The 144,179-nt window shown below is 42.2% G+C and overlaps 2 protein-coding genes across 2 annotated transcripts; one reads left to right on the plus strand and one right to left on the minus strand.

Annotated features, from left to right (window-relative positions):
* Positions 1 to 3,812: 3,812 nt before the first annotated feature.
* Positions 3,813 to 93,683, minus strand: LOC121879295 (acidic mammalian chitinase-like). The gene is given in 10 exon segments (XM_042385891.1): positions 3,813 to 4,246; positions 8,629 to 8,757; positions 11,881 to 12,066; positions 14,236 to 14,487; positions 57,442 to 57,573; positions 57,675 to 57,818; positions 61,486 to 61,544; positions 61,547 to 61,624; positions 85,468 to 85,470; positions 93,598 to 93,683. Coding segments are annotated over 10 exon segments (1,185 nt in total). The 5' UTR covers positions 93,650 to 93,683; the 3' UTR covers positions 3,813 to 4,096.
* A 77-nt stretch (positions 93,684 to 93,760) lies between these two features.
* LOC121879327 (uncharacterized protein PB18E9.04c-like) lies at positions 93,761 to 99,561 on the plus strand. Its single transcript, XM_042385932.1, has 3 exons — positions 93,761 to 94,004; positions 94,104 to 95,765; positions 99,530 to 99,561. Exons 1-3 carry the CDS (start codon positions 93,761 to 93,763, stop codon positions 99,559 to 99,561), a joined length of 1,938 nt encoding a protein of 645 aa, XP_042241866.1.
* Positions 99,562 to 144,179: the final 44,618 nt, after the last annotated feature.

Consider the following 144,179-nt stretch of genomic DNA (forward strand, 5'->3'; position numbering starts at 1 on the left):
AATTTCTAGAATACAAGATACCTCTTTAATGATAATTTCAATCATATTGTAACAATAAGAGACTTGTTTAAGTCGGATTTAAGTTGGATAAGTTTAGGTTTAGGAGGGAGATAGGAAGGAACTGGTTCACAAATAGGGTGGTGAACGAGTGGAACAAGCTTAGTAACTTTGTAGTAAGTGCTAGAACGCTGGAAAGTTTTAAAAGGAGGCTAGATAGATTATGGATGATAGAGAGTGGTAGTAACTCTCGACAGGAGCTGCCATGCACAGGCCAACCGGCCTATTGCAGACTCCTTATTTTCTTATGTTCTTATGTGTATTCCATGGCGGCACATAAGAGGAAGGAGTCAGGGAGCACAGCAGCACGCTCGGTTCGCGACCAGTTACTGTTACAGCTCACTGACCCCCAGAAATACGTTCACTTCACACACAAATACACTCTCATGCTCTTCATTTTTCTCATTTTATTAATTTATATTATATTTTCTTTATTTAAAAGCCACATTAGAGTACTAGAGTATTTTAATGATTTTCCACAACTTTTATACAGCAGTTTAATTACATGTAACAATGGGAACATGCCCATCTTACAGGCCCCCTCATCCTCATTGTTTCTCTTTTCCAGTGAGTCAAGCTGTGGTAAACTGAATTTTGACCTAATGTTAAGTGAGAAAAGGTGTAAAAAAATTTTTAATTAGACCGAATTAAGTTATGTGAATTAATGCTAAACGATGGATGCTTGTATAAGGAAAGAGTGTTTGGTGCTGTTGTAATGATTGTTTATCAGACCATAGCTTACAGCCCAGACAAAACTGCATATATAACAATAAGTAGATGAGCAGGTGTACACCCTAGAGCAGTGTTTTTCAAACTTTTTTACTGCGACCCACAGCCAGAACAACAATTTCTATTGCGACCCATTAAACCTAAGTGTAATGATATGAAATGAGTAAATCAAAGACAAACACTGTTCACAATTTTCCTTTATTTAGCATCGACAAAATTCATGTAAATTTCTCATGATCCATTTATATTTGAATTATATGTATCCAATTGTTTATTTTGTGACCCAATTTATTTATTTCGCGACCCACTGAAGGGTCGGGACCCCCTAGTTTGAAAACCCCTGCCCTACAGTGAGATTAAGATCTGACTCAGGAGAACTGACGGCCACAAGGTACCTGAGGTAACCCGGCGTTATGACCGCGTTAAAGAAACTCACCTGACCAAGAAATAACCGGGTGGTAATAGTTAGGAAGCATTACCGACCGGCGACATGACCACGCACCTGGGCAAACACGGCTGTCCAAACCTGACCCAGGAGAGGTCATGGTCACATTGACCCAGAGTTCTCACCGCCACGTCATTAGCTAACCCGGCGACATGACCGTGTTACTCAAGAAGCTACCCTCCAGCCAGTACACCTGTCACCTGGCCAGACACACCCAGATTAGTGACGACATCTTCTGGCTCGTAACGGCCAATATAAGATCCTGCAGCTACTTCCACGGGGCTATTAGCATTCGGATTATTATTAGAACAGGGAAGGGGTCGACAGCGCCTTCCCAGAGAGAGGACTCAGTCACTAGTCGAACATAAGAACATAAGAATTTAAGGAGTCTGCAATAGGCCGGGTGGCCTGTGCATGGCAGCTCCTGTCGAAAGTTACTACCACTCTCTATCATCCATGAATCTATCTAGCCTACTTTTGAAACTTTCCAGCGTTCCAGCACTTACTACATAGTTGGTAAGCTTGTTCCACTCGTCCACCACCCTATTTGTAAACCAGTTCCTTCATATCTCCCTCCTAAACCTAAACTTATCCAACTTAAATCCGATGTTCCGAGTCCTATCCTGCTCGGATATTATAAGAACTTTATCTATATCACCTTTATTGATTCCTTTCACCCACTTGAATACTTCTATCATATCTCCCAGCACTCTTCGTCTTTCTAGGGAATGCAAGTTTAGTTTCTTTAACCTATCCTGATATGGAAGGTTTCTAAGTCCCGGAATTATTTTCGTCATTCTTTGCTGCACCGACTCTAGTGAATTGATATCCATTCTATAATAAGGGCACGAGAACTGAACCGCATAATCGAGGTGCGGCCTGACTAGCGCAAAATATATAGTTGCAATAAGACCTCTGCACTCTTATTACTTACACTTCGAGATATTAAACCCAATACTCTGTTTGCCTTATTTCGAACATTAACGCACTGTTTTCTAGTCCGTAGGTCCGGGCTTACAAGTACACCTAGGTCTGTTTCACAAGTCGACATCTCTAGGTTGATGTTGTTAAGGCTGAGGTCGGAAGCGAAACCTTCCTCCTCAGCACCGAGTCCTAGCTAGCAGAGTCTCCCACAGGAGACATAGTCCAGCACTCTCTTCAGCAGCACCTGCTGGGCCTCCTTCAGGTCACACGTGAGTCATTGTCAGAGCGATCCATAGGGTGAGTTACTTACAGTGGGAAGTGTATCCATTTCATGTTTGTGTCCGAGAGTCATTGTCTTATAACGTAAATATAATGTTCTATTAATGTGTCTGTGTCATTGAGTTGACTAATAAATAGCTGTACTTAGAGTTGGTGTTTAGAAGTTGTCCCCTAAAAAACATAGTAACAGTTAAATAACTAATCGGCCACGCTACCAAACTTTCCTCACTTTACAATCCTACAACTAAATATTAACTCTACCTATACTTTCTACACTTAATTTTCCTCATTATACTGTATTTTCATGATGTAATTCTTTCTTAAATCCACAAATTGTATATCAGTTTTCAATTAGCCAACACTCAAGGTAGATGCTTTTGTTGTGGTCAGGACGTTTTTATCAGTTTTAAGCCCTCCCAAGGAGCTGGGTTCTCATTGCTTTATTGTCTGGTTGTGTCCTAAATATAACAATGAATTCCATGTATTTTAATAATTAAAACATTATTTGGGAAATTTTTCCCAGGGCTTGCAGGTGGAGTCACCTGTTATATCAAACTTATTGTGCGGCTGTCACTTTGTGTGTGATGCCGGGAAAGGACTTTCACCTCAGCCTAGTTCCACCACAGCCTTCCCTAACCCAAATTCAAACTAGCCAATGCACAGACAGGAATGAGTTTGTGCATGTTTATGCACAGCCTCATTCCTGTCTCTATTCATCTCAACCCAGCACCTTCATATTAAGCCTTAACGGCCTTAGTTCCATCTCAGGCTCAGTAATCCCCTCCACCTTTTATTCAGCACAGCTCTTTTCTAGCTGCCCAGCCCCAGCCACACCTTAATCACGTTCCAGTTAACTGTATCCCTGAAGCATCTCATAACTATTTTGTCTCCTGTTGTGCCTCTGACTAATGCACCCCTTACCATCTTTTAACCCAGCCCTAAACCCCCTGACTTAGCCTAGCGCTACCCGAGCCTTTATGCAGTACAGTACAGTCCTGCATCATGCCAGCCTAGCTGTACCCCCAACATCATAATACCCCAACCTGTCCAGTCCTAACATAACTTCGTCCAGTTTCAACCTTATTTCGGGCTAGCGTCACTCCACTCTGATCTCATCCCAACTTAACTGTGACCCACTCCATTTCATTCTCAATGCTTAGTCCCATCAAGCCCGTCATGATTGTGCTTATGTTTCCTGTTAACATTTACCGTATTAAACAATATATCTTCGTCAGCCTGTGTGTGTTTAGGTGTGTTGCTAGTCTTGTATAACAAAAAGCAGCAAAACAACCAACACAACAATATTGTTATACATGATAATTAAGTTGAAGTCATTGATACAAAAAGGATTTAAGAAAGGATATGAAATAAAATTGTGTTGCAGTGCGGACATTTATCATTTAACATAAGGATTACGTTGTATGTCACATTACAATTATTCACTGTATATTCTCTGACAATTCATTAGTAATACATATCGCTTCAGATAATTATTTATTTGTGTGTCAATTTCCAAGGTGAGAGGGAGCGGGGACCGAGCGGTTAAATTGATGGTCCATAATAAAAAGTGTTTTTTTCTTTACTAGAGGCAAATATGACCCTTTCATTACACTAATCATTCTTCTGTTGTATATTTATTAAATAAAAAATCACCTGAGAAGGTTACAAGTTACAAGTAGTAGAAGCTCCAAAGGTCTCTGCCATAGTCTTGATAAGGTCAAAGGAACGGTCGTGACAGTAGCCATGGAAGTCGTCGTAATCCACCGTCCACACCATCATGCCGGCCAACTTGTGTTCCTTGGCGTAGTTAGCCTGTCACATACACATGAATAGTATTAGTAGTTGTTATTATTGACAAAGTAATGTTCACAATTGCAGGTAATATTGCTTAGAAAGGGGAATCTCTCATCTTCACAAACTGTGCACTCAAACTCACTTCTTTGTAAACTAAGAGCATTTATCCCTCTTTACTCGTCGTACACTGTTCCATCCTCTTTAATATCCATCTTCACTCTTCAAATATCAAACCAAGAAAGTTTTCATAAAGAAAATACTATTATGGCAGGTTATGGAAGTAATATTGCATCATGTTATTGGCATTGGCCTAACTCCTTCCAATCGCTTTGGAGTGACCTCTGGCATGGTTTAGTCTTGGTGTCTTGGGTTTTGGAAAAAAATATTTATCAGCTGATAAATATTTTTTCCAAGACGTATACGAGAATATTTGTGTAATTCATGATTAATATACACCAAGCAGCTTCTTTATTCAGAGACACTGGCGCCTTGGCAAATCACACAAAGTATGTGCAGATTGATTCATGCATGATACTTATGATAATAGTACAAAGCAATGTAACAGTAAAAGAAATAATATATTATTGGAATATGAATAGAAAAATATGCAGGTCAGAGGACGCTTACCATAGCTACTAGTTCAGTTGGGTCAGTCACCCCACACCGGTACACCCCCTCCCACCTCCCTCACTCCAACCTCATTAAATAACTTACCTGTTGGGTATGTCATAGACAATAGGTTTTGTGGGAATTAAAACACCTGCTCCTAACGATCTGAAGCGTTTTATAATTATTATTATGAACATTTATGTTTCTACTACCCGTGTAAATCTGGCAATTGGTTTAAATAATTGACAAAAGTCTACATAAATCGTTTCCTAATATTTGTAGCCCACGTTTTTAAATTAGTACGCAGATATTCTCCTACTACCGTTGATATCTAATAATCCCATATAAGCATATTATGTGCCCATATTTTATATTATACAAATGAAATATAGATAAACCATAACAAAGAAGTGAACCTTCCAGGGGGCAAAGGCTCTTCCTAGGCTGAATAAAACCATCTGCGATTTAACCAATATAAATCATCCGGTATTAGCCAGTATAAATCGTCTAGCATTAGGCAGTATAAAATTAATCGTCTGACGTTTGCCAGTATAAATCGTCTGGCTTTAATCGTCTAGCGCAGGGGTGTCAAGCATACCGCCCGTGGGCCGCATGCAGCCCGCAGCCCACTGGCTGCTCCAGCTGCACCTTGAGCAGCTAAGAGACTTAGAAGTGAAAAGTTAAGATTATTTGTATCGGATAATACACGTTTAGTCTATTGACTCCATCTATTCTATTGAGTCTGTTCATAGGCAAGTGCCTGTAGGATGTTTTGTGAATCTCAGTCCAGTATGTATAGTCACAATCCAAAGTTTCGACACCTCCCCCCCCCCTCAACCTGGCTGGGCGTTTGCCGAGGCCAGGGTTGAGGTAAGGCTGGGTGATCGGACGCAGACTTTCCGCCACCACAACACTCCGAGACTCACAGCATACGAGCATGGAAGGAAATCTTTACGAATTTTGACATGACATGCACCTGCATAACAAAATTTAATTCATAACAATGTTGGCACACATAACAATAGCAAGTTAAGAGTGAGGCATGAGAAACTTGGGCTGTTCTCGACCCAGTTATGAAATATGAATATTGATAACCATCACGTGTTGATGGACTAAAAGTATCTTGTTGGAAATTAGCTCCAAGTTACCAAACACCATGATTAGGACATCATAGATATTTATCATTCAGGTGAAAAAAAATAATCATGTGCTTAACTAGTTGTAATATTGGTGACGTCTGTGCCATGAATCTCATATTCCGAGACTTTATGAAGTGAAATTTAAAAACTAAAAGCAGCAGTAGACAGGAAACAAGGCAAGTGACCAAGAAGTAGTCACTCATGATGACACACGGCCAGGCATCTACGCTCAGGGTCGAGGTCTTCCACAAAGTCGCTGCTCCGGACCAGACAAATTTTTTTGGGGTGATTCCATGATTATTGTGAATTGCAACATTCCAAGCCAAAATACTTCAATGTAGTTACTGATACACCATTAAATATTGTAAACATGACGATATGAATTGCTAGTAAGTGTGAAACCATAATATTCCCAGGGTTGTGGTAATATCTATACATGAATAGGCCTTACCTTGTCGGCTGACCGCTCACTCCCTCTTGACGAAATTTGGTTCAAGTTTAGAAGCTCCAAAAGTTGTTGGTAGCGAAAGTCAGAGCGGGGAAGATGACAGAGGAAGCAGCAGGGGGTTGGGAAGGGAATTGTAGTGGGAGAGATAGTGCCGTGGCTTTACACGACTGCGTTTATTTGGTTAGCGCATAGCGCACGTATTTGTTTTTTTTGTCTGTGTTGGGTGTGTGATCCTCGGGTCACCACTCCTCCGGATTGTGTCAGTTCAAGCTTAGAAGCTCCAACAACTTTCCCTGAATACGAATTCGCAACCTTTCGATTTACAACAGATACCTACTTTACTGCTAGGTGAACAGGGACCAAGGGGGCTAGGAAGAGTGTCCAAACAACTTCCGCTTGCCCGGGAATCGAAGCCGTGACATCTTGCTTGCGAGGCAAGAGCGGTACCGCTTCTACCACAAGCGCCCCTAAACGAAATTCGGCCCCCGGCCACCCTTTATATATGCTGCCCTGATGTTTCATGTGTAATACGAGGATTCGCATCTAGTGGTTCCAAGCCAGTGTTTTGGGACAAGGCAAAGTTTTTCATTCTCCAATCTTAACATGTTATGTTATGTGTGGCAACAATGTTATGAATGCACTTGTTATGCAAGTTCATGTTATGTCAAAATTCGTAATAAGTTTCTTCCTGTGCTCGTGTGCTATGAGTCTCGGAGTGTTGTGGTGGTGGAATGTGAACCTCACCATCGCAGTGCTTCGTTACCACATTGCTGAGCTAGTCTGGGTCCGATCACCCAGCCTTACCTCAACCCTGGCCTCGGCGATCACCCAGGGGGGTGTCGAAACTTTGGATTGTGACTGTACCTGGTGCTAGAGCGATGACCTGCTAAACGCGTTTGTAGCCCTTTGACAAGTGGGGGCTTCCCCCGGCTGAATAAAATCGTCTGGTGTTTGCTAGAATAAAATACTCAATGTAACAGCACTAATGAATGAGCAATTAGAGATAGTCTTGATGGTTAATTTTGGTTCTATGCATTCCACTCCACGAGTTTTAAGACGGGCCGACCACTGGCCGCGTACCGGTATTAGATGTGATAGCTCTGATACTCGTCCTGGGTAGTCGCTCAAGGCAGTTGGAGCGTTACAAATATCGGAAACAGTATCCATTGTTTTTTTACTATTGATCCCATAATCATATTATCAAAGAAAGAACAGATAATGACAAGCGTCGGATGGTACAGGAAAAGTGGAAAATCTTGAATCTTTATGCTGAAATGAATGGAAAACCGACATGTTTCATTTGTAAGCAACAGGTAGCTGTTGCCAAAGATTACAACGTTCAAAGGCATTTTGACACTAAACCTGCTCAGAGGTATAATAAATATAGTGGCAAGTTACGGGAAGACAAAGTTAAAGAGCTTTAGCAGTCGTTGAAAAAGAAGCAGTCAGTATTTAAGAGTGTTCATCAAGTCAGTGATGCTGCAGCTACGGCAAGTTACAGGATTGCCCATGAAATAGCAGTGTCATCGAAACCTTTTTCTTAAGGGAACTTTATAAAGAAATGTATGTTGATGGCTTCAGAAGATATTTGTCCGGAAAAACGTCAAGCCTTTGCAAACATTAGCCTCTCAAGAAACACAGTTGCAGAAATAATTAATGAATTATCAAAGAATATCAACAGTCAACTCAAAGACAAAGTTAAGTTCTTTACTGCATTTTCTGTTGCAATTGATGAAAGTACCGATATAACTGATGTAGCACAACTTGCAATTTTTATACGCGGTGTGGATGAAAATATGCAGTTAACAGAAGATTTTGTGGAACTGGTACCAATGAAAGGAACAGCAACAGGTGATGATATCTTAGCGAGATTGGCAGGGGCACTAGATAAATTACGTGTTGACTGGGTATAAACTGTGAGTCTGGACACAGATGGAGCACCGCAAATGGTGAGCAGAAAAGCTGACGTGGCAACAAAATTAAAGTAAAAATTATGTAATCAAAATTATGAATGAATATAAAAGTGATCGGTGATTGCTTACTTAGTTCCCTGTTGCTTAATTAAGGGTTGGGCTTTGTTGTTTCGTATTATATTATACTATGTATTACAGTAAACAAACGGCCTTGAGTTGGCAGCTGTCTCCAGCAGTGTTCGAAGAATCTTGAACGAGACTGTACCTCGACAGTTAGATGGTCGACCTTACCTTGATAGCGACCGAGGTATGGTTCTCAAAGCAGCACCAGAGAGCGTCTCGATAGGTGTAAGGTTCCTTCATCTCTTGAGCTGTCTTGATCACCCACTTGTCTGGCTCTTCCTGTTGCGCATAGCAGATCTGGAGGCAAGTGGAGGGCAGATGCTTTTTACCAAAAACTGTATTGAAGGCTCATTAAGTGTATCTGATCTCTTAATGATACATTTTCTATATGCTAAAATCATCGACCTACAACGGGGCCTGGGGGGAGGGGGGGGATGCAATAAGAGTAAATATAAATTAAAGACACAGAAGAAAAAACTATACTAATCTACACCACGAAGATGCCGGAAAACCAGCTTTTTGAAGTTAAACAGATTGTAAGAGTATGGAAACACAAAAGAACGCAGACCATTTCACAGTTTGGCTGTGTGAGGAAAGAAGGATGCACTATAACGGGTTATTCTAGTGTGACCGACATTCACATAAAAACGGTGGGCTTTGGATTCCACCCTATCTAACAGTTGGACAAAAGAAGAGCCACCCCAGATATGAGAGCAGTACTCCAAGTTAGGACGAATGAATCCCAAATAAACTTGAAGCAACTGCTCAGGAGTGAAGTAGCTACGGCATCTGTACAGCATTCCCAGCTTTCGGGAGGCAGCTTTAGCAATGTTGTGGATGTGTTGCTTCCATGATATATTAAAGGAAAAGGTGAGGCCTAGCATAACCCTTTCAGAAATTGATAGAATAATTGCGTCCTGAAATATGATTGGTGGGAGATGTTCTATTTCGGAATATGTAATTGGTAAATACTGTGTTTTATTACTATTGAATATAACCAAGTTTCTACCTCCCCATTTGGAGATGCTGCTCAGATCCGCATTGATAGATGAAATTAAATCTGTAGGTTAAGTATCTATGCTACTGTGCCAAGTAGCAACCTTGTAAATAAGCTACTGTGCTGAGTAGCATCTATGTATATAATTACGTGGCAACACTGCACGTGTTATGTGGCAACATTGCCCCGAGGCTGCCATATGGCAAGGCAGTCTCAGTCTGACTGTGTGGGCCGTGCATGGCACAAGCTAGTCACCACCTGTATTTCTCCTATCCCAATAAACGGACTTCAGTGTTACCCGGTGTTTCCCTACCCATCACTGCATTCCTCAGGGAACACTTGGAACCTTCAAAATCAGCCCTAGAAACAGATCTAATTTGAGAATTAGGAGGAAGGGAAAATGTGAAGACCAGTGAAGAGTAGAATCGTCAGCGTAAGAATGGATAGAATTAGTCATAATGTGAAGTAAATCGTTGATTAAAAGGATGAAAAGAGAAGGTGAAAGAACAAAACCCTGTGGGACACCACTATTGGTATAGAAAGAGCGAGAGGTCAATCTTTCGACAACAACTGCCATGGATCGGTTCTCAAGGAAGCTAGAAATTAGAAAACAAAGTGGGAAAGAGAAACAATAAGAGGGAAGTTTAGATAGCAAAGACTTACGCCATACCCTGTCAAATGCTTTGGAGCTGTCGAGAGCCTCGACGAAAGCTTCCCCATAATCCATAAGGAGGGATGACCAAAGATGGGTGCAGTAGGAGAGCAGATCACCAGTAGATCTCGCCTGGCGAAAGTCATACTGGTGATCCGACAAAAGAGAAAGGCGTTCAAGGTAACGGAGAAAATGAGAGTTTAAGATAGTTTCGAAAATCTTAGAGAGGGATGAAGTTAGGGCAATGGGGCGATAGTTAGAGGGATTAGAATGGCCACCCTTTTTCGTGATGGGATGAACCGAGGCATCCTTCCAAGAAGAAGGAAAAGTTTCGGTTTTGAGGCAGAAACAAAAGAAGCAAGCAAGCACAGGGGCCAGAATTTTAGCACACTCCCTTAGAACACGAGGGGGTATTCCGTCATGTTCATGCACCGAACTCGCATCCAAACTGGATAATACACCAGCAACTCTACTCGCGGAGATTATAGGAAAGTTCATAGGGTCTGTAGGAAGAGCAGGAGTAGGAGGGGTAGAGTTGGAATCGTCTAAGGTGGAGTTAGAGGAGAATAAGATGCCAAAGAGATTGGCTTTATCAGGGGGAGAGTTGGCTATAGAGTTATCAGGTCGGCGGAGAGGAGGAAAAGAGGGAATGCATAAGTTATTACAGAAAAATTAGTTAAGGACCAGAATGATTTACTAAAAGAAGAGTTAGTCAGGTCAGAGGTCTTTCTTTTTATAAAAGTCCGCTTGGCCCTACGAAGAATAACCTTACAACGATTTCTAGAAGTAATGAAAGAGGAGTGGTGTAAGAGGAGGAGATAGTTTCATAACTTGATACGCCCTATCTCTCTCTCCCTACATGCAAGAGAACAGGAGCGATCAAACCATGATTATACTGTGATGTGAAAGTTTTAGTAGAAGATGGGATAAATGCACTCGTACCACCCTGTATAACCCTAGCAATGCTGTCAGCACATACCGAGGCGTCCCGAGTGGAAAAGCAACATTCATCCCAGGAAAAGTTGGAGAAGAAATATCGCAAGGATTGCTAGTTTGCCCTACGATAGTGCCATAGTTAGCGTTTAGAAGGGGGAAGGGGAAGAGTTCGTGCCCAGTTTGATTTAGTAGAAATAAGATTGCGATCAGAACACCATAGGGGGCAGAAATTGAGTATGAATACTGTGAGGGGTTAGAGGTAAAACAAAGATCAAGAATGTTATTAAGTTGATCGTGTCGATCAGGAACGCGTGTAGGGTGTTTAATTATTTGTTCCAGATCATTAAGTAAGGAAAAAGAGAATGCCTCAGTTCCACCTGGGTCATCCCTTGCAGAGCCAAGCCACTCTCTGTGATGTACATTGAAATCCCCTAGGTAGAGGATCTCGGTGTTGGGGTGTGAGGATAGCAACGACTCATGCAAGAAGTGATAGAGTTGAGTGAACAGTATAAGAAACAAAGAAAAATAGTCATAGTTGGTGAGATGTTTTGAGACAGATGACATCGTAAAGAGAAGATTCATGATCCGTGAGTTGAGCTGTAGTACCGTAAGTGTGTTTCAGTAGGTGCATACTCCTCCCTTAGAACGGAATGAGACTTGAAAAGGTTGGGTGAAGCTGCTTTGGTCAGTTGAAGTTCAGATAGTAGTAAGAAATCGGGGGAAGAGGTTAATAGATGGTGTTACACAGAAGACAAAATGGATCTCACACCGCGAATGTTGGAAAAATGAAGTGTGAAAAAAATCGATCCTCCAGCAACCGCGGTTAGTTATGTACCTCACTGTACGCCCATATGCCTGCAGAGTTGGTCCAGGGCCCAGGTTCTCCTGGCTCGCTCGCTGGGGAGTAATAGTCGGTCTGACTAAGGTCGTCAAGTGTCCAACAGTGGCCGTACGTAGGCACACCCATCGCTATCTTGGTGCTTGGCATTCCTTGCTGTATCCAGTAGTTGACGACGAATTCCTGTACCCAATGAAAATATGTTTTCACTAGGCGACCTCTGTGTAATACTTTATTATGATGAACACAGAATTTGCCATTAGCTGGCAACTATGCTCCAGAAAGACAACATAGTACAAACAAACTTCCAAATTGTATCCTTATTAAAGAAGAGTTAATTTACATTTCCCAATTATACATCGACCCGAGAAGACAGGATGTAAGGCGATGGATTTATTTTTAGCCTTCTCTGTGCTCTTTTTATCCACTACAATGATATTCATGTACTACATAGAATAGACCTTCCCCCAAATCACTGCCTTTCTAATGCAGCCCAGTTACTCACACTATTCACCCAACATCTGACAAACTATCCTACTGTAGTTGAATTTTGAAAATAATTGCTCCAACCATATTCTACTAAGCGTAAGCCAAAAACGTTAGGATATCTTCTGATATTTTGGATTTTTCTAATAGTCACAGACTTCAGTCAATAAACCTTGATTATACGTCTTCCAAGATGATTTTAGTACATTAACTCATAGATACATATACCTAGAAAAAGACAGACCGTTGGTATGGAACTCGATAGGTTCTTCAACCTTGATCGATACTTTTCAGTTAAGCAAGTCATAGTGCTGGAACTATACTGCCAAGTATTGATAAACTGAACGAGTGTGACAACTCTTTCTCAAGAGAATCAGAAACGAAAGATTCACTGAGCAAAGCATTGTAAAAAATTGGACGAGTCGGGGACGAGGCTCATTGAGACAATAAGAGAACAAGTGATAACTTGCTGCTCCAGTGTTTTAACTTTGTGATCCAGCCAGAGAATCTTCCTACAATGTCATTACTCGCTTTACCCCGCGTAGCTGTAGGAGATCCACGTTGATTAGGTCGTGCATATATTCTCTAACTTTTGAATCTCAAAGTTGATAAATATATTATTAAGTGAAGATTAAATAACAGGTTATGGGAAAATATATTTATATGTACACTAGTCATGGAGGAACATCCCTTTACTCTTATTGTAAAAGTAAAGCTGAGCCAAGTGTGATATATTTATTGATTGTAAAACTAAAATTGAGCAGCCATGAATTTGTGACGCCTTCTGGAGGTTAGATAGACGTTAGATTATGTGAATGAACCGATTAAAAATATTTCTCAAATATATATTGAGATTATTTTCTGTGTTTTTGTGGATGGATTTAGTTCGTAGCAAAATCAATAATAATAATAAGGAAGAATTTTTAAACTTGCATCATAATCCTTACATCATATATCATAAAGGTGAAAACATCTTACAACCAATTGCCTAAGAGTGAACTGTAGGAAACTTACAGTACATGAGTGCAAAAACTAGATATAGCATAACAACTTCATGTTTGTTTCTAAATCGGTTGTGCTCCGAGATTTTAAAGGTCAATTGTTTGTCCAGTGTTTGGTGAATTTCAAGAAGAATTGTATATTAAAGTGCATATAACATCCATGTGTACTACCGTCCAAGTGGAATTGTTTTCACCACATTTGTCATGTTGTCTATGTAGTATTAACAAGTAAATAAATTATCATGTCCTGAAATAATACTCAATGTGGTCAGGATGTGCTTTAATGTTCCGTATGATATTAAACGGTTTGGAACAAAATTGCATATATATATATACTTATATAAAAACGAACAACTACGTCTGCTCTTTTATATCATAACCCCATCAGAACAAAAAGTATTTATGAAGGGAAGCAAATAATTATCATAAAGCAAAGAATTCAAATAATCAAACCGTGCGAGATGTTAACACTAACTGAACTTACTTTTAATCTTAACACCCTGATCTAAAGATATGGAATATAATTCATTATGTCTCCCTGGCAACAAAACTCTTAGAAATCTTCAGCTAATAACCCGATAATTACACCACACATCCTGCACATTATACTCACCACTCTAAAGATTATAATCTTGATTAAATTTTTTATTTGTGGTTTTTACTATCATTATCATAATAAGATCTAGTAGCACCATATTCACAAAAATATCTACCATATTATTTGCTATGGAATCATCTGTGATCTAGTAAACAGTACATCTATCGGATGTGTGACACTATAGTAAATTATTGGTACTTCATCATGATAATTGTCTGTCCTTCCATAACCAGTATCCATTGATAATTTTAATTCAAGTGAACTTACAATGTTGAGCTCCCTGTTACGACCGGTGTCCTTATAGTAAGGGTAGAGTCCTGACTGATGATGGACGTAGTCATTCCAAGAACCGTGTAGGGAATAAGTCATGAGGTTCACCAGATCCACGGACTGGGCTATCCCGGGCACGTCGTAGCCTGCATCGATTTTTTGACTGGAAGAGGGTACGGCAGCCGTCAGCATCATCCCCACGGCATGTAACGCGTCGTGTAGTTCGCCCAATAAGATGACGTAGTTATCCTTAAAGTAAACCAAAGGTTAACTATTTATACTTGTAATCTAGACCATCAACGGCCTCATAGTAAACAACGTTACAGCCTCACAGTATACACCAAAACAACCTCACAGAAAACACTGTCACAGACTCACTTTAAAAAGTTGAAACTCATTGTGGCCAGACATGGAAGACGATTAGGGCTACACATTTAACACTATCAAAGCTACACCTTAAACACTTCAAATTCAAAAAAAATATACTATATACATCATGATCACGCAGGGAACACTATCAGTCCATCCTTTAAGTACTATCAGGGCCCAAAATAAAAACTATCAAGTCCACACAACAAAAGCTATCTATTCCACACAGTAAAAGCTATCAAGTCCACACAATAAAAGCTATCTATCCCACACAGTAAAAGCTATCAAGTCCACACAATAAAAGCTATCAGGCACATATACCACGGTCGCACAGTTCACACATACACATGACACACTTGGATCATATAATTATTTTTTTCATGACAGTAAAGTACCGTATACTAGAACCAACAAATGATATATCACTTTTATTACACAGCATATTCTTCTCCTATATGTGGATTGATAAAATTTCAAGGTACTACGTTTACTGAATGGACGAGTTGTGGGTCGGAAATTTTTCGTAAGATGGCAGGTCAATGGGTAAGGAAAACGCTTAAATTCGCTATGGTAATGATATTTTAAAATAAAGTGGGCCAAAAGGGGAAAAAATAAGGGTTGAAGATGCTAAGAAGTCAGGTGACTGCGAAAAGCTCTGTGATTGGTTGTGACGTCACATATTTGCTCGAGCCGCCGAGTGGGAGCCTGAAGGCAGCCAGCTGTGGTGTATGTGTTGTTACCAGTAGAAATACACGACTTGTGGCCATATACAATGTTTATATACACAGGCATACCTTATTTTTAGGTTAAAATAAATAACTGCTCAAGTATCATCGTGTGTATTTACCTGCTGGGTGCCAAAATGATGCAAAAGAACGATAGCTCCAACAGGAAGATTTTCATCACTGTTCTCTATTTCATGTCTGGAAAATATTAGTTTTCGTCACTGAAGTCTATATTTAATGTTGTGGAAAGACTACGGACTACCATGGCCAGGGGATGGGCTTGAGATGATCAGATGACAGATGACAGTTGCTACCTGACCCAGCTTGGAGAAGGTAGTGCCCCCAAGTGCTCCCGTTAGTGACCAAGGAAAATGGTCGCCTTGGATCCTTGTGTCTTGGGGGAAGAGGAGGGGGGTGCGAGGAAAGACGACCTCCTGGCCACTCTGTTAAGGCAGCTGGGTCAGTTGAGGAGTGAGCTTGACACTCTAAAGGAGGAAAATGAAGCACTCAGGACTGAACTCCTTCAGGTAGGTGTCCTGCCTAGCAGGACACCTGCAAAGGAGGAGCAGGAGTGGAGAGTGGTTGTCTCCAAGGGGACTACGGTCAGACTCAGAAAAGCTGACCAGGGTGTGGAGTGTAGTAACCCCTACCAGGTGCTGGAGGAAGCTGGCGAGGAAGAGAAGAGGCAGGACGGTATGGAGCAATTGCTATAAATTGCCGACTGGAAAAACATTGTGCAAACAATGGTTGGGCATTCATTGATAGCTGGCAACGATTCTATGGCAACGACTACCTGTACAGTCGCGACGACGGAGTACACTTGTCTCTTGCGGGGGTAGAGACGTTGTCTGCATCCCTGTAGCATGCAATTGTCACTCCAAAGGGTGGGGGGGGTTCGCCAGTAGAGAGAGGTCGGGGTAAGTGGGAGTAAAAAAAGAAGCTGGTCCTGGGAAGTAAAATTGGTTACTCAGGACAAGGGGTAAAACAGGACCAGGGAAGAGTAGGTTTAAATGTATACTATACAAACAGTAGGAGCGTTTGAAATAAATAGACTTGCTGAGAGCAGTTGTATGTACCGAGAATGTAGACGTCATAGCAATCACCGAAAATTGGATGAATCTGGCGAGCAAAATTTTTTTATCAGAGTACCACATAGAAGGGCAGTTGTACAAACCCTGCCCACAGGGAAGGTCGTGGTAGTTGGGGACAGCCAGGTGAGGTTTTTAGATAGGACTTTTTGTGTAAGAGATAGGAAACGTAGGACTAGGGTGTGTTTCCCTGGGGCTGGGATAGGACATGTAGCTGAGAGGATAGACAGGGTTTTGTCAAGGGAGGGTACCAATCCATTAGTGTATCTTAGTGTGGGAGGAAACGACATAGGAAAGGTTAGGGGTGTGGAACTTTTCAAGAGGTATAGGGAGGCGCTGGGGAAGATTAGAGATAGGGGAGGGATCCCGATAGTATGCCGTGTCTTGCTTAGAAGAGGGGTTGGTCGTGAATGGCTGTCCAGGGCAATTGCTATAAATTGCAGACTGGAAAAAACATTGTGCAAACAATGGTTGGGCATTCATTGATAGCTGGCAACGACTACCTGTACAGTCGCGACGACGGAGTACACTTGTCTCGTGCGGGGGTAAAGACGTTGTCTGCATCCCTGGAGCGTGCAATTGTCACTCCAAAGGGGGGGGGGTTTCGCCAGTAGAGAGAGGTCGGGGTAAGTGGGAGTAAAAAAAGAAACTGGTCCTGGGAAGTAAAATTGGTTACTCAGGACAAGGGGTAAAACAGGACCAGGGAAGGGTAGGTTTAAATGTATACTATACAAACAGTAGGAGCGTTTGAAATAAATAGACTTGCTGAGAGCGGTTGTATGTACCGAGAATGTAGACGTCATAGCAATCACCGAAACTTGGATGACTCTGGCGAGCAAAATTTTTTTATCAGAGTACCACATAGAAGGATATAAAATTTTTCATAAGGACAGGGAAGGTAGGAAGGGGGGAGGGGTCGCACTCTTCATCAAGGATACATTAAAATGTTGTATTAATAATTCAATAACGGGTGAAATAGGAACCGAGTCTGTATGGGTAGAAATCAGGGAAGGAAGAGAAAAACTAATTATGGGAGTGATTTACAGGCCCCCAAGTCTTGGGAAAGAAGCAGCTCAGCCCATATGGCAGGAAATGAGTAGGGCAGCAAAATATAACAACCTGTGCATTATGGGGGATTTCAGCTTCATAAATATTGACTGAGACAACATTGTAGGTGACTATGAATCTGAAGACTTCCTAGACGCAGTACAGGACAATTTTTTAAAACAACTAATTACAGAACCTACTAGAGGTGACAATATATTAGACCTAGTATTAACAAACAAAGAAAATATTATCAGAGATACCACAGTAGGGGAAGAACTAGGTAACAGTGATCACAGAGAAATCAGGTTCACCCTAAATTGGGAAACGAAAAACAATGACAATATGGTCAGAGTCCGAAACTTTCGGTTGGCGGATTATCAGGGGTTAAGAAGGTACCTAGGTGAGGTCACCTGGGAACAGTCATGTCAGTCACCAGTAGGAAGGGGTGAGGTCATAGATGACACAACAATTGATCTTGACTATAATATATTCACTACACTGTTAGAAAATTCAGTATTTTTTACATGTTTCTTCTGTATTTCCGACCAGGAAAACGTAGTAATTTGAATTACTTTTTTTGTTCTGTACAATATTTCAGACACTCTCTTTCTCTGTTTCAACTTGTTTAATTATCAATATAAACTGATATTTTATCAGACTATATACACTTCATGGTGCAAAGAACATTTAAAATTGCATGTTAATGCTGTTATTTCTATATGTAATTACTGAATATGCGATTGGCGGTTGTTTGTGCTTCACGTTCGTCGTATGTCCGTGTTTGCTTACATTATTTCAAAGAGCGCCACATCATCACATGACGGGGGCGCTGGTGCAGTGGTACCGCTCTTGCCTCGCAAGCAAGATGTCACGGGTTCGATTCCCGGGCCGGCGGAAGTTGTTTGGACACTCTTCCTAGTCTCCTTGGTCCCTGTTCACCTAGCAGTAATGTAGTCACCTGCTGTAAATCGAAAGTTGCAAATTCTTATTCAGGGACAAGTTGTTAGAGCTTCCAATAGCATCCAACAATCTGTTAATTCAACAAATATTTTTTGTAAAAATATATACAGAATCTCTGTAGATTATACAGAAAATGTTTGGCAACAATATAACCAGAGAATTTTAGGTAAATTTTACAATATTTATTTAACAGTGTAGTATACTACATAAAGCACAAGAACAAAATATACCATACAGAAAAATTAGGTCAAATAAGAATGAGCCAAGGTGGATGACCAGAAAACTTAAACATGACATAGGAATAAAGAAAGGAGTATATAAGAAATTAAAGGGAGGGGAGGAGCAGCTCAGAAATAGGTATAATGAACTATCTAGGAATGTTAAGAAAAATGTAAGGAAAGCAAAGAGAGACTATGAAAACAAAATAGCAAGAGAATCCAAGGCGAATCCCAAGAAATTTTTCCAGGTATATAGAACAAAAGTCAAGGACAAAGTTGGGCCTTTAAAGTCAGGGAGGGAAGAACTGATAAATGGCAGTGATGTAATAAGCAAAGCATTGAACAGCTACTTCTTATCAGTTTTCACAGAAGAAATTCGAGATGAAATTCCAGAGGTGGAACTGATATTTAAGGGAAAGGAAGAAGAGAAATTAAAGAATATCACTATCAGAAAAGAGGATGTTCTTAAAAGGATAAGTAAACTAAAGAAGACAAAATCCCCAGGGCTGGATGAAATTTTCCCTTGAGTTTTGAAAGAGTGTAGGGAACAGATTAGTGGACCCCTCGTAAACTTACTTACAAAATCATTAGACACCGGAGTTGTGCCAGACTTGTGGAAAGAGGCAACTGTAGTACCCATATTCAAAAAGGGGAGACAGAGCATCAGCGTCATATTACCGGCCGATCAGTTTGACGTCAGTAGTGCGGAAATTTCTTGAATCAATTATAGCAGATAGCATCCGATCGCATTTAGAGAAAAGCAAATTAATGTACAACTCTCAACACGGGTTTACAAAGAGAAAATCTTGTCTAACAAATCTGCTGACTTTTTTAGGGAAGTCTTCGAGGTAGAAGATAATGACGAAAATTACGATGTTATTTACTTGGATTTTAGCAAAGCATTTGACAGAGTACCGCATCAGAGGCTTCCGAGAATAATTAAGGCTCATGGTATCGAGGGGAAAGTTTTAAATTGGATAAAATCATGTCTCACCTATAGAACGCAGAGGGTCAGCGTAGATGGTGTTAAATCTGAGTGGGGTCATGTAACCAGTGGGGTTGCCCAGGGGTCACTACTAGGCCCACTCTTGTTCATAATCTACATAAACGATCTAGATACTGGGATCAGCAGTGACATAAGCAAGTTTGTGGATGACACCAAAATTGGGCGGCAGATTAATCCAGGGCAGGATGCAAATGCATTACAGGATGATCTAAATAAACTGCAGGGGTGGTCTGAAAAATGGCAAATGAAATTCAACACCAGCAAGTGCAGCGTACTTAATATTGGAAGAAAAATACTGTCAATGTATACAGCCTTAACAACATCAACCTAGAGAAGTCGACTTGTGAAAGAGACTTAGGGGTACTTGTAAGCCCGGACCTACGGCCTAGAAAACAGTGCGTTAATGTTCGAAATAAGGCAAACAGAGTATTGGGTTTTATATCTACAAATGTAAGTAATAAGAGTGCAGAGGTCTTATTGCAACTATATATTTTGCGCTAGTCAGGCCGCACCTCGATTATGCGGTTCAGTTCTCGTGCCCTTATTATAGAATGGATATCAATTCACTAGGGTCGGTGCAGCGTAGAATGACGAAAATGATTCCGGGACTTAGAAACCTTCCATATCAGGATAGGTTAAAGAAACTAAACTTGCATACCCTAGAAAGACGAAGAGTGCGAGGAGATATGATAGAAGTATTCAAGTGGGTGAAAGGAATCAATAAAGGTGATACAGATAAAGTTCTTATACTATCCGAGCAGGATAGGACTCGGAACAACGGATTTAAGTTGGATAAGTTTAGGTTTAGGAGGGAGATAGGAAGGAACTGGTTTACAAATAGGGTGGTGGACGAGTGGAACAAGCTTAGCAACTTTGTAGTAAGTGCTGGAACGCTGGAAAGTTTCAAAAGGAGGCTAGATAGATTCATGGATGATAGAGAGTGGTAGTAACTCTCGACAGGAGCTGCCATGCACAGGCCAACCGGCCTGTTGCAGATTCCTTATTTTCTTATGTTCTTATATTCTTATGTAATTTAACGTGCTTCATAGCTGGATGGCGGAGTTCTTGATATTACTCTACAATCATAAAGACATCTACTTTTGGGAAAATTCTTTCATCTGCCTTCATGAACCCTGGATGTAGTTGTCCAACCTTCTCGGCTGATCGGCTCTGTAGATAAATATTGTTAGATAATGAATTGTGCTTTACTATGCAACACAGTGGTAATACCATTTTGAATATATAAATATTACGAAGCACATTAACTAATTCAGTGGATATTAGCTGCCCCTTCTACAAATTTCACAGTATAAACATTTCAAACAATATTGGTATTATTTTGGTTTTGGTCATCTGCGCAAACCATAAGATTCTAACTATGGGATTAAATACTTCAAACAATAAGACACATTATCTCTACGGGATTTCTGTTGCAAAATATTTTTCGATCTCATAAGAAAATACAGATCATAGGTTAAGTTAGGTTAGGTTTGGTTATGATAAGTTATATTATATGTTATACGATTAGTTTAACATACACAGGTAAGGGGAGATTAGTATGTATAATCTAGTGATTTCCGATAGAAATGAACGTCTAAATCGTTCATAACATATCGCAAACCACCAAAAAACATAGTGTGCATTTCTATGTACAGGGATGACCAAAACTTTAAAATTACCCAATATAACCTATCTCGAATCTAAGCATACAAATACTTATGGTAGTCAAAGCAAAATTTTACCCATTAATTAATATAAATGATGATATATCCCAGTGATTAATTAGTGGATCATCAAAACAATAACAGCACCATGTTGTCATGTTTACCTAGCATCGGGCATTCTCAAAACATAGTCCAGACAATGTCATTACTTCTAAATTGACTCGTATCCCCATCCCTGCGTCGTCTGCAGGGAAGGTGGTGACGTTACTGCAAATGGCGGCCCTGTTTCTAGAAATATAAACTTATCTCGACTATTAAAGCGGGACTTTAAACTTTGATAACAAATTATATATATCGCATCACTCTACGAACGTGGCAGAGTGTATTTTTGGTGTTAACCCAGAACCGACAACTCGTCCATTCTAGGAAGATTAGGAATGTCTTTTTTTTTCTTCAACCAGACGCGTCATTGCAATTATATAGTCGTTCGCCCCATGCCCTTACCTCTGATGTTCGGAAATTTCTGATTGTTTCTCATTTGATCTCCAACACATCATTTGCTTTTTCAAATATGTGACTCTGACTTTAGTTCATTCAAACTCAAAAACAAATAAGCTTTGGAAGTTTCCTAAGGTATGTTTATAAGCTGTGGTTGAGTACTGTAGTTCCTTCTGGTCTCAAATTATCTATCTTCATACATGCTGTAGATACAGACACCCCTAACCAAAAAATATTATCTGCACTGTGCATGTATATTCTGTATTATGTATGCTGTATTTATATTATGCTATGTATATTATGTATGTGCTCCATTTATGTATTATTTATTTAGCCTAGCTAGTAGCGTGTGGCAATGTTATTACCATGTCCCACATGCTTAATTAATGTGCCTGGCGACGTATGGAAGCTGCTAATGTATCACTTGCCATACGTCGTCTATAGAGCAGTTGACAAGCAGACAGGTCGGAGGGCACTACTGCCTCTGTGTACATATCTCTTATCCAGTAAATCGAACCTACAAAACTATACAGGTGTTTGTGTTCGCTCCTGTATATTGAACTTATTACCCAGAACATAACATGGCTCAGTGCGTACTTTTACTGGATAATTACGAGTGATAGTGCAAAGTTTGTGGAAAGCCGGCTTATGGACCCCTTGCCCTGTGTCAACCGCCGCCCACCACCTCTCCTCGAAGAATTTAGCAAATTTGAGCAGTGTCAGTGACAGTGATTTTCTGTGAAGTGTTTAGTGCATTGTGTGTTTCGTGCCATTCATGTGTGACCTTGTTCTAAAGGATTCCCAAGGTACACGGCATGTTCTGGGCATTTGTAAGGAGTAGACTTGAGTACACCTCCCCTCGCGAGGCCTGGAGGGTGACTGACGCTCCTCGCCGTCTCCACCCCCCCTCACAGCGTCGTCTCCACACCCCTTCACAGCTCGAGGAGACGGCTCTCACTGCCCGGGACACACATACACGTACACACTCACTGACCGCGGCGGCTCCCTTATATATATTTCATATATATAACCTACTTATCTGTGTATTTAATTAATTTTTTGTCTGAGATCTTGTTGATACGACGGGCTGACCGGTCAACACTGATTTAGACACAGTACACAGATGAAGTAGTTATGTCTCGTGCCTTACGTAGCCGTGGAGTGAGCGTCCGGATGAGTCAGTCGGATGATAGCCCCGCAGAGATGGATGACCAGGCTGACCACGACGCTCCAGCTCCCACAACATCGCGCAGCCCTTCACCTCGATATTCAGCGTTGTCTCCAGAGATAATTGCTTTAATGAAGTTATGAGAGATGAAAGGCGCGAGGATGAAGCTAACAGACGTGTGGCGGATGAACACAGAAGGCAAGCAGAGGCAGAGAGAGACCACCAACGGAGATTGGAAGACAGTGCACGGTTTGAAGCTTTGATATCTCGCCTCACTGTTAACCAAGCCCCTGGCTCTAACACTGCCTCGGTACTGACTGGTTCAGATACCTCATCAATGCTTCCTTCACGCCCCCCAGCCCCACCTAAAGCAGCTGCTCAAACACCGCCCATCTTGAAGCCTGATGTGAATTTCCAGACTTTTCGTGAATGGCGGCGACGGTGGACTGATTATGCTACAATGGTGGATCTCCAGAGTTTGTCACAGCCTAAACAACTCATGCAGCTGCGTATGTGCCTGTCCTTGGAAATTCAGCGTGTCTTAGAACATACGTTGCAGGTACCTCCGACCTCTTCGTTGTCTGTAGAGGAGGTACTGGACATTCTACAACGGCACATCAAAGGACAGCAGAATGAAGCTCTGCGCAGGAGGGAGTTGTTTAGCTGCAGACAGATGGAGGGTGAGACTTTTGACGCCTTTTATGTACGTCTTAAGAGAGCCTCGGAAGAGGTAGATATATGTCTAGGCCACCACCAGCAGTGCGAGGAGACCCAGTTGAAGCAGGTGATCCTGATGGGTGTTAAGGACGAGGAACTTGTCCAAAGCCTCACCTCCCTCGACTCTTCCTCTTCTCTCAAGGATGTGTTGACGATATGTCGCTCCTATGAGGCTGCCAGGTGTGCCACCTCTGCCATCCGAGCTCCCCCTACAGCTGTACGCGCTGTGTCCCGGTACAAGAAGGACAAGAAGTCTGCTCCTACGCCTTCGCCCACCACGTCCACGCCCGGTTCATTTTGTAACAACTGTGGTAAGCAGCACGGAACACAGGTGTGTCCAGCTACTGAGTCTACCTGCAACAGTTGTGACCGTAAGGGCCACTGGTCACTCACAGTACGGTGCCCAGCTAAACGCGTCCAGTGCAAAGTGTGCGGTCGTCTGGGCCACTATGACAAGTGTTGTCCGACCAACAAACCCAAGGGACAGCGTTGGCGGAAGCTTCAGCTCCCTTCCACCAGAGAGGGCCGCCCACAGTCTTCCAATCAGAAGCATGACGACCCTGGACAACGCTCGAGCCATATTAGGAATGTGTGCTCCCCCCCGCGTCCCAGGACCAAAGTCCCCCAGTACATCAGTGTCATTGTGACCTACCGCAGTGTGTCATCTCGTCTTCAGATGTTGCCCGACACCGGCGCTGATGCTACAGTCATCGGTCCCCAGCATTTGCAATGCTTGGGGCTCTCTCCAAGCGATCTAGGACCGCCTCCCAAGGATCTCCGCTTTATGGCAGATGGTTCACAGATGACCCCGGCCCTGGGTTCACTCCAAGCACAAGTCACTTTTGGCAACAGGTCGTGTCAAGCCTGGATTGATGTGCATAACCGTGTCCCGACTCCTTTGCTGTCCTACAGACATTGTCAAGAGTTGGCCATCATCTCCCAGGACTTCCCCAAACCTATTCTTGAGGTAAAACACGCCAACAGGGTGCAAAAAGGGAGCAGCAACGACCCTGCTGCCGCCCTACCCCTGCCTCTTGCCAGTGACACCTCTCCTTCGAATGCTCGGAAGTACTTCCTGAAGGAATTCAGCGACGTTCTGGTGACCAAGTCCGCTCTGGAATCCAAGCCTCTCAAGAAGATGGCAGGTCCCCCCATGAGGATCCACCTGAGGGACGACGCGAAGCCCTTCGCTATTTACACCCCTCGGCTGGTTCCCCTGGCCTTCCGCGAGGCGGTCAAAAACGAGCTGGACTCCATGGTCGCCCAAGAAATTATTGCACCAACCGGCGATGACCCGTCTCCATAGTGTCACCCTATGGTTGTCGTCGCAAAACCTAAAGGTGGTGTTCGGATCACCACTGACCTCTCCAAGCTCAACAGCCAGGTGTCTCGTCCTGAGCACCCTTCTCCCACGCCCTTTGCAGCTATACGCAGTGTGAACCCGAAGGCGCGCTTCTTCACGACGATGGACGCCTTGTGTGGATACTGGCAGATAGAGCTTGCCGAAGAAGACCGACCACTCACAACTTTCATCACCCCGCATGGACGTTACAGTTATTGCCGTGGCCCCATGGGATTCGCCGCTACAGGAGACGCTTTCTGTCTTCGAGGTGATATGGCTCTACAAGGTCTGGCAAACTGCGTGAAAGTGGTCGACGACATACTCGTGTACGACGAGGATTATATGGATCACCTCTGCCGTATCTACGAGGTACTCAACAGGTGCCGGAAGCACGGCATTACCCTAAATGCCGACAAGTTTGTTCTGGCCAGCTCTTCAGTTGACTTTTGTGGGTACACCCTTTCAGGGAATGGTATCGCAGCTGACCCGGAAAAGGTCCGGGCCATCACGGATTTTCCCACCCCTGCTAACCTCACCGACTTGAGGTCCTTCATCGGTCTCGTCAACCAGTTAGCAGAGTTTTCGTCGGACATCTCCGCAGCTGCCCAACCACTTCGCCCCCTGATGAGCCCCAAGAGGACATTCCTGTGGACCCCCGACCACGACAAGGCCTTCCAGCAAGTGAAACAGGCCCTGTCTAGTCCACCTGTCCTCGCCACGTTTGACCCAGCCTTGCCGACGGTTCTGCAGACAGATGCCTCACGCTTGTACGGTGTGGGATACGCCCTACTGCAGGATCACGGTGGAGGGCAGTTCCGGCTTGTCCAGTGTGGCTCGCGTTTCCTCTCTGACACCGAGACGCGCTACGCCACTATTGAGTTGGAGCTGTTGGCTGTGGTTTGGGCGATGTCCAAGTGCAGGTTTTACCTCATAGGCCTGCAACACTTTCACCTAGTGACCGACCATCGCCCGCTCGTCCCGATCCTCAACCACTACACGCTGGACGCCGTTGAGAACCCTCGCCTCCAGCGTCTGAAAGAGAAGCTCTCGGCGTACATCTTTACAGGAGTGTGGCGTGCTGGTAAGGAGCTCTGCATCCCTGATGCCTTATCCCGCTCTCCTGTCAGCCGCCCTACTCCAGAAGACCATGTGCTCGGCGCCGACCTCGCTCTTTCCGTCAGGACTGTGGTCACTCTCCATGCCGTCCAATCCCTTCATTCGGACCTGTCACCAGATGACGACAAGGCAATGGAGGACCTTCGAACAGCGGCCCGAGATGACCCTCCCTACGTCCGACTCGTTGAGTGTGTGAGGAATGGATTTCCTAGCAACCGCTACGATCTTCACAACACCCTGCTCCCGTATTGGAAACTCCGCGATGAACTCTACTGCGACGGAGACCTTGTTCTGTACGGAGCACGTGTAGTTGTCCCTGCTGCATCACGTCCCCACGTCTTGGCTCGCCTTCACGACAGTCACCGTGGAGCTGAGGCCACCAAACGACGTGCACGACAGACTGTGTTCTGGCCCGGCATCAACTCCGACATCTCCAATGTTGTCCGTGCGTGTGAGCCCTGCCAAGTATTACAACCCAGCCAGCAGCAGGAACCCTTCATGAGTGACGACAACCCCACCCGCCCCTTTGAGTCTGTGTCGGCCGACTTTTTCTCTGTGTCAGGAAAGTCCTTCCTTGTTATCGTCGACCGTCTCTCTGGTTGGCCGGTTGTCATCAAGTGCGGTAATGACACGACGTCTGCCGCCACCATCAGCAAGTTCCGCCACTACTTCCGTGACGTCGGCGTTCCTGTACGCCTGCGAACCGACGGAGGGCCTCAGATCACAAGCCGGGACTTTGCTGTGTTCCTTGACCGATGGGGAGTCCGGCATGTGTTGTCATTGCCCCATTACCCGCAGTCCAACGGTCACGCTGAGGCTGCTGTCAAATCCCTGAAGCACCTCATCCTTAAGGTGGCCCCTTCTGGGAACATTGACTGCGAGGCCTTTGACCCGGGTCTTCTTGAACTCCGCAACACACCTAACTACACCGGACGCTCCCCTGCCCAGTCTTTGTATGGACGCCCCCTTCGTTCTTGTGTCCCTGCTCACCCTCAATCCTTCTCCAAGGAGTGTCACGACAAGACAGAGGATTGTGATCGCCGAACGTGTTCAGGACGTCGTCGCCCGCTACAACGACCACGCCCGTTCTCTCCCCAGGTTGAGTGTCGGCACCCAAGTCCGTGTTCAGGACCCGACCTCCCTACGTTGGGACAAAGTAGGCGTAGTCATGGGTCTCGGTAGGTCACGGGACTACCAGGTGCGGTTACCCAGTGGTCGTGTGTGGTGGAGGAACCGCCGTTTTCTCCGCCCCGTAACAATGCCTTCTGCTGACCCCGCCACCAGTGTTGAGTCCCATACCCTTCCCTCAGTTGCCTCTGAAGATGTCTTGAATAAAGACGAAAGCTAAGGTACTCCGTTGTTTCCATTTTCCCGTGTGATTTTATCAAGACCTGTGTTCCTCTCAGTGTTAGTGACATAGTGACATGGCAGCTGCTGACGAGTACTCGACCACCTCTCACGTTCTCCAGCTTTGTCTTGCCTTGCAAGACCGACTGGAGAAGGTTGAGAAGGAGGTCCAGAGTCTCAAGGGCGAAAACTTAGCCTTGAAGCTAGTTTTAGAGGAGAAGAAAACCTTTGCCAGTGTCGTGAAGGACGGTGAAGTTGAAGTGGATTCATGGAAGGTAGTTGCTGCTAGTACTACAAAATGCACTCTAAAAAGGCACTCAGCTGTAGACCTAAACAACAGGTTCAGCACCTTAAGTGACGAGTGTGAGGAAGGTGCTAGTAACACCACGAGTGCTACTCCCTCTGTTAGTGTGGAGAGAGGGAGTAGCGCAGGTAAGAAATCACCACACTCAGGTAAGGTCAAATGTGTTTCTGTCATGGGAGACTCGATGGTGAAGTATTTAGGTAACAATCTCTGCACTAAAGTTAGGAAGCTCGAGTGTCTCCCCGGGGCAGGGATAGGTAGAGTACTGGAGAGAGTGGAGAACGTCATTGATGACTGTGGTGACAACCCCATAGTCTTACTCAGTGCAGGAGGCAATGACGTAGGTAAGCTTACCAGTGTCGAACTGCGTAAACTGTATAGGGAAGCTCTAGATAAGATTAGGGTGAAGGGTGGAACTCCTATTGCTTGCTCTATCCTACCTAGACGTGGTGCCAGTCGTGAATGGATGTCCCGTGCAATTGGTTTCAATTGCTGGTTGGAAGAACAGTGTAAAGAGCTGTCGACGCCATTCATTGATAGTTGGAGCCTGTACTATGGTGATGATAGTATGTATGCAAGGGATGGGGTGCATTTAAGTAGGAAGGGGGTGGCGGTGCTAGCGAAGATAGTTGACAGGGTAAAGAGAGGAAAATACCATGTGAAAATAACAGCAGTGAAACAGAAGTAGATAATGCTGAAAATATAGTTAGTCATGATAACAAACATCAAAGTAATAAATGTAAAACAGATAGAAACGGAAGAAATATATTGAGTGTTTATTATACTAATAGTAGAAGCCTGTGTAACAAAATGGACCAGCTCAGGGCCATTGTTAGTAAAGAGAACATAGATATAATTGCAATAACGGAAACATGGATAAATTCAAACAGCAAACATTTTTTAGCAGAATTTCATATTCCAGGATATAACCTATTTAAATTTGACAGAGTAGGAAGGAGAGGGGGCGGTGTAGCAGTGTATATCAGGGTGTCATTAAAAAGCTGCAATAAATCAAACATTAAAACAAATAGCGACAATGAAAGTATTTGGGTAGAGATTGGTGAGGGCAATGAGTCCGTAGTCATTGGTATTATATATAGACCACCTAATTTGAGTAGGAACGATGGTAAATTGCTATGGGAGGAAATAAAGAAGGCATCTGATAGAAACAATGTATGTATTCTAGGCGATTTCAACTTTTCAGACATAGATTGGAAAAATCAACTTAGCGATAATGAATCTGAAGATTTTCTAGAAGTAGTACAAGATAGTTTTTTATATCAATTCATAAACTCGCCCACTAGAGGAAATAATATCCTCGATTTAGTTCTCAGTAATAATGAAAATCTAGTAAAAGATGTTGGGATTGGAGACGAACTAGGAAACAGTGATCATAAAGCCATATATTTTAACTTAATATGGAATGGCAGGAAGAAGGAAAATTCGGCCTTGATCCCGGATTTTAGGAAGGCTAATTACGGTAGCTTAAGGAGAGACCTAAGGGATGACCCTATGGTCAAAAGATTAACCCCCCCCCCCACACCTCCGGAAACTGTCAACTTAGGACGGGAGAACCCCGAATTAAATTTAGCAGCTACTTATGAACAATTTATTGCGACAATCCATAATGCTCAAAATAAACACATCCCTAAAAGAAAATTCAGATCGATACGGAACCAACCAAAATGGATGAATAATAGACTCTTAGATCTTCTAGGGAAAAAGAAAGGAGTATATAGAAAAGTTAAGAAAGGCGAAAATCACTTACTTGGTTACTATCAGAACCTAACAAGACAGGTAAAAACAGAAATTAGGAAAGCAAAGAGAAATTATGAAATCAAGGTAGCAAACGAATCGAAAAATAACCCCAAAGCTTTTTATCAACTGTATAAATCAAAGGTTAGAGATACAATAGGTCCCCTTAAAACTACGACAGGAGAAATGACTGATGATGAGTTAGAAATGTGTAGTACGTTAAATAGTCATTTTCGCTCCGTATTCACAAATGAAAGCCTAGCACAGTTTCCAGAAGTTCATAAGGTATATAACGACAGTACAGAAAATATGTTGATGAATATCAATATTACTAGTAACGATGTGCTTAAAGTAATTAACAAACTGAAGCCTCATAAATCGCCTGGTCCAGACGAGGTATATGCTAGAATATTAAAAGAATGTAGAGATGAGTTGAGTAATCCATTAGCAGTTTTATTTAATAAGTCATTAGAATCGGGCCTAGTGCCAGAAGCTTGGAAACTTGCAAATGTAGTTCCGATTTTCAAAAAAGGTGATAAATCAATTGCCTCAAATTACCGTCCCATTAGTCTCACGTCACTCATAGGCAAGTTGCTAGAGTCAATTATTGCTACAAAAATCAGAAGCCACCTTGAAACATTCAACTTAATTCATTCTTCTCAGCACGGGTTCACCCAGGGACGTTCTTGTCTCACAAATTTGCTTAGCTTTTTCTCAAAAGTATATGAAGCGGTAGATAATGATAAGTCATATGATATAATTTATTTAGATTTCAGTAAAGCATTCGATAGAGTCCCTCATGAGAGATTGATAAGGAAGGTAGAAGCACATGGAATAGGTGGATCATTATTAAAATGGATTAGGTCATGGTTAACTGGTAGGAAACAAAGAGTCAGCATAAATGGATTAAAGTCAGACTGGGGTGCGGTCAAAAGCGGAGTTCCCCAGGGATCTGTATTAGGCCCTCTGCTGTTTGTTATATTCATTAATGATCTTGATTTAGGTATAACTAGTAGGATTAGTAAATTTGCAGATGATACCAAAATGGGGAGAGTGATAAATTCAGACAGTGACTTTGAACACCTTCAAAGAGATCTAGATACCTTACATGAGTGGTCAGTAGACTGGCAAATGAATTTTAATACTGATAAATGCAAGGTACTACAGATAGGGAAGACGAATACAAACGTTAAGTATAAACTAGGTAACACGGAAATAGAAAACTCAGATTGTGAAAAAGATCTAGGTGTATTTGTTAGCAACGACTTGAAACCTAGAAAACAATGTATTAGCGTTTGCAACAAGGCAAACAGGATTCTTGGGTTCATATCTAGGTCTGTGAGTAACGGAACTGCTGACGTTATCTTGATACTTTACCTGGCATTAGTGAGGCCACACATGGATTATGCGGTTCAATTCTGGTGTCCTTATTATAGAATGGACATAGATTCTTTGGAGAGAGTACAAAGAAGAATGACAAAAATGATCCATATTATTAGAAACCTTCCATATGAAGAAAGACTGAAAAGCTTAGGCTTGCATTCATTAGAGAGGCGTAGAGTTAGGGGAGATATGATAGAGGTGTTCAAGTGGGTAAGTGGGATTAACAAGGGTAAAATGGAAGATGTTCTAAAGCTCAGTAATAACGAAATAACTAGAACAAATGGCTTTTAATTAGATAAATTCCGATTCAGAAAGGATATAGGCAAGCACTGGTTTAGTAATAGAGTTGTGGATATGTGGAATAGGCTACCGAGTGCTATAGTAGGATCGGGGACGCTAGGGAGCTTCAAGACGAAGTTGGATAGGCACATGGAAGTGCTGGGATGGGTGTGAAAGGGATCTGCCCTGTATGGGCCAGTCGGCCTCCTGCAGTATCCCACTTTCTTATGTTCTTATGTTCTTATGTTCAAGACTTTGCTATGAGCGTATAGGGGGGAGGGAGGTGTATGTATATTCTGTATTATGTATGCTGTATTTATATTATGCTATGTATATTATGTATGTGCTCCATTTATGTATTATTTATTTAGCCTAGCTAGTAGCGTGTGGCAATGTTATTACCATGTCCCACATGCTTAATTAATGTGCCTGGCGACGTATGGAAGCTGCTAATGTATCACTTGCCATACGTCGTCTATAGAGCAGTTGACAAGCAGACAGGTCGGAGGGCACTACTGCCTCTGTGTACATATCTCTTATCCAGTAAATCGAACCTACAAAACTATACAGGTGTTTGTGTTCGCTCCTGTATATTGAACTTATTACCCAGAACATAACACACTGTATATTTTGCTTGCTGTAAAAAGTAGAATGAAAATGCAGAAGAGATCTAGATTAATATATCCTGTTCTAGATAATCAAATCTTTCGTAAACATGCAATCAGTAAATTGAATGGGATCTTATACTGCAGGAGTGAGTGCTCAGACTTTCGTGTGATTGGATCTACTTTTTCCATGATTATCCAAACGTGATCTACTTGCACAATTTTTCCGAATCACCAAAAGATAATGGATAGATTTTGAGTTTTAATGGGGAGAGAACGAGAGGGAGGAGGAAGAGGGAGTAACCAATAATAAAATGAATTGAATACATACAGAACTATAGGTGGCGGACCGGGTTAGGGTAGGAAAGCGCGACTCAAGGGTCACATACATACTGTATGTGTTCTTAAAATTATCCTTTACACATGAACATGTTAAGTATGGTGGATGTAGCTTGAAGTTGACGGGTGGGTTGGTGTCCGGATAGGTGATGGGGAAGATGGAAATTTATAGTTTTCGAGTTAATTTAACTTTTATTTTATAATATTTGGCCATTCAGCGTGTGTTGATGTGACGTCATAGTTGTGCGTGCGTATATATATATATATATATATATATATTAACTTCATTTTTAGTCCATATAACACGCGGACTTTGAACATATAATCAACGACCTCACCAGCAAGGAATCGAACCCTCGACCGACTGGGTGTGACTAGGGAACACTTACCGGCTAGGCCACAAGGACACTAAAAGCAGTTCTAGACTCTGTTATATTTCACACAAAGCCTGTTCATCGAGCTGATGGCGCCGTGAACCTCATTGGGAAACTGCCCGTGCCTCTTATGGGGTGTCAGTAGCATTTTACCGAATCCAGCTGGTATGAAACGCGAGGTACATATATATACTTCATTTTTAGTCCATATAACACGCGGACTTTGAACATATAATCAACGACCTCACCAGCAAGGAATCGAACCCTCGACCTACTGGGTGTGACTAGGGAACGCTTACCGGCTAGGCCACAAGGACACTAAAAGCAGTTCTAGACTCTGTTATATTTCACACAAAGCCTGTTCATCGAGCTGATGGCGCCGTGAACCTCATTGGGAAACTGCCCGTGCCTCTTATGTGGTGTCAGTAGCATTTTACCGAATCCAGCTGGTATGAAACGCGAGGTACATATATATACTTCAGAGCCACAGACCACGTTTTTGACGCCGCTGAGAATGTAAATTTTTCTCGATGTCCTCAGGAGATACAGGGAGCTTTCCCTAGAAATACCTTACTCGTTTGAATACACTATTCATAAGGTCGTGTTAAAGGGAGATGGTTTAACGCAGTGTTTTTCAAACTTTTATTACTGCGACCTACAGCCAGAACAACAATTTGAATTGCGACCCATTAAACCTAAGTGTAATGATATGAAATGAGTAAATCAAAGACAAACACTGACATGAGAGGTAAAGAAAGAATCAGGAAATGCTCTCCTTGCAGTCGCTTCCTAGACTGTGGAGTGTACATTACAATAACCAAGCCTAAATTATGGTGCATTTATTTTTATTTTCTTATTTATTTTCGCGACCCATTTTATTTTTTTTTCTTATTTATTTTCGCGACCCATTTTATTTTTTTTTCTTATTTATTTTCGCGACCCATTTTTATTTTGCGACCCAATTTATTTATTTCGCGACCCACTGAAGGGTCGGGACCCATAGTTTGAAAACCCCTGGTTTAACGGATTGTTGTAGAGAATGTAGATTGTTGTTCGAGATCTTGCAAGATTTGCATAGCGCATGCGCATTAAGTCATGGAGCTCTTATTTGATAGTTTCAACGTCTTGTACTACTAATACTTTGCCTAGTAGGGCAACTAAGGCTACGGGTTTGACGACGTCTACTGGGGAGACGGCTGTTGTCACCACACTCCGGAGCAACAGTAGTAGTGATTAACGATTTTTGTTTGCTGATCGTAGTTTTTGACGATATTTATTGTATATCATTATATTTTGTTGAGCAACTGTTGTAGTTGAAGTAGGATGTACTTGACTGACATTAGGAATCCCTACTAAGTCTCTGCTGACTTTTTCATTCTATCAACATGTACTATATTTGTAACATTTGACGTTGGCTCAACTACTTGGAATTTGTTTCCATGTTCTTTTGCTCTAATCACGTACGGACCTGTGAATTTAGGCGAGAGTTTTGATGTGCGTTCCGGTGCCTTTATTATTACTTTGTCTCCTATTTCTAATTTTATCGGCTTATCTTTTTTATGTTGCTTGCAGATCATTTCAGCTCGTGAGGCTGCTAAGTGTTTTCGTACTTTTCCATGGATGCTCGTGAAAACATTGATTTGTTTCTTGGCATAGTCATCCATGTTGTACAAAGGTTTTGGAATTCCTGTTAGTAAATCATATGGTAAGTATTTATCGGTACCGTAAATTATGTAGTATGGCGATTTGCCTGTAAAGCTATTTATAGATCCATTGAAGGATGCTGCAACCTGTGGAAGCCAGTCCTCCGACGAACAATGCATTGGATTCACCACTGCCCTGACTAATTCTTCGTATAGAAAATCCTTCTGGTCCTTAACTAAAAACATCTGTAACAACTTCTGCACGCCTTCTTTTCCTCCCCTCTTCCGTCCCAATAACTCTATAACCAACTCTCCCCCTGACAAAGCCAACCTCTTTGGCACCATATTCTCCCCTAATTCCACCTTAGACGATTCCCACTCTATCCCTCCTACCCCTGCACCTCCTACTGAACCTATGCACTTTCCTATAATCTCCACTCGCAGGGTTGCCGGTGTGTTATCCAGGTTGGATGTGAGTAAGGCGCATGGACCGGACGGAATACCCCCTCATGTTCTGAGTGAGTGTGCTGAAGCCCAGGCCCCTGTGCTTGCTCGCCTCTTTCGTCTTTGCCTCAAAACCAAAACTTTTCCTTCTTCTTGGAAGCATGCCTTGGTTCAGCCCATCCCGAAGAAGGGTGATCATTCTAATCCCTCTAACTATCGCCCCATTGCCCTAACTTCATCCCTCTCTAAGATTTTCGAAACTATCTTGAACTCCCATTTTCTCCGTTACCTTGAACGCCTTTCTCTTTTGTCGGATCACCAGTATGACTTTCGCAAGGCGAGATCTACTGGTGATCTGCTCTCCTATTGCACCCATCTTTGGTCATCCTCTCTTAGGGATTATGGGGAAACTTTCGTCGTGGCCCTTGACAACTCCAAAGCATTTGACAGGGTATGGCACAAGTCTTTGCTATCTAAACTTCCCTCTTTTGGTTTCTCTCTCCCACTTTGTTCTCTCATCTCTAGCTTCCTTGAGAATCGATCCATGGCAGTTGTTGTCGAGGGATCGATTTCTCGCTCTTTCTCTACCAATAGTGGTGTCCCACAGGGTTCTGTTCTTTCACCAACTCTCTTTCTTCTTTTTATCAATGATTTACTTCACACTACAACTAATTCTATCCTTTCTTACGCGGATGATTCTACTCTACACTCTTCCTCACATTTTCCCCTTCCTCCAAACTCTCAAACTAGATCTGTTTCTAGAACTGATATCATTACTTCTATCAACGCGGATCTGTGCAGCATCTCTGAATGGGGAGATACAAACTTGGTTAAGTTCAATAGTAACAAAACTCAATATTTACCAATTATACTTTGTAAATTAGACGATCTCCCACCAATTACATTTCAGGACGCTGTCATCCTCCCAAATTCTGAAATAAATATGTTAGGCCTCACCATTTCCTCCAATATGTCCTGGAAATCACACATCCTTAGTATAACTAAAGCTGCCTCCCGAAAGTTGGGAATGCTGTACAGATGCCGCAGCTACTTCACTCTTGAGCAGTTGCTCCAAGTATATAAGGGATTCATTCGTCCTAACTTGGAGTACTGCTCTTATATCTGGGGTGGCTCTTCTTCTGTCCAACTATTAGATAAGGTGGAATCAAAGGCATTTCGTCTTAATAACTCTCCTCCTTTAGTCGACAATCTCTCTCCCCTTTCTCTTCGCCGCAATGTTGCTTCACTCTCTCTTTTTTACAGGTACTTTAACGGGCAATGTTCGGTGGATTTGGCATCCTGTGTACCGCCGGCAAGGCCGTGGGTTCGTAACACACGTCTTGCCCGCGGTGCCCACTAATTTCTCTGTGGAGGTCGGTCACACGAGAATAACCCGTTATAGTACTTCCTTCTTTCCTCACACAGTCAAACTGTGGAATGCTCTGCCTTCTTCTGTGTTTCCTTGCTCTTACAATCTGTCTCACTTTAAAAAGCTGGTTTTCCGGCATCTTCGTGGTGTAGATTAATACAGTATATCCTTTTTTTCTATATTTTCAATTTCTTTCCATTATTTTTTTTCCCCCCAGGCTCCGTTGTGGGTCGTTTGACCTGTGCCCGGGTGGGCTAATTCCCGTATGAAAAAAAAAAAAACATCTCGTAGAATCTCAAGAACTTTTTTATTCGCACGCTCGACCAACCCATTTGAAGATGGATGGTAGGCGGTTGTGAAAGTTTGTGTAATGTCATATCATTGACATATAGCAGCTAAGAGTTGATTCTTAAATTCTGCCCCGTTATCCGAGAGTATCACCTAGGTGTAGAGAAAGGACAGATTAGATGAGTGACTAGTGCATGAGCCACTGATTCGGCGGACTTGTTCGGCAATGATGCGAGTACCACAAATCTGGAAAAATGGTCAACGCAGACAAGTACGTAACTAGACCCTTGATTGCGTCTTGGTAGTTGCAAAAATCGATTGCAGCTGTATCCAATGGACGTTCCGGCGTCGGGTATTCTAAGATTGGAGTGGGATCCATCGTTGTTCCCTTGTGTTTTGCATAAGATAAACATTTAGCAATGTGATGCTCGATGTCGATCTTCATAGATTTCCAATACTATTTGTGTCTAATTTTTGTTAGACATCTATCTCGCCCTGGATGCCCAGCTTGGGGTGCATCATGGAAGAGGGTGAGAATGTTTTCCTTTAATGATGTAGGAATAACAGTTTGAGGGATTGTCTCTTGTTGTGTTTTCACTGAGTGATATAGTTTGTCATGCCGCAACTCAAACTGTGAGAGTGGTAGAGGTAATTTGGGCAAATTTTCCTCATCTCGCGATTCTAAGGCATGTACTGTATAACCTTGGACCATAATGGATCCTGTAACTGTTCCGTCCTTAATTGTGACAGGGTTAACGTAGGTAGTAGCATGACAGGAGCTATGTATCTAGATAGCGAATCAGCTGACATGTTCGCACGGCCCGGCAAATTCTTGAAGTCGGGTGAGAACTCCTGTATGGTTAGATACCAGCGCGCTAAACGCCCTGATAAATTCTTCCCATTAAATAGTTCTGTCACGGCAACTTGATCTGTGTGGACTGTGATCGGATATCCCAAAATGAGATCCCGAAAATGCTTGAGAGCCCACACTACAGCTAATGCTTCTAAGTGAGTTACTGAATAACGTGTTTTTGCATCGTTGAGGGTGCGACTGGCGTATGCTACTACCCGCCATTTTCCTCGATAATCAGTTTGCATGAGAACCGCCCCTAAGCCTGGGCCCGAGGCATCGGTACACATGGTAAATGGTTTTGTGTAGTCCGGAAAAGCTAACACTGGAGTTTTCGTTAAGGCGCTCCTTAGGGCATTAAAACTGTCCTCTTGTTCCTTATTCAATGTAAACTTCACATCCTTTTTGAGGAGTTTAGTGAGTGGTGATGCTAACTTGGCATAACCTTCAATGAAAGAACGGTAGTATCCTGATAATCCTTGGAAACTACGAAGTTGATCTACGTTCTTCGGACAAGGGAATTATTTCACCGCCTTTACCTTGCAATCTATTGTGTGTATACCATTGACATCCACTACGTGACCAAGAAATTGGATTCTGGATTTGAGAAATTCACATTTGGAAAGTTTCACTTTCAATCCAGCTAGATGTAGTTTTGTGAAAACTTCTCGTAACTTCTTTGGATGACTTTGTAAATCTTTGCTTACTATGATAAGATCATCTAGATCGGCATAGACTGTGTTAGCTATCATTCCAGCAAAAAAGGTGTTTATCATTCTTTGGAATGTTAGCGGCGCATTTCTTAGACCAAATGGCATTCTTAAGAATTTGAAATGTCCCATTGGTGTGCTGAACGCAGTTATTTCGCGGGAATCCTCATGTAAGGGAAATTGCCAGTACCCGCTAAGTAAATCTAAGCTGCTGAAGACTGCGTTGTCTTTTCCTAGAAACTGTAGTAAGTCAGTTAGGACAGACATTGGGAACCTGTCTGGTACAGTTACTTGGTTGACTCGTCGAGAATCTATGACTGGTCTCCATCCTCCATCTTTCTTGGGAACTAAAAATAAAGGTGAGTTCCATGGTGATGAGGAAGGTCGGATCACATTTTGGTCCACCATGTCTTGTACTATTTGCTGGACTACCGCTCTTCTGCTGTGGGGTAGCCTATATGCTGGGATATAGATTGGGTTAGTTTCCGGTTTGAGTGGAATATGATGATTTGTCAACGTTGTTTACCTAGGGGTTCTCCAGGTAACGCTATGATTTCCTTGAATTCGGCGAGTAATTCTAAAAGATCACCGTTGCCTCGAGGATGATCGGCTACTTTCACGCGTGGCGCTATTAAACTACATTATTTACAATATGTGATTTTTCCTCCGATTTACCCTGTGTTGCACTACCTATTGGTAATTCTAATGTCTCTTCGACAACCGCCTTGTCATAAACAAGGAAATTACCTAAACATAATCTCTTTCTTAAGGTTATGGGTCCCCCAGTTTCATTGAGAATGAGGACATCTGTGAGACTACCTATTCCACTGGTCAACATAAAAAAAAAATTCTCATGGTTCTGGATCAAAACAGTCTGATTTTAGTGTAATTGTATGTGCTGAACTCAATTATGACATTCGTATAGCTGTATCAGGCTCAGTTTTTCAGAACCAGCATATCTATATATTTAGTGTACCATGCTATTCATACAGTAATTTATATGCTCATTGGCTCCACTTATGCAATTATTTTGTCCTGATTTGTGCTTTTTTGTTTGTTTCAGTTTGCTGATTCATGATATTGCATATCTACACCTGCATGATTTGTAATTACTCTGAAATTAACAAAACATGGAACGTCGCAAGTGTGTGAACGGTGCTGACAGTTTTTGCTACATATGTGGTGCCTTCACTCCTGGTAGCCTCAAGAAACCAATCACAAAAGCTGTTCGACTGAACTACAAAAGTTACTTCAAATGTCATTTGGGTGACCAAGACAAGAAATGGGCACCTCATGTAGCCTGTAAGTCTTGTGTTAACCACCCGAGCGAGTGGATGTGTGGTAAACGAAGTTCAGGAATGCCGTTTGCTGTACCAATGATATGGCGTGAACCTAAAGACCACAGTAGTGACTGCTACTTCTGTCTCACAAATATTAAGGGAATAAAAATCAAGACACGAGGCAAGGTACAGTACCCCAATATTGCTTCTGCAATCCGACCAGTACTGCACAGTGCTGAACTTCCAGTCCCAAATCCACCGACTGAACAAGAATTGAGTGATTCCGATTCTACCTCTACCTCAATGGAAAACGACTACCAGGATGACTCTGAAAATACCAGGCCTAAACTATTTACTCAAGAAGCGCTTCATGATCTCATCAGGGACCTAAACTTATCAAAAGAAAAGGCTGAAGTTTTGGGATCCAGACTAAAGCAGCGTAACCTGCTAGAAGATGGAGTGCATATCACTACAGCGCGTTACCGACATAGACAGCTGTCTGCATTTTTCAAGATGGCAAACAACCTTTGTTATTGCTAGGACGCAGTATCTCTCATGCAACAACTCTGCAAGTCTGAAACATACAAGACAGAGGATTGGAGGCTGTTTATAGACTCAGGAAAAGACTCTCTGAAAGCTGTTCTTTTACACAATGGCAATCGGCTTCCATCTGTCCCAATAGCACACGCAACAAAAATGACTGAGAGCTATGAAACAATGAAAATTCTGTTGGCCGCTATAGAGTATGAGAAACACCAGTGGAAGATATGTGGCGATCTCAAAGTCATCAGTTTACTACTGGGCCTTCAGAGTGGCTACACAAAGCGCATGTGCTTTTTGTGCTTGTGGAACAGCAGAGCTGATGCAGAGCACTATGTGAGAAAGGATTGGCCGACAAGAACAAGAGATGCGCCTGGAAGGTTTAACTGTGCTCACAATCCGCTTGTAGATCCAGAAAAGATACTTTTGCCTCCACTGCATCTAAAGCTCGGTTTGGCTAAAAATTTCATCAAAGCTATGGATCAATTCGGTGCTGGGACTCTATACTTATCTCAGAAACTAGGTGGTTTGGTTTCCGAAGCCAAGTTGAAAGCAGGTGTCTTGAATGGGCCACAAATTCGTATACTAGTTAATGATAGCGAATTCACCAAAACATTGAACCCACTGGAGAAAAAAGCATGGGAATCATTTGTCAATGTGTCAAAGAATTTTCTTGGAAACTATCGTGCTGACAACTACAAAGAAATCGTAACAACCATGCTTCAGAATTATCATGCATTGGGAGCAAGGATGTCCTTGAAATTGCATTTTTTCCACTCTCATATTGAATTTTTCCCAGGTAACCTTGGAGACGTTAGTGATGAACACAGCGAAAGATTTCATCAAGATATCGCCATAATGGAGAGCAGATATCAGGGACAATTCAGTCCTAACATGATGGGCGACTATTGCTGGACACTGCAACGAGAAGAGAGCAAGCTGTACAAGAGAAAGAGTAAAGTTCAGAAGCACTTTTAGAACTTCATATTTTGTCATTATAAAGGATTTGAACTTATGTTTTTTGGTACAATTTTTTATGAGCTTATCTGTGATAGGTTTAAAATTGTATCTTGCATGACGCGATAATGTTACTATATTTACTTTTTTTTTTTCTTTAAGAAACTAGGTCTGATGGTAGAATGAAACATCCAATTAATATTCATTAATATGAAATTAGTCATGAAAGCACAGTCACATGAGATAATCTCATCTTTTGCACGACACGTGATGGAATATTAAATATTTGTACCTATTGATTTTTTTATGAAACCTTGTCTGATAGAACAAAACAAATATCAGATTCGAATTCAGCAATATGAAATTAGTTGTGTGAGCATGATCTCATATGTGAACCATTTTGGCTGTTGACCAGTGTTCTAACAGTGCTTAAGGTAGACTCAAGTGACAAACCTTTCACTCGTGAGCTTTCACTCAGACACACAACATCTGTTCCTTCACTCACAATTGGCAAACGTATTGTGACTCTAGTTAGTTCCTGGCTATGTAACCGCTGTACGCCAGTTAACACAGCAGGCGTTAGAGTCCAGTTCTGGCCGCTTTCATCCGAAATGTCCTTCGAGCCACTAGGTGGAGTTTCAGAGAGTGACTCCGTAACTAATTGCTGCTATGTCAGTGACTCCCCCGCGCCTGTCGAGACAGTTATTACACGAACACCCGAAGTATGCAATCGATGTGAAGTTTGCATTGCGTGATGTATTTTATAATTATGCGTGATTGTTTGATCTCGTGGTTGAACGTTAATGTTGTTCTGCCTTAAAGTGGTCAGACCAAGTAACCCGTCCGCTGACAAAGAAAATGCCTTAACTATGTAGAAATCTGCCAAAAACGCTTTACTGGACCTAGAAAAACGGATTGGTGGTGTTATCACCCCCGCTATGTCTAATTGGATTCCCGACACACCGGACAGAGGAATGTCTGTAGTTCTTAATGGCCACTTATTTGGAGGATATCGCCGCTGGAGTTCATTGAACGACTTTAATGAGATAACATTGGCACAGGCCCCCGTATCTATATCTAGGGATAACTGATTGTTACCTATCCTCGCTGGTATGGTCAACACTTCCACTTTGTTTAACGCGGCGATTAATGAGCCGGTGATGGAAGCGTTGTTTTCCTGAACCGTTGAATCATACATATGAAATGGAGAAGTGATGAAGGAACTGCCTCTTTACTACTTCTATATCAATTATGGTCAAGAATTTTGACTTGTGTTTGAGCATATCATACCGTATCATTGTTGCAGCCTTGGCCAAATGATTAGCTTCACTGTATTTGCCAACCTCAGCCAGGATGGAGCCTACATCCTCTTGGAATGCTAGCAAAACATCTGTTCCTTGATTGTGAGCTTCCAGATGAGGAATATGTGAAACGAATTGGCCCTTAAGTCTAGTTGAATGAACTTCAGGTGATTCGATAACAAGTTTTTCGAGCCATTACATATATAGTAAGACTAAGTCTGATAGTCAAAAAATTGTTCGATTAGAACCTTTACATACAGTTTTTATCTCATTGGTGTATGTCACCAATTCAGAGAAAGCCAGTGAATATGCATCTGTTAGGTCAAGGTTATTTGTGTTTTTCTCCTATTCCTTTTCACTAATATAAGCTCTTTCTCTATTGTAGGGTGCAGCTAAGCCAGCAGGGTGCTATTTCATCTCTTGTGCCACTACATCTCTTGCACTAAGTTCAGCAAGGAGTCTTTTGTCAATGAGTGTCCTTGCATAGCCAATTATTCTGTCACTGAGTTTCATTGTCATTGCTTGTGTGAAAGCACTCTCTCGTGCTAGCTTGTCACACAAAAACCTTTCTGTTGTGGTTTTTGTGTCTCTTGGCTTTCGTGGTACCTTACTTCTGCAACCTTCATCACTGTTAACTACAGAGGTAGTTGCTCTTTTTTGGACTCTGCAACATTGTACTGTTAAACCTAAGTCTACGGCTCTCATGATATTTTTCATAATTTTTCCTCAATGTCTCTGCAATACCATCTCCATCATCTACTCTTTCCATATGAAGTCTTCTTGGATGGACATTCATTGATTTGAAAATAGGTATATTCTTGCCTAATTTGCTACAGCTATTGGCCCAGTTTGTTTTCTTTTCAGGATTTGATTTAGCACCAATATTCATCGACATTGTGGTACAGAGACGAGTGTTTATGCTTTTACCACTGTATCATATGAACAGTCCCTCTCGCTTGTGCGTTTACAGGGGCTCGTCAGGTTTTGTGCTGTGTGACAGCGTTGTATTTGGTTATAGGAAACTCGGAATAGTAAACATACTATGAAATCAAAGTAAAAAAACAATAAAACAAATATATAAATGTAAAGATTTGTAGAATATTTGTATGTTTAATAAGAAATGCAATAAATAGACTGTTATTACATCGAATCTTTTGCATAGTAGGCATAGTAGGCCATTGGGTTCCTTGTTGCCCAGCCAAGGTTGGTCCTTTAGGCAGGCAATGTTTAGGGCACCTTTTCTTGCCCCCTCCCCAATGCATAAACGACTATCTTATCTCTGTCATTCATGTGCAGAGTTTTGACTAATGATTCCCAACAGTCATCTCTGCCTGTCCCCGTCACCATAAAACTTTTGGGGGTATAAGGGTTTGATGATGATGAGAAGTATGATGAGCTGGAAGATGGCTGCGCATGGGTTGATTTGTGGCGAGGAAGGAGCGCAGGCTGCAGCCACACATCTTGGCTCTCCCTTTCCTGATCCAGTGGTGCAAGTGTTGTAACGACTGGGAGAGGGAGAATTGCAATTGAGTGACGATAGCCCAGTTTGTTGGGTTTCACCTTATTAGCCTGTGCATCATGCATTGCCAACATCCGCCGGCGTAGTCGTTGGGTTTCCATGGTGGTCACCTCTTCCGCCTACAACACCGTTGGGGTCTTGTTAGAGCTCTGTAAGCATGTCTGCTTTATGCGGGCCTCCACTGCAGATATTTCAGTTGGGGTTTACTTCCATGGCTTTGTACCTACCAAGGTTAATTCGCAAGACAACGGGGCAGTGGTTAGTAGACGCCAGGACACGTCCACATGCCAGTGGGCCTATGCGCTGTCCCTTTGGGACCCACTTCTGCTCCGAGAGCCCCTGCTGGTCTAGCCTTGGCTAGCACAAAGTTACCTTTTGTTACCACGAGAAGGCACTGCAGCAGTCTTGATGGTAAAGAGGCAAGGGAGGACTTATGAATGCTGCTTCCCTGTTCGCCACAAGGGCTAGCTAGCGGCAGTAGCTAAAAGCGAGAGGAAGCAAGCAGTTATCACACCTTAACGACTAACATAATGCTGCCACACTAGACGCATTACACCACCATGTGTGCACCCCTCCCCCCCCCCACACACACGCACAACCTGACATATATTGAGAGTAAGGCGTATTAAACATGGAGGTAATCTGCAAAAATAATAATAATCATTCCTATTCCAGTATCATTGCAAAGTTATCCAGAAGTAAGATATGGCTTGTTGAAAATATTTTTATTTAGCAACTCTTGAGTTACTCTTCGAGACATGAGATGCACACGGAAGCCTGGAACGAGGAGAACATATTAAACAAATTTATATAATTTTACTCATTACATGGTCTTGCAACGTTGATGATTCGCATGCTTTTTCGCTTACATATACTCTCATAGATTAATTGATGTGGTATGGGTGCTTATCACCTAAGCAGCATGTGGGCCTAATTTTTTCCTGGGTCAATGACAGAGGGTTTGCTTCTGTCATTATTGACAATATGAGTGATTACTGTGATATGATATTTAGGCATACAAAGTATTTTGAGAGAATATTCTAGTCACAACTGATATTAAATTAGTGTAAATTTAGAGGTAACAATAAGTTATAGTGGGTGTCTCGGCAGTCTGTCCTCCCCTTCCCTCCATTTCTCTCCAAGTAAGTAATCAGTAATGGTTGCACCTCGGGTTAGAGTATGGCTGGTCCAAGGGCCACCTAGGCGTGAATTTGTTTAAGGTGTAGAAGCTGTCGCCAAATCGACATCCACACCCTAAGCTAACTAGTTGCATGACTCATTGTCAAGGAATAATCAGAGAAGACCGGACAACTTTTCAAATGTACTTGCTAACCATTACCCCGGAACACAATCAGCAAATCGATTAACATCCAGGTCCCCAATTAGTGCTGGGTAGACAGGGGAAAATGCGGTAAAGATACTTTCCCATAGTTCCATCCTGCCCGGGAATCGAACCCAAGTCCACTATCTTTCAAGGCGGGCATGCTGATCATTACACACACACACACACACACACACACACACACACATACACACACACACACACTACTTACCAATTTGCTGTCACTCGGAATCGAGCAACGATCATCCAGCTGTGATACAATGATATGAGTTATTTGGGATGTCACCAAGGTTGGTGAGTTTTGAGGTGACAAACGACACCGATACGAGACCTGCAGCGTCGTTCACATTCGTTGCACATGTGGAGAACTCCATTTACTGCAGGAGAAGCGGTGGCAGCATCTTTCCGGCGTTGGCGCTTGTCTACCTCGGTTTGCAGTCGGGCTAACTCGAAAGCATTGCCATCTCGTGCGGTGCTCCTCCAAGGGTTACAATATGGAGCAATATACCCCCAGGTGAGGGGGTCGATTTGTCAGTTTTTCAGGTTTGTCTTAAGACTATCCTTATACCTTTTCAATTGACGAAACGCGTTACGTTTACTATTCGTTAGGCGACTCTAAAGTAGCTGCTTTGGCAGTCTACTGTCGTCCATTCGGGTAACAAGGCCAGTCCAACGTAGTTGTTCATGGATAATGGTAGCCTCGATGCTCCTACAGTTGGTGTCAGCAAGAATACTGGCATTTGTTCTCTTGTCTTCCCAGCGAACTTGGATGATGGAACGTAAACTACGTTGGTGAAAGTTTTCATGTGCCTTCAGGTGCCTCCTATATGTGACCCATGTCTCACTGTCATATAACAAGGTAGGGAGGACCACTGCTCGTTATATGTGCCGCTTTGTAGATAATTTCAGCTCAGTACAGCTGAAGACACGATTTCGGAGTCTGCCAAAGGCTTGAAATGCACATCTGATCCGATGCTGAATCTCTTCATCGATGTCTGCGGTGGTGGACAGGTGGGAGCTGAGAAACCGAAAGTGGGCAACATTAGAGAGGGTAGTACCGTTAGGCTGCATGGATGGTGGAAGTGTGTCTGAACCAGGCGCAGGTTGAAAAAGAATCTGAGTCTTACGTACATTCACCTCAAGGCCGAAGTGTGCATACGCGTCTGCGTAGGCGTTCAGGATCTCCTGTAGGTTGTGTTCGGTGTGAGCAACAAGGGTGAGGTCTTCTGCATACTGAAGTTCAGTAATGGAAGCTGCCAAAACATTTTTTCTTGCCAGGAGTCGTCTTATGTTGAAAAGACCCCCTTCACCCGGTACTCGATGTTCACCCCACTGGCTAAATTGGCACTGGCGCGAGTAAGGAAGGCAGCCAAGAAGATGGAAAAGAGAGTTGGTGCTAATACACACCCTTGTTTAATCCCTGTTTGGATGGAGAGGAACTCTGAATGGGTGCCGTTATGCAGGACACTGCCGTTCATGCCATCGTGGAGTTGCCTCACAATAGCGATGAATTTTGGTGGGCAGCCAAAACGGCTGAAGGTCCACCAGAGGGTTTCCCTGTTGACCGAGTCGAAGACCTTGGTTAGGTCGATGAAAGCCATGTACAGGTCACGACGCTGTTCTCTGCACTTTTCCTGTATCTGGCGGGCAGCAAAGATCATGTCAGTGGTGCCACATGATGGTCTAAAACCACATTGAGATTCTGGGAGGAAGATTTCCGCCTCAGGATGAAGTTGGGGGATTTCCTACTTTTCCTATATATTGTCCAGGAGAGAGTGGAGACGGCTGGTAAGCAGAGGTCCTCCTGCTTTATACACCTCGGATGGGATTTCATTACGCCCTGAGGCTTTGTTATTTTTTTATCTGTTTGATGGCAGTAGCTACTTCATCCAGGGATGGAGGATAGCTGAGGTTGGTCATCTCTGGATGCTGAGGGACCTGCTGGGTACTCAGGATACCCATATCGGTGTTTTGGTTGAGCAGTGAATGGTAGTGCTCTTTCCAGCGCTGAAGGAGGCGAGGCCTTCATAATCATTAATTATGAGGTTGGGGTCAGATGAGCGGAGGGGACCTGCGCCACGAGTGATTGGCCCATAAAATGTTTTAATGGAAATGAAAAATTCACACATCTTGTGCTGATCTGCAAGTTTTTGTTCTTCACTTGCTTTATTTTTAAGCCGGTCGGTCTTTAGATTGGGATGTTCCCTCTGGGCTGCTGCTTTCTTCTTGCGGAAGGTATCAGCCTTTGTCTGAGACTGAGGGTTGTTCTGCCAGTCAGTATAAGCAGCACATTTATCATCGATGAGTACTTTGAATGCCGGGTAATTTTCATCAAATCCGTCCTGGTGTATTCTTTTGACCTGGCCGAGGGTCTCTCTGCAGATTTTTGTTATAACAGTATTAAAAGTATCACTTTCGGCACTGGGATTCACATTGTTTGTTGTTGGGTTGTTTATCAGCCCATATTCGAGCTGCTCTCTGAAAGCATGTGCTACCGCTGGAATCTCCAGAGGCTTAGCAATAAAACCTCTTGTGGAGGCTTGCTGCCTTCGCCATTTTGGGGCGACGTGAATTGAGTGCTTAGATCTCACAAGTCGATGATCAGTGTCACAGTGGTCTGAGCTACCCATGGCACGGTTGATGAGGACATCTCCATGATCTCTTTCTCTGACAATGAATATAGTCAATTTGATGCCATTATTTGGATCCTGGGTGCCTAAACAAGGTATTGGTGATAGAGAGAGTGTGTGCAGCACACTTGCTAAGGAGGAATAGGCCGTTGGGATCACACTTGCCTAGTCTATTTCTCCCTATCGTTCCCTGCCAAATGTTAGCATCTCTGCCAACTCTGGCATTGAAGTCGCAGAACCTTGTCTTCTCTGGGGATGGAGGTTAGCACTCTGTCGAGGACGGCATAAAAGGCCTGCTTGATGTCATCCTCTGCATCCAGTGTTGGGGCATATACACTGATGAGGAAGGCATGACGTGAGTGATCCAGTGGGACTTGAAACGTCATGAGACACTCATTGATACCAATAGGCATTTCAGCTAACCTGTGTAGGATGCGGTGGCAGATGGCAAAGCCAACTCCATAAATGCGGCTTCTCTCGGCAGTAGACTTGCCCTTCCAGAAGAAGGTGTAGCCAGACCCTCGTTCTGTGAGTTGGCCCTCATCTGGGAGCCGGGACTCACTGATGGCTGCTCTGTCTATGATTTATACCTAGCCAGCTTTTTTGCCACAATGGCAGTTCTTTTTTCAGGACGCACATTTGTGCTTGTATCCAGCAGGGTCCTGACATTCCAAGCAGCGACCATAAGAGGTTGCATGGTTTGTTTTTGTTTGGATCTGTGATTTTGATTGTGTTTTCGACGCATAAGAATGACCTTACTGGGTGCGGCTGCCCAGTCAGGTTGGGTTTTTAGGTAGGCTATGTTTAGGACACCTTTTCTAGCCCTCTCCCCATACGGCTCTCCGAAAAAGCTGCTCAGTCGCACAGACAGGACCAGATTGCACTATTGCCTAGATCCCAGTGCATAAATGACCATCTTATCTGTGCCGCCCATGTGCAGCGTTGTGACTAGAGACTCCCAGCACTCATCTCTGCCTGTCCCCGTCACCACTCGTTCGTCGTCATAGGACTTTTTGGGGCATAGGGGTTTTGATGATGATGAGAGGTATGATGAACTGGATGATGGCTGCACTTGAGATGATTTATGTGGTGAGGCAGGAGCGCAGGCTACAACCACTTTTTTTGGCTCTCCCTTTTCCTGATCCAGTGGTGCAGGTGTTGCAATGACTGGGGAGAGGGAGAGTTGGAATGGACTGCCGAGAGCCCAGTTTGTTGGGTTTCGCCTTAGTAGCCTGTCCATCAGGCAATGCCTTCGTCCTCCACTGTAGTCGTTGGGTTTCCATGGTGGTCACCTATTCCGCCTACACCGCCGTTAGGGTCTTATTGGAGCTCTGTAAGCATGTCTGCCTGATGCGGGGCTCCACAGCAGATTTTCTATTCTGGGTTTACTCCAGTAACCTACCAAGGTTAATCAGAAAGGCAGCGAGGAGGTAGTTGGGAGCCGCCAGGCCGAGTCCACGTGCCAGTGGGCCTGTGTGCCGTTCGTATGGGGCCCACTGCTATTCCGAGATCCCCTGCTGATCTAGCCTGGGCCCACGAGGCACCCAGTTACCGTGTGTTGCCACGAAGAGGCACAGCAGGAATCTTGATGGTCAGGAGGCTGTGTACTGGCAGGGGAAGACTTATGCAAATTGCTTCCCTGTTCGCCACGAGGGCTAGCCAGCGGCGGCAACTGAAAGCGAGAGGGAGCAAGCAGTGCTTGCACCTTAACACTAACATTATGCTGCCACCCTAGATGCATTTCACCACCCTGTGTGCTTTGCGCGCAAAGACACACACACTCACGTTCGCCTTGACAACACTGACCTGGTATCACCGCCACATGCATCAATGCAGGATGCTAATATTAAAGTGCAAAGGCAAACATTATTGGATGTATAATTTTTCCATTAAATATCGTTAATGATGAATTCAAACTTTATAAGCTCATCAAAAACCTCTAGTAATTAAGCAGAAAAAATATAATATAGACTATTAACCTACAGTGATTACCTAGTTCATAATCTTTCACTTTATAATTATTACGGATTTGTTTAATGGAAAACATTATAACAATAATCAATTCCAATTTTATGTATACTGGCGAACCACAATAACTATCAGATAATTCACCCTTTCTCAAGGCGTCTTAATGATAGACGACAACCCCAGTAACCAACGATTAACTTTGCCTCAACAATCTATGAGTATCTATTCATATTTTCAGAAACAATATAAAGATAGTAAACCTGCCGATTCACTAGGTTTGTGTCCTTAGTGTAATCTATAGTTCTGTGTTTTCTGCAACAATTTGTATTAATTTCCATGAGTAAAGTTGTTATTTTAACTTTATTTACCTTCCATTATGTACCGAGTATATTAATAAGCATCCTTGGTATATTATCACATTAACATTTTTCTAACAATATATAAGTTGCACTGCCTGATATGCATATATTGCTTCACAATAAACAGTTTTTATCGATATTCCTTGTAATCTCTTTTGGCAATAAATATTTCCATCGTTTCACTGCATACAGTATAAGCATTCTATGAAATGCAATTTCAATCCATATGACTTCTATAGTTTATAAACATATACTCACTAGTTGTTGTCTTCACACATTTGGTTATTTCATTATTGGACATTGACTTTGTCAATGTATCTTCCTGCTTCCAGTGTGGAAGAAAACTATGTCATCTTGAACAAGACATATTTTTTCAATTGTACGTTTGTATTTATACACATAGTTTACAGCTTCAATCAATAATCTAAATTAAAACTAAAACCGCGTCCAGCTACTATTTTTGTCTATGGATCGTATTCTTAAACCTTAGTATCAGGAATATGGTTGCTGTGATGAACGAACAAGAGGCAGACAGGCATTATGTCATGAAACAGTCAGCAGTTCCCTCACAGTTTCTAAAGGTATCACTCTATTTTAGTCATTATGCATTCCTAAAATCGTGCTACTATCCGACACAAAACTTTATGAATACTAACCGAACAGGTGTATTGTCAAGGCGAGGGTGTGTGTGTTGGGGGGGTTGGGTAGGGCAGAAGGACGGAGGAGCAAACCACCAGTCCTCCCTATTAGGGTGTCATACCGAGGCGAATTTTTTTTTTTTGGAGTTTGAAAAATCGGCCCATGGTATTAATGATGTAGTTCTATGTGCAGAATCATGCGTTATCTTCAGATTTGAAAAGTTTTCATTTTTTGCTAGGTAATTTTAACTTGAAATCTTATGAAAATTCAGTATTCCCACCCTTTTACCAACACCACTAAATAGCTTATTTAAAGTAAAGTAAATGTATCAGGTTAATTTATTAGGATGAAAATGATCCAGAATAGTGAAACGAATGATCTTGACACATTTATTAAATTTAATATTCCTTTAGAAAACAAAATCATCAAATACAAAAACCGGTTTTACTACTCGACCGGTGTTGCTGCACACCATAGAGAACAATGTCTTTCTTGCTTCTGTTTCTACTCATCACCTCCCTGCTGACCACCTGAGCTCGGATGTAGCATTCCCTCCTCTCCTGGCTGTACACGTGACTGCTGGTCTCGCTCACTTGCTGTACACAACGCTCTATACTCTGGGTGTGCGAGGGCCAGGCAGGGACATGCATGGGGTTGTCCAGGAAAGCTCTGACTTGAACATTGGTGAGGCTGCAGGTAAGAGGGGGGCTCACTGCCAGCCTGGATGTTATCCAGATCTATGAGATCAGTGAGGGTCTTGGCACCCTGGGTCAGCTTCAGGAGTCTTCCTGACCCTGAAGGAATCGTCACCAACTGATTCGTCATGCCCAGATCCTCTCATAAGTCTCATAGCCAAGATCTTTTTGACTGCCACTCTTCTCTCCTCCTCATCCTTACTGCAGAGCATTGTCTGCAGAACTGCCTCGGGATGAGCATACCAGGAAGATCTCCTCACAGTCTGCTCCACAATCTGAACAACCTTCCTTGGCTGACTCCTCAGGAGCTCAAGCTGGAAGAGAACATGCCTCGGACCTTCGGAGAACGATGACTTGACCTTGGTGTTGAACCAATTTGGCAAGTAGACACTCACGATGAATTGGACAATAAGTCTCAGGTTGTGAAGCTGGTTCCCTTTCAGTTTATGATGAAAGCCACAAATTCTGAACCTGAGAGCCGTTGTGAGCCACCTAGAATGTGAGACTGGACCTATCTGCAGGTAAGCAAGTCTATCAGGCATGACCCCAGTTTTGATGGCACTGTAAATCATGTAACCATAGTACTGGTCAGTACTCAGGTCGTCAATGACAGTATGTGCAAGCTCAACGAGTGGAGGGCCAACTGTGATTTTTTCAAAGCTCGGATTTATTTCTAACTCAGTGGCAGAGTCCAGCATCTTGCCAAGAGGACCAGACCATCTGTTGTTTGAAAAAGTCTTGCCATCCAGCTCCTGGATCAGATGTCTGAGTGGCAACTCGTTGGTGTGGAGGTCACAAACAATCCAGACCAGCTTCCTCCCAATCTTCCGCTCTATCCACTGTATGACCCCCCCTTGCCACCCTGTGTTCGTGTTGGTGCTGTCCCCTCCAATGGCCTGCAGGGTCTGGTCTACGTTCCTCTCTCTGAGCCAGTTCACAATGTTATCTGCCACTATCTCAGCTGGTTTCCTGATGTCATCTTTCTCTGGAGTGAAATGCCACAAATACTTCCCTCCTGGTTCACTGCAGCAGGAGTAGTGTTCCTCCTTCACCATGGCAGGGAACAACTTGTCAGAATCTCCAACTTTCATGAACACTTTAGTGTCATCCCTTCTCCCATCAAAGAACAAACAATTGATTCCATTTTCTCTTATCCCCTTATCAAACTCCTCTTCTAGGTTACTGACAAGTTTCTCCTGAGCTCTCCTTACTTTGTTATGATCTATCACCAGGTGAACATCATCAGGTGTTATCAAACCACCTTCAATCCAGGCAGCTGTTGCTATCTCTGCAGTTTCTCTGAGACCAGTGTGGTGTCGCATGCTGGCCAGAGCTATGCTCGAGATATCTTTCCTATTTCGAATCTTATGCCTGGAAGGTTTGGGATCATTATTTTCTGGGTTAGGGACAAAGTCACCATTCTCCTGGTCAGCACTCGGATCAGCCATGGGGAAGTCGTTAAACTCTGAATCAGCTTGACTCCAATCATCGGCCTTTTTTACCTCACCCTGAGCCTTCTCAAGTCTCTTTTCCTCGGCAACTCTTCTCCTCTTCTGTCTCTCTGTGGCAGCCTCCTGTCTCTTGGACTCCGGAATATCTTGGCTAGAAATCATGAGAGCCCCTATACTGCCAGTCTTCTCTCTCTGTGCTTTGACAAATGCCAGTTCGATCACAGGAATCTTCAGTTCACGCTTGCAAATACAGGAGATGTGGGCCTCGGATTTGCAGTCACGATCGCATCCAAACTCAGGACAGAGAACAATTAGGCACTTGCAAGTAAGTATGTCAAATAACTGGTCCAGTTGCTTGGCAAAGCTGTCCTTAACTGCAAGTTTTCCTCTCCCAAGAGAGATATCTCTTGCCTTTTCCCAACTGGCTAGCAGTCTCTCACTAATCTTCTTCTGACTTGTTATGACTGGAGGCTTGAACTGAGCGTTAGCCAGAGTGTACTGTGCCAAGACAGCTTTGGTCATATCACTGGCAATGTCTTTGTTTGTGTAAGTTCTTTGGTTCTTTTCACTAATTTGCCTGATTAAAACACCGTATCTCAAAGCATCTCTCAATGTAGGCAACTCCGACTTCAGGAGCTCTCTCCCAGACCCAAGATAGTGACTGAGATGGCTGGATTTTTGGTTCCTCGTCCTGACACAAGCAGCCATCGCAAATATTATCAACTTATAAATGCATCAGAATCTGAAACAGAAAAAAATATTGTTAGTTGGGTTGTTAAAGAATGAAGTCAGAAAGCAATGTTCACTATTTAATTGTAATGCACTAATGCAGCTGTACGTTAGATTTTCGATAAATTTCACGCTAAAATTTACCTAGCAAAAGGTTGCAAAATATTGAAACTGAAATTATTTTCTGTTTATATACACTAAAATCTACCAAAAAAGTGATGGGCCATTAGTTTTAGCTGATCTTCCCTCCTATGACACACCCTACTCCCTATACACCTATTGCTCCGTCTAAATTACACCACCTTATTATCAGTGAAGACTAGAATATTCTTTCATTATACTTGGTAAGCTACAGTAGTTAGGTGTACAATGTGATAAACACCCATACTACATCAATCAAATTATGAAAGCATAATTATGTAAACTAAGAAGCATGTAAAACATCAACGTTGCTCTGACATGTAATAAGAAAAATAATATCACGTTGCTTTGAGGTGAAAGCCAAATGAGATAATCAATCAAATAATCATTGTCACAAACTCGTTAACACTTCGGCTGCCGTGTTCATAATGCTCGTTGAATCTTCTTGCTGACTTAGCATTGCCATTCATACAATGCAATTTATAATTAACGCAATTTGATAACTTCTTCGCTGTGTTTTTATTTCCAATTACATAATATAATTAATTTATGCTAATGTAAATAGAATCAAATACATCCGTTATTTATTGGGTCTTGCAAGTCAGGGTAAGACTCCAGCCCGCCCTCCTATCGCCCCTAAATTACATGAGAGTTGCATAAAAAAATACAGGTAAATAAATATATAAATAAATATACATATATTGCACAGACCTGTAGCACAAGCTGGGAATATCACCCTAATATACGGTAAAACATTCTAAGCATAATTTGTGTTTAGCCTAACGTATTTATATCCTTACTAAATACATACTACAGTACATTGTAACTGCACTAACTCCTTAAACCTCTCCCATCTCTCTAGCCCGAACACCCTCCTCAACCCTCATAACCAGTAACCCACTCACACACCGACCCCAGTGATCCCCCGTACCAGCCAACTACCCACATCATGGACCAACAGTATTATTGTGCCAATACCGAAACCAGGACAGCCTGATGCTTTTCGTTCCATATCACTAACCAGCTATCTTTGTAAAACCTCTGAAAGATTGGTTCTTGGCAGACTTTCATACAGAATCAAAGAACACATTGTCTCTTAACATAAATGGCTTCACTCATGGTAAAGGTGTACATAATTGCATCACCACACTTTTAACTGTACATGGTAATGAAAGACACAGATACACCACATTTCTTGACCTAAAAGCTGAATTTGATATTGCCAATAGGCAAGTTATATTCTACGAACTAGCCAGAATGGATATAGGAATTCGGCTGTTACACTGGATAAGTGGCTACCTCACTAACAGAAGGTCTACTGCACTGTTTCAGGGTTACAAAAGTTATGCAGGTGAACTACTTAGTCCTACTCTGGTCAATGTTCTTATGAATGAACTATTAAATTCAATACCAGACAACCCCAGTAATATCACAATCAGCAATGCTGATGATATTCTTGTACATATTAAAACTCATTGTGAAATGCAAACAACCCTGAACCATGTACACGCAACTTGTGAGAACCTCTGTCTTGTAATTTTCCCTGAGGAAACTAAAGTCTTTAACAAACAAGATGGTAACCGCAAACGCGGTTCAAGATAGGTAACAACACTATTGACTATGTCTTTTCTTTTAAATATCTCTGGTGTCTCCATTTCTTGTACCTTACCTGCCATACAACGTGTGTGTGTGGGAGCTCCGTGTTTTTCGTCGAAAAACAGGGTCTTTCCAGGAGTTCCCAGTCTGATTTCTAGGAAATCTGATTCGTGAGTGACTAGTGAGTGTCGTGACCAGTACAATATCTATCTGTGATCCCCATAAGTAGATATATTTGTCAATTTACTGTTTAATCTGTGTCTACGAAGTGAGGTGTAGGCCCACCAAGCTCCCCTCAGTGCCACGGCTTGTAATCTGAGCCCTGTCCACCCCCACCGTCTACACTCCCCCATCGTCCCACCAGGCCACCCAGTTGATCATAAACTCGACCGTCTCCATACTGCCAGCTACTCAGCCCTCACTAGCTCCAATATGTCTATGTTGGTTGCTAGTATCAATAATTCAAATTTCACGAAACAACAGCTGACTGATGTGATAATGGAAGTCCAACGGACAGGCGCACCTCCCTCTCGATCTGGGAATCACCCTCAACAGTACCGGTCATCCTAATTCTGTTGGTTGTAGCACTTGTGAGTACGTTACCCCCCCTCCACCACTATTATAATTTTCTTAGATCTTCCTTTTTCACACCTCAGTGACCCAGAGTTCTTACTGTTCCTTAATCAGTATTAATGTTCCCACAATGATGATGCTAGTGTCATTCCCTTAGATGTGCTAGATCGTATGTGTTACACCCCATTTACCCATGGTGTCGACACAATACTCCCTCATGTCGATCCTCATGCCTTTCTACAAAACTCACTGGGTTACACCAACCCAAACTGTAACTATTACGTTCCTGACTCTCCCGAGTTTAGTTCTAGTCTTCTCCTACCTTATTCCTTCTCCTTGATTAGCCATAACATCAGCAGTATTCCCCTTCATCTAGTTACCTTTTTAGATCAGGGTTTATCTTCTACAGTATTGCCCACAAATTTGATGTTGTACTGCTCCCCCATTATACTTATGTTTTTCAATTCCACTGGAATTTATGTATATGTAAATAAATAAAAAATAAAGTAAAAAAAATAATTATATATAAATAAAATTAACAAATATTGAAGTGATAACCGTGGTAACATTATGAGATGTTCTTATTATCCACCATGCTATTGTACTATTCCAGATTAAACTAAATGTTACATAATATTGCCTTGAGGTAAATGTATAGTATATATCAGGTACCTAAAAGAGAGCTCAGGCTCTCAACTGGCTCAGCCATGTTAATATTATTATTACCATCCACTCTGTATCTGTGTTTTTCTGTTTAAATAAACTGTTTCAAATCAATTCAATTCAATTCTATTCAACAGTTAGCCTGCCAATGTACTGCCATACAACAGCTAGCCAGCCAATCTACTGACAGACTGAAACCTTTTAGAAGTGTAGAGGGGAACTGCCCGCATTAGGGTGCTAATATTAGAATAATTAAAACAATGTACCTAGGCTATATAAGATATCTCTGATAGATTACCACGTACCTTCGTGACGGGAAAGGTATTGACAAGCACTAAAAACTGCAAAATAAAGCCCTCAGAACTATACTTGGCTGTCCCATGAGACTAGTACTTAATATGAGGAAAGAGCTAGGTATACCCAGTGCCAAAGATTGAACAATTGAACTCAACCTCATGATAGCCTTGAGGCTTTTGCTCGGTGATTCTGATAATATTATTTTCTTAAAATTGCTAAAATGTATGAACCATGGGACTGGTAAATCTAAATGGATTCAAACTACAGCTACACATAAGAAGATGTTTGGACTAGACCACCTGTTAAAAGTTGAGACGCAACAGCACTTCCTATCACCTTGGCGGACAGTTCCCTTCTCGGACCACCTCTCCCCTTCACCCCTGAATGCTTCGGATTCAGAATCGATACTCTCGGAGTTCATACCTCACGGTTTGACAACGTTGACTGTAATATTTGGAATAGTCCAACTGTACCTTCAGAGGGTGGTGTTGTGGCACATAAAATGGTATGACAATTTAGTGGTCATGCCTAATATATTTATATATCTCGACAGTCCATATATACGCAGATTACAAAATACAAACAATACCTCATCAATGAGGAATCGAACCCTGGATCTCCGCTTGTTACCACGGATCGCTACCACGGCACCACACTTGCAACGAAGGAAATCCTAAGCTAAGTTTTATTTTACACAAAGCCTGCTCATTCGTCTTATTCTTAAGCAACGCGAGCCGCCTCCGTGGATTGCCCGTGCCTACTATGTGAGGTATTGTTTTTATATATATTACAAATACACACACACACACACACACATATATATATATATGCTGTATATGCATGTATATGCTGATAACCACATGGGAAACAAGAAAACAAGATGAGTGAAACTGTTCCATAAACAAAGCAGCATACTTTATCTTCAGGTGTCCCGCCACGCATTGTTGGGTACTCCCAGTCCAGGTCCATACCATCGAAATCATGTTCCTTCAGTAGTGCCATGGTAGAGTCGATGAACTTCTTTCTCATGGCAGGATCTGCAGCCATCTAAGTGGATAAGACGACAGTAAGATTATTCTCAAAATCTATTCTTCTTATTCATAAAGTGTTACTGGTTTATATAATCGGGTGCTTTCTATTTAACTGACCTTAGAGTATTTTTCAGAGCCGTCGCCCCAGCCCCCGACTGCTAGGAGTGTTTTCAACTCGGGGTTCTGCTTTTTCAGGGCAGTGAATCTATTGTAGGCACACTCTCCACCGTTGTCACAGAGGTCACGGAGCGGATCGTTTACCTGAAAAGGACAATGTATTTGTACAAGTATATAAGCTTTGGGTAGAGTTCCCTTTAACTTGGCTTATATATAAATAAGTTGAGTGGTTAAGTTACAAACCCCAAATGGTCTTTTTTCCATTTATTGGTAAAACTATATTGGTCATAGTCTATTAGTAGATGCACCGCAATTAACACTGTAAGCTGTGGGTGTTAGTTAAGGACGGGGCTCAGCGTGACTTACTTAGGTCACCCGTCCGCTTCTCTTGAGCTTCAAGTGAGGACTGGGTGCCGTGAGGGGAGGCTCTGAAGGAGGGGCTGGGCTAATAGGGTGTGTCATACGGAGGCGAATTTTTTTTTTTTTAGTTTGAAAAATCGGCCCATGGTATTAATGATGTAGTTCTATGTGCAGAATCATGTGATATCTTCAGATTTGAAAAGTTTTCATTTTTTGCTAGGTAAATTTTAACTTGAAATCTTATGAAAATTCAGTATTCCCACCCTTTTACCAACACCACTAAATAGCTTATTTAAAGTAAAGTAAATGTATCAGGTTAATTTATTAGGATGAAAATGATCCAGAATAGTGAAACGAATGATCTTGACACATTTATTAAATTTAATATTCCTTTAGAAAACAAAATCATCAAATACAAAAACCGGTTTTACTACTAAGACCCGGTGTTGCTACACACCATAGAGAACATGTCTTTCTTGCTTCTGTTTCTACTCATCACCTCCCTGCTGACCACCTGAGCTCGGATGTAGCCTTCCCTCCTCTCCTGGCTGTACACGTGACTGCTGGTCTCTCTCACTTGCTGTACACAACGCTCTATACTCTGGGTGTGCGAGGGCCAGGCAGGGACATGCATGGGGTTGTCCAGGAAAGCTCTGACTTGAACATTGGTGAGGCTGCAGGTAAGAGGGGGCTCACTACCAGCCTGGATGTTATCCAGATCTATGAGATCAGTGAGGGTCTTGGCACCTAGATTGACTTCAGGAGTCTTCCTGACCCTGAAGGAATCGTCACCAACTGATTCGTCATGCCCAGATCCTCTCATAAGTCTCATATCCAAGATCTTTTTGACTGCCACTCTTCTCTCCTCCTCATCCTTACTGTAGAGCATTGTCTGCAGAACTGCCTCGGGATGAGCATACCAGGAAGATCTCCTCACAGTCTGCTCCACAATCTGAACAACCTTCCTTGGCTGACTCCTCAGGAGCTCAAGCTGGAAGAAAACATGCCTCGGACCTTCGGAGAACGATGACTTGACCTTGGTGTTGAACCAATTTGGCAAGTAGACACTCACGATGAATTGGACAATAAGTCTCAGGTTGTGAAGCTGGTTCCCTTTCAGTTTATGATGAGCGACCCAAATTCTGCAGAACCTGAGAGCCGTTGTGAGCCACCTAGAATGTGAGACTGGACCTATCTGCAGGTAACCAAGTCTATCAGGCATGACCCCAGTTTGATGGCACTGCAAATCATGTAACCATAGTACTGGTCAGTACTCAGGTCGTCAATGACAGTATGTGCAAGCTCAACGAAATGGAGGGCCAACTGTGATTTTTTCAAAGCTCGGATTTATTTCTAACTCAGTGGCAGAGTCCAGCATCTTGCCAAGAGGACCAGACCATCTGTTGTTTGAAAGAGTCTTGCCATCCAGCTCCTGGATCAGATGTCTGAGTGGCAACTCGTTGGTGTGGAGGTCACAAACAATCCAGACCAGCTTCCTCCCAATCTTCCGCCCTATCCACTGTATGACCCCCCTTGCCACCCTGTGTTCGTGTTGGTGCTGTCCTCAATGGCCTGCAGGGTCTGGTCTACGTTCTCTCTCTGAGCAGTTCACAATGTTATCTGCCACTATCTCAGCGCTGGTTTCCTGATGTCATCTTTCTCTGGGTGAAATGCCTGTAAATAATTCCCTCCTGTTGGTTCCTGCAGCAGGAGTAATGTTTCCCTCCCTTCCACCCTTGGCAGGAACAACCTTCCAGAATCTCCAACTTTCATGAACACTTTAGTGTCATCCTTCTCCCATCAAGGGCTCTGACAATTGATTCCATTTCTCTTATCCCTTTATCAAACTCCTCTTCTAGGTTACTGACAAGTTTCTCCTGAGCTCTCCTTACTTTGTTATGATCTATCACCAGGTGAACATCATCAGGTGTTATCAAACCACCGTCAACCCAGGCAGCTGTTGCTATCTCTGCAGTTTCTCTGAGACCAGTGTGGTGTCGCATGCTGGCCAGAGCTATGCTCGGGATATCTTTCCTATTTCGAATCTTATGCCTGGAAGGTTTGGGATTATTATTTTCTGGGTTAGGGACAAAGTCACCATTCTCCTGGTCAGCACTCGGATCAGCCATGGGGAAGTCATTAAACTCTGAATCAGCGTGACTCCAATCATCGGCCTTTTTTACCTCACCCTGGGCCTTCTCAAGTCTCTTTTCCTCGGCAACTCTTCTCCTCTTCTGTCTCTCTGTGGCAGCCTCCTGTCTCTTGGACTCCGGAATATCTTGGCTAGAAATCATGAGAGCCCCTATACTGCCAGTCTTCTCTCTCTGTGCTTTGACAAATGCCAGTTCGATCACAGGAATCTTCAGTTCACGCTTGCAAATACAGGAGATGTGGGCCTCGGATTTACAGTCACGATCGCATCCAAACTCAGGACAGAGAACAATTGGGCACTTGCAAGTAATTATGTCAAATAACTGGTCCAGTTGTTTGGCAAAGCTGTCCTTAACTGCAAGTTTTCCTCTCTCAAGAGAGATATCTCTTGCCTTTTCCCAACTGGCTAGCAGTCTCTCACTAATCTTCTTCTGACTTGTTATGACTGGAGGCTTGAACTGAGCATTAGCCAGAGTGTACTGTGCCAAGACAGCTTTGGTCATATCACTGGCAATGTCTTTGTTTCAGTGTTCTTTGGTTCTTTTCACTGATTTGCCTGATTAAAACACCGTATCTCAAAGCATCTCTCAATGTAGGCAACTCCGACTTCAGGAGCTCTCTCCCAGACCCAAGATAGTGACTGAGATGGCTGGATTTTTGGTTCCTCGTCCTGACACAAGCAGCCATCGCAAATATTATCAACTTATAAATGCATCAGAATCTGAAACAGAAAATAATATTGTTAGTTGGGTTATTAAAGAATGAAGTCAGAAAGCAATGTTCACGATTTAATTGTAATGCACTAATGCAGCTGTACGTTAGATTTTCGATAAATTTCACGCTAAAATTTACCTAGCAAAAGGTTGCAAAATATTGAAACTGAAATTATTTTCTGTTTATATACACTAAAATCTACCAAAAAAGTGATGGGGCATTAGTTTTAGCTGATCTTCCCTTGTATGACACACCCACTGGGCTAACCCTACATTCTGCGTCGGCCCACTGATATAATCTCACGTGAACAGCATATGAAGCTCACAGCTTAATGGAAAATTACCGTGGGTATTGGATTATATAAACTAAATGTATTAACCCAAATTTATATAATTGTTATTGCCATGAGACTGGGGCTAATACACAAGTATTATAACTTTTTGTAACAAATCAAAGAAGTATCTTTAATAATGTACTGCCTTCAGTATATGTACGATTAAACATAAAATGACAATATATAGAGAACAAATTAATAAAAAAAGAGTTATAACATCCAGTTCCAAATATTTTACACATCATCACTTACTTGAATCTCCCCAGTAGTGTTGAGGCGGTTAAAAGCATAAATAAGGTGAGTGCAGATGCAGGATCAACGTCTTCTACATCGAACATACCGGGCCCCTTCCGGTTCACAGCCCAGGACGCCATATAGCACACCATAACGCCTTGAGTACAAATACGACAGTCAAACAACACTACACTCTTACTGCTGTAAATGTGTAGATTCTGTAACATCGGACCTGAATGGGGAGTGAATTGGAATGTGTTGCCTTTTTTTTCGGTAATTAAATTGGGTGAGGAATGGATAAGTCAAGCATGATAGTGAACAGAAGTTGAGAAATTCATCTATATGGGACAACTTGGTCGAGGTGATGGATGCTGCTTTGGAGCTAATTAGTAAACTATCTCAATGAAAATGAATATGGGCATATATGCTGCTTATATAGAACTATTGGATATGAATGGCAATAGGAATCCAACTAAGTACTGATTTTCGAAGTGGATTACAAATAATAGGACACGATTTATGGAGACTTTTATCAGTTTATGATCCTTTGGATGGTTTACCAAATACATTATTTTGTAGCGACACCAGTGTCCTCATATTTGTTTTATTTTTAAAGCCTTATCACTCACATTGGTATTCTTCCTTATTAGAAGCCCTTATATATATGTTACTATAATGAGTTTATATTCCAGCATCTATTTATCGTTATTGCCAAGCGGAATTACGTCCAGGAATCTTTTCCACCAATCAGTTCCATTGTTACAAGACTACTATACATTCACTCATGTGTTTATTCTATTACTACAACGCTATTTCACATGTCAGAGTACCGTCCTCATATCTGAGGGTTGGCAAACACAGTCCTCTACTCTAATCATTTTCGGGCTGCTTTAACCAATCCTCGAGTCTAGAGTCTAGGGTTTTGTAACTCTCTAGGGACCCAGTTTTAAATTCATTCATCCATCCCAGTCTCTGTTTTCTACTAGCCCTCATCCTTAGTTATATGAGCAAGGCATCTCATTTTTCTTTTCCTGTACATTTCAAGTATTTCTCTTGAATTTTTTGCTAATCTTAATGCTTCTTCATTTGTTTTCCTGTCAGAGTAGCTTATTCTTAGCATTCGGCTCTAACGCCACATTTCAAAGACCTCTTTCTGGTGTCTGCTGATTGACCACACTTCTGACCCACACAACAGCAATTGCCATATTAAATTGGGTGCAGCCTTTTTCTTAAATTTAAATTAATGTCCCTTTTCATTATGTCTTTTAGATTACACTAACCAACAAAGAATTTTCATGAGAGCTCTTGTTTGCGCTGAAACAGATATTTTGTTTTAAGGTTTTTGGCTTTCTATAGTTAAAGTACATAACTCTGTGGTGAACTCAAAGTCATTGGTATTGTCACATGTCGGCCCACACCGCTGTCTATGATTGGCTAATTAGGTGATACCCGAAACTACCAATGTCCTGTATGTTTATATAAATTTTCTAATGTTTTGATTTACCATGTTTTTTTTATATCAGTGTAATTTAGTTTTGGCTGTTAAAACATTATGTAAGAGCCATATTCTGTTTTATAGGGCATGAGGTGTAAAACTTTTAATGTATTGTATTAGGTTTAGTTGGCAACCGAGCCATATTCGTGCGGTGGTGGTGATGCTCACGGCAGAGCAGCGTGAGCCGCCGACTGAACCGGACAGCACAGAGAACCAGGAACACACGTCGACGTGGGGTACAAGATGGCCGCCGAGTTGTGCATAAAGTAGTTAGATATATTTGGACACGAAAACTTGCTCTGTGAATGTAAATAGTGTAATATATGTAATTTTTACACGACGAGTTTCCATGAGCCCTTCCTCTCGGTCTGAAAGTCCCGTGACAACTGACATGTATATTAATGGGCATGCAGGAAATACTCTTGTTTCCTATGTCTATGGGAAAGCCGGGCTACTGCGGATCATTACATCAGATGTGAGTGGCAACAAAGAACCACATACGAGCCAGGAACGGGCAGTGTTCATTGTGTTCATTTAGTTGATCCAAAGAAGATTTTCCTGCCACCTTTCCACATTAAGTTCGGTTTTATTGAACATTTTGTCAAAGCTATGGTTAAGGCGAATTGAAGAGGGTTTCATTACCTTGTTGAGAAATTTCCAAAAGTTAGTGTCACATATTAGGAAGGTTCTAAAGAATGGTGGCTTTGAATGTATTAGAATTAAAAGAATGGCAGACTTTCAAATGAATATATGAAGACTTTTTGGGTAATTACAAGTCTCCTGCATACAGAGATGGAAACCAAAACTGCTCAATGCATATAAAGAAATGAGGTGTCGCGTGTCCTTGAAAATACATTTTATACATTCACATCTATGTTGCTTCCCCTAAAGTCTTGGGAAAAGCAGGGGAAAAGTTTCCATCAAGACATTTAGGCAATGGAAAATTGCTACCAAGGTTTCTATGATTAAAGTACAGAATAGTGGTAAACTAATACTGGACGTTGTTCAGCGACAAACCGGACAAAGTTTACAACGGTTTTAAGTTCTTGTACATTTTTTTATAAGTCTGTTCTATAGGTATTTAACTTAAGTGCATGATGGGCATTGCAGTATAAAATTATGAGTGTGTGGTGTGCTTATTAGTATTAAATTATGATTGATTATACTAATTGTGATTTATTACGTACTAAATCTTGTTAAAATAAAATAAAACATTAAAACAGTCATATTTCGAAAAATAGGCGTGCTGAAAAAAATAAGCACACATTTGTAATCAGTACTCAAAACGGGGTCAGAATAGTTAAATTTTGTTTGGCAGTGTTATTAAATGCTGTTTTTGCTTGCCCTATTCTCGTTTTTTCATCCGTACGTCTACCATCACCACTAATGTGACTTCCAAAATACACCAACTTTTCCACTTGTTTAAGTTCCTTGTTGCCCAACAAAATTTTTATTTTGTGATTTATTTCCAATTTTGAAATAACCATTACTGTAGTCTATACAGCATTAACTCTTAAACTATATTTTTCACCTTTTCCCACTAATCTGTTAACGAGTTTTTGTAGTGTCTCGTTTGTAGTGGCTCTTCACTATTTAAGATAAGAGCAGTATCATCTGCATAGAGTATATTTGAGATTAATTTGCCATTAACTTTTAGTCCTTCATTATCACTTATAATTTCTCTCATTAAGAATTTTAGATATGCATTATACAATGTTGGAAATAGAACTCAGCCTTATCTAACTGTGATCCAATTACTAAGTTCATTATTTAATAAGCGATCCCTGTTCACCCGGAGAGATCTAGGACTCGATCCCCGATCTGCACATGATCTATAGTTTGTAACACGTGATCGTGGGCCCTTCGATCCCGGTGGCGAGTCCGGTGGTACAGTTTACCGAGGTTGTTAAAATCATGGACGTGGTTGTTATAATCATTGTCGTGGTTGTTATAATCATGGTCGTGGTTGTTATAAGCATGGTCGTGGTTGTTATAATCATGGTCGTGGTTGTTATAATCATAGTCGTGGTTGTTATAATGATGGTTGTGGTTATTATAATCATAGACGTGGTTGTTATAATCATGGTCGTGGTTGTTATAATCATGGTTGTGGGTGATATAATCATGGTCGTGGTTGTTATAAGCAGGGTCGTGGTTGCTATAATCATGGTCGTGGTTGTTATAATCATAGTCGTGGTTGTTATAATGATGGTTGTGGTTATTGTAATCATAGTCGTGGTTGTTATAATCATGGTCGTGGTTGTTATAATCATGGTTGTGGGTGATATAATCATGGTCGTAGTTATGATCATGGTCATGGTTGTTATAATCATGATCGTGGTTGTTATAATCATGGTCGTGGTTGTTTTATAATCATGGTCGTGGTTGTTATAACCATGGTCGTGGTTGTTATGATCATAGTCGTGGTTGTTATGATCATAGTCGTGGTTGTTATAATCATGGGCGTGGTAGTTATAATCATATTCGTGGTTGTTATATACATGGTCCTGCTTGTTATATTCATGGTCGTGGTTGTTATAACCATGGTCGTGGTTGTTATGATCATAGTCGTGGTTGTTATAATCATAGTCGTGGTTGTTATAATCATGGTCGTGGTTGTTATAATCATGGTCGTGGTTGTTATAATCATAGTCGTGGTTGTTATAATCATGGTCGTGGTTGTTATAAATCGTGTCGTAGTCGTTGTTATAATCATAACCATGGTCGTGGTTGTTATGATCATAGTCGTGGTTGTTATAATCATAGTCGTGGTTGTTATAATCATAGTCGTGGTTGTTATAATCATGGTCGTGGTTGTTATAATCATGGTCGTGGTTGCTATAATCATGGGCGTGGTTGTTATAATGATGGCCGTGCTTGTTTTATTCATGGTCGTGCTTGTTATAATCATAGTCGTGGTTATGATCATAGTCGTGGATATTATAATCATATTTGTGGTTGTTATAACCATAGCCTTGGTTGTTATAATCATGGTCGTGGTTGTTATAATCATATTCGTAGTTGTTATAATCTTGGTCGTGGTTGTTATAATCATAGTCGTGGTTGTTATAATCATGGTCGTGGTTGTTATAATCATGGTTGTGGTTGTTATAATCATGGTCGTGGTTGTTATAATACTATTCGTGGTTGTTATAATCATGGTCGTGGTTGATATAATCATATTCTTGGTTGATATAATCATGGTCGTGGTTGCTATAATCATGGTCTCGGTTGTTATAATCATGGTCGTGGTTGTTATAATCATGGTCGAGTTTGTTTTAATCATGGTCGTGGTTGTTATAATCATGGTCTTGGTTGTTATAATCATGGTCGTGGTTGTTATAATTGATGGTTACTAGTGTTCCCTGAGGAATGCAGTGATGGGTAGGGAAACACCGGGTAACACTGAAGTCCGTTTATTAAGGGACAGGAGAAATACAAGTGGTGACTAGCATGTGCCATGCAAGGCTCACACAGTCAGACTGAGACTGCCTTGCCATATGGCGGCCTCGGGGCAATGTTGCCACATAACACGTGCAGTGTTGCCACGTAATTTTATATATAAATGCTACTCGGCACAGTAGCTTATTTACAAGGTTGCTACTCGGCACAGTAGCTTATTTACAAGGTTGCTACTCGGCACAGTAGCTTAGATGCATAACCTACATCTCCCTCCCCCCTCACGCTCATAGTCTTTGTCTTGAGCGGACTTCTTAGTCCTAAGTCGCTCCGAGCGTCGAGGTGCACTGTGGGGCGGATCCTCGTGAAGTGTAGGGGGCTCGTCCTCGGTCAGGAGGCCAGCAGCAGGGGGTGGGACTGGCCGGAGGAAGCGGCGGTTCCTCCAGCAGACACGGCCGCTCGGCATCCTGACCTTGTAGTCCCGCGACCGGCCGACGCCCATCACTATGCCCACCTTGTCCCAACGTGTCGTCGTCGGGTCCTGGACGCGGACAAGGGCACCAATCTCCAGTGGCTGAAGAGGGCGGGCACGGTCGTCATACCGAGCCTTGGCGTCCTGGGCATGTGAAGGGGTGCGGCGGTCACAGCTCTCGGCTTTGGTCTGCCAGTCCTTCGCAAAGGCCTTGGCGTGTGTAGGAACGCAAGAGCGGAGAGGGTGACCATACAGGATCTGGGCAGGGGAGAGTCCTGTGTGGGTGGGAGTGGACGCGGGTTCTGGGCAGCTCTGTGTGGCAGCACCAGGCGCGTCGCTCGTCGACTCACGCACCCTGCTGGCGGTGTAACGAGCAGCTTGGATCTGCTCGGGAAAGTCTCTGGCCACCACGCATAACTCCTTGAGGTGCTCCCTAGACAACAAGGGTGTAGCGAGAGTAGGCTGCACGTCGATCCATCCATGACACGACCTGTCGCCGTAGGTGATCTCTGCTTGAAAGGAGCCCACAGCGTCTGGCATCTGGGAACCGTCCGCATTGTAGTACTGCAGCTGCGGCGGTGGTCCCAGGTCACGTTTGGTGAGGCCCAGTTTCTGGAGGTGCTTCAACCCAATCACCGTAGTATCAGCGCCGGTGTCCGGTATCACCTCGATGTGACCCGACACATCACCGTGTGTGACGGCGACGCGGATGGTGGGGGAAGGGGTAGCCCTGGGGCGTGTGGTCGATTCCACCCTCCTGATGTGACTCCGCTGCTGCTTGGGGCTGCGTGGGCCATCTGGAGGGGGCTGCGTGCGAACCACCCCGAGGGAAGTGCGCTGCTTTCCTCCTCGTCTCGGGCTTTTGAGCTTGGGTTGGCGGCAGCACTTGTCGTAGTGTCCATAGCGACTGCAGGCCTGCCACTTGCGGCCTCGTGCAGGGCACCTGTCTGTGTTAGACCAGTGGCCCTTACGGTCACATCCACGACACAGTGCGTCGGCGGCCGGGCATGTCTTGGGGCTGTGCTGCTTTCCACAGCTGCCACAGGAAGCACTAGGCAGAGGCGTGGAAGAACGTGAGGCAGCCTTCGCGTTGTTGGCCGGCTTCTTACCCTTCTTGTATTGTGAGATAGCTCTCACAGCAGGTGGGGCCCGTAAGGCAGAGGTGGCGGACTTGGTGGCCTCGTATGACCGACATTCAGTCACTACCGCCTGGAGTGTGGAGGAAGCGTCCAGGGGGATGAGTCGCTGCACCAACTCTTCCTGCCTGACACCTGCCAAGATCCCGTGCTTGATCTAGGCTTCCTCACATTCCCGGCTGTGCGCCTTGCAGACGTCGATCTCCTCTGACAAACTCTTCGAACGTACAAAAAAGTCGTCAAAGGATTCGTTCTCCGCCTGCTTGCAGCTGGTGAAGGCGCGGTGACGCAAAGCCTCGTTATTCCGACTCTTAACATGCTCCTGTAAAAGGTCGAGCACATCCGTCACTGAAGAGGTAGAATCGGGAGGCACTTGCAACGTGTGCTTCAAAACTCTCTGGGTCTCCAGCGACAAACACATCCGCAGTTGGATGAGCTGTTTGTTTGGAGGCATGCTGTCAAGGTCCACCATCGTGGAGTAATCTGTCCAACGCCGCCTCCACTCACGAAAAAGCTGAAACGTGACGTCTGGTAAGAGGGCGGGTGGGGGTTGAACAGATGCCTTGGGAGCTGTTTGTTTGGAGGCAAGAGTACCTGGAGGACGCTGGTGTGGTGGAGGAGGGAGGATATTGGCGCCTTGGTGCGCGAGTGAGGGAGGGTGGGTTAGCGCCAAGGTCGCCAATAGTGCATCAAAACGCGACTTTTCCTCCTCTCTTCGTGTCTCCTCCCTCTGAAGTTCCATCTCTCTGCGTCTCTCGTCCCGGTCGTCCATCCACCTCAGAATTGTGGCAATGTCCGTCACTGGAGGTGGAGGATGAGAGTCTGCGCCCTGTGGAGGGGAAGGTGGTGGGGAGTCGTGTCTCCCATCTTGACGTTGTCCCTTCTTACCGCTCATCTTAGTGTGTGCGTGGACTGCACTCTTTAGTATATAAAGTGGCGCCTCAACAGCTCGAACCACATATATATGACATAAACAGCGCAGAAATAACGCAGAGTCCACCGTTCTGTCCGTGAGTGAGTGCGTGCAAGTGTGTGTGTGTGTGTGTCAGAGAGAGGATCGTGGTGGCTGGCGGAGGCAAGACCGTCAGTGTCCCCCCGGATGTCGCACGAGCAGGGTGTACGCCTGCGTGCTCCGTGGGTACCACAAAAAACAGGCCAATGCTCAACTCTCAGCTCTAGACACACACTAATACACTGACACTAACACTGCCACCGTCACTAAAAAGCACTGTGATGGCCCAACACTGCACATTGCGGCGAAACACAGCGCAACACAACACAACACACTATGAGTCGACGCTCACATCACATCGCCGGCAGATGTAACCGTCGGCATTGTTCACACTTGTAAGTCCACAGATCCTAGTCACTGCGCCATGAAGGTTACAAGTGTTCCCCGAAGAATGCAGTGATGGGTAGGGAAACACCGGGTAACACTGAAGTCCGTTTATTAAGGGATAGGAGAAATACAAGTGGTGACTAGCGTGTGCCATGCACGGCTCACACAGTCAGACTGAGACTGCCTTGCCATATGGCAGCCTCGGGGCAATGTTGCCACATAACACGTTCAGTGTTGCCACGTAATTATATATATAAATGCTACTCGGCACAGTAGCTTATTTACAAGGTTGCTACTCGGCACAGTAGCTTAGATGCATAACCTACAATAATCATGGTTGTGGTTGTTATAACATGGTCGTGGTTGTTATAATTGTGGTGGATGTAATCCTAGACAAGGTTCTTGAAACTCCAGGGCACGAGCAGTAGATATATTCAACAAGTGGTACAAGACTTGGCGTGATAGCCAACCGGTACAGGAGCGGTTACTAGGGACCCCGGACCGTAGGTAGGCCGAGGCCGATCTGAGGGAAATTAGCTAGCCAGGCAAGGGGAGTTGCTAGACATTCCTAGGACAATAAATGAGGTCTTCTTATTACTCGACTAGCGCGGTACAGACATAGTACATCGGGACATAGTAAATGAACATAGGCATTAGACATAAGCATAGACATCAGACATGCTATAATAATATGTAGTAATACAGACATGTGAATAAATGGTACAATGACTGGTAACAAGAGTCCTGGTGTCAGGCGTGTTCACATATCTTGGTATGTACATATCTATACAATATATATATATATATATATATATATATATATATATATATATATATATATATATATATATATATATGTAGTGATGGGTTGTCAGACCACAGCTTACATCTCAGAAACAGTCCAGACTTGACCCGACATTAGGGAGGTCAAGTGTAGGGTAACTCTAGCGGCTGACCAAGGGTTATAAATCAGCCAGGCTCCCCTCCCATGTCACACATGTAAGAAGGCACCGGCCGACTCTCTCCCAATATACACAATAACCTACACCGCAGAAGAAGTCCAGACCTGACCCTACATTAGCGAGGGCAAATGTAAGGAGACCCTTCGCCGCCCCCCCCCCGATCAGCTCAACCTGACGGCTCGCCTCCCAATATATAGGACGTCGTAGTCCTCCCTCTCCCCAGAGAGAGAGAGAGAGAGGGACAGAGAGAGAGTGTGTCTTGTAACCAAGAAGGGCCAGCTACCACGTCCCGAGTCCTGCTAGAGAAGTCAGGGGCCGGAGGCAAGCCGCCTCCGGTCGCCTCCGGTCAGGACCGAGACTTCCCTCCGGCACCCAGCTAAGCAGTCTCCCATAGAGACAACCCAGGACTACCTGCTAGGCCTCCCCTAGGTCACGTGAGTGTTTGTCAGAGCTTTCCATGGGATGAGTTACTTACGTGGGAAGTGTATTCATTTCATGTTCGTGTCCGAGAATCAGAGTGTCTAGTAACGTAATATGATGTCCTAGTAACGTAAATATAATGTCCTAGTAACTTCAATAGAAGGTGTTATTAATGTGTCCATGTCATGTTCGTAATTAATAAAGAGTTGTAACGAAGCGGTGTTTGAGAAGTCGCCCTTAAGACGTAATAGATGTGTATTGACGTATAAGATACGATAAGTGTAAATATCTAACACGAGCACGCTACCAAAATCTTCCTCTCTTTATACTCTTATACTATCAATATTCTACCTATATGTAATCTTCTTCTTGTGAGATTTGTCTCATTACATAATTATGGTCGTGGTTGTTATAATCATGGTCGTGGTTGTTATAATCATGGTCGTGGTTGTTATAATCATGGTCGTGGTTGTTATAATCATATTCGTGGTTTTTATAATCATGGTCGTGGTTGTTATAATCATAGTCGTGGTTGTTATAATCATGGTCGTGGTTGTTATAATCATGGTCGTGGTTGTTATATAATCATGGTCGTGGTTGTTATAATCATTGTCGTGGTTGTTATAATCATGGTCGTGTTTGTTATAATCATGGTCGTGGTTGTTATAATCATGGTCGTGATTGTTATAATCTCATGGTCGTGGTGTTATAATCATGGTCGTGTTGTTATAATCATGGTCGTGGTTATTTATAATCATGGTCGTGATTGTACCAATATGGTCGTGGTTGTTATAATCATGGTCGTGGTTGTTATAATCATGGTCTTGGTTGTTATAATATCATGGTCGTGGTTCTTATAATCATGGTGGTGGTTGTTATATTCATGGTCGTGCTTGTTATAATCATGGTCTTGGTTTATTTATAATCATGGTCGTGGTTGTTATAATCATGGTCGTGTTTATTTATAATCATGGTCTCGTGGTTGTTATAATCATGGTCCTGTTTTGTTATAATCATGGTCTTGGTTGTTATAATAATCATAGTCGTGGTTGTTATAATCATGGTCGTGTTTGTTATAATCATGGTCGTGGTTGTTATAATCATGGTCGTGATTGTTATAATCATGGTCGTGGTTGTTATAATCATGGTCGTGTTTGTTATAATCATGGTCGTGGTTGTTATAATCATGGTCGTGATTGTTATAATCATATTCGTGGTTGTTATAATCATAGACGTGGTTGTTATAATCATGGTCTTGGTTGTTATAATAATCATGGTCGTGGTTCTTATAATCATGGTGGTGGTTGTTATATTCATGGTCGTGCTTGTTATAATCATGGTCGTGGTTGTTATAATCATGGTCGTGGTTGTTATAATCATGGTCGTGTTTGTTATAATCATGGTCGTGGTTGTTATAATCATGGTCCTGTTTGTTATAATCATGGTCGTGATTGTTATAATCATGGTCGTGGTCGTGATACTTACAGTATCTAATATACTATAAGAAGGAATAGAATAAAGGTTAGAATAATTCGTTAAAGAAATATTCGCCATAAGGAGAGGTTGAAATTATAAAAAAATATTATGAATCACCGATGATCATTCCGACATAAATTATATTATGAAGAGAAGTGATCTTGCTTCTGGTTAGATTAGTCACCATCTGCTTAAGTCATCACCTGTTTTAAGTCATCATGTACGTTAGTTAGTTTTAATAATAATAAATAATAATAATTAACGGTTTATTGAAAGAGCATAGCAGCCAGAAGGCTGAAAATGTACAGTTATATAATTGGGGAATGGGTTTCGATTTACAAATAATATACAAGTAACATAAGTGATACAAATAAGATATATAATAACTAGATGGGGAAAAGCTCAAACTACAGGGCATTTCAACATAGTGACAGTGCCAGAAGTAGGCTTTACTGGTAGTGAATACACTGGTTTATAACAAGTTATTGAAAATTTTTACAATGGTTGGGACTGGGCTGTTATTATAGCGATCAGTTCGTGTATGTATGGGCTGGATGCGGTTGTGGTGTCGAACAGCAATTCTCAGGCTAGGGATCTCAGGTGGTAGTAGGTGCCGGTGTCGAGGATGGTGCAGAAGCTTCTTACCAAATTTGCAGATGAGATCGTGGTGATGGTCAGTGAGAGTCGAAAGGGTCAGTGTGTTGAGCGCTTCTTGATATGTGGAGTAGGAAGGGGAGAGAATAATCTTGCATGCCCTCTTTTGCACTTTTTCTAGGTGTTTACGTTCTGTGGCATTTAGGGAGGAAGACCAGCTAGGGGAGGCATAGGTGAGCTTGGGAAGTATGAAAGTTGAGTAAACAATGAGGAGCTCGGGTGCAGCAACTCCGAAGGACTTGAGTCAGCGGAGGAGGTGGAGACGGAAACTGGAGGATTTGACAACTTCACTGATGTGTGGTATCCAATTTAGTTTGTTGTCTATAGTAACGCCGAGGAGCTTAGTGGAAGCTACAACCTGGAGTGTGTTGGGACCTAAAGTAATGGAAGGGGGTGGGACAATGTCGGAGGAGAGGTTGATGTGCATAACCATGGTCTTAGTATGGTTGATGGTGACGTGGTTGTTGGTGGCCCAGTTTTGGAGACTGTTCAATAAATCCTGAAGGGCGGTATTGTCGGGAGCAGAACTGTTGACGCTGATCCCAATAGTGGAGTCTTTTAGGGCATCATTGATAAGCATAAGGAAGCAGAGTGGTCCCATCTTGGTGCCTTGGGGAACGCCACAGATGAGTGACTGAAAGGTGGAAACAGCCCCTCGGAAGCATACAGCTTGGCGTCGGTCACTGAAGAAGTCTGTAAGCCATGGTATAAGACTTCTCCGAAGCCCGAGGTCAATAGCTTTGTTGATGATTAAATTGTGGTCGACTAGGTCGAATGCTTTAGTGAAATCAATGAAGGCGACAGCTACAGATGTATTTCGTTTCTCGAGATGGCAGTATATGTAATCGAGAAAGCTGACAAGACAGTGAGTGGTGGAGGAAGTTTTCATATTGCCAAATTGCTGAGGGTCTACGACTCCTGCAATATCAGCATAAGCCCAGTCGAACACAAAACTTTCACAGATTAGGCTTCGTATTGGGGTGATTGCAATAGGTCGTAGCTGATTTAAGGAATGTGGGCTGGTTGACTTGGGCACTGGCGATACATAAGAGGTCTTCCAGTCAGCTGGGCATCTGGCTTGACTGAGAGAAGCATTGATGATGGAGCATAGGGGTTTAGCAAGCTCCGGGGAGAACTCCTTGAAGAGTTTCATTGGTAAGTCAATGGGGGTGGTAGAGCGTTTTAATTTTAGTTTGTCCAGACGTTTTGCTACTTCAAATTCTTCTACTAAGTCAGTGGGAAAGGGGGATGATAGGTAAGCAGGGAGAGTGGTTGTGTCAAGCCGGGGGAGCGTCTGGCATATAGTAGCGAAATGGTTATTTGATTGCTCAGCTGCGTCAACATTAGTGACATGGCTAAGGAAGGGGAGGGGGTGTATCTTATTGTTTAGTCCACAGAGTTCTTTAAGCTTACCATTTCACATGACTGACCGACCATCGAAGTTCTTTCCGCGCGAGGGTGTTGAGTCTTATTATTTACGCTGATGGATGTAAGACCTCCTACCCTCACTGACGCAGCTATGGTCAATTTGGTGTTATTCTTGTTTATAAAAGCCTTCTAATCTGTCTCAAGTCTATCCGTCCTGTCTATTGCCATCCCAAGTGTCTGTTCGTCTGCGTGGTGTTTGAATGTAAGCCCGTCTGTACTCTTTGTGTAGTCAAATCTGTCTGTCTTATCCGTTGTTGGCGTGTGCCTGCCTGTTTGCCTAATGTGAACCATTCAGTCAGCTGTGTGTCTGTCATGTTAGTTACCATATTGTCTATTTTTGCATGTATGAATCTGTCTATTTTTGTCAACCTCCAGTCTGTTTCACCTTCTATGTTCACCCTATTGTAGTCATCTTCTCCATGCATTCCTGTTATTATCATTTTTTTCCATGTACACAGCCACAGGAATAAGTATACACTGTAGCTGTAAGGTCGTTTGGTAACGTTGAAACTGCGCATCCAGACGCATGATGAAACTCAGCTCCCCCCCACCTGTTATATCTAACTATTTTCTGTTTCCCCTTCTTTATTTATTCTTCTATTTACTCATCTTCCTTCCTTTACTAATCCCAACAACATTAAAAAATAAAGTAGGCTAAGAAAAAATTTGGGGGGAGGAGGAGGGAGCCGTACGATAACTGCAATCGTGGGCTGACAGTACAGCGAATGAGGGTGCGCCAAGTCCGTAGACTTGCATCGTTTTCCAGCGTAAATAAAATGGTTATGTAATGGCTTCCTAAGGAGACCATCGAAATGTGACCAAGTGTGTTCCACTAAATGAATTTTTTGGGATTTTTCCACCAAGTTTGATGAAAAACGATTGTGCAATAACGGCTGCCCAAAACAGGCACACACACACACACACACACACACACACACACACACACGCCTAGTCCTATAGTATATTAGACAAGCGATCGTGGGCCCTTCGTGCCCAGCTCGCTATATAGTTCGACAAAACAGTAATGGAGGGAATATTTGGAGAAGTGTGCTCGCGCCTGTATTTAACGTCGGTGCACTTGGAATGAACACTTGTTAATTAATCGGTTTCCTGCGAAAAGCAGTCAAACAATAATAAGAATACACAACAACATGTAAATATTATATTGTTTCTGTAGCTATATCAGTCTTATACAAATAATTTCCTATAGTATATTAGATATTGGAGAATCATGGTCGTGGTTGTTATAATAATGGTCGTGGTTGTTATAATCATATTCGTGGATATGATCATAGTCGTGGTTGTTATAATCATGGTCGTGGTTGTTATATTCATGGTCGTGCTTGATATAATCGTGGTCGTCGTTGTTATAATCATGGTTGTGGTTGTTATAATCATAGTCGTGGTTGTTATAATCATAGTCGTGGTTGTTATAATCATGGTCGTGGTCGTTATCATCATGGTCGTGGTCGTTATAATCATGGTCGTGGTTGTTATATTCATGGTCGTGCTTGGTATAATCGTGGTCGTCGTTGTTATAATCATGGTCGTGGTTGTTATAATCATAGTCGTGGTTGTTATAATCATGGTCGTGGTTGTTAAAATCATAGTCGTGCTTGTTATAATCATAGTTGTGGTTGTTATAATCATAGTCGTGGTTGCTATAATCATGGTCTTGGTTGTTATAATCATGGTCGTGGTTGTTATAATCATAGTCGTGGTTGTTATAATCATAGTCGTGGTTGTTATAATCATAGTCGTGGTTGTTATAATCATGGTAGTGGGTGTTAAAATCATAGTCGTGCTTGTTATAATCATAGTCGTGGTTGTTATATTCATGGTCGTGCTTGATATAATCGTGGTCGTCGTTGTTATAATCATGGTCGTGGTTGTTATAATCATAGTCGTGGTTGTTATAATCATAATCGTGGTTGTTATAATCATGGTCGTGGTCGTTATAATCATGGTCGTGGTTGTTATATTCATGGTCGTGCTTGTTATAATCGTGGTCGTCGTTGTTATAATCATGGTCGTGGTTGTTATAATCATAGTCGTGGTTGTTATAATCATGGTCGTGGTTGTTAAAATCAAAGTCGTGCTTGTTATAATCATAGTCGTGGTTGTTATAATCATAGTCATCATGGTCGTGGTTGTTATAATCATGGTCGTGGTTGTTATAATCATAGTCGTGGTTGTTATAATCATGGTCGTGGTTGTTAAAATCATAGCCGTGCTTGTTATAATCATAGTCGTGGTTGTTATAATCATGGTCGTGGTTGTTATATTAATGGTCGTGGTTGTTATACTAATTGTCGTGGGTGTTATAATCATGGTCGTGGTTGTTATATTCATGGTCGTGGTTGTTATATACATGGTCGTGCTTGTTATAATCGTGGTCGTCGTTGTTATAATCATGGTCGTGGTTGTTATAATCATAGTCAAGGTTGTTATAATCATGGTCGTGGTCGCTATAATCATGGTCGTGGTTGTTATGATCATAGTCGTGGTTGGTATGATCATAGTCGTGGTTGTTATGATCATAGTCGTGGTTGTTATAATCATTGTCGTGGTTGTTATGATCATGGTTGTTGTTGTTATAATCATGGTCATGTTTGTTATAATCATAGTCGTGTTTGTTATAATCATTGTCGTGGTTGTTATAATCATAGTCGTGGTTGTTATGGTGATTGTCGTGGTTGTTATAATCATGGTCGTGTTACTTACAGTATCTAATATACTATAAGAACAAATAGAATACAGGTTAGAATAATTAGTTAAAGAAATATTCGCCATAAGGAGAGGTTAAAATCATAAAAAAAAATATTTTGAATCACTGATGATCATTCCGAGATAAATTATATTATGTAGAGAAGTCACCTTGTTTTCTGGTTAGGTTAGTCACCATCTGCTTAAGTCATTAACTGTGTTAAGTCATCATAGTCATCATCTACTTTAGTCAGTTTTAGGGCCATCTCACATGACTGACCGACCATCGATGTTGTTTCCGCGCGAGGGTGTTGAGTATTATTATTTACGCTGGTGGATGTAAGACCTCCTACTCTCACTGACGCAGCTATGGTCAATTTGATGTTATTCTTGTTTATATATGCCTTCTAATCTTTCTCAAGTCTATCCGTCCTGTCTATTGCCACCCCAACTCTCTGTTCGTCTGCGTGATTTTTGAATGTAAGCCCGTCTTCACTAATGTGAACCAGTCAGTCAGCTGTCTGTCTGTCATGTTAGTTGCCATATTGTCTATTTGTGCATGTATGAATCTGTCTATTTTTGTCAACCTCCTGTATGTTTTACTGTCTATATTCACCCTGTGTCTATTGTAGTCATCTTCTCCATGCATTCCTGTTATTATCTTTTTTCAATGTACAGTCAGCCACAGGAATAAGTATACACTGTAGCTGTAAGGTCGTTTGGTAACGTTGAAACTGCGCATCCAGACGCATGATGAAACTCAGCTCCCCTCCCCATCTGTTATCTCTAACTATTTTCTTTTTCTCCTTCTTTATTTATTCTTCTATTTACTCATCTTCCTTCCTTTACTAATCCAAACAACATGAAAAAAAAATGTAGGCTAAGAAAAAATTTGGGGGGAGGAGGAGGGAGCCATATGATATCTGCAATCGTGGGCTGGGTGCGCCAAGTCCGTAGCCTTGCATCTTTTTCCAGCGTAAATAAAATGGTTATATAATGGCTTCCTAAAGAAACCGTCGATATGAGACCAGGTTTGTTCCGCTGTACGAATTTTTTGCGAATTTTCCACCAACTTTGATGAAAAACGATTGTGCAGTTTCGGCTGCCCAGAGCAGACACACACACACGCCTAGCACTATAGTATATTAGATGCAGTGTGTAAGGGGCGACTGTAGGCTGAGACGACTGTTATGGCCAGGTTATGGTACCGCACTTTTTTTTCATTTCTATTTCTACTTCCTGTATCATAAATAAATTACATATTTTTCAATACATTCTAACGAGTTTGCTAAGATACTTACATATAGGACTTATACATCATGTATAAATTTATACAAACCGACATCGGGATTGTCAACACTGTGATGTTAGAGCGATTTGATTTGATGCATGTAAATAACAGTGACACAGATAGTACAAGGAAAATTTTCAAGATTATCAAGAACATTATAAGATCATTTAGCGTATATAATGTTTCACTACAAATGTTTTATCAAAAAAAGTGTACAGCCACTGTAGAGCAGTGAGTTTTTGGTTTGGGCGATCGATATTGCCCAAATAATGTACAATAAACATGTTTGTTTCTATACTTCCTCTTTCATTAGTCAGTGACATATATTTGTTTCTTTACATTCTGACGAATTTACAACGATAGTTATATGAACAGTTACTGTTGCCTGGTTCTCGCATTTTATATACTTGTTACGAGTAAATGAATTTCCATTGACAGCATAATTATGAGTGCAAATCTATTACCTGGTATTCGGAATATGTACACTCTCCTAAAAAAATATTTTTCCCCCCGGACCTGATGTACTTGGAAATGAACACGATAACACGTGCACAGCTGTGTTAGTTCGGTTGGTATTTCTGATTGCGGGTTGCACCTTTCGTTCTTTCTTCTTGCACCTGATAATCACAATGATATCTACAGTATACCACCTATTCTCTACGTAATGTAATTAAATAGGTTGAGTTGTGATACCATATGCAAAACCAATAACGTCATGAGTTACCCCACTGATTTATGCACCTCAGATAGTATTTCAGCCCCAAGGGATGGATTGCCAAATAGGTACAGTCAGCCAAAGATGCACCGACCCCACCCTGGGTGTAATGGCCCCTGTCTCATTAACAGAAAGATTATATAAATGGGTTTATTACATTTGAATTATATACCATACCCCCCCACCCCCCCTGTAACATTCCACTGGCTCTGAGATGTCATGTTCATATCACGTGATTAGTAGCTTCCTTGAGGTGCGGCCAGTAAGTGCTTGGATCAGCATAGAGAAGCCGGCACCCTGGAGGCATTGTCACAAGTCGGACGTGATTAACAGGTCTATTTACATAGCCTCCGTCCTTCTCCTAACACTCATAGTTATAGTGAAAGTTACGGTTGATTTACACTCTGGAATTGTATCAATAGCAGTTCCTAAATAAATGGATAAACTGACAATTGGGTTTTGCTACTAAAACCTAATATAATATAAATGTACCAGCCTAGTTAACTTCGACAGAATCACCAGTTAACCGGCTATTATATGGGTCTCGTGCTCGCAATTTTACCGGGCAATACTTGAAGAAAGGAAGGCTGTATGTAATGGAGATTGTGATTGGTAGACTTATTTTCGGCTGTATCTCTGTCAGGATAAATATTAAACAATCCAAAAGCAGCATTTTTACAATAATATATTATTCATCGTTATTTGAGATCATGACAAGTTTCCAAATATTCGTATATTTGCTTAAATTATGAAGAAATTATATCAATGAATTGGCAAGGCAACTACAACCACGGGTGCCACGAGATTCTCACTTAAAATTTCAAGAATATACAGTATGTTCCACATTTAATCTTTAGTGTTTCATGAAGGAATTAATTGTCTTTACAATGTGAGAATTACATAATATATTTTGACGTAAGTTAGAGGACAGACACTGCAATAGACTCATTTGTCAGTCACGACATTGTATCTTCGTATATTATAGTTCTCAGTCAGTGTGTGAGTGTGTGTGTGTGTGTGTGTGTGTGTGAATAAATTACACTCGTAATTATGGCAATTATAACACAAATTATATGTGAAATGTGTGCTATTGGGAAATGAAGTGTTCAAGTGGCAGCTGATGTATGTATGGAGTTTAATATCTGGTTCCCTTTGTCGAACTAAAAATCGACAATTGTTCGGCAAAAGACTGTGTACTCATCATTAGGTAACAACATTTTCAATAGTCGCCTATCTTGTTTATGACGTCAGCATCGGGTCTTACGCCCACCAATCACATGTCACTTGGCATGGTCTAATCAACCAATAAGAGCTTGACCGTAGTGTTGTTGTGAATACGGGATCAACAGTACGCATTACTTCTGTCACCATGAACACGACGCAAAAGCGCTTAACTACCCGCGGCCAAATAATCGCCCTCCGAGAAGGCCTTACGGTGCGTGCCATAGCAGACCGACTTACTGTTTGGACTTCAACTGTGAGGAGGTGGATCGTGAGATATGCCGAAACAGGTATTTTAACTGATTTGGGTATGTATGAAAATTTCAGATTGAACCGGGATATAAACAATTTCTAAGATATTTATTTTTATATAATTGATATAATAATGCAAATATTATAATGCAAATGTTATTTTTATATAATTGATATATTAATGCAAATATTATAATGCAAATGTTATTTTTTTTAAAGGTTATGATTGTATTCCATAGCGTTGATGGCATATCAGATTATGACACAGGAGATTCAAAAACAATATTGTGTTTATTTTCAGAACGAAGACCACACCCCCGACTGACTACTAGGGTTGAGGATGCCGCCATAATAGTAGCACTTTAAAACAACCCGTTCTCTAATGCTGTCGCCATCAGAGAGGCGTTACACTTAGACGTCTGTGCATGAGGCGGGCACATACAACACAGAGTCCCTGCCATAAAGGAACGGCTAACGGAACAACACCGCACTGGTCGCCTCCAGTTTGCCCAGCAAAATGTGGGGAGGACCTGGAGTTTTGGTTGCGCGTAGTCTTCACGGATGAGAAGACTTTTACCAGTATTAACCACGGTAAAATTCATTTGTGGCGGCCAAATCGCACGAGGAAAGTAAACTTAACATATTAACAAGTCCATAATGATTAAAATAAGATTTAGACCGTATTTGTCGACATAGCCGTAAAACAATAAACAGCTCGTTATACATTTTCAAATAAAAGTCTTCAAGTTTATCGCATAACATTAGGGTGTAACAATATCACAAATTCACAAATTCAACGTCGTACTATAGGTCCAGCAATAGATCCCACCAAATTTTCACCTCATTACTATGGGGTATATTGAAATTCATAAGTAGATTTAATTACAAAATATATTAACAAACAAACAAACAATAAACAAGTATATCCGTATGTACAAAAATAAATAAATTTCAATTAATTCTGACCAGATAAACTACTCAACCGAGTGACATAATAACGAACATCAAAGTACTGATTAAGCACTTATTTAGTCTGGACACCACCCTGAACAACGTGGTTATCCAAAGTAAGTTATTTACCCATTGAATTCTAAAATGTGACTACCCACAGTCTCACATATAAATCACTATATAATACTTGGTGCTCTTAAAAATCGAGCAAGGTTAACACAGTATACCAATAGAAATATACAATAGAAGAGGAGATACTTATCTTACAACTGCCAGCCCAATACTGCCGTCACCCGGCTTGGGAGTTAAACAGAGCGAACAGAGGTGGGCGGAAATGACGTCATAAACAAAAGACGTTTAAGTTGCCAATCCACAAATAGCTATCAAACGCTCATTCATTCATTAGTATTCGAGACTAATACAATAAACATTACTTTGTTTTACCTAACACATTGAAACTAATGTTACTACATTTCAAGTAGAACATATAATATCTAAATTTTAACTGCTTCAGTGTGTACACAACGAATCAGTCGAAGTTCATTCGCAACTTTCGATTTACACCAGGTACCTACTTTACTGCTAGGTGAGCAGGGACTAATGGGGGCTAGGAAGTAAGTCCAAACAACTTCCACCGGCCCGGGAATCGAACCCGTGACATCTCGCTTGCGAAGGCAAGAGCGGTACCACTCTACCACCAGCACCCCCAGTCGCTGAGCAGCCCGTAAGCCTCGTCTGACGGAATAGGACCGTATGAGCAAGCAACGACTCAATTTCACTAATACCTACACAGAATGGACACCGGAACAGTGGGTTAAGGTAATGTGGTCAGATGAAAGCACCTTCAGATGCATATTAGGGCAACCAGGCAGGGTGAGACGACCTGTTGGGGTAAGCAGGTACGAGCTAGCATACAAAGTAAAAACAGTGATTCAGTGAATTAATTATGATCTGAGGCTGTTAGAGTGGTGAAGTTGGAAGGGGTGGATTGTATTTTCTCCCCTGAAACGCGACAATGAATGCTGACCGATACATTGATGTTCTTGGAAATCTTTTGCTAAAATTTTATGATATTTACGGATGCTACGTGTTTACGAACGAAAGTGCCACCTGCCATAAGGCGAAGAAAGTGATAAAATTGCTTCAGGACAATAACACTGACGTTCTAAAGTAGCCAGGAACCAGTCCTGACCTGAATCCTAGTAAAAAAGGCAGGAATTATCTCGAGGGGAAGCTAGGAGCTGCAACACCCCATCCACCAAGAGTCTGCAGGATGAGACCAGGGGCATCTGGACTCAAGACCTTGATCCACAATACTTAAAAACATTAGCTGACAGCATCAGTGAATGATTAAGATGATCATCAAAGCAAAGGAAAATATGACAAAACACTAACAAAAGTTCATGTTCAATCTTTGTTTAATTTTCATTTATGTATGTGTTTATGTTAGACAACACGCACAAATTCTTCGTGTCCAGTCTTGGTTGCACACAGTGTATACAGTATATAAATATCTATAGACAGAGCTGGAGCATAAGAGACATGCTTTCTAAGTGACGGTCACCCATTCTTTCTCTACTGTGTGAGAGATAATTGCTTCTTTAGATTGCCCACGAGGGGGCTAGTTTATTGGGCACCCCCTTACATCCTGTGCAAGGTGAAGCGCAGAAGCCTGAAGGGTCATGTGTTTTGTCAGCAAGTTACATAAAGTTACAGAATGATGAGTGTGTGTGTGGGGGATAAATTCACAGTACAATTTATCTGTTTATGGCAAAGCGTGGCAGGTCCCTAATAATGTCAAGTGCCAGGCAATAGACATTGACAATATTGAGTGCTACGAGTTGGGGATTTAGAATATAGTTAAAAGTCTACCCAGATCCCAACAGGCAACAACAATAAAAAAACAAAGACAATCGGACTATAAAAGGATAGACAAAGGATGCGAGTTTTTGTTGTGTATAATAAAGTACCATAAATTCCTTAACAAAATATTCAGCTTTCTATAATTTACCCTTAACCATACTTAACCTAAACATTAACAGTATATACATATTTATACAACATACAACAATTTCGAAGCAAGTGGATGCGGGGAGGCAATATAGGATAACAAATACTTAAGTGCGGAGCTGAGATGGCTGACGAGTAAGGCTGAGTATTGTAGAAGACGGAAGGTAGTCACTGTGCCGTAGGTTTTCAGGATAGGTGATCCTGTGGTCACTTCCCAGAGTGAACTGAACTTTCCTCGATCTGGAGCTGATGAGGAAGACTTGGAGGAGGTGACACAACAACCAGGATATGGAGAAGTGAAACCCTGGAGTGGTAACTAAGACTAGTCATACTAGGGTTTCGTCCCTAGATGGCGTTGCTCGTGGTGCTGGGTAGGTAGATCATGACAATAGATGGCGGGGTTCGTAACATGAGGGACATACCTTTTAGTGTGATTGTGATGGCGTGTACTTCGGTAGTGTCGGCTTCAAGGGGGACGTCGAGAGGTTGGTAGGGGACATCCTTCTTGCCGTAGATATGTAGTCCACTAGCATGTCCTCATGGTGGTCAATTGATGTGGAGAACTAGAGTGGATGTGCCCCAGGTTCCGGCATGCCGGTGGAGGACGGGGAGCTGCTGGTGGTGTCCTCGGGTCCATGAGCATGCGTGGCTTGCGGTGGGTGGACGGGGGCAGCAAGGCACGGTAGATGCCACGCCAGTAGTGATGTCAGGCGGCGGTGGAGTAGTCCCTGAGCAAGAGGGGCACACAGGGAGGCTACCAGCTTGTGACAAACCAGAAGAGGGGGGTGACTGGGTAGCAGCTGAAGGCAGGGGTAGTCTGTGTAGGTTGGAGATGGCGGTACAGAGTGTATCAAAGAGTTTTTCAATACGGTTGGTAAATTCGTGGAAGAGGGATATGATTTCTTTCGTGTCACAGGAGGGGGTTTGTGGGCGGGCACCGGTGGGAGCACAAGGCCTGACAGCATCAGAGTAGAGACGGGGAGGAGGCCCAGTAGTAGTTGAGTTAGGAGCCGGCCGGTACTGTGGTATTACAGGCAGGTGAGGCCAGGCAGGGGCAGGTGTTGTTGAAGAAGGCCTTGCCAGAGGAGGGGACGCAGAGGGTTGCGGCCCGGTACACTGGGTGTGGGGGGAGATTGAGGTTGACGCAGCCTTCGGGGAAGCTTTTCTTCTGGGACATACTGACGTTTGGGGCATTGCCGTCTGTCAGCATTGTGCCAGCCACCACAATTACAACACCTGGGGTCAACAACATAGCCCACACCACCCACATTGAGGGTGTCTTTGATTTTCTGGGCACAGACGGAGGAGTGATGGTTACATGAACAGAAACGACATCTGGGACGATCACGTCGGCAGCAGACGGTGAAGGTGTGACCCCAATGAGAGTAGATGACACAAAAAGCAGGCCAGGGGTGATGTGATTCTGCATACAGTGGAAGGAGGACTGGGTGGGCCTCAACAGTGGTTGAACACTCGCTCTCCTTCCATTTAACTATGACAGCTGCTTGTGGGGTCTTCCCTCGGTAGTGTCGAAATATACTGAGTATACGTGGATTAAAGTTATGAGCATCTTCAACTTCAGCGTATAGAGGGAATTGCTAAACTAGGATGTGGCAACATTCAGCTGCGTCAGCAGGTGGAGGCAGGAGGACAACCTCATCAAATCCAACAGTATTAAGTGTTTCATAGACCTCAGGTGTCTGACACTTGATAAAGTTACGGTTCTTACCTTTTCGGAATTGAATGGTGAGACCGTGTTGTCTCCAGTACTCTGTTGTCCAAATAAACCGTTCCTTGACAGTTTTCAGTGAGTCCCTGGGGAAGTGCAGTTTCAGCTTACTTGGTTGATTGGCAGAGGGGCGGGTGGTGAGGGGAAGCTCGCTTAGCCTAGCATTGGTGTTGCCCTTCCGGCAAGTGTTTCCCATAGAGACATTGCTGTTACTGTCACTATCACTGAGGTCTGACTCTTGCAGGGTGTGGGATGCAGTATGACTATCCGTATCAGAAATGTCTGTATCCATGAGAAAGGAGAGGGTGGGCGCCGGTGAGGCTGCTGCTTAGGTCAGCATTGACTCTCTGAACCGTGCCCCGAGTGGGTTGTTTCTAACGAGTGCTAGAATATAACTTCACCCAAATTTTCTCAAAAATATCTAAGTGTGAGTGAAAAAAATTGTATCTTCAGGGATAGTTTGCAACTAAATTCTCTGTGCCATACAATCAAATTTTCGACTTACTTTTTCTAATTTTCGTACTTCTTATTGCCCAGAAATCCATATACTATATGCAAAATGTTTGCCAGACCTTTTTTTTTAACAGTAAACATCTTATCTTCCAATTCTTTTGATACCAACAACTGTTGAATTTTTGGTTCAACAAATATGGTACATTTGACTTTGACCTCAGACAATTTTGGGAATATTAGGCATATATGTTTGAAGGCATCACTTTCAGCACTAAATGCTTTGATGTACTGCTTGACAAGTCCCAACAATATGTGAAGTGGCAGTAATAAAAATTTTGTAAATTTTGGAGCATCGTTGTGAACATTGTGTTCACCGGGGATTAATGCGGTTCTAACATAGTGCTGGTTACCTGCTCTATTATACATTAGAAAAAGGAAGCAAGAATACTTAGTGTATCCACATACATATATCCCAATATTCCACCACTCAGTGTTGCCAGATGAATCCTGAAGTGTTTCGGTAGAATACTAATATTTTATGTTTCTGTCATTTATAGTTGGTGTTTATATAGTAATGCGGGCATGTTTTTGTCAAAATTGCGTGAGATTTTGAGAAGTTATTGAGAACGTTTTTTTCTTATTTTCATGATTTTTATGCATTTTTACGATTATTTATATGTAGTAGTTATTAGTATTTATAGTCAATTTTGTGTTAATTATCATCAAAATAAATTCTAAATACACAGTTATAAAAATTACCTATATATATTTGTTAAAATTTATTAAAATCCTGAATACAGTACAGAATATTATGCAAAAACAATTTCACTATTTATCTTCAAAAACTATTGATAGTATGACAAAATGAATGTCAGATTCGTCATCAGAATGTCCTAATTATTATAGAAATTTAAAAAAAGATATTGACATAAACTAAACTTTGTTACCATGTCACTCGAAACAGCTACTTTTTAGAGGGGGGTGGAGGGTGGGGTTATTAATTCCATTAAAAGGTATGATATGCCTAGAAACGAGAGGTGGAGAGATTTGCTTAAGTGCGAGCATGAAAATATTTGCTGCGCTGTACACTGGGGAAGGGTACGCTATGATCTTTTCTCTAAGTAATTTTTTCTTTATATTGAATAGTATGACAAAAGAAATATTTAAATTTATTGTAATACAGGTATATGTATATGGGTTAATTATGCGTGTAAAAGTTACATCATAATAGGTAATCTGCCATAAAAAAAAAGAAAAAAAATATATATATATATATATATATATATATATATATATATATATATATATATATATATATATATATATATATATATATATTGATAAAATCATACAGGGAAAAGGGAAACAACGGAGCACCTTAGCTTTCTTCTTTATTCAAGACCTCTTCAGAGGCAACTGGATTACATGGACAGAGAGAGGCTTAAATATACAGGGTGACCTTATTACACATGAGGTCAGGTCATAATGATGTCATCCACTAATCCCCACAAAAACACCAACACACACGTAGAGGAGCTTAAGAAAAAGGGGGCGACGTGTCTAGTCAGGTCATGTTAGGTCAAAAATAAGGGACTCGCTAAATAACTATCCTACATCTAGCATTTTAAACCTTGGGCCACTGACAAATAAATTTATGTAACATAATATCAGTTTTGAACTGATATATATATATATATATATACATATATATATATATATATATATATATATATATATATATATATATATATATATATATATATATATATATATATATATATATATATATATATATATATATATATACATGCAAGTAAATCACTGTAGGTGCGCGTGATCTAGGTATATGCTGATTGCTGATAACCACAAGGAAAGAAGAAAACAAGAAGTTCCCAAGCGCTTTTGTGTAATTCACATCTTCAGGGGTGAGTACTCACCCCTGAAGATGTGAATTACACGAAAGCGCTTGGGAACTTCGTGTTTTCTTCTTTCCTTGTGGTTATCAGCATATATATATATATATATATATATATATATATATATATATTTGTAATATTCAGAAATTTCAGTGTTATGTTTAGTAGGTAAATAACCAAGATGGTATAACGCTCGGTCATCATAGCCTGAACTGGGCGAGGGCAGCGCTCCCGCATGTAGTGAGAGCTTCTGGAACCAGGCCTATATAAGATATTAAATGTAATTTACCGAACTAATGGACGCGAATCATGAAATTAAATGACATTATTAAATTTAAAATTATTATAGATCGTTTCTCAGTCTAAATATGTTACGTGTGCCCAAATTAAACTATTTTTTGTGCCGAAAATAGGTCACTAGGCCCAAGCGTACGCCTTCGAGGAACACGAGGCTGGTTGACCCTCAGTCGCGCTCGAGTGTTCTAACAGACGGACGTTGCTCTGCCCTTTCTCACAGGAAAACTGTCACGTGGTTTGTTCTCCTCTGTGTTACGACATTTCAGTAAACAAGTAAGTTTATTCGATCTTAGACAGGGTTTAGATAGGCCAGAGAAAGAAGTTAACAATAGCTAACAGAGAATTTATTGCAGGGTTTCGGCAGAACCCACTTGACTGGGCTGACGACTGCCGATTGATGATTGGCGATTGTCACGATTGGAACGATCAGAGCAGGCTGGTCACTGGTTAGCAAGATTTTAACTGGGACCTCTAGAGTGAAGGAGTGCCTCCCCCCCCCCCTAAACTACGTGGGACCAGCATCAGCATTGGTTGATCAGTTTCTCTCTATTGGAGGTCACAACACCACGTGTCGTCGGGCAGTTATAACTAGTGCCCACCAAACGGGAACATAGAATCCTTCCCTCAGTTGGACAGACCTCATTGGCTGGCCCCCAATCTTTTCCGGTTCATGGATGTACTGAGTGTAAGCTGAGGCTATCTGAGTGAATGAACGGACACACTGAGACCAGGGGTCTAGTGGGTACCCAGAGACAATTTATCCCCCCCAGTATGGGTGTGTTCTGAGCTTGTGTGATGCATGTTAAGGGAAACAGTGGTAAAGTGGTTAGAATTTCACAAGTCCAGGTGTGAGAACAACGTTATGAGGGACTTGTTAGTGCCTTAAAGAAGTTACTGGTGCAATCGGAACCTATGTGTGAGATTAAGGAACATGTTTTACGGGTACTGGTGGAGAAAAACATTCATAACTCCTAAGTTCTAGAAGAATACTGGCAAAATAAAACCAGGCAGCACCCGCAGGCCTGATGGGTCATGAGTGATTTTCTCGGGTCTCTTGTAAATGCCGGCCTCCCTGGCAGGCTAGTAGTTACACCCTTCGCGTTATTTGGGCAATTAGGACTGTAGTAGTTGTAGGTCATCCCAGACAGGCTATGAATGATCCATATGTGTAGTTAATGATCTCTTAATATTTTTTAGTCCATTCTCTGTGAATGATATTATTTTGTTAAATGTCCTTAAGGCCTGTTCATGTGTGTACGCAGCATATTATTGTTTTCAAATGTTTGTGTCATTAAAGGATGTGAGATAACGAGGAACTGTCTTCAGATGAGCTCCTCATTCTGGTGTAAGGAACACTGTTACCTTGGTAGTGCTCTTTAGGCATTTACTATTTTCTACCTAATTTTGATATCATGTATAACCTTTGTTCCCCAGTGTAGTGTTTTAAGCCAGGCTAAGAGGTGCGCATATGTTGGTGTACCATTATTGATTGTGGGTGTAGTGTTGGAGGAAATAGAAGTGTCAAATTTTACAGTGCATCTCATTCATCCCAATTACAGGTGCTATCTTTCCACGGGTCACGGAGAATATTTTTTTAAAAAGTAATTGTGTTTGTGCTGGTGCGGGTTTTTTTTCAAAGGGGCACCTCTACTGCATTACCAGCCACTATAAAATAAAAAACCCCAAGTGAGGAGATTCCGACTGGTTATATAAATATATATATATATATATATATATATATATATATATATATATATATATATATATATATATATATATATATATATATATATAAAACACCTCAACCCGCCAGGATTCGAACCCATGGCCCACGAGCCTATGACTGTGACCTGGGAATGCTAACCGCTGGACCACCAGGATACAAAAAAGCAGTCCTAGACTTTGTTATATTTCACACAAAGTCTGTTCAACGAGCATATGGTGCCGTGAACCTCTAATGGGGACTACCCGTATCACGTAGGTGGTCAGAGTAACGTTTTACCAAATCCGGCTTCGAAAAACGAGAAACCATATATATAGAATTCCGCGTGCTTTATTGGGCTAATGAAATGTATATGGATATATATATATATATATATATATATATATATATATATATATATATATATATATATATATATATATATATATATATATATATATATATTTCATGTAAATCCACAATGAAAACGTGGATAAGATAAATCTTGATAAAATCACACGGGAAAATGGAAACAACGGAGTACCTTAGCTTTCGTCTTTATTCAAGACATCTTCAGAGGCAACTAGATTACATGGACAGAGAGAGGCTTAAATATACAGGGTGACCTAAAAACATGAGGTCAGGTCATAATGATGACATCCACTAATCCCCACACCAACACAACCGTAGAGGAGCTTAAGAGAAGGGTGGTGACGTGACTAGACAGGTCAGGTCAGAAAAAAGGGACCCACAAAATAACTGTCATACATCAAGATCAAAGGTTTTCAAAGCAGTTTTAACCTTGGGCCACTGACAAATAAATTTATGTAACATATTATCAGTTTTGAACTGACCATCACTAAGGTTTATTGATTTTAATTCCTTAATCAAACTAGCTTCAACCAGAAGTCTTTCTGTGACACAAGATGATTTGAATACTTCTAAGCTTTTTTCCCAAGCAATGGGGTGATTATTATTCCTAACATGAACGAACAAGGCACTGCTTTCAGATGCAGTTCTGATATTATACTTATGTTGTTTGATTCTGAGCTGCAGTGTTTTTCCTGTCTGACCTACATAATTACAATTACATTGGCTACATGGAATACAATAAACACTTCCATTTACATTCAAACTTGGGCTATTCCTTATTAACATATTGGTAATGGTTGAGTCATACTTGAAAACAACATTAATATTTAGAAGCTTGAGGGACCGAACTAAAGGGACAAATTCATCACGATAGGGCAGAGTCAAAATATTCTTAAGTGTAGGAACTTGTCTGGTTACAGAGGAATGAAAGGATTTTTTAGCCCTTTTAAAGCAACGATCAACAAACACAGAAGGGTACCCAAGTTTCTGTGCAATAGAACGAATGTGTTTAAGTTCGTCGTCAATAAATTCAGAGTCACAAATACGCAATAGCAGTGATTTAATTGATAAACTCAAGAAACACAACGAACCTTGCGAATTAATAAGTTTTGATGTAAATTCACTGTTCACTAGAGTACCTGTGAAAGACTTACTTTCATTTCTTAAAGATAAATTACAACTGCTAGATTTAACTATTGAACATGATACTTTCCTGAAATTGATAGAGTTATGCGTAACTGACAATGTGTTTAGTGCAAATGGGAAGTTCTACAAGCAAGTATTTGGCATGAGCATGGGTAATTGTCTTTCTGCTCCTCTAGCCTGTATTTATATGGAGTTCTTTGAGTCTAGATTACTCCCCAATGTAGTGGACTGTATTCCTCCTTGGTATAGATATGTAGATGATGTTCTTTGTCTTTGGCCTAAAAACAGTGACCCTTTGAATTTTTAGACAAGCTTAATAATATTGTCCCTAGTATCACATTCAAAATTGAAAGAGAAATAAGTGAATCCCTTCCATTTCTTGATATGCTTATCATGAGAAATGGCCAAAACTATAAATTTAAGGTATATAGAAAGCCCACACAGGTAGACAGTTTCATTCACTTTTTATCCAATCACCTTGAGTCTACCAAAATGTCAGTTTTTTCTGCTATGTTCCTACGATGTCTGCGTATTTGTGACTCTGAATTTATTGACGACGAACTTAAACACATTCGTTCTATTGCACAGAAACTTGGGTACCCTTCTGTGTTTGTTGATCGTTGCTTTAAAAGGGCTAAAAAATCCTTTCATTCCTCTGTAACCAGACAAGTTCCTACACTTAAGAATATTTTGACTCTGCCCTATCGTGATGAATTTGTCCCTTTAGTTCGGTCCCTCAAGCTTCTAAATATTAATGTTGTTTTCAAGTATGACTCAACCATTACTAATATGTTAATAAGGAATAGCCCAAGTTTGAATGTAAATGGAAGTGTTTATTGTATTCCATGTAGCCAATGTAATTGTAATTATGTAGGTCAGACAGGAAAAACACTGCAGCTCAGAATCAAACAACATAAGTATAATATCAGAACTGCATCTGAAAGCAGTGCCTTGTTCGTTCATGTTAGGAATAATAATCACCCATTGCTTGGGAAAAAAGCTTAGAAGTATTCAAATCATCTTGTGTCACAGAAAGACTTCTGGTTGAAGCTAGTTTGATTAAGGAATTAAAATCAATAAACCTTAGTGATGGTCAGTTTAAAACTGATAATATGTTACATAAATTTATTTGTCAGTGGCCCAAGGTTAAAAATGCTTTGAAAACCTTTGATCTTGATGTATGACAGTTATTTTGTGGGTCCCTTTTTTCTGACCTGACCTGTTTAGTCACGTCACCACCCTCCTCTTAAGCTCCTCTACGGTTGTGTTGGTGTGGGGATTAGTGGATGTCATCATTATGACCTGACCTCATGTTTTTAGGTCACCCTGTATATTTAAGCCTCTCTCTGTCCATGTAATCTAGTTGCCTCTGAAGATGTCTTGAATAAAGACGAAAGCTAAGGTACTCCGTTGTTTCCATTTTCCCGTGTGATTTTATCAAGATATATATATATATATATATATATATATATATATATATTTTTATATATATATATATATATATATATATATATATATATATATATATATATATATATATATATATATATATATATATATATATATATATATATATATATATATATATATATCTTTTTATGTGTGTGTGTGTGTGTGATATTATTAAATTTTAGAATCACAATTCTTGATTTAAAGAACAGGGAAACGTGTGTGGGGCGGCAGTCAGTACTTTTCATGTCTCGAGGAATCAGCTGACCTGAGCATCGCGTGGTGAGGCATATACAAAGCCTTTGTGGGCAGCCCACCAAGTACCAATAGGGGGATTCAGGAACTAAGTGACCAGCTGGCACCTAGGAAGATCAAGAAAATGTTTCGGTTTAATTCATACACGGTTGATGAAGTTACCAGCCAGCTATAATATTAACAAAAGTTATCTGGGATAATTTGCCATTGAAAATGTTACTTGTGTCCTAGTAGGTAATTAATATATGAGAAGAATGACGCCATGCACTTCACGAATAATTAAAATAATTACTGGAAAGTTTGAATTGTTTTTTATCGGGCCTACACGCCTCCGTGTTAACGTCACACTATTCATTTTTATTTAAATATATATAGGCCTTGTGTTCAACATATAACAGAAATCCTTCTCATGTGTCATCAGCGAAAGTAAACAAAAACTGAAAGTTCTCTAAATATATTAGTTGAACTAGGAAAATTATAATTCATCATGATGATAAAAATATGTTTTAACATTTATTTACCCACACGGGAATATTATCAGCAGGGTCCAAAAATAGAACCTTCTATGAAAAGTGAATAAAGCATATTTATGTGACTATATGCACTGTATCCTTTTAATCTATTTATAACAAATATGTAAGTGGAATTTTGTATTTGGAAAAAAATCGGAGTTTAAGACACTGTAAACACGAGCTTATACTCCATTTCCTTCATTTCACTTCAAGTATTATAGGCCGACTGAAGAAAAACTACAGAGTACAGAATATGAATAAGCTGCTTTCTAATTTTTGCATCAATATGCGCAGATTCTTAAATTAAATGCATAGGTATTGACAAGAACAAATGGTTTTCAAGATAACACAGTTTTGTAGATACGACCATACCTGCTAGAGAGAGTGAGAGAGCGAGGAGTGGCAGCACAGTTGAAACTCTCATGATGATGTAGTGAGAGATTACTGACGTCCGTATCTCACTTTTATACCTCCACCATCTCTTGCGCTGACATCTTGTACACAAACCCTCCACCCTATACCTCCAGTACACAGCATGACCCTAAACCTCCAGTACACGAGCATAGGCACCAGTCTATTCTTCCAGACCACAATCATAGTGACCACATTCCTTGAGAATGAGTCAGCGACATCACGCTCAACCTCCAGTACACAAGCATCAGTATCACACTGCACCTCCAGTACACAAGCATCAGTATCACACTACATCTCCAATACACAGGCATCAGTATCACACTGCACCTCCAGTACACAAGCATCAGTATCACACTGCACCTCCAGTACACAAGCATCAGTATCACACTGCACCTCCAGTACACAAGCATCAGTATCACACTGCACCTCCAGTACATAAGCATCAGTATCATACTGCACCCCAGCACACAAGCATCAGTATCACACTGCACCTCCAGCACACAGGCATCAGTATCACACTGCACCTCCAGTACACAAGCATCAGACACACTGCACCTCCAGTACACACACAGGCATCAGTATCACACTGCACTCCAGTCACAGTGCATCAGTATCACACTGCACCTCCAGTACACAGGCATCAGTATCACACTGCACCTCCAGCACACAGGCATCAGTATCACACTGCACCAGTACACACAGCATCAGTATCACACTGCACCTCCAGTACACAAGCATCAGTATCACACTGCACCTCCAGTACACAAGCATCAGTATCACACTGCACCTCCAGTACACAGGCATCAGTATCACACTGCACCTCCAGTACTCAGGCATCAGTATCACACTGCACCTCCAGTACACAGGCATCAGTATCACACTGCACCTCCAGTACTCAGGCATCAGTATCACACTGCACCTCCAGTACACAAGCATCAGTATCACACTGCACCTCCAGTACACAGGCATCAATATCACACTGCACCTCCAGTACACAAGCATCAGTATCACACTGCACCTCCAGTACACAAGCATCAGTATCACACTGCACCTCCAGTACACAAGCATCAGTATCACACTGCACCCAGTACACAGGCATCAGTATCACACTGCACCTCCAGCACAGGCATCAGTATCACACTGCACCTCCAGCACACAAGCATCAGTATCACACTGCACCTCCAGCACACAGCATCAGTATCACACTGCACCTCCAGTACACAAGCATCAGTATCACACTGCACCTCCAGCACAAGCATCAGTATCACACTGCACCCAGTACACAAGCATCAGTATCACACTGCACCTCCAGTACACAAGCATCAGTATCACACTACATCTCCAATACACAGGCATCAGTATCACACTGCACCTCCAGTACACAAGCATCAGTATCACACTGCACCTCCAGTACACAAGCATCAGTATCACACTGCACCTCCAGTACACAAGCATCAGTATCACACTGCACCTCCAGTACATAAGCATCAGTATCATACTGCACCCCAGCACACAAGCATCAGTATCACACTGCACCTCCAGCACACAGGCATCAGTATCACACTGCACCTCCAGTACACAAGCATCAGACACACTGCACCTCCAGTACACACACAGGCATCAGTATCACACTGCACTCCAGTCACAGTGCATCAGTATCACACTGCACCTCCAGTACACAGGCATCAGTATCACACTGCACCTCCAGCACACAGGCATCAGTATCACACTGCACCAGTACACACAGCATCAGTATCACACTGCACCTCCAGTACACAAGCATCAGTATCACACTGCACCTCCAGTACACAAGCATCAGTATCACACTGCACCTCCAGTACACAGGCATCAGTATCACACTGCACCTCCAGTACTCAGGCATCAGTATCACACTGCACCTCCAGTACACAGGCATCAGTATCACACTGCACCTCCAGTACTCAGGCATCAGTATCACACTGCACCTCCAGTACACAAGCATCAGTATCACACTGCACCTCCAGTACACAGGCATCAATATCACACTGCACCTCCAGTACACAAGCATCAGTATCACACTGCACCTCCAGTACACAAGCATCAGTATCACACTGCACCTCCAGTACACAAGCATGCTACAGAGTCAGGTACACTCACGCGCCATAGTCTCGATGCACCCTCTACCCCTACCCCTGACTCGATGGAAGTTGTACCTTTGGCTTCACTGAACGTCCCCCCCCCCTCCCACTTACTCCACCCATCGTTCAGTTGTGCAATGTGGTAGCTCGAAGCTTCGCTGGAATGTACGAATAGCAGTTCATGATGTAATATTTGAGAGAACATATGCTCGATACAGTATCTTAAAGACTTCATACCACTTTATTTACCATCATTATACTTAACATCACTATACGTGAGAGACCGTTCGGCTTGCAACCCTGACTACGACTTCCCTCGACCCAGCAGTAGGGGTAGAGTGTACATAAGTACTAGCAATACCCTACACCTTACACAAATGCCAGCATCACATACGCATTCTTGTCCTGGCCAGTTGAACAACCTCTTCATACATGGCACTAGCACTTAAAGTTGAAGTTGTACACTGTTAAATCAAAGGCTCTCGTAAGAGCTACGAACACACTTTTTCTATGCCAGTCGTTCTATACATTACTCTGACACTGACTCATTTACTCCTTCCGACAGTCCCTTGACTTTCAGCTAGCCTGGAGCAACACTACAACTTCACTTCTTGCTGATCATCATTGCTTACTTATGATAATGGAGTTATTGTAATGCTATCGAAAGACAATATTGATTACTGCGAAAACCTTTTTTGCATTGCTACCAAATTTTCATCTGTTCAATGGGTCAGTTGGTACAAGTTCTGAATTAAGGTGTCTTTTCATTGCCACAAAGTTGATTCAGCAATTACATGTAATGTGTTTACAAGTATAAGTAGAGTCAAATCTTGCAATGCTGGGCCAGCAGAAAATTCCATTTTGCTCTATCTATCAACAACAGCCTCCGTCAGTTGCATTCAGATACAGAGCAAATTAGTTTAGTTTTGTTGAATGTAGTTTAAAATATAGTCTAAAATGGTCATGGTACCGGATTAATTAAGTGGTGAATAGAGCTGCTGATACACCTGAAAACCATCAATGAATGAAAACATAATAATTTTTAAGTCAAGAATTAATTAGATTAGATAAACATAGCGCTGACACTCATCGTAGCCCTTTTTTAATTAAAATAAGTGAAAATATTTTTTTTTAGCAACACTCAAGACAAATTCTAAGTTCCAATGAAAACTGTCCCTCTAAAGTTGAGATATTTTTACACACACACACACACACATACACACGCAGGGGTTAGTGAAGGTGAGTGAGCGAGAGATAGCCTCCACCAGTCTTCATTACGGAACAGGTTTTCAGGTGTGTTTATGTCGACATTCCCACACTGAGTTTGTTATCATATTCACTGACGGGCTGGTCGTTTCCATCACCTGTACCCTTCACAGAGAGCGATATGCTTCAACACTAATTTTACAAGTTACTAGCAAGGGTAAAGGGTGCGGCGGCCAAATAGCATGTGTTCGTCGTCTTCTGTACTAGGGTCATTATCTAGCTCTCGGTTGTAGATGGGTACCTGAGTACCTGACTTTACAGATGGGGAGAAGGTGGTTGTGTAAATTACCAGACACAGTTGCCTACTTGTGTACCGAAGTCTTAGGATACAGTTAGTTGTATCTGACAGTAGTTGACGAGTAATAAGACAATTAGTTCACTGGAGTTTACTGAAGGAGTACCAGTACAGAGACTACCATGGCGGCAGCTTGGGTGGCAAGGTAGGGTTTTTTTTTTATTTTTTTTTTTACGGGATTAGCCCACCAGGGCACAGGTCAATGACCCACATCATGGCCTGCGGGCGAAAATATAATAATAATAATAATAATAATAATACTAATACAAGATATAAAAAAAATAAAGTGAGTAACGACATATGTACTGTATGTTGAGCTGTCAAGTAAGAGAAACAATTGAGACCCTGCAATTGTGTGTAAATGAGGCAGAAAGCCAAATCAGCAACCTGGGACTTGGTCCCAATTTTTGTGATGCCATATGGTAGCAGGGTCTACCATTAGACTATACACTATGCTTCCAATATCTTCCCACGCACTAGTACCCCCCTGTTTGATAGCTGCCTACTACTTACTACCTTGCCAGGTGTTGGATAGTATAACAATACAAAGTAGTGGTAACAGCACATACATAGAATATACATACATACATATGATATTACATAACTGATACAACATATGTAGAATTTATACATATACACCTAGCTAACTGAACATTCTCCAGTATCCGCACAGTCTCAGCGAATCATGGGACCTATTTTCACTTTCAGTAAAGAGAAGGCAATATCAGCACTAGTTATGCTGTCAGTTTCAAGTAAGAGTCAGATAATGTAGCAGACACAGTAATGACTTTTCCCAGTTAATGTAAATGTTACTACTGACAAGAAAAATTAAGGAAAATAATTGATGAAAAAAATAATTAGGTACCTGAATCTACATTAGTTGAACATAAAGCTTAAGCACGCAAATTTCGCTAAAGCATCAAAACATCAAAATAAGAGAGCTTCTTAATAGTATAGTCCATTTTATATCACGATATACTGGCAGCAGACGTAAAGCTGTTAATAATGGTGCAGTTAGGGACTTTTCCAAGTGTTACAGTTAGCGTTATTATTCCACACTCTGTGAGGAGTGAAACCTAGGAGTATTGACGAGTGAATCTGAAGCATTCACTTCATCTAGGGTTGATAGGGGTTGGCCTGGAGTCTCTTTATAATGTGTCCTTTTACGACTTTCATGACGCAATTAATTATTTGGATGTATTTAATTATATTGAACATAAGCATCAAAATATTTTTGTATAATATTACATGAATGGGTGTTTTTGTAGCACTGGGACAACTCCTCGTGATATATAGGGCCATATACAACAGCAGCCATCGTTTACACAATGCTTTGGTATCCCAATGGCCGTTGTACAAGAATCACTCAGTGCTTAAAAAAACATAAAACAAAATAACAAAAACATTCTATTCATTATTGGAGCGTTGGCGCCTTTCGTGGTGCTCTCACCCCCACCCGATGCATATTACGATGGCATATTTTGAAACCAAAAGAAAAGAAATAGAAGTGGATGCACATAGATTGTAGAAATCTGCAAGGGAATAATATTATTATAAGATATCTTCCATATGACACAGCATAAGGATAATTTTATTGTTCTTTTTAAAAGAATTCCATGTTTCTGTGGGAACATCTGCCAGCCTCTTCTCGCCTCATTGTCGCTTATATCTTCTAAATTCTCCTAACCATCATCAAAGGTAAGCCTTTAAGATAACTAATCCAAATAATTTACGTATATGAATGAATGGAAATCAAATTAAGCATAAAAAACTCGCAAGAGGCCTAATTGAAGAGTGGTAAGAGCTGCTCCAAATGGGTGGTGAATGTTTCCTTATCGGGAATAATATCGACCCAGTTGTCGTAATGAGCATAATAGATAATCATCAAGCACTACCAAAATAGATATTGTTTAAGTATGAATATTCAGTAGCCTAAATTTCATATTTTAACAAATCCAAATATGCCAGGTCACCAGTACCAGGTAGTTGCCAGGCCCTAACACATCAGCTTTGTGTTTAACCACAACTTGTTACTAATAACATAAATTCATTTGCTTTGTAATTCTCTTACTGACTCATTGTACTACAATAAAGAACTAACTTATCCCTTTCTGTGCAATATTTTATTTACTTTGATGTGGTGGTAATAATTTACTCTGCCATTGCCAGTTTTGCATATGTAATTTTTTTCAGGGTTTTGTTTTCATTATAGATGGCAAGTATCAAGGGTTTCCATATGTTTAATAGCAATGTTGATATACAGTGCTGTACACAGCCATACTATAATTTGTCTAAAAGTACGGTAGAATCACTTGTGAATACATTGTCCTGCATGTCCATGATATAAAGCAAAATTAATAATGCTTTCCAAAAATATAAGAAATTGACGGTATTATTATCTTTTCGGTCATCCACAGAATTTTTGGATTTTAAGTTGACCGATTTTTACCAGTTAGGTTAGGTTAGATTTGTTCAACATTTCGAACATAAGAACATAAGAATGGAGGAGACTATAGCGGGCCTATTGGCCCACACTGGGCAGTCCGATTTACACCCAACCCCTATTGTTCATATATCCATCCAACCTATGTTTGAAGCTATCCAGCATATTTGAGTTAATGATGATGTGTGGTTACTTGTTCCAATCGTCCACTACTCTATTTCCAAACCAATTTTACCTATTTCGTGCAAATAACTAAATTTTTTCCAATTTTAAAACATTGTTATGAGTTCGCTCCTGGTTGGATAGTTTGATTACCTTTGTAATGTCATTTTGTTTGGCCCTGACTTCTATTTATACACCTTGATCATATCGCCCTCACTCTACGTCTCTCGAAGAAGTGCAAATTAAGATGCTTTAACCTGACTTTGCATTCAAAGCTTGTAATTCCCGAGATTAGTCTTGTCATTCTCCTCTGAATTCTTTCTAGGGATTCTATATCCATTCTGTAGTACGGTGACTAGAATTGAACTGTGTAATCCAAGTGAGGCTTCACAAGCTCAAGATATAGTTTTAGGATGACCTCGCTAGTCTTGTAACTGTCACATGGTTTAAGATTCCTATTTATCATTACTCCTAAATCTTTCTCACAGTCGGATTTCTCTAAACACCGTCGTTCATCTGATATCTGGTTTCAATGTTTACATCTCCTAAACTAAGTAATTTACATTTATCCACATTGAATTTCATCTGCCACTTTTCAGAACATTAAACAAATTTTTTTTAGGTCTTCCTGTAGTTTTGCTGAGTTCTCGTCGGATTTAATTACTCGTCCTATGTTAGCGTCATTAGCAAATTTACTTATGTTGCTGTGTACGCCGATATATATATATATATATATATATATATATATATATATATATATATATATATATATATATATATATATATATATATATATATATATATATATATATATACAGTATATATATATAATAATGGTCCAAGTACTGAGACTTGGGGTACATCATTAGTGAAGTTACTCCAATCAGGTTTACTGCAATTAATGCTTACTCGCAGTTTCCTGTCCTGTAACCACGCCCTAATCCATTTAAGAATGTCTCCTCCAATGCCATGCGCCTCCACTTTTCTTATTAGTCTTGTTACGTGTCAAAGGGGCAAGGCTCGTAACAAACAAAAAGTGATTTTTTTTAAAGGAATTACAATATATGGTTTTTAAGTTTGTAACGAGAACAACTCCAACTATGGTATAATGTATGGATTGAATGCAATCCCTTTTGATAAATGAATACTTGAGGATTGGAGTAAAGAAACTTAAATAAAAAGTATAACTATATTTACAAATGCTTACCACTGATAACAAAGGCATAAAACTAATCACATCAACATACTAGATTACTTTAAGGTTGCCAATATCACTGACAACTAAATCAATACACGATTTAGAAACAAAAATACAGAAAACACTTAATACAGCCAGCCAGCCTCATCAATGAATACCATAAGTACATCACCCTATTGATCGATCAAAGACAGAAATCAACTGACAACACAGGCCAGTCTGAAAGTCCGGAGGTTACCCAAGTTTGAGTGCTAGTAAAAGCCAGCGATACGATACGATACGAAGTCTTTAGTTAAGAGGTGAAAGAAGATTATTAGGGGCTGAAGGAAAAGTGGTGAAACTGAAATACAGCAGGAGTAGAAAGATTCTGGGCTCAACCAGATCGCTTCATCTTTCTTATTGGTGTTTTATCTTTGTTCTGCTCCCTTGGGTCGTCAGACCTTTGTATTAATATTGGTTTATTTATATAATGCTGCTTATTATTATTATTTTTATTATTGTTGGAGTTAGTGAGCCCGCCCAGGTCCTTGTGTAACTGGGAGGGTAGTCACATTTTATTTATTTTTTATTTTTTTTTTTTTTGAGGTGTTAGTTAAGTGTTAGTTGTGTTAGTCTAAAGGTACACTGTATGGAGAGGCCTGCCAGGTTCTTAGTGGAGCTGGTTGGTCACTCTCATCTTTATTCCTCTAGTAATGTTTTATGTAGAAATGTGTATATTGAGGCAGGAGGTGGTTCAATTACTTCTTCCCAGTCTGTTTTACTCATTTTCAGTCTCTTTTTTATTGGTATCTGTATGGGGCTTGTTGACAGTGTTAGTATAATTGGCAGATGGTCACTGCCTGTAAGAGGTCCCTGTATTATATGGTAATTGAAAAAGGCTTTGTTGTTGGTAAAAATTTTGTCTGGTGTCGATTGTGTATTGTGATTTCTCCAGGTTGGAAAGGTAGGACCCAGATGATTGATTTTCACTAAATTTATTAATTGATTAAGGGCGTTTCCCACGACGTTATTATTTGTATTGTCAAAAATCCTATGTCTGGCGTTAAAGTCTCCTAAGATGTACATCGGATGACTATTGTTAGCCAATTTTAATAGGTCTTCTATAGGTAAGTAGGGTCGTCTCGGTGGGAGATAAGTAGTAGCAATAATTACGTCTCCTTGAGTTGTATTTATTTTTATTGCTAGAAATTCATCCTGGAAGTCATCAATTAGTTTAAATTTTAAGTTTCTTTTAACCGCTATCGCTACTCCGTCATTTTTCTCGCCCGATTTATTTCTTTGGTTTACATAATAGTTAAAGAGTTTTATGTTGTTGTTTTCTGTCTCACCGTGACTGTTTATTAGTATAATGTCAGGGTCAATTTCTTGATATATATTACTTAGGTTAATTCTCTCGGTCTTCCAGTTTCTTACGTTGTGTTGTATTATTCTTAAAGTTCTTACTGTTTGTCTATTGTCCATTATTTCTTATACTTGGATTGTAACTGTTGAAGTGGAGACCTATCCTCCTGTTTCCCGCTTCTGACTCTTCTAAACTCTGACGGGTCTACTATTTTAAAGTCATTTGTCGTAATCTTTAGTTTGTCCGTAGTAATTAGTGACCAGACATAATCTTCACTTAGGGATTTTTCTTGATATGTCCACTTGTATATCCCTCCTTCACAGTTTTTTACTATTGTCCCTCCTGTTGGTCTCGATGTTGGGATTCCATGTTTTGTTGTAGTGATAACTTTTAATCCAATATCTTCAGCAGATTCAGGTTGTATATTGTGTTCAGTTTCCATCTTATCTTCTCTCCTCCTACTCCTTTGTCTTATAGTCTGTCCTTTTGTTATTTCCATCTTCTCTTTGTCACTTCTAGTCATTTGTCTGGGATCTCTATCAGTCGCTTGTGTTCCTTGTGTATCAGCTGTTGTTCCTTGCTCAAACCTTTGTTTGTCTAGCTGTAGTCTTTCTCTCAGTTCGCTTGCATATGTTGCCTGAAATAGTTTTTCGGATTGTGGATTCTCTGGAAATATCATCTCTGGTAGGTTATTCAATTTAAACATTTTCCTTAATTCCTCATTGTATGATCCGGGTGCAATGATATTGTGCAAATGTGCATGGATCATACTAATCATTACCTTATCATGTATTGGCTCACTTAAGTTTAATATGGTGGATTCTGGTCTATGAGCCTCTTGGACCGCTCTCTTGGCTATTTCGAAGTATGTCGTATCCTTCTTGTCTTGTTCCTTTTTCCTTGTTTCTTGTTCCTTGTACTTTATCATGTGTTTTTTTATTGGGCATGCCATTGCTAACGTCCTGTGTCCTATGTATGCATTCCCGTTTCTCTTACAGTTGAGACAGCCAACATGTGTGTTCTTACATTCAGTGTAGGTATGGTCATCGCCTGCACAATCTGAGCAGTACTTTATTTCTTTTTCCGGACAGTCTCTCGTTGTGTGTTCTTCATATTTGTAGCAGGAGAAGCAAGTTTGCAGACTGATGAATGTCTCCTTCTTTATTTGATGTGGTGTGACTGACATGTTGAATATTAGAAAGCCCTGTTGTAAAACTTTCTCAGCCATTGACACTTCTTCAAAGGTAATCTTAAAAACATGAGTATAGTCTTTTATCTTAATGACTTCTTCAATCTTCATCCACCTGTTTTGGCGTTCCAGTTCATCCTTCAGGTCTTCAGATGTCTTCCTCCCGAGCTCTTGGTCGACTTAACGAACGAAAACTGATCTTTTTGCTTTTTGTTCTGGTGGCATGACAACAACAAGGCCTTCATTGTAAAATATATCTCTGGCTTCTTTTGAAAGGATCTTATCTGAATCAAAGTCATCTTTACAGATTACTTTAAAACCTTCATTGGTGCTGAATATTCGTGTTAGTGGGACTTGCAATTTGTTGTAAGTGATTTCTGCCACTTTTCCCTTTCCAATAGAGTGTCCCTTATCTCTATGTTTTATTCTAATGCTTGTTGTCATCTTCTTGATTACATCTAATCCTACCTATAACACAGGGCTCCTGCCTGGGAGCAGTGACCCCGCCCCCCCCTCTTGGACGGGCGTCGGGCTCGTAGGGTTCTGCACCCAGGTTACCTGTGAATAGTTATGTCTAAGAAAGTTGCCACCTACCGGTGACCCCCGGACAAGGGGTGCCCTGCACTATCACAGGTTCCCTTGCCGGATCGACCGTATCGCTAAGTCCCGCCTCCCGTTCAAAGAACGGAGTGCATGAGGGGGATGAAAAAAGGAAAGAAGAGGACTTAGAGAGTAGAAACAGCCTACCTACCACGCCACGTTCGGTTAGCCAATCAGAGCACTGCAGTAAACGTGCATGTATCACGCCACCGTGGGGCACCACTGATTGGCCAATCCAGGACGTAGACGCACGGGTAGTAGTCAAAATTTGGGGAGCCCAAATATTTGTTTTTTCCAAAAGTTGGAATTTTCCGTACAATCTGTGATGGTAATTACACCGTCACTATGTTGAGTATGTACAATCACTGGGATTGAGTGTCTTATCACAACAAAGTTGCAGACTGCTCAAACATGCAGCAAAAGAGGCAGGTCTTCGCAGCTCCGGGTCCAGCAGGCTAAAAGCCAGCTCTGAAACCCTCGGCTTTATATGGGTTGCTGACTGAGCAGACTGACCCAAACATTGTACTTGAACTAACGTCTCATTGTTAATGTTATTAGTGTTACTGACTTTAATATTATAACTATTCACACACTCAAACAAAACAATGTAATTCTAGTAGGGAAAAATATATAATCATACATTATATATATAACAAGAATACATACTCATTTACAGTACGTCTGGCAGGGGTATACACCACATCTAGTAATTGGTTATTAAGGGTAGTTCTATCCTACGTTGCACATAACATATCCCCCCTTAAGAGATTTATTAATGTGCTAAATAAATCTAAGGAAATAACTTGTTCACACTCTTGACAACAAATCTGCAATTATATTATCTTTTCCCTTTATATGTTTTATGACCAAATTATACTTCTGTAAGGCAAGAGACCACCTCATTAATCTTTGATTCTTATTCTGCATTTTATTTATAAACTTTAGGGGGCTATGATCAGTATAAAGGATAATAGGATCAACTGAACTACTGAGGTACACAATAAACTTATCTAGTCCATACAGCAATGCAGTACATTCTTTTTCTATTGTAGCATAGTTCTTCTGATGTTTCTTGAACTTGGTTGACGCATAACATACCGGATGTAAAATCTCGTCTGATCCCTCTTGGAATAATACAGCTCCAGCCACTAAGTCACTGGCATCTACTTGAAGGATGAATACTTGGCTGAAGTCTGGTGCTCAGAGAACTGGTGCATTGGTGAGCAGAATGCGTATTTTGTTGAAAGCTTCTTGACAAGCAGGTGTCCAACTGAAATTTTTCTTTGGGCTCACAAGGTCAGTTTGTGGACTTGCAACTTGAGAGAAGTTTGGGCAGAACCGTCTGTAGTATCCAGCTATACCCACAAACCTCAAGACCTCCTTTCGGGTCTCAGGAATCGGTATGTTGTTGATGGCTTCTACCTTCGTTGCAACTGGACTGACCTCACCAAACCCTACAATGTGCCCTACTGTAGGTAGATGAGTTTAGCAAGGCCGAATTCACTCTTGAGTAAGTTGATCGTGAGACAAGCTTCAGCAGGACTGACGAAAAGAAGGCGTAGTCGTGACAAGTGTTCCTCCCAGGTGCTGCTGTATACAATGAGGTCACCAAGATAAGGCTGCACTCCACCTAGACCACATGTAACCTGGTGGATGAGTCGCTGGAAGGTGCGTGGAGCGTTTTTTAGTCCAAAGGCCATGACATTGTATTGGTAAAGGCCGCTAGGAGTGACGAACACCGAGACGCTCTTTCCTCGCTCCACCAGGAACTCTGCTTTTCCCAGATTGTCTATTATGTCGTCAATTCTTTTTAAGGGTTATGAATCTGTTCTTGTGATGCTGTTCACTCTGCGGTAGTCCGTGCACATTCTTGAACTCCCATCAGGTTTCGGCACAAGTAGGCAAGGGGAAGCCCATTCACTGCTACTCTTTTCAACTAAGTTGTGGGCGAGAAGGAACTTCACTTCTGACTCAAGAAATTCTCGCTTAGCTGGATTCATGCGATAGGGTGCTTGCTTGATTGGTTTGGCGCCCTCCACCTGTTCAACAACATGCTGCACCAGTCGGCACCGCTGTGGAATGTCCCCAAATAGGTGTGGGAAGTCCTGGAGAAGGCACCTCACATCTTCAGCTTGATCTGATGATAGATGCAGTAACGTTTTTAAGGGATTAACCAGTATGTCAGAATTTTGCAGCTTCATTTCATTGTGGATTTCAATCTCTTGAAACTTTGCATGCTTTTCACTGTAGTAAGGTGAACTCAAAACCACACTGACCACTGAACTTTCGTCTCTAGGGTAATACCTCTTTAGCAGATTAATGTGAACAAGTCTCTCTGGTTTTCTACGTTCAGGTGTTTTTATGTAATTAACATCATTAACTTTGCTTTTAACAACATAAGGGCTATAAAATTTTGACTCTAATGGACTCTTATAAACAGGAGTAAATTCTAGAACTCTATCACCTGGCTTGAACTCTCTAAACTCTGAATTTCTGTCAAATTTGTTCTTCATATTACCATGAGCTTTTTCTAAATTAGACCTAAGCAAATCTAATGCTTTCTTAATTCTGTCTTTAACCTGAAGAACATAGGTTAACGAGGATTTCTGAGGTTTATCATCTAACCTTGAATCCTTCAATACCTTCAAAGGTCCTCTAACCTCATGATCGAACACTAACTCATATGGAGAAAACCCAAGGGATTCTTGCTTACTGCTCCTAATAGCAAATAACACAAAGTGAACACCTTCATCCCAGTCAACACTGTTTTCAATACAATACTTCGTTAACATGTTTTTGAGAGTTGGCTGGAACCTTTCTAAAGCTCCTTGGGACTCTGGATGATACGCGGTGGCCAGGAACTGGTGCACTCCCAACTCTCCCATCACTTGTTTGAACACATTAGAAGTGAAAGACGAACCCTGATCTGATTGAATTTGACTAGGGATCCCGTACTGAGTAAAGAATTTAGTCAATGATTTGATGATTAACTTGGACGTGATGCGTCTTAATGGAATCATTTCAGGGTAGCGAGTCGTTGTATACATGATGGTCAACAAGTACTGAACTCCACTGCCGGTTTTTGGTAAGGGTCTCACGGTGTCAATTATCACCTTGTGGAATGGTTCTTAAGATATAGGAATTGGTATTAAGGGAGCTGGTTTTATAAACCGATTTGGTTTTCTTGCGACCTGGCACTCATGGCAAGTTTTACAGTATTGAGCAACATCACTCCTAAGCTTTGGCCAATAGAAGTGCCGTAAGATTTTATGGTAAATTTTTTTTACTCCAAAGTGTCCACTAATATAATCATGTGCAAGTGAGAGAATATCTGGTCTGGGTTTAGTGGGTATTACAATTTGATGACTTTCATTCCAAGTCTCATTAGCAAGGACATGATATGGTCGATATTTTCTCATAAAAATTCCAGACTTGAAATAATAACAATGAGTATGGCTAGTAATCTCACCAAGTTCTACAGCTTTATCTATGTGTGGCAACAAACTTGTTTCACTTATTTCACTTATTCTTTTAACACTTCTGCAGTTAGGCGAATATTACTTAATTCTTCTGAATTGTCAGGATTTATTTATTGACCATCATAAAGATTATTAAAACTTAAGTCATTTGAATCATTATTTAAATCAGAGATAGCACTTCATTAGCATCATTTGAATCGGAAATAGGATTAGAAACAGCATGGTCAGACGCAGCATCATGACCACTCATACTCCTTGTCACTGCGCATGCTGGGCACAAGTTAGGATAGTGTTTCTCTAACTGCTCAGTAGTATTATCCAGAGAAGGTGTAGGACTGTCTCCTACAATGTCATTCCCTAAAAGAAATGTAACACTCTCTACTGGCAAAGACTCCTGAACTCCAACAGTAACATGATCACAAACTAAATCCGTTTTGAGGTAAAGTTTAACCAGAGGAACAGTTGTACAACCACTAACAAACTGAAGGAGAACACTGTGTCCAGTAAAATAATCCTCTGAGGCTGGAACAGCACTTTTAACAATGAGGCTGTGTGAAGCACCTGTGTCTCTTAACACATGAATAGGATAGTTAGTAGTATTGTAATTTACTGAAACTGAACCTTTAAATAAAAATGACTTAAACTTATGAGAAGTAGTCTGAACACAAGGTTCAAGATCACTAGAATTACTGCTATTACTTAAGATGCCGTACTCCTTGATGATGCGACCGTACCTTTAGCAGTAAGTGCAAACTTAATTGGATCCAATGGTTTACCTGGTTCACTTGCCCTACCAGGTGGGACAGCGGAGAAGTTAGGTAGTTGGGAGGCACCAGACACCGTTACCTTACCGCTGTTCTGGCCATGAGTTTGAGGGGCTTGGGTAGCCTTTTTGTACACATCTGGACCTCTCTGCTTTGATCTGAAATGGTATTCATTGTGAGTTAAACGGTAGTACTCGGCGAGGCAGGCTGCTTTGTTTACATCAGTTACCTCTCTCTCTTCAATATACAATTTAATATACAAAGGAACTTGTCTGAGAACTTCTTCAAGCAGTATCAGTTGTCCTAACTCTTCAAAAGTGGTGACATTGCTAGCTTGGAGCCATCTTGTAAATAACCTTTTCTTAGCTCTGTTTGCTTTTCATCCTTTTTCAGATTCCTAAATTTCTGTCTATACGTCTCAGGTATTTGATCATAAGCTTTAGGAACAGCGTCCATCAACAAATCATATTGACAAGCTTGATCATCAGTAAGGTTTACAAAGACACTTTTGCTCTACCCAAGAATGCTGATTGAGCTAGATTACTCCACTGTGAAATAGGCCAACTCAACTGTTTGGCAATTTTCTCAAATAACAGGAAGAAATTCTCAGGGTCATTCTCATCAAAACTAGGTACTGATTTAACATGTTTTGGAGCATTAAAAGGAGTGGCATGTGAATTTTTTGCACTGGAAATTTGATTATTTTTAAGAAAATCCCTTTCCTTTTCCTCACTTTTAAGCTGTTTTATAGCCAATTCATGTGCTCTCTGAGCCTTCCTATGATTTATTTCTAGAATTTTAAGTTTCACCGATTCACTAGTACCTTCTTCACACAAATCTAAGACACTAAGTGATAACAACTCGTCACTAACCAAATAATCATGCACATTCTTTTTAATCTCTGCTTTAATTTCAACTTCTCTGTACTCCACTTTATAGAATTTAGCAAGAGCTATGCAATCATCTTTCTTCATACACCAATCTGCAAATACTTATTTACATCAAACATTTTCCGAGTTTCATTTCAATTTATTTTTTCCTATATTACCTGTTGTTTTAGCTACATTTTCTGTACCCAGATGAGTTCTCAAGCTCAAGTCACTTACCTATGGATACCACATCAAGTGTTTCACCAGCACCAGAGAATTGTTATAATACAATATTAATTTTGATGGTAGCTATGTACATAGAAATGATGGCTGGAAATAAAGACACTGATGATCTGTAAATAATATAGGAAATATACAGAAAAACTACAAAGCAAACAATCTATCGAGTTTGCCAAGAAAAGTTCAGTAAATTACTGTAATAATAGAAAAAAATGACAAATAGTGATATCCCTGTTAGATGGAATAATTGGTGCAGAGCTCTTCTTGGGATGAAACATTTCCGGTAATGAGATGACTCATTACCGGAAATTGCTACCTACCCTAACCTCGGAATTGGTTCCCAGACCCGGAGCAGAAAAATTTGGAAACTTTCCATAATTTTCCAGAATTATTCATTATTTCATCCTCTCAATTTGCTCACAGACCAGGAAAAAAATTAAGAGAGTTTCCGGATTTTTTTAGAAAATGTGCCTGATTTTCAACCTTGGAAATTCATTCGAAGACCCAGAGAAATCCCAGCCGATTTCAATTCCGGGCCTTGGAGAGTTCCAGCTAATGCAGATATTAGATGGAAACAGAACAAGAAATGGGATCCTTGCTACAATTTATATTTTTTAGCGAGCTAGCTAATTTCTAAACTGTTCAGTTTATTAGTTTACATGCTGTTCAAAAAACTTAATACTGTACTGTACTGTACTGTACTGTACTTTACTGTACTGTAATTTTCGTGGGATCAATATATTGGCAAATTTAGGTACACAAGAATCATTTATATGAAAATTAATATACTGACAAATGAATCAACAAAAGTGACGTTTGAGTAGTTGCAACTTCACACGTTGTCCACTTCCACCATATTATTGACTGCTGGACCACCTGCATCCTCATGTTCAAGTGTTTCCAAAAGAGAAATCAGTCTTTTGAAACGGTAATTGTGGAATAAACAGCATCAATGGCTATTCTGCCACATTTTACTGGTTCATACTGTAAGGATCCTCCTGAACGGTGTAGGCTGGGTTGGGTTGCATTAGGAAAGAGTAAGGTAAGATAGGTTTGGTTAGGTTAAGAATGAGTAGAGCAGGTTAGGTTAAGTTAGGCTAGGATGAGTTACGTTTGAGTTAGGTTACATTAGGATAGGGTAGGATAGGCTAGGCTAAGGTAGGTTAGGTTAGGACTAATTAAAGCAACCAACATTATGGTGTGTTCTGGAATAGCATGAGATCTCCGGGTTACATGACCTATTACAGGGTGTAGTTCATTACAAAGTCGTAAGATTTCTTTCCGAGGAAACCTCTAATATCTTAATAAATGCTCATCGCTCACGTCCAGTGGATCATAAAATCTGCATTTTTTATGTATGTTATTGTGATTACTGAATCTCCGTTTTCAACGTCTATAAGGCGTGCAGCTAACATCAATACCACTGTTATTTTCATATATATATATATATATATATATATATATATATATATATATATATATATATATATATATATATATATATATATATATATATATATATATATATATATATATATATATATATATATATATATATATATATATATATATATATATATATATATATTCATTAGCCCAATAAAGCAAGTGGACTTCTACATATAATCAACACCTCATCCCGCCCAGAGGTAGAGTTCCCCGGTCACAATTATAAAATCGTGGGTTTGAATGCTGGCGGGGTGAGGTGTTGATTATATGTAGAAGTCCGTGTGCTTTATTGGGCTAATGAAATATATATGGATCCTCATGTTTCGAAGCCGGATTTGGTAAAACGATGCTCTGATCACCTAAGTGGCACAGGTAGTCCCCATTAGAGGTTCACGACGCCATAAGCTTCATTGAACAGGCTTTGTGTGTAATATAACAGAGTCTAGGACTGCTTTTAGTGTCCTGGTGGCCCAGAGGTAGCGTTCCCCGGTCACAATTATAAGATCGTGGGTTCGAATCCTGGCGGGGTGAGGTGTTGTACACACATATATATATATATATATATATATATATATATATATATATATATATATATATATATATATATATATATACAGGGTGATTCAGCAAAGAGTACATTAAATTGGAGGATGAAATCCTTGGATAATTCTAAACCACAATGTCTCTATTTTAAATGTCAGATTCTGCATATGCCCACGTGTTTGTGACAGGTCCAAGCAAATTAAACATAGTCCAGGCATTCTGGAATGCGTCAGACAATCAATGGTACGACGTGTACAGGCCTGCATTGAGGCAGAAGGGGACAACTTTGACCGTTTCCTTTAGGTTGTAACAAAGAGGGTCACACTGTAGAGATCCGTGAATAAATGATTACAAAAACCTACGGGAGTTTCACTTCATATTCACTCTCATTAATACAACATCTATGCAGAATTTTATATTTTACCATCGAGACATTGTGGTTTAGAATTATCCAAGGATTTCATCCTCCAATTTAATGTACTCTTTGCTGAATCAGCCTGTATATATGATTAGCATGAAATATGGCCTAATAAAACGCCACTGTACTGAGATATGTCGACAATATTTACTCCACACAAATGTCCGGGTTGTGTCGATAACTATTAATCCGCTTTGCTTTTGTAAGACAACTCAGGAATGGACTTAAGTTTCCAAGATCCCAACACTATTGCACTTAAATTGCTTTGTGCATATGGTCTTAGCTAAGGCACATGACTTAAGTGCACTAGCAGAGAGTTAAGAGCACCAGCAGAGACTTAACTGACTTACATATGTTAGTGAATCCAGGCTCTGTCCTGTCCATCCCAATACTTCACTCCAAATTTCCACAAAAATTTTCTATCAGTATCTCACAATTTATAAAGGTATCTTATTTATATGTAGTGAGATATGCCATCATGATCTACAATCATTCATCTATCTTGCAATTAGCATTTAAAATGTAACGTTACATATTTACTGAGAAAATTACATATGCATTACAATAACGTACAAAGTTTCCATGACTCACCACCCATTTTAAAATGTTAATCAATCACTACACTTCCCTATACAATACTTTAGATAATAATAATTTAACAATCGAAGATAACCTGGACATTCAAAGATTTCTCTAAACATCAGATTGCAAAGTGAGATACTAAAAACTACCCACGTTTTTTCCTGTCCTATTCTCTTTCATCTTTCAGAGAGATAACTAAACTATTTCTACTACATGATTTTATATCGTACTAGCCGAATTACCCGCGCCTTGCGCGGAAAATTTTCTGTCGACCATTCATGGGGATCCTTCATTTAGGGGACCACATGGGCCATGGATCATGTGTTTCATGACCAGATCATGGCGTTCTTTATCTTGCTCTTTTTTAGGGATTTCTGCAGAAATTGCCAAATCATATTCTTCGGCTTTGATTTTGTGCTCTGGAGCTATCCAGAAAAGAAAGTGTGCATGGGGTAAACCTCTCTTCTGGTACTCAATGGTGTACAGCCATGCTTGTAAAGTACCAAATATTCCCTTCTTCATATGTTCCATAATCTTTTTCACTTTTAATCTGAAGACTCTCGCAACAATATCTGGTCGATCATGACTCTCTTGTCCGGGAGCCAAATTGTCAACAATTTCGGGCCAACGTGGATTACATGGCATAGTGATAAGGTAATCTGCTCTTCCGTAGTGTCTCACAAAGGCCATCGCATCTGATCTTTTTTCATGAAGGTATCGAGGACCACCAGTATAGGTCGCTGGAAGCACAATGCGACGACCAACTTGATTTGGATCTCCATCAGCAGCAAGCAGACTATCACGTAAATCTGAGTAATTTTCAGCACGGAGACTTTGCTGTTCTCTTCTCAAAAACTTCAATCTTTCAGTTTCTATTTTGCAGTATGCATCCAGCAAGAATTGCTGGAAGAGTCGCCTTCCAAGCAAGAGGTAGTTCCCTTCTCTGCACATAATATGGAAAGAGTAAAACTGCAACTGTGTGACTTTCCGACCATTTCTCCCTTGCAAATATATGTGGTAGCCGTCTGTTCCATATGGAAAAAATAATGGATTCATCAAAGGATCATAGGATCGATGTAGCTCTGAAATTCTCCTCAATCCACCTTGTTTCAACTGAAGAACAATATCTCTATTTTCTGTAGGCTCATTTGACATTAAAATTGCAACTTCAGCCCCTGTTGGTGCATTAAAACGCCGAGCATGTTCTCCCTGGGCACGCTTATTTTCCCAAATTACAAACCTAACCTAACCTAACCAAAGTGTCCAAAAAGTAAACTTGAATGTATCTTGCTCTTCTATCTTCAGGAGGCATCAGTGACCCAAGTTGATGGTAAATTTGACCTTGGATTCTTACAGATGGATTCCAACCTTGGACAGATGCATCTTTGTGACCAAAGCTGGTCATGGCAAACAGAGAGTTGTACTCCCTGAGTCTTGACAAAAAGTGTTTGCTGAATTGACTTTCCCCAGTGAACAGTTCTTCAAATAACTGAGGCAGGGGTGGAAATTGATCCAGTGTAACCTTTCCATTTCCACAGCAAATTTCTTAGCGCCACACTGACAAAGTTTGGTCATTTCTCCAATTGCAGCCTTGTTACATGAGTCATGTTTGTCATACAGTAATGCAGAACGTTTAAGATTTTGAATCTCACGTTGTATTAAATTTTGATACCTGTTTCTATCAGCAATCAAACGCTGTTGTCTCTCTTCTTCAGACTCATTTCTTCTTGCAACCATATGGCGAAATGTATCAGCAATCAAACGCTGTCGTCTCTCTTCTTCAGACTCATTTCTTCTTGCAACTATATGGCGAAATGTATCAGCAATCAAACGCTGTCGTCTCTCTTCTTCAGACTCATTTCTTCTTGCAACCATATGGCGAAATGTATCAGCAATCAAACGCTGTTGTCTCTCTTCTTCAGACTCATTTCTTCTTGCAACTATATGGCGAAATGTATCAGCAATCAAACGCTGTCGTCTCTCTTCTTCAGACTCATTTCTTCTTGCAACTATATGGCGAAATCTATCTTGCTCCTGTCTTTCTTGATGCTCACCCAAGGTTTCATTTTGCCGAGACTGTTTGCCTCTGTCTTTGCCAAGGCAGTCGTTCTTCCCTTGCATCACAGCTTTCAGATTGACGACGAAGCCTCATCCTTTGTGCATGTGAAGTATTTGCATAAGTGGACTTTCTTTTCCGTGGCATAATGGATGTCTGAAAAAAATAAATAAATGAAAAAGTTAAAAAAGTAGAGGCATTAACTAATAATTTTTCTTGCCATAATTCTCGTGATGTTTTGTCATAGATAAAATGTCTAAATTTGCCAAATTTTTCTATAAAAGAGAGGTAATTTTTGTTGTTATTTTACGTTTAATTAATAGAAAAAGTCCGGGATAATAGAGGTTCCAATACTCAAGTTAAGGGCTTCCAAAATTTTCAATATAGGGGAGTTTAGCCCCCATTAGGGTGTCTTAATATTATTGAAATTTGCTAATATTTTGTGAATATGCATCATTTCTGGTCATTTACCTATGGTTTAAATTTCATTTAAATCGAAGGGAAAAAAATTTTCAGTGGGGGGTTTGTGCCCCCCGGGGACCCCCTTTGATCAAAATGAAATATACTTATCCAAGTACCCTGGGTAATGTAGTTTCATAATATATATGGTTATGGGGGTCTATCTCCAAAACCCTAGGAGGAGTTCGTGAACAAACAGACAGACAGAGGCTACAACTTTATATATATAGATAGTAAAATATATTTTGAACAACGAAAATTCAGTTTTGGTTTTAATTTAGGTAAAAATAATTCAACCTCGTTACATTATAAGAACATAAGAACATAAGAATGGAGGAAACTGCAGCGGGCCTATTGGCCCATACTGGGCAGTTCCGTTTACACCCAACCCCTATTGCTCATATGAGCATCCAACCTATGTTTGAAGCAATTCAGCGAATTCGAGTTGATGATGATATTTGGTAACTTGTTCCATTCATCAACTACTCTGTTTCCAAACCAGTGTTTACCTATTTCACGCCTAAATCTAAATTTGTCTAATTTAAAACCATTGTTACGAGTTCGCTCCTGGTTGGATAATTTGAGTACCTTTGTAATGTCCCCTTTGTTTAGCCCTGTCTTCCACTTATACACCTCTATCAGGTCGCCCCTCGCTCTACGTCTCTCGAGGAGTGCAAATTAAGATGCTTTTAACCTGTCTCTGTACTCAAGGTTCCTAATGCCCGGGATTAGTCTTGTCATTCTCCTCTGAATTCTTTCCAAGGATTCTATATCCATTCTGTAATACGGTGACCAGAACTGAACTGCGTAATCCAGGTGTGGTCTCACAAGAGCAAGATACAGTTTTAGGATGACCTCGCTAGTCTTGTAACTAACACTCCTTTGTATGAACCCAAGTACTTTATTAGCCTTGTTACGAGCAAAAACACATTGTTTACTTGGCTTAAGGTTCCTACTTATCATTACTCCTAAATCTCTCTCGCAGTCGGATTTCTCTATGGCATCGTTGTTCATCTCTATGGCAGCTTATCGAGACATCATCCAAGAGTTTATTACCATAATTATTCAAATATGTTAATGCATTTGGAAAATCATTCTAGAATCTATTCAGATACTGTTAGGATCCACGGAATATTGCCTACCTTTTTTTTTTATTCAGTCCATTAGCTTACCTCTTTCACTTGTGACTCCTAGACCAAGTGTTTTGGTATCGTTGTTTCAGAAATTAAATAAAATATATTGGAAAGATCTCGGGACGAGAGTGCATCACAGTTAGTTATTACTGTTGTGTCCAGGGAAGCAGGTCAAATTTCCTGCAGGAGAATTAATTATGTGTTGTAGTTGTGTGCATAAGAACTTATGAATCTTTATTTTAATATGCCGACTCATGAACTGGTTTGCTTGGATTTTTTTATGGAATGATAATAACAGTTCTTCAATTCTTGGAGGAACTAATATTTTTGTGTATTTTATAAAATAAATGCTGAGTAAAATGTAAGCACTGCTTCGTTAAATAATTCAACATCTCAAAATATATGCGACGTGGGCTCTTTGCTGTCTGTTTGCATTCAGACAAAGCTGTACAAACATCAACAAGCGTTAATAGATTCTTATAATCAGTAAGCATATTTGCCTAAAAAATAAATTGTTCTTCACTTTTCTCATTTTTCTTCAGAAATTCTGTTGCTTGTAGCCAGTGTAACACATAACAAAAGCTCCCATACTGGAAATATTAATTTATCCTATATCAATAAACCCTGTTTAATCTTCCTCCTGTTTTGTCGCCTACAAAGATGACCAAAGTTGGTTCACAAGGTATGAGCATTTACCACGAGTTTTCCAACTTCAACTGGGAAGTCGGGTTTGAGTAAAGGTTCTCTGCTGTATGACAATAAACTTTTCTCGGTTGTAATATCACAAAGAAAAAAATTTCTTCTCACTACACTTGATCTACCCAGAAGTTTAGTTATGGTGTGATTTGTTCCAAGTTTAGTCGTTTTGCTGAAACATGTATAAATATTTTGTTAACAGCCCACGGCAGTTAACGTATTAGTAATGGTTCCATTCAGAAGTGTATCATAACTTTAGCCATCGCCTCTGGAACTTAGCTGTTGACTGTTGGTAAATGGCATCTTGAGAGTGAATGAACGAGTGACCTGCTGTGTGATACTGCTAAGGTCTTAGCAATAAAGGACAGTTTTTATTTGAAAGTGTAAAGTGCACAGCAGCAGTTAATAATTATGCTCAGCAACTCTGTATATTTTTTTCCACGCTGTACTTGTTAGTTACTAAAGTGGCAGATTCTGGATGCGTTGCAAAACATTGTGGTCTTTTTTTTTATAATCAAACTCAATTTACAAAAGGATATTTTGAGTGTTCATCCGCAGAAAGAAATGCTACTCGACAGTTTTTTTTTAATGCATAATTGTATGGTACTATCGTGATGACGTATGGTCTTTGTCGTGATCATATTTTTGTTTCTGGATTGGATTTCAAAATTTATAATTATTGCACTACAGTAGTTTAAATCCAAACTTTGCTTTGTTTTTTAGATATCTGAGTATTTGAAGTGCAGTAATAATATTTTAGCGTCAAGTCATTACCTTAATGGTCTAACCCAAAAGAGAGAAGTATTAAATTTTTTTATGCAGTACCTTCCACACGTCATCAAAATAATTAAATAACTTATATGCACTGTTTTTGTGTAATAAGATTAAGAATAAGACTATGACCCGTGAATTTGCCCTATGGGATACATCTCTTATAAGTCGGGTTTTCTTCCCATTTTCCCTTTAATATAGGCATCTTTACTATCAAAAGCGTCTGTATAAAAGTTTTTTTGTGCATAGACACCCGACCCCACTGTGTAGTACCATACGCAGCCATGCAATGTTTATAAAAAAAATCCAGCACGCTCTGTCCCTCTTCTCATCAATATGGCTTAAAACATCCATGTTGCCATTTTTCACACCTGTACATAAAGAGATAATCCAGCTGTATTTCTCATGCTGTGGTGGTAATGCTCACTGAGAACCATATATGCACGTGTTTCACCTATTGGCAAGAAGACCTACAAAAACGGGGTATTTCCCATGTCGAGACGTAAAATAATGTTATGACCCTTCTCCTTCACCTCTTACCCTGCTTCCACCACTGGTTACCAGAGGCTAGGGTCGTATGTACAGAAGCAGGAGATATCTCACAAGAGTTGTCGAATTATCACTGGCTGTCCCGCCTGTCTCCTGTAATTTCCCGACGATCGGTATCAGTGTACACACAAACAATAGGCAGGTAGATTTCCACCAGGTCAAAGAAACACACTTGTGCACTGTAGTATTCTTTAATAAAATATAATTCTTCATAACTCTGTTAACAGGGTAATGTCTTCACAGCTTACTCCACACTTCGAATATATAGTCAGCACACTACCAGTTTACACTTCCTTAGTCTTCTCACTTTATATTAATAAAAAAAAATCAACAATAGTTGCACAACAATTGTCTTCAGTTGTTCTGCTAGTCTTATTCTTTACACTATGAACAGAGGAGATTTGCTAACTCCCTTGGACAGACCGCTCCCGCTTATATACGCCTTGTCAGACGGTTCTCGAACTTCCTAGAATCATCCAGAGACGCCTGGGAGATTCTAGAACGTTCTACTCTGATCGAGGCTTACAATAATAAGTAAATGAGAACAAAAATGGTGCAATACATGCTAGAATATTCTTGCAAAATTAATACATTACTATATACACCAAAATTTCACTACATTTGCCAAAATAACTGCTGCATGGGACAGAAAACTTTCAAAACACCTAGTTTACAAAACTATAATACGAAATTATGCCTCAGCATAACACTACCCCCCTCCCTAATCCTTGTGTCGTCCCGACACACTCATTCACTATATTCGTGATAATCCTGAAACTTGGTAGGTCTCCTCTTCTTCCACTGCTGCCTCCGACGTACTGAGATGACTTCAGAGTCCTCTCTTGGCGCAGCAACCTAAGTCACATCCTTAGATCGGTCCCCCTCTCCTGTCACGTCCAGTTCCGCTAAGAGTGAACAGTGCCTCTCTTCTTGCTCCATATTCGGGTTCCCTGGATCGGTACGGTACTGAGTTCTTCCAGGGTCTCCGTTCTGTTCCTCGTCGGTGGTAAGTGACTGCTCCTCAGAGTCTTCCCAGGTGTACTGCCCAGGCCCCTGATACTGCCACAGACGATTAACGTGGACTACCTTCGACTCAGCCTTCCTTCTTCCCCTATTACGGTAGGTCACATCTGAAAGGCGTTCCACTACAGTTTATGGTCCTTCCCATGGACTCTGAAGCTTCGGTGACTGACCCTTCTTCCACAGAAGGTTAAACAGCCATACCTTATCACCGTCCTTGTAACCGGTACCACCAGCAGCCTGGCTACAACCGTGGCTTCCTGATTTGGGATGGCAGACGCTTCTGGCCACTTACTGAAGTAATTCATGGCCACACAGATGTACAGTCGGAACCATAATCTCTAGCCCTCCTGGGTCAGTGCTGGAGGTTAGTACAGCTTACTTTCTGGACGGGGGCCCACTCTAACTATCATGAGGCAACATACGCACGAACACAAACAGTCCTTATGAACCATACGAAGCTTCGCTCTGAGTGTATCATATTTTTAATCATCATGCTGTATATAATGCTAAGCAGTCATAGTGCGGCTGTATAGATAACATTATGTAAAAGTATTGTATATGGCATTTATACTCAGCATTATCTTCATTGTGAATGAACACAAAGAAAAATTACCATAGGTTGTAGTTACGAAATTATGAATGGAAATAAACACTTCCAAACCACCCAGTGAATCCACACAACGTTTACACCGCTTGTGTGTGTGTGTGTGTGTGTGTAGCATCAAGCGTCATCCTTAGTAATGAAGGTTCATATATAATTAGTTCACATCCGAGACAGTTCAGATATAATATGGTCTGAGCATAGTGCCAGACCACGATGATTCCACCACACCCCATCTATATCTTTTATTTTCCCTTCATTTGCGTAACTATATGAAAAAATCGTGTTTCATTTAACTACATATTTCAAAAACCTTAAATTACATGTGGATCAGTCACTCATTTGACACACTTATAGTGTAATACTTTGACCATCCCACCTGGGCACATGGAGGCCCACGGTAACTCTCACGGGGCAACATATGCACGAATACAAAAGTTATGATATGAACCCTTCCAGGCTTCACTATCATTATCATGTTATGTTCATCGTGCTCTGTGTCTTAGTAACTCGTCATAGTATCAATACATGACAGTGTTATTAGTATAATATTGTAACTTTTACCCTACAGTTATTGTTGTAAATCATGGACAGGAAGGATACATAAATCGTAATATCAAGTGTATGGTTCGCTCAAAGCCACCCCAAGTCAGACAATGCGTCACACAAAGTTACACTGTGTGTGTGTGTGTGTGTGTGTGTGTGTGTGTGTGTGTGTGTGTGTGTGTTCTGTAACATTAAGCTTCATCCTTAGTAAGTAAGATTTTTTCATAAAGAGGTTTCTCCCATACGTCATTGTGAGCATCGTCCCAGAGCACATTGTTTCCATCAAAACCATGGTTCATCCTAATTTCCCTTCTTCCTTGTAACTATGTCCATATGGCTAAGTGCTTGCTTTTCATTTCTTTATTTACCTAAATAATGTGGATCAGTTACTCGTTATTAAATACATATATGCACATAGAGCATCAAGATTGTTTTGTAGGCATGCCTATTGGTTAATTGAAACCCCAAAAATATTTTTCACATTTATTATGCATAAACATTGTAAACATATCTATGTAATTATTGTAGTATATAACATATATTTAATGTCTGGACAGATTCCTAAGAGTTATGCATATTAATGCATAGATTTTGTAAGCATATTTATGTGAAGTGACGTAAAACCACATAGTAAAATACCTGGACAAATTCCCGAGAGTTCAGATTCAGATTTGCCCTCGAGGGGGCTAGTTTATTGGGCACCCCCTTACATCCTGTGCAAGGTGAAGCGCAGAAGCGTTTACAGCGCCCAACAGGGAAGTATGAAAAGTTCATACTTGCCTTTATGACTCGTACATTAAGGGCGTAAAAGCCTGAAGGGTCATAGGTTCTGTCAAGTTACATAAAGTGAGAGAATGATGAGTGTGTGGGGGGAAAGTTCCCGGTACATTTTATCTGTTTATGGCAAAGAGTGGCAGGTCCCTAATAATGTCAAATGCCAGGCCTGTGACTAGGAGGAGGGATATCTGGTCTGGGAGGGAAGATGTGTTGGTAACGGCTGGGGACCTGTAGGAGGAGGTCTTAGGGCAAGTGAGAATGTAGTGAGAGAGGGTGTGAGAGTCGGGTTGGCCACAAAGTTTACAAACAGTGCGGTGAGGCTCAGGGTTGCCAATGTACTCCCATAGGTACCTGTACCCTAGGCGCAGTCTCATGTATATAAGCTGTTGAGATCGAGTCAGGGATTAATATTCGTTGTAGTGGAGGTTGTCGTCACCGGTTACAGCGTCATAGTGGCATAGTGTGACGCTACCCCGTTGTTTCAGGTGTGTCCAATTTTCGTTGAATGCCTCTCGTTGTGTGGCGTGTATGCGAGATTTGAGATAATTCAGGGAGAGGGCGAGAGTGGCTTCAGTATCTTCTTCTTGTGTAGCTTCTTTGGCAAGCCGATCCACAGTGTCACAGGCAGTTATTCCTATATGTGACGGGATCCAAAGAAACTTGACACGGATGTCATCAGTTTGTTCTAGCCCGGCAACGGCGGCTAGGGTGTGTTGGGCGGCAGGGGAGGAGGGGGAGGGTAATTTGAGCCTCGCTAGCGCAGAAGTGCTGTCACTGATTATAAGGAGGTTCCGGCGTTCAGTGCGAGCATAGGTCGCCCCCTCATGAATGCCAGCGAGGATGGCTATGCTTTCAGCATCAGTGGAGGAGGCCCAGTCGTGGACCCTGATTTTCCTGCAGGCCTGGCGCTCAGGAATCCACACAGCTGCCCCAGCGCTGCCCAGCGTGGTAACAGACCCATCACAGTAGACGAGGATAGGAGGGTGGAAGGTCTTTAGAGAGGAAGCGACATCATTAATCTGCTCAAGGCAGTTAAGTTTGAGCATATACCTCAGTTGGGTGGATTTACGACCAGGGAAGGTGTGGACGACAACATCAACACACGGGGAGGTCCACGGCGGTAGAGGCGGATGAGTGTACTCGGGAGGGAGAGAGGTCGAGGGGGTGTAGAGGTGATAACGCAGGATGTCAGCAGCAGTGTGGACGGGCCAGAGTTGAGAGGGAGGGGGGAAAGTAATGGGGACAGGCCGGCGCAGGAGGGTGTTAAGATGTGAGTTCAGTGAGCGCGACAGGAGAGTCGGTTGCTCACTGCGAAGAAGTTTAACACCAAGGATGGCATTGAGAGCAGTAATTCGATCGCAGACGGGAAGCAGGATTAGTTCGCGCTGCATGACTTCTATTCTGGTGGTCATAGGGCAGCCGAGGATGAGTCTCTGTTTTGGATTTTCTCTATGCTTTGTTTCTCGCGCTGGGAGGCAACTACAAGGACAGGAGAGGCATAATCTATGACAGCTCTGACGATGGCAATGTACATGAGACGTAGGACCCTGACAGAGGCTCCTTTGAGGCCGTGAGTGAGGGACTGGAGGGGCCTCGTTCATTGGCGGCACTGGGAGATGACGTGGGCGGCGACAGCGGAGGTCGTGGCTCCGGTAGTGGCTCGCACAGGTAGACCAAGGTACCTGTAGGTGCGTACTTGATCGATGTCTTGTCCTTGCAGAGTCAGTGGTGTCTGACGCCGGAAGCGTGAGATGAACTTGGTTTTAGTGTGTGAGATGACTCGCCCGAGTGTTTGACAGGTCCGGGCGAACGTGGAGAGTATAGGTTGTTCATGTTGCACTGTAGTAATTTGGAGGATATCATCAGCGTAGCTTATGATGTGACCGTCTAGGGCTCGCTCAGCAAAGATGACGTTGAGACGGCAGATGGAGTTCATGAGAACATTGAAGAGTGTAGGGCTGAGTACACCTTCCTGAGGCGTGCCAAGATCAAGGTCCCTGATCTTAGAGTAGTGGCCCTGAAAACGGACACGGGCCTGTCGATGGGAGAGGTAGTCAGCAATCCACGTGAGGAGTTTGCCCTTCACATCCATGTGAGTGAGGCCCTCAAGGATCACTTCACTGTTGGCCTTATCAAAAGCACCCTTGAAGTCGACGAAGAGGGAGGTTTTGGCGGAGGTGTTTGCCATGTAGTGAGCGATGCAGTGAGCAGCACTCTTTCCGGGGCGAAAACCATAGAGATCAGGGTGCAGGTGGGCTTCAATTTTCCAGTGGAGGCGGTGGAGTATCATGCGCTCCATCATCTTTGAGAAGCAGGAGATGAGGGATATTGGACGATATTCATCTTGTCTGCCTGGTTTAGGGACTGGGATGGTGGTGGCAGTCTTCCATGAGTGAGGGAGCTGACCAGTATCTAAAGAGAGGTTAAATAGACAGAGGAGGGGGTTACCAGGGGTGGCAATAAGGGCATTTAACACATCATATGTGACGCCGTCATCGCCTGGGGCGGTGGACCGACCACGCTTAACAGCATTTAGTAGTTCACACTGTGTGAAAGGCACGTCAGTGTCTGCAAATAGGTCTTGGTTCTCGAAGATGCGCTGTCGGCGTTGTGGTTGCAGTGCGAGGGTGAGGTCTCGTACAGAGGGTGGTAGTGCATCAATGGAGGCGGCCTCCTGCCACGTCTGGGAGAGCGCCTCAGCTCGGGCAGCTGGTCTGGGGTGGAGCGCGGGTCTGGCGTTGGTGCCCCGGGCACGGTTAATGGTGCGCCATATATCACCTATAGATGTAGACTGGTCAATAGAAGAAGCAAAATCAAACCACTGCTTCTCTCGTGCGAGAGTGATGGCAGATTGGAGCTCTTTATTTGTGCGCATCAGGAAGCATAGAGAGTCAGGGGAGCTGGGAGATTTCTTCCACTGGTCGACTGCTATTCGGTGCCATACTCGGATAGACTTAACATGAGGGTCACGGTTAACGTTCCACTGACTCCTGGGCTGGCGGTTAGGGCGGCGGTGTTTTGGGACAGGGCGGAGGAGGTCAGTGCATTGTTTGGACAGATCAAGGTAGAGTTGGTCTGCGGTGGTGACAGTGTAACCCTGAAACCATTCAGCAATGGAAGTGATGAAGGCAGGTATGTTGGCAGGGGGTAGCCTGAGCCTAGGGCCCTTGGGTGGAACGGGTATTCTCACATACTGGAGGGTAGTGTGGATAGGGAAATGGTCACTGTGGGGGGAGTGGAGGATGCGGGTGGAGTGTGGGCGGTGAGGGTCAGAGTAGAGAGCTATGTAGTCAAGTTTCCCTCCCCCGATGTGGGTGGGTGATGGAAGGCAGAGAAGACGTACAGGGTCATCGGTGGATTGTAGGTAGGAGAGCCAGGAGTTACCCCGGGAGTTTGAGTGGGGCCCCTGGGAGCCGAGACTAGGGTGACGGGCATTGAGGTCCCCCACAAGGAGGGTGGGGGTGGAGGTGATATGGTGTGGTAGGACAGGTACAGTAGGGGTGGAGGGAGGCACATAGACGTTGACAATATTGAGGGACATACCTTTTAGTGTGATTGTGATGGCATGTGCGTCGGTGGTGTCGTCATCAAGGGGGACGTCGAGAGGTTGGTAGGGGACATCCTTCTTGACGTAGATCCGTAGTCCACGTGCATGGCTTCGTGGTAGTCCGTCGATGCGGGGAACAGGAGTGGATGAGCTCTCAACACATGTATAGCCACTGAGCACATAGGTACCAGCAGCACACCGCGTTTCTTGGAGGCACAGCACGTCGACGTCTTCAGTGTAGACGTAGGTTTTGAGGGCACCAAACTTGCTTTGCAAGCCGTTTATGTTCCAGGTGAGTACCTGCAGTCCTGTAGCGTTGCTATCCATTGTGGTGTATTAGACTGATTACCCCTGACGTAGACGGATGGGCCTTAGGTGCCGGCATGTCGGTGGAGTATGGGTAGCCGGGGGTGGAGTCCTCAGGTCCAACAGGTAGCCCTGGTGGAGACAGCACAGACACAGGAGCAGGCGATGCTTGAGGTGGGTAGACAGGTTGAGGCACCACGTGACGTAAAGATGAGGCAGGGCTTGGCTCGGGGGCCCCAGTACACACAACCTGTGAGCAGGGGGGGCTCACAGGGGGACTACCAGCTTGTGTCAAACCAAAAGAGGGGAGTGACTGGGTGGCAGCAAAGGGCAGGAGTTGGCGGTGTAGGTCGGAAATGGCGGTACAGAGTGTAACCAAGAGTTTCTCAACATGACTGGTAAATTCTTGGAAGAGGGACATGATCTGTGTCATGTCACTGGAGACGGGTTGTGGGGGGGCACTGGTGGCGGCACAAGGCTTGACAGCGTCAGGGTAGAGACGGGGTTGTGGGGGTGCACTGGTGGCGGCACAAGGCTTGACAGCGTCAGGGTAGAGACGGGGTTGTGGGGGGGCACTGGTGGGAACACGAGGCTTGATAGCGTCAGAGTAGAGTCGGGGAGGAGGCTCAGTAGTGGTTGAGTTAGGAAATGGTAGGTGCTGTTGTGGTGCAGCCTGGTGAAGCCAGGTAGGGGCAGGTGATCCAGAAGACTGAGGGGGGCGTTGTGGTAGACGCAGTCCTTGGGGAGGCCTCTCCCCTGGGACAGAAGGGCGACTGGGGCATTGCCGTGAGTCAGCATTGTGCCGGCCGCCACAGTTACAGCACCTGGGCTCAACTACATAGCCCACACCACCCCTATTAAGGTGGTCTTTGATTTTCTGGGCACAGGCGGCGGAGTTGTGGTTACGTGAGCAGAAGCGACATCTAGGACGATCACGTCGGCAGCAGGCAGTGAAGGTGTGACCCCAATGAGAGCAGATAACACAAAATGCAGGCCCAGGATGATAGGGCTCTGCATAAAGTGGTGGAAGGATTGGATGGGCTTCCACAGTGGTTGGACATACCCTTCCCTTCCACTTGACAATAACAGCAGCTTGTGGAGTGTGTCCCCGGTAATGTCGACGTATACTGAGTATATTAGAATTAAAGTCACGTGCATCTTCGATGTCAGCGTATAGGGGAAATCGTTTCACTAGGATGTGGCAACATTCATCAGCGTCTGCTGGAGGGGCACTAGGACAACCCCGTCAAAGCCAACAGTACTAAGGGTTTTATAGACTTCAGGAGTCTGACACTTGATAAAGTTCCGGTTCTTACCCTGTCGGAATTGAATGTTGGGACCATGCTGTCTGCAGTACTTCATCATCCAATTAAACCGATCCTCGACAGATTTTAATGAGTCCTTAGGAAAGTGGAGATTCAGCTTACTTGTTTGTTTGGCAGAGGGCAGGGTGATAGGGTCCATGGCATTGCTGTTTCCACTGTGGCTAGTGTTTCCCATAGAAACATTACCGTCACTGTCATAATCACTGGGGTCTGACTCTTGAAGGGTGTTGGATTCAGTCAACACCTGCTGTGTTTTATTCCCAGTTGAATTCTTTCTGCTTCCTTCTGTGTGTGTCGTCCTTTTCTTCCTACCACTCATGATCTCATCACTGTCACTTCCTTCACTTTTCTTCGCCTCCTCTCGCCTCCTCTTCTTTTCTTTCTTACTAATCACTTCTTGAAAATTGTATATCACTGCTATTGTTGTTGGCCGCAGATTGTCTGCTTCTGATTCACTACTTGAAAGCCTCAGGTCGTCTTCTAAGTTGTTCAGTAGGGCAATCTTTTCTACTTTAGCCAAAGCCTTCATAGGTTTGTGCCCACCACTCTCCCCAGGCATTGTGCAATGCTTGTGTTCGGTCACAGGCGAGATGGAGAGGCAACGACGTCACTACCACGTCATTCAACGTCACGCTCTTCGCACTGCGCATGCGCAGATACGAAAATAACCGACCAGATGGTCCAGGCAGGAAGTCCAGATATTTTATCTAAAATATTGTCTAAGTCCAACAACTATAAATTTCACAAGCGACACTGTGCTTACAACTGGGCTCCACTTTAGTTCTCTAAACAGACTGAAGGTAGTCGTCTCACTAAATTCATCAGAATTGGGAATTGTAGGCAGAGCTCACTCACAGCATTTGTTGACGTTTCACGGTGCGCATGTCGAATGTTCCCGAGAGTTAGGAAACGAAGTTTATGTGGCCCCAACGAGGTTACACCAGAGAGCTAACTCCCCCGCCACCCCCAACAAGGCACCGTCGTGGGCGGAGATTTAATTCTTGACCACAGGATCCCGAGGCAAGGCTACTACCACTGAGACACCTCGTGCTCATAGGTTAATACCGTGTCCAACCTCCATCTGCTGCTATAACTTCATGCTATCTGGTGGGCATGGAATCTACCACATTGCTGCAGATGTTCGGCCTCCTCCTTATTCTCTCCCGCACATTATGTGCGTGTCTCCTCACTGCCTCCCTCGTTTTCTCCTCAACATCCCATTCAACAACCATATGCGCCCATAGATTTTCTATTGGATTACAATCGGCTCCTTTAGGGGGCCAGTCCAATAGAATAATCTGCGGGTGCGCCTCAAACCAACGCTTGACTGCCCAACTTATATGTATTGGACTGCGGTATTGCATCATACATATAAGCTGTGGGTCTGGGATGGCATATGCTTGCACCGATGGTAGAAAGGATGTCTTTAGAATATTTGTATACTGGTCAGTTCACCAACACCTCCCCACCACATCCATCCATGCATGGAGGTTGTCACACGACCGCTTGTCGATGTCTCATGGATATGTTTTCGAGCATATCTTGTATTACGTAATCGCCACCACTGGCGACCGACTGCTGCGACAGATGAGAAACATTTTTCATCGGTGAAAATGACGGACCTCCAAAAATCGACTCCCACATCCGCATTCGCCTCAGCAAACCTTTTACGTGCTTCTCTGTGTACCTCTGTTACGGTTTCCTTACGTGCTGGGATTAAACATTGTCGGCCAGTCTCCCGTATTCGCCTCCTGGTATTTATCAGGTGACACTGAACTCCTGTTTCCCTCGTTATACGCACGGCAGTTGAGAGTGGTGCTCGCTCTGCTGCCCTTTGAATCTGTTGATCTGCTGCTGGTGTGGTGACTCTTGGTCTTCCTAGTCGGGGCCTGGTGAGCACGTGACCCTCCTCCTCATATCTTCTCGCCCAAAGCCTAACTGTATCCCTGGAGATACCAAGAAAGCAACTAATCTCCCGTATCCCCTCCCCTGCCTTGTGATATCCAATAATCCTGCTGCGACTCTTTATCACCTCAGGTCGATTAGCTCTCGTCCGAGGTGGCCTCACATGACGTTATGGCTGAACCTCCATGACTGTGAAAATAAAAAGATAAGGCATTAGTGCATGGAGCCTTTAGTATACATTCATTAATGAAAACTCAACATATTATAGGATATGGAGTAACCATCATTATGCAGGTGAACGATGACAGCGAAACATGACGTAGTGTTGTCAAACTGTTACTTTACAGTCTTATTGATCTAACAGTCATTATCAGTGGAATAGGCAACATGATGATTGTTAAATAACGTGTCCAGTCTCAGATAGTATTATCACATGTCACATATCCACAAAATTTTATTAATGGGGCCATTGGTGGGTGTAAGGGCGGTAACGATCTTAATGCTCTTTACCGCTGCTCTCTCGCACGTTTGCTGGCGCGACCCCCACTTGCGGGGTTCGACTGAGGTGAGAACGTCGCTGCTACTCGTGACACGGATGGACATTACCCAGATTTCAAACCAGACACACCGCCCCCGCTGCTCTTCCAAATTCTGGTGGTGTTCTCATCAAATGCTTGTGGGCTGTGTCCCCAGACCTTCACCTATCGACTGTCAATCTCTGGACACCTACCACTACCGCAGCTGCCACGACCGCCAGCTCATCTCCACCGTCTGTGCCCCGGTGTTTCGTCTGCTGTATCAAGACATCGGCTCCTGTCGCTCGAGATGAGGAGCTGAATGGACCTTTCCCAGGGCCACTGCCGTAGAAATTATCGGTTAATTTTTTGATTCTCTTGTTTGTTTGATTCAATTTAATTGTTTGATTCCATTAATTGCTGACTCCCATTAATTGTTTGATTCCATCAGTTGTGGACTTCCATTAATTGTTTGATTCCATTAATTGTTTGATTCCATTAATTGTTTGACTCCATTAACTGTTGAGTGCATTAATTTGTTTACTCCCGTAATTGTTATTTCATGTTTGTTGAGTGGTGTCAGAGTTTGTGTTATATTTTTATAGTAAATAGATGTCAATCTCGAACGATTGTTTGTTATTCCTCGGAAAACCATGGTCCTTGACTTTCCTTTTATAAGATCCTGATTAGGCTGGTAAGGGATTTCTATCCCTAAGTCCCAGGCCTTTGCAGTGGGTAACCCATAATTCGTCAGCTAATGCTTGTTTCCCCTCATTACGTCTGTCACATGTTCTCAGTACGAGGCATTATCATTTATATTATGTTCTCATGTTTCAGGAACACCCCCTTATGTAATGAATGGTATTTATGAAACAGCCTGTATATTTAGGGAATCCGTTCTACTCACTAGTCACAGGTGTGATGATACAGGATGAGCTGCTGGGAGGATGGCTCTTAGTCCTGTTGAACTGGCAGATAGACAAAATAGAAAACTCACAGCCAAACTGTAGAAAACCCATAGACAATGAGACATTAGTATAATATACTAGGTAATTTTAGCGCGTGCACACACATTATATACAGACCTATTGGTCCTTGCGAGGCAGTTTGGTTATGCTATTCTAACTAGTTTGGTGGGGTGAGGGAAATTTTATATATATATATATATATATATATATATATATATATATATATATATATATATATATATATATATATATATATATATATATATATATATATATATATATATATATATATATATATATATTAATATTTTTTTTTTTTCAGTGTGATTTCAAACGCCGCGCCATTGGCGATACTGAGTTTTCAAGGTCGTCTGAGGGAAGAGAGCGCTCCCAGCACATAGCGAGAGGTTGTGGAACTAGGCCTATATGATATTAAATGTAATTTGCCGAATTAATAATGATGCGATTCATGAAGTTAAGGGACTATTATTGAATTTTGAATTATTATAGATCGTTTATCTGTCTGAATAATGTTACGGGTGTCCCAAGGAGTTATTAGTTAGGCGGAAAATATGTCACGTAGGCCTAAGCTAGCGCCTTGGAGAGACGCGACGCTGGCTGGTCCTGAGTCACTTGGAGGCATTTGGTCCAGCAAGACGTCCCTGCGCGGCCGTCACAGAAATAGTCACGTGGCCTAGTCACCTGTGTTGCACTATTGCAGTATAACAAGTAAGTCTCATTCGATCTCTGACAGGGTTTAGATAGAGCAGTGATAAAGTTAACAAGAGCTAACAGTGAGTTCATTTCAGGGTTTCCGTCAGAACCCACTTGACCGCGAGTTTGACTGCCAGAAATTGACTGAGAGAGATTGACTGCCGTTTGAGACTGCCGTGATGATTGAGGATTGGCGATTGTCGCCGTTGGAACGATCAGTGTAGGCTTGTCACTGGTTAGCTGGGTAGCAAAGGATCTCTTGAGTGGACGAGTGTTCCCGACAACTAAAACGACACGGGACCAGCATCAGCATTGGGTGATCAGTTCTTACCACGTGGGTGCATAACACCACGTGCCCTCGGTCAGCTAGAAGTATTACCTACTGGCCATAGTCACCTGCGGGCGTTCTCTCTTCCCGCCCATGGACGCACTGAGAGTACACTGAGGCAATCTGAGTAAATTAATGATCACACACTGAGACCAGAAGTCTAGGGGATACTTAGAGAAACATTTTATCTCCCTTATTACGGGTGTATGTTGAGTTGGGTGGAGCATGGTTCACAAGTATTGGTGGACCCAGTAACATCCCAATAATAGTGACAATATATTTGTGTGTAGTTAATACCATTTTTCAGTTACTGATATTATCTTGACGTGTGTTGATTAATATTTCTTAAATAATTTTGATAGTATTGTTTTTTGAATGTTTGTGTCACTAAGTGGAACCAGAGTGATACTGTGATTTAATTCTTTTAATGAATCTAATTTTTCTTCATAATTCCGATCTCAGGTATAACCTTTGTTCCTCAGAGTAGTGGTTAAGTTAGGTTAGGAAGTGTGCATCTTTTGGGGTGATATAATTTTGTTGAAAGCCCTTAAGGCCTGTTTCATGTGTGCAAGCAACATTTCTTAATACTTTAAATTTATTGTTGCCTGAGTTTCTAATAATTTCAATATCATGTATAACTTTTATTCCCCAGAGTAGTGTTTTAAGTTCAAGTTAAGAGGTGGGCATATTGGTGTACCATTATTTAATTGTGTTTGTAGTGTTGGAGGGAATATAAGTGTAAATTTTACAGTGTGTCTCATTCATCCCAGTCACAGACGCTATCCTTCCACGGGTCGCGGACAAGTCATTTTGTTTAGTAGATTTAAGTGTTCTTGTGCCGGTTCAGGATTTTTCTCAAAGGGGCGCTTCCACTGCAATTACCATCTAACAATCTTTAATAAACCCCAAGTCAAGTGAGAAATTAAAGTCCAGTAAATTCCGATCGGTTACACACATATATATATATATATATTTCATTAGCCCAATAAGGCACGCGGACTTCTACATACAATCAACACCTCAACCCGCCAGGATTCGAACCCACGGCCCACGGCGGGTTGAGGTGTTGATTGTATGTAGAAGTCCGCGTGCCTTATTGGGCTAATGAAATATATATGGATCCTCGTGTTTCGAAGCCGAATTTGGTAAAACGTTACTCTGACCACCTACCTGATACGGGTAGTCCCCATTAGAGGTTCACGGCGCCTTAAGCTCGTTGAACAGGCTTTGTGTGAAATATAACAAAGTCTAGGACTGCTTTTGTATCCTGGTGGTCCAGCGGTTAGCGTTCCCCGGTCACAGTCATGGGCTTGTGGGCCGTGGGTTCGAATCCTGGCGGGTTGAGGTGTTGATTGTATATATATATATATATATATATATATATATATATATATATATATATATATATATATATATATATTTAACTCTTCTTAACAAATGCAAGGATGAATTATACGTTTGAGCAACCGTGTCCACACTAATACGGCAGGCCTCCCTACACACGACGTCAGGTCGGTCATTCCTATGTGCTTTTGTTCTTCATTTCGTAACTCCACTGTGTGGTGCTTTCCCTCACGTCCAATGGCTAAACGGGATTTTTCACGGTTTGCAATATTACAGTATATTAATAAAAATTTTCCTCCATGTATTGATACTATGACGAGTTACTAAGATACAGAGCACGATGAACATAACATGATAATGATAGTAAAGCCTGGAAGGGTTCATATCATAACTTGTGTGTTCGTGCATATGTTGCCCTTTGAGAGTTACCCTGGGCCTCCATGTGCCCAGGACGGATGGTCAAAGTATTACACTATAAGTGTGTCAAATGAGGAGTGACTGATCCACATGTAATTTAAGGTTTTGAAATATGTAATTAAATTAAACACGATTATTCATTTAGTTACGCGAATGATGGGAAAATAAAAGATATAGATGGGGTGTGGTGGAAGCATCGTGGTCTGGCACTATGCTCAGACCAACTTATATCTGAACTGTCTCGGATGTGAACTAATTATATATTAACCTTCATTACCATGGATGACGCCTGACGCTACACACACACACACACACAAGCGATGTAAACGTTGTGTGGATTCACTGGGTGGTTTGGAAGTGTTTATTTCCATTCATAATTTCGTAACTACAACCTATGGTAATTTTTCTTCGTGTTCATATATAATGAAGATAATGCAGAGTATAAAATGCTATATACAATACTTATACATAATGTCATCTATATAGCCGTACTATGACTGCTTAGCATTATATACAGCAAGTTGATTAAAAATATGATACACTCAGAGCGAAGCTTCGTATGGTTCATAAGGACTGTGTGTGTTCGTGCGTCTGTTGCCTCGTGATAGTTAGAGTGGGCTCCCGTCCAGAAAGGACGCTGTGCTAACCTTCAGCACCAACCCAGGTGGGCTAGAGATTATGGTTTCCGACTGTACCTATTCCCATCTGCAGTGAGTGGCAGAGGTCCTGCAATATCCACTGTGCACCTGCATGGTATAACTGAAGTGGGGCATGGTGTGTAGCTTTGGTCCCTTCTTGGCGCAGCAGACATTCCATGACCTGCATCATGCCAACCCAGTAAAACCTTTGCCGTAGGAAACTCGGGGTCTTCTTCTCTCCCAGATGTCCACTGGTTAGATTGTTGTGCATCTCCCTGAAGATCTCTGACATCATCTTTCGGGGAAGTACTGTCTGCCAGTTCCTGTTGAGGCCATCTGTAGTCACCCACTGGCGCTGCAGCAGACCATCCTGCAGCAGAAGAGCATTCCACTGTGCCCAGTAGTCTTTTAGTCGTAGGACTTGCTCCAGAGATCATCTCTCATGCTGGCCACACTGAGCTCTGGTTCATCCACTCGACCATTGGTCGTAGGTCTTGATCTTCCAGCTGCAGCTTCTCAAGGCCTTCCCCAACAACGGCTGGATCCTCCTCCACCTTAGTGTGACTACACTTCTTGGGAAATGCCTCTCTCCTGGAACACTGCTTACAATCGGAATCACACGATCGTTGGCTCAGACTGTCAGCATTCCAATGTATCTGCCCAGGCATGTACTGGATGATATAATTGTGCTAATCCAGCTTCCCGATTCACCGTTCTAGTTGTCCTTTTGGATCTTCAGAATTTTATGCCACTTCCATGCTGCATGGTCAGTTCGGATGGTGAAGCTAGATCCATACAGGTAGAGATGGAAAAGTCTAAGCACTTTACCACAGCCAAGAATTCTCTTCTGGCCACACAATAATTTCTCTCTGGAGAGCTTAACTACGTATTCGATGTCATCCTTCTTCTGGGACAGCACCCCACCGACCAAGATGAATGGTTGAGTTTGGTCCAGAGACGGGAGCACAGGAGAGCTAGCCAAGGCATCCTTTAGCTGGTCGAAGGAGCCTTGACTCTCAGTAGTCCACACAAACTTCTGCCTCTTCTAAGTCAGCTTGTTCAATGGTGCTGCGACCATGGCGAAGTTCTTCACAAATCGACGGGAGTAGGTACAAAGGCCAAGGAAACTACACAGCTCTCTTATACAAGTTGGCACTGACCAGTTTCTCACCACCGCCACCTTCTCTGGGTCTCTGCGTACTCCGTCCTCACTTACTATATGTCCCAGATATTGAACTTCCTTCTGGAAAAAAGTAACATTTCTTTGGGCTCAGGTTAAGGTGTGCATCCCGGAACTGGTGAAACACTTCCGATAGCCTCCCCAGTTCCTGCTCGAAAGTTTTGCCAAAGACAATCAAATCGTCCAGGTATATGAGGGTAGTCTTCCAGAGCAAGCCTTCCAGAACCATTTCCATGAGGCGTTCGAAGGTAGCTGGTGCATTGCACAGGCCAAATGGCATATCTTTGAACTTCCATAGCCCTTGCCCATATGAAAATGCTGTCTTTTCTTTGTCTTCTTCAGCCATCTTCACCTGATGATACCCAAATTTCATGTCGAGTGTTGAGAACCACTTGGCGCCTGTCAGAACATCAAGTGTGTCATCGATTCTTGGCAAGGGGTAGAAGTCCTTCACCATCACGTCATTGAGGGCTCGGTAGTCCACACAGCACCACATTGAACCACCCTTCTTCCTCACTAGGACGACTCCTGACGCCCTCGGACTGCTGAACCTTACGACCAGACCTTGGTGAATTAGGTCCACTACTGCTTTCTCCATTTCTTGACGACGAGCTGTCGCTATCTTCCGAGGCGGTGCTTGATCGGGCGGTGATCCCCAGTGTCGATGTGATGCTGTACCAAGTCTGTACAACCCAGGTCGAGGTCTCCTGCAGAGAAGACGTCCTTATACTTTAATAACAACTGTTCCAGTTGTGTCACTTGAGCCTCATCCAGGCACTGGGAGCTCCTGGCAAACAAGTCCTGCAAATTGTCGGGCAGACCATTCTTCTGCATGGCCACGCTCCTCTTGCAGGTTTTGGGCTGCTGCCAGGCCCAAATTATTAAGGAGGCATAGTGGGCACCCTGCCCAGGGCCTACGAAGGTTTAAGCAAAGTGTACCGCGGACAGGGTGTGTTAGATGCGCCTCAGGTCAAAATTGAGCGCTAAGCACGGATTGTCACTCTAACAGTTGTTTCTTGCTTTCGAGTTGAAATTGTCACTTTTATATATCACTTGTGTGTTGATCGTCAATCTTTGCACTGTGCTGTTGATGGAAGGATGTTGATAAATCCAGATGGGGAGGAGGAGATGTGTTGTGTTGTTGCTGAGATTGTCGGACCGTAGTCCGACACGGGCCTTTGCCTGTAGGCGGCCCGTTTGGTGGTTCCGGCTGGAGCTCCTGGAGCAGCCAGACCGGATTTGGGATTGGAGGTTGTCCTACCTGCAGATATGAAAGGATACTGCAGGTTGCAAGTGTGAGCGGACCCTCGGTCAGTGAACGCTTACCACCAACCCCCACTCTTGGACGTGGTCAGTTTCGGAGTGGCGCGTCCCCCGAACTGGGGTCCGCACTTGCTGGGGGAGGATACTTCCTAAGCTATTTGGGTGGTGGGTATCGTGTGATGACCCGCAGAAGGTGGTGAATGTGGTTTTTTTGGGCTTTTCGGGTTAGAGTGGCCGCTGGTGTAGTGTGTTCTTCTTGGAAGTTTTGAATTCTGTTTCGGAGACTTTGTGTAACTTCACAGTCGAGGAGATAGTGTTCCAGTGGGTTGGCTGCTGGCTCCTGACAGTAGGTGCATTTCCTGACGACATTTCCGATCGTCTGCAAGGAGCACTTGTACCCTAGTCGTAGTCGATGAAGGCTAACTTGGGTTTGTCTTGGTGTTGTCTTGTCCACGAAAGGTGGTTCCCCTTTTGTAGTCGCCAGGTACCATTTGGCTGATTGGGAACCAGCGTTGAATGCATGAAGGAAGCTCCTTTGGATGTGGAGCTTGGTAGTCTTTCTGAGGTACTTCTTGATCTGTTACACGCTTGCTGGAACTTGAATGTGTACGCTTCTAGAACGTGTGGCTGCCTTGGCTGTTTCGTCTGCCACGTTGTTTCCCCCGATCCCTACATGACTGGGAATCCGATGTAAGACGACTGGGCGATTTTGTCTTTGGAAGTCCTGTAGCTGTGCGAGGATCGAGGTTATGATGTGGACGTTGTCTCTTGGTTGACTGTGTTGCAGCGCCTGCATGGCCGCTTTCGAGTCCGTCTGAATTATGATGGACTTGTTGTGTTGTGTTGCAGCGTGTTGTAGGGCCTTTGAGATTGCTACCAACTCTGTTTGTAGGGTGGAGCAGTCATTAGAAAGTCTCCATAGGAGGGTCGGACTTTGGGTGTAGAAGGCCGCTCCGGATCTATGATGAAGGAGGAGATGGAGAAAGGGAAGGGCCTGACAAACCAGGCTGGCAGCTGTCTCCTTGGTTAAGAGACCACGGGCAACGCCGACGTCGAAAGTCGTTTATGCACTGGGATCTAGGCAGCAGTGCAATCTGGTCCTATCTGTGCAACTGAGCAGCCATTTCCAGGAGCCACTCTATTCACCCCACATGTGAAGGAGGCGAAAAAGGGTATACCTAAATGTAGGCTGCCTAAAAAACGAACCTCATTGTGCAACTGTACCCAGTAAGAACATCATAATGCTGTCGAAAACATAACCATAATCACAGATCAAGGCAAAAACAAACTCTAAACCTCTTATGGTCGCTGCTGTCTTAGTATAACATCGACATAACCACCATTAGTGAGTCCCTGCTCCTAGACGAGGGTAAACTCACAGAACAGGGATTCAGCTATACTTTCTTCTGAAGTGTAAGCCTGCTGCAGAGGGAAACCGCATTTATGGGGTTGGCCTCGCCATTCGCCAACTCATCCTACATAGGCTAACTGAAATGCCTGTTGGGATCAACGAGCTCTTCATGATGCTCCGAGTCTCACTGAATCACTCACGCCATGCCTTCTTCGTCAGTGCATATGGCCTAACACTGGATGCAGAGGATAATATCAAGGAGGCTTTTTATGCCTACCTTAACTGATTGCAAACCATTATCCCCAGAGAAAATAAGGTTGTGCTCCTAGTTGACTTCATTGTCAGAATAGGGAGAGATGCTGACATGTGGACCGGAACCATTGGGAGAAACGGAGCACAACCTCACTATCACAAACACCTTTTTTTAGGCAGGCCGACAAGTTCAAGGTTCATTGCAACACCCACGATCCAAACATTGGCATCTCATTGATTTCCAGAGAAATAAATCGCCGAGATATCCTCATCACCTGAGCGATGCATGGCCCAGAGCCAAAATCTCCCTTTACTTCTCCCAAAACGGCAAAGGCAACAAACCTTCAAAAAAGGTTTAACACCAAGCTACTAGAGGACCCAGCGCTAGCATATGCTTTCAGAGAGCAGTTCAACGATGGGCCGAAAAACAACCCAACGAAAAACAACCTAATTTCAAGTGCCGAATGGGGTCCCCTCAAAGCTGTCTTCTTAAAAACCGGCAGAGAGACCCTCGGCTAGATTAAAAAGAAAACACCAATATTAGTTTGATTAAAACGACTTGGAAATCGAAGTATTTGTCAATAGTAAATGTGCTGATCTCACTGAAGGGCAGAACAACCCAAAGTTTCTGACCAAAGCTGATACCTCCCATGAGAAAAAAGCGGAGGCCCAGCGCGAACTTCACAAACTAATGAACGAATTGGAAAAATATAGTGAGTGAAATGCAAAAATTTGCAGATCAACACTTTTCAATTCCACCAAAACAATATATTGCGTAATTACACATGGTGTTGCCCCCCCCCCCCCTCTTCCTAATTCCAGTATAGATGGAGAAGGTATCCGTCAGCGCTGGAAAGAGCACCACCTTTCGCTGCTCAACTGAAACAACGATGTGGATGTCCTGAATACCCAGCAGGTTCCTCAGCACTCACAACTGAATCACCTCACCTATTACCCTTGCCTAGATGAGGTAGCTACTGCCATCAAACAGGTGATAATTATCAAAGCCACAGTGTCTGATGGAATCCCAGCCGTGGTGTATAAAGCAGGAGAACCCCCATTTACCAGTCATCTCCACACTCTCCCAGAGAATATATGAGAGAAGAACAAGGGGGATGGGTCAGACTGTGAAAACTACTGCAGGATCTCGCTGGTGTCTGTAGGTGTCCTCCTAAACAGACTTCTCCTTGAGGCGGAAAACTTTCTCGCAGAATCTCAATGTGGCCTTAGACCATCACGTGGTACCACTAACATGATCTTTGCTGCCCTCCAGATACAGAAAAAGTGCAGATAAAAGTATCGTTACTTGTATATGGCTTTCGTCGACATAACTAAGGCCTTCGACTCGGTCAACAGGGAAGCCCACTGGCGGACCCTCAGTCGTTTTGGTTGTCCACCAGAATTCATTGCCATTGTGAGGCAACTCCACGATAGCATGAATGGCAGTGTCCTGCACAATGATACACAGTCTGAGTTTTTCCCCATCCAAACGGGGATTAAACAACGAGGTGTACTGGTTCAACTCTCTTTTCCATTTTCTTGGCTGCCTTCTTTACTCATTAGTGCCAATTTAGCCGGCGGGGTGGATATCCGGTAGTGGATGAAGGGACTTTCACCATATGACGACTACAGGTTGGAATAAAGGTGTCGGCCGTTTCCATCACTGAACTCCAGTATGCAGACTACTTCATCCTCGTCACTTTTGAACACCTATAGAGATGCGTATGCACTCTTCGGCTTTGAGGTGAATGTGCATAAGACTCAGATTTTCTTTCAGGCTGCCCCTGGTTGAACCACACCTTCACCATCCACCCAGCTTAACACTACTACCCTCTCTAATGTTACCCACTTTCAGTACCTTGGCTCCCACCTGTCCACCACTGTGGACATTGATGAGGAGATTCAACATCCGATCAGATGTGCATCTCAAGGCTTTGGCAAACTTCATACCCAAGTCTTCAGCTGTAGACAGCTGGATTTATTTACAAAGTTGCATGTATATCGAGCAGTGGTCCTTCCCACACTGCAATATGGCAGTGAGACATGGGTCACATACAGGATGCACCTCAAGGCACTTGAAAACTTTCACTAACGTTGACTATGTTCCATCCTCTGAGTTTGCTGGAAAGACAAGAGCATCAAAGCTACCATTATCCATGAGTAACTATGTTGAACCGGCCATGGTACCCGCAAGGACGACAGTAGACTGGCAAAGCAGCTACTTTACTGTCACATAACGAATGGGAAACGTATTGCTGGCAGGCAACGGTAACGGTATAAGGATAGTCTTAAGACAAACTTGATTAGTGCTAAATGAGCCTCCTTACATGGGAGCCAATCACTCATACCATAACGCTTGGAGAAGCACCACACTAGGTATCAATCCTTTCGAGTTAGCCCGACTGCATACCGAGGCAGACAACTGCCAGCGCCGGTAAAACGCTGCCGTCGCCCCTCCCGCACTATATGTAGCCCTCCACACATGCAACATCTATGGACTGGCCTACAGGTCCCATATCTGCCTTTCGAGTCAACTCAGAGCCCACCAGCGAAATTGAAATTATTAATACCTCATATCATTGTATCATAGTTGGATGATCATCATACTCGATTCCGAGTGACAGCAAAGTAGTAGTGGTAGTAATAATAATAATAATAATAATAATAATAATAATAATAATAATTAACGGTTTATTGAAAGAGCTTGGCAGCCAGAAGGCTGAAAATATACAGTTACATATTTGGGGAATGGGTTTCGAATTACAAATAATATACAAGTAACATAAGTGACACAAATAAGACATATAATAACTAGATGGGGAAAAGCTCAAACTACAGTTCATTTCAACATAGTGACAGTGCAAGGAGTAGTGTTTACTGGGAGTGAATACACTGGTTTTATTACAAGTTATTGATAATTTTTACAATGGTTGGGACTGGGCTGTTCTTATAGCGATCAGTTCGTGCACGTATGGGCTGGATGCGGTTGTGGTGTCGAACAGCAATTCTCGGGACTAGGGATCTCAGGTGGTAGTAGGAGCCGGTGTCGAGGATGGTGTAGAAGCTTCTTACCAAATTTGCAGATGAGGTCGTGGTGATGGTCAGTGAGAGTCGAAAGGGTCAGTGTGTTGAGCGCTTCTTGATATGTGGAGTAGGAAGGGAGAGAATAATCTTGCATGCCCTCTTTTGCACTTTTTCTAGGTGTTTGCGTTGTGTGGCATTTAGGGAGGAAGACCAGGTGGGGGAGGCATAGGTGAGCTTGGGAAGTATGAATGTTGTGTAAACACTGAGGAGCTCGGGTGCAGGAACTCCGAGGGACTTGAGTCGGCGGAGGAGGTGGAGACGGAAACTGGAGGATTTGACAACTTCACTGACGTGTGGTTTCCAATTTAGTTTGTTGTCTATGGTGACGCCGAGGAGCTTCGTGGAATCTACAACCTGGAGTGTGTTCGGACCTAGAGTAATGGAAGGAGGTGGGACAATGTCGGAGGAGAGGTTGATGTGCATAACCATGGTCTTGGTATGGTTGATGGTGACATGGTTGTTGGTGGCCCAGTTTTGGAGACTGTTCAATAAATCCTGAAGGGCGGTATAGTTGGGAGCAGAATTGTTGACGCTGATCCCAATGGTGGAGTCGTCGACATATTTCCAGCGAGCAGGGGTTTCTCTTAGGGCATCATTGATGAGCATAAGGAAGCAGAGTGGTCCCATCTTGGTGCCTTGGGGGACGCCACAGGTGAGTGACTGAAAGGTGGAGACAGCCCCTCGGAAGCGTACAGCTTGGCGTCGGTCACTGAGGAAGTCTGTAAGCCATGGTATAAAACTTCTCCGAAGCCCGAGGTCAATAGCTTTGTTGATGATTATATTGTGGTCGACTAGGTCGAATGCTATAGTGAAATCAATGAAGGCGACAGCTACAGACGTTTTTCGTTTCTCGAGATGGCGGTATATGTAATCGAGAAAGCTGACAAGACAGTGAGTGGTGGAGGAAGTTTTCATGTTGCCAAATTGCTGAGGGTCTACGACTCCTGCAATATCAGCATAAGCCCAGTCGAACACAAAACTTTCACAGATTAGGCTTCGTATTGGGGTGATTGCAATAGGTCGTAGCTGATTTAAGGATTGTGGGCTGGTTGACTTGGGCACTGGTGATACATAAGAGGTCTTCCAGTCAGCTGGGCACCTGGCTTGACTGAGAGAAGCATTGATGATGGAGCATAGGGGTTTAGCAAGCTCCGGGGAGAACTCCTTGAAGGTGTTTCATTGGTAAGTCAATGGGGGTGGTAGAGCGTTTTAATTTTAGTTTGTCCAGGTGTTTTGCTACTTCAAATTCTTCTACTAAGTCAGTGGGAAGGGGGGCTGGTAGGTAAGCAGGGAGAGTGGTTGTGTCAAGCCGGGGGGAGCGTCTGGCATATAGTAGTGAAATGGTTATTTGTTTGCTCAGCTGCGTCAACATTAGTGAGATGGCTAAGGAAGGGGAGGGGGTGTGTCTTATTGTTTAGTCCATAGAGTTCTTTAAGCTTACCATACCATTGACTGATGTTGGTCTGCTTCAGGTGTTGTAATTTGGTTGGGTTGTGGGACTTCTTTGCAGTGCGTAATTCGCGGATGACTCGGTTGCGAAGGGACCTGTAGCGGATGTGGTCATTGAGATGAAAGGCTCTGTCTCTCTGTTGCATAAGTCTTTTGATCCGAGGTGTGATCCAGGACAAGTCAGCTGGGTGAGATATGACGGACTTCTCGGGGAAGAAGTGGTGGTGAGCTTCCGTGGTGGTGTTGGTATAATTTATCCATTTGGTATCCACGTCATCCGCGCTAAGTACTTCAGTCCAGGGATGGTGAACTATCCACTGCCCGAAGAGGCGCACTGCAGAGTCAGTAATCGGCCTGTAGATCTTGATGTAGGGTCTCTGTACTTGAGTGGGAGTGGCAGCTGGGGACCAGAGCACTGATAAGTGTGTGCTACACCCGATAGGAGGCATTGGTTGAGGTGGTTGGTACTGGTCCGCTAAGTCAGTTAAGATAAGGTCAAGGGTGTTTTGACCGTTTGTGGGGAAGATCACAACTTGTGATAGTGATAGCTGGTCCTGGATATCAGCGGTGTCAATTTCGTTAAAATCCCCACATAATACTAACTTGGCACATGGGTACCTAACTCTGAGGTGGTCTGAGGTGGTAATGAGATGATTAATAAGAGTGTCTCTGGTGGGTGAGCGAGGCGGATGGTATGCCACACAGATTATGATGGAAGCAGTGTTGCGCGGGTGGGCCCGTGGCACAACACGTACCCATAATGCTTCCACATCTGCTGGGACTTGGACATCCAGGCGTGACGGGCGTAGGTCATCTTGACAGAAGAGGGCAACGCCCCCTCCGCGTCTATGTGAACGAAGGTGATGAAAGAGTTGATATCCCTCAATATGACACGTTTCAGGCACAATTTGCCATGCCTCACATATGGCAACGACGCTTGCGGCGGCTGACCTGACTGTAATTGCCAGCTCGTCGAACTTGTTAGCTAGGGAAGTGACGTTGGATAGCAGTAGAGACGGGAGATCATACCATATCCGTGGAACTTCAATGTAGCGGTATGGTCTGTCAGGGGTGGGTTTCTCCGGTTTCCTAGTGGAGGTTGCGGTTCTAATGGGCTTATGTGTATGACGGCTTTGTCTACGGCTACGCGCGTGGAATATGTTCAGTGACTTGAGTCGCGCGATAACACTGCCATCAGGATAACCGTTCCCACGCTTTAGATGGTACAGAGTGCGTCGGGAGTAAGTGATTGGTGGCCATCTGTTGATATCTGTTGTGGGCGGACGGAAGTGTTTGTCACTGACGGCACTTTGAGGGCCACTGACACTGGTAGACATCTGTTAATATTTGTCAGTCGTAAAGACCGTGGGTCTTTGTCCCTGGTGCTTGGGGTCGCCGACACAGATTTCACGATATATGTAAACACCGCTGTGGTCCTTGTCACTGGCACTTTAAAGGTGACCGATAAAGTGCCCACTGTCTGACTTTTCCTTGGGGTGCACTATCGGGGCACTGTTTGATAATCACTTATTGCACTGATGACTTGAATGTTTTGCTGAGAAAGTCCCGGTCAGGTTAGGTCCGGTCCAGTCACACTGCTGTGCTTTTGTGCTTTTCCTTAAGTGCACTATAGGAACACTGCTCGGTAATCAATCGTTCACTAATCACTAGAATGTTTTGCTGAATAGATCCCGGTGTAGTAAGGCTGGTAGGGCGTTGGGGGTATAGCAGGGGCAGTGGCAGGGCCAAACAGACTCGGCCTGGCTGCTAAAACCGGGAGCGCCTTAGGGGCACGTCTTGTCTCACTGACACACTGTGTGTGTGTGTGTGTGTGTGAAGTCAGTGGTACCCACATCATTTGAGGGTGAGTTCCGGTCGGGTTAAGTTGATAGACATATACTGACTGTCGTTCACTCACGCTTGGCCACTTACCTCATTTTCACTCAAGCCTGGCTGCTCACCTTATATTGTTCACTCATGTCTTGTCGCTCCCTTCTCATGAACTCACGCCTAGTCACTCATTTCATATTATTCAATCACGCCTGGTCACTAACTTTACGTGAAACCACGACTCGTCACTCATCTCATTTTCACTAATGGTCACTCACCTCACGTTGTACACTAACGTCTGACCAATTACATCATATTGTGGATTCACGCCTGGTCACCCATCTTCTAATTATGGACTCACTTTAATCACTAATCTCACCAGTAACTTAAAACACCTGAAAAACACTCATTTTAAGATATCTAAAAATATCCAAATTTTATCGTAAAATACATAAATTAATTCCGGTGATTCCTAAGCAGGAAAATGTTATCTTATATGTCCAATATAATAATGTATTTATAGCATGCATACAAACTTTTGGAAATTCGAAAAAAAG

This window comes from Homarus americanus, unplaced genomic scaffold, assembly GCF_018991925.1.
Source record: "Homarus americanus isolate GMGI-L3 unplaced genomic scaffold, GMGI_Hamer_2.0 scaffold16894, whole genome shotgun sequence".
Taxonomy (NCBI): Eukaryota; Metazoa; Arthropoda; class Malacostraca; order Decapoda; family Nephropidae; genus Homarus; species Homarus americanus.

Excerpts from the sequence above, each read along its gene's own strand:
- LOC121879327 (XM_042385932.1), top strand. The coding sequence starts at position 93,761 with ATGACCCTAAACCTCCAGTACACGAGCATAGGCACCAGTCTATTCTTC. Across the intron at positions 94,005-94,103 it reads AGTATCACACTGCACCTCCA|CACACAAGCATCAGTATCAC; the intron begins GTACACAAGCAT and ends ACTGCACCCCAG. Across the intron at positions 95,766-99,529 it reads CAAGCATGCTACAGAGTCAG|ATGGCAAGTATCAAGGGTTT; the intron begins GTACACTCACGC and ends TTTTCATTATAG.